This window comes from Anolis sagrei, chromosome 6 (genome assembly GCF_037176765.1).
Source record: "Anolis sagrei isolate rAnoSag1 chromosome 6, rAnoSag1.mat, whole genome shotgun sequence".
In the NCBI taxonomy this organism is placed as follows: Eukaryota; Metazoa; Chordata; class Lepidosauria; order Squamata; family Dactyloidae; genus Anolis; species Anolis sagrei.
The window spans coordinates 77034002-77164289 of NC_090026.1; the positions used below are offsets into that span (position 1 = coordinate 77034002).

Here is a 130288-nt window from a genome sequence, read left to right on the forward strand (position 1 = left end):
CTAGTTTAGATGACTTTTAGTCAGTTAGTATTAAGATACATCTTGTAATGTCACTTTTACTGTTTTCACTGGGGGATACGGACACCTATTAACATAAACTGATTGTTTTGTTCTGTTAGCAAGAACCCCAAATCCATCACTCACAGTTAGTGATTTAAAAAAACTTTAAGGAAAAAATGGTTAAAACAGAAAGAAATCTTAGAAGTTTGAGATTCATTATATGCAAAATGTGCATGTACATTTTTGTACAGAAACACCACTTTCTGTGCAAGAAATAGCATCATCACATTATCGCATTATGTGTAAAAATATCATTTTCTACATGGAATATGTACTTTCCCATGCAAAAAAATCAATTTCTTTGGTAAAAATAAAATAAAAACATGCTGATTTTGTGCAGAATCAGTACCAAACCAAGAATACCCTTTGAATGTTGTATAGTCTTTTAAAACTTTCCTTCTGTGAGAAAACTGATAAAATTATTTGTTGCATTCTTTGAGGATGACATTAGCCAGCACTTACATTCCTGCATCACATTTTTTGAAGTGCAAAATATATCTACCAATTCACTTGTCCCAATATATTTCTGAATTGCTCATTCATTCAATGAGTGCTCAAGCTGATTTACAATAAAACCATAAAAACAATAAAGTGAAACAATTCCAAGTAAAGCTAATAAAGGCATACATTAAAATAAAATCAGAGAAATCTTATAAAATTAAAAGAGTATAGTTTTTAGCACTATTTAAAGGCCAAGAGCAGCAGAGCTTGATAGTCTTCCTTGAAAGAGTTCTGCTGTATAACTGGGACACTGCTACAGAGAAGGCACTATCTTGAGTCTCCATCAATCTCAGCTTTATAGGAGGCAGGACATGTAAAAGGGCCTCAGAATAAGAATATAGGCTCTGAGCTGGTTCATGGGAGAAGCAGCAGCCATGGTTTCTTACATATCTGTCTGAAAGTCATAAATCTTAGAAGTAAGAACTGGAACCTTGAACAGACTTGGAAACAAAGAGGAAAACTGTAAAGGCGTTTCAAGACTTGTGCTATATGGTCTGTAAAATGTACACATCGGATAATAATCCTCCTGGTGAGTTTTGAGCTCACTTTAGTTTTAAAACTTCTCAAGGGCAGTTCCACATTGTTGTTAGGTGCCTTCAGGTTGTTTCCAACTTATGGTGACCTTAAGGCTTTTCTTATCAAGATTTGTTCTGAGAGTGATGTACAGTAGCCTAAAGATAAGGTAATGGCGGCATAAATCCATCTAGCTAGATCAGGCACAGGCAAACTTCAGCCCTCCAGTTGTTTTGGACTTCAACTTCTACCATTCCTAACATTAGGAATTGTGGGAGTTGAAGTTCAAAACACCTGGAGGGCTGAAGTTTGCTCATGCCTGAGCTAGATCAAACGTTTACAAGAAGAAACCCAGCTTGTGTACTAACAGAAAATGAGTGGAAGTATTCCTCAACGTTTACATGTGTTCATCAGGAGCATCTCAGTGGTTTTCAACTACTTATTTCCTTTTTTTTAGCATTGTGGACAAAACAATTGAAATCTTGCTGAATTCAAAAACAGCAAGGCTACTCAAAACACGGATTAACCATGTTGTCTAAATGCCTGATCATCATTTCCCAAAGCAGTTACTGTACTCCCAACTCAAGAACAGAAAGCAGAATGTTGGTGGACAGAAACAAGAGATTTAAAGATGGTTTTAAAGCCAATCTTTAAAACTATGGCATAGATAACAAGAACTGGGAAGTCCTGCCCTTGAGCACTCTAACTGGAGGTTGGTTTTTGTTTGTTTGTTTTTTGTGTCAGTCGCTTCTGGTGTGAGAGAATTGACCGTCGGCAAGGATGTTGCCCAGGGGATGCTTGGATGTTTTGATGTTTTACCATCCTTGTGGGAGGCTTCTCGCATGTCCCCGCATGGGGAGCTGGAGCTGACAGAGGGAGCTCATTTGCGCTCTCTCTGGATTCCAACCTCTCACCTGTTGGTCTTCAGTACTGCCGGCACAAGGGTTTAACCCACTGCGCCACTGGGGGCTCCTTGTTTACTCAAAACTGGAGGTGAGCTGTGACCAACAGTGCTGTGGAATTCAAAGAGGCACAAATGGAGGACAAAAGGTAGAAATGTGTCAAGAGGAAGGCGCATCAAGCCAACCCAGCCTGACCGGGACCACCTTCCATCTGGAAACCGATATCCTCATGCCAAAAGAACATGTGGATCAAGAATAGGTCTCTACAGTCACCTACGGACCCACCGACAAGACCCTACATTTTGCTTTCTCCAGTAGGTACAATCATAAATATAAACAAGAAAGATTAGTCTATTTTAATTAAGAAAAACTAAACTATAATCTCAAAATGCTACAATGTGTAATATACCTTCCTGAAGGTGAAAGCTAATGTGTTCCCATCTTCATTTGGAACAATCGCTTTGGCTGTCTCAACTGTTCCTTGACTCCAAGGTTGAGACTTCAATAATTTGAAATCAAAAAAATTCAGCCAAACATGGGACAGCCTGTAGGATAGGACTAGCTTCTTTCAGCTGCTCTTTTATCAGTACTATCCAGAATTTTCAGTGGTGAGGAATGATAGGAGTTGCCATCCAACCATATCTGGAAGGTGGGATGTTTCATACCTGTGCCGTCACACCCAGACACTATAAAGTTAAAACTAAGATGTGCTTCTCTCTTTATCCGGGTGAACTGCAAGTGCCTTACTTAGAAGCTTAGAATTCCCAGCAACTGAGGCCAGTCTAGATTTGAACATCAAACAGAACATTTATTTCTCAAAGTCCTTGACAGACTTGGCACAGCTTGATGAAGTTGCAGACACAAACAGTCTACTTGTGAAACCATATAGATGTTCTTTCCTTCCCTTTTCCTTCAGCTGCCAAGTTAACTTTCCCCAACGGTAGAAAAATCCTGGGATCTTTTACCCTAACCCTGAGCTGCTATCTTTTAGAAAGAGCAGGTTGTAGTGAAATCTACCTTTTAGGCGACCAGGCCGAAGCCTGAATATCAGTAGCTTTCATCTTGAAAGGCAGGCAGAAGCAGGAGGAGGAGTCAAGCCGACTCCTGATTGGGTAGAGCAATTAGGGGAGGAGTTGGTTGAGAGAGGGAAAAAGGCTGTCAGCTCTTGACAGAGAGAGAGAAGTGTCTTGACATCAGACACAGAAGGATAGGACTTTAAGAGAGGAAGCTAGATAGAGTTCTGACAGGGAAGAAGAGTTTAAAAGTGAGCCTTTAGGTTAGGGAATAAGGTTGAGACAAAGGCTAGGGTTTTACTGTGTTGAGAGGACCAGTAAAAGAGAGTTTTGTCTTATTAAACTTAGGAGAAGTTTAAGCTATCTTATTGCCCTGTGTGTGAGACAGACAGGAGTCTGTTCTCTAAGAGTTACTGTTTCTAAGGATAGAACAGTGTATTTAAGGAAACTCACAGTTTTAAAAGCTTTTTGGTCAGTAGAACTATCTGTTTAATCCAACTAAGCCTCTACAACTGAATTACGCTTCTGTACCGCTCATTCCATGAGTAGATGTTTGTTCCAAGCTCAATAAACCTTTTCTAGTTCACTTTTAACTGGTGTCAGCTTCAGTTTGTCGAGCACTTTTAAAGTCCAGTCAGCCAGTTAAGAAACAATAGAAGAAACCAGGGCAAACACACCTTACCTACAACACATTCATACCTTTGGTTCCTCAGACCAAGAAAGCTGAGGTGGTGGCGTCTAATACTACCAATAACATCGGTCATTTATAATACCTTTTCATCCCTTGCTTTGGTGGCAGAGGTGGGATTGTTTGACCACCCTGCCCAAGCTGTGGCGCTTTAATTTTACTATACTGGTGGCAGAGGTGGGATCCTTTCTTCCCCCCTGCCCAGATATTTTTAATTCTGTTATACTGGTGGCAGCTGTGGGATTCTTTGTTGTCCCCCCTGCCTCAGATATCCCTTTAACTACGTTATACAGGTCTTCCCCTATCCAAGCTCAAGGTTAGTTTGGGGATAAAGTAATGGAGCCTTTCCCAATGGCAGAGAAATCCTGAGATATTCTCTGCCTGAGCTGTTATCTTTTAGACCGAGCAGGTCTTCCCCTATCTGAGCTCAGCACCAGTTTCAAAGGCAAGAGGGTAATCGTACTCACTATAGCCTGTCCGAGCTGCCTAGCTTGGCCACCAGCACATCTGAGGCTTTTTCTATACTGAAGAAGGCAGGAGAGCTTCTTCAAAATGGAGATCTCATCCTCAGGAAAAAGGGCGGTCTCTGGACCAAAGAGATACTTTTTTAAGCCAATAGCTGCAAAAGGCTTGCAGGCCGGCTTCCAGCCTCTGTTAATGTTTGAATATTAGGGTGCTGCTAAGGATGTAGCAACCCTGGGGGAAATGCAAAGGGATGCTATTTCAAGCAACTAAGGGGCAATGTAAACCAAGCTCCTGGAATCAGAACAATACCTCTGACAGATACTATTTCAGGCCTTTCCTCAGTGGACCTTTGGCTTCAGCTGCTTTTGAGCAATTCATTCCCATTCCCTAATTTTTGTGTCTAACAAAACTTTCCCGTGATTTAATCGAGAGTTAAATCTTGAGAAACCTATCCTTTTCGGTCAGTCTCAGGGAACTCATACCTTTGTTTACTGCTATACCATCCCAACCATTCTCTCGGTACACCCAGTCTTCTCACCTGTAATTCATACCTAGCTATTCATTCTGTTTTTAAGGTAAAAAAAATGGAATGGGGAAATCTGCTATTCGTATGTATAATACCAATCAGGATGACAAAAATGCATGCTGTCCAGTGGCTTTTGTTTGAGCACACTGAAGTGTGATAATCAACTATCCTTGTATCAAATGCCTGGCGGTTAGCAATTTAACTTTGTAATTTTACAAATATTGATTCATTGATCTGAACTCCACTGCTCTTTTTGATACATACTATACATCACATTCCGGTAGATCTTTGCCTTTTGCATTGGTAAAAACCCTCCTGCTAGGGCTTTAATTATTTAACTCTTGATGTTACTTAATGTCAGTGAGGGGGTTCTTAAAGCAGAGGCGAACAACTGCCTGGGGCACTTCCACAGTACACAGTTATGATGCAATGATTCTCCTTTACCTGCCATTTTTGCATTCTATGGAATCTGATGATTTACAGGTTTAGGAAGGGTATTTAGGCTTTGTTTTCATAAAATTCTAACACATTCTCAAATTACAGACTTCAAGATTCCATTGTACCTTGCCAAAAGAGATATAGTTGAATCATATTACAGTCAACCTTGACTGGGGTTAGGCCTGCAGGACCTGTCTCTACCTGAGAGAACATTTCTCTAAGAATTTCTAGGTCTTCCAGCATGCCACAGTGGGCATCTTCCACCAGAAGTTGATAATAAACTTGCTCTGGAAAACCTAGGACTTCATCACACGGGGCTCTTTCCTCATTCTATGATACTGTTAAGATGCAGCCAAGATGGAGCCTGATGGAGCCCACAACATCTGGTAGGGCTCCGTCCTGGCTGCATCTTGGCAGTATACTCAGAGGCAGCCCTAAGAACACAGGGGACTACCTGTGTTCTCATTCACTAAGCTGGGGCAGTGCTGGAGGAAACCAGGAGCAGCCGGAAAATGTTGTGTGATGGTATGGGGACGAAGTCATGTGTTGCAGCATTGATTCCCCTACTGTCCCCAAGATTATGAGGTCCCTAGAGTGAACATATCAATCTGTAATTAATCAAAAGTGAAAACCTGCCAATGTGGAGTGCCAGCTGCAGTGTAATTGTGTAGTCTGAAAGGGTCCTAGGTGGCTGAATTATCTCCCCTCCCTGCAGATCAGGATCTTGGAGAGCTGTTTTCTTTTCTGCAAACTCCACAACACCCCCACTTCTGTTTTTTTTTTTACTGAAAACTTCCTAGAGAGTATGAAATTTTTTTTACATTTCCTCCCTCCCCTGGGATATTTTAGGGATACGAGATGTGTTTTTGAAACCAGAAACTAAATCAGTATCGAGTCATGTGGGTGACTCATGGAAAACCCAGAAAGAGTCTTTATATTTGTGTGTGTTTCACTAGTGGCATTTTTCCCACTCCATCATGGCAATTAGGAGTGGTTCCTTCTCCAAAATATAATCCAACCAAGAAATCTGATTGTTTGTACATCCGTCTTAAGACTTAGACAAGAATGTTCTAAGAAATACTAGGATCACTTGGGCTTGGATGGAGGCATCTCTAATTGGGATCTTGGTCAGCTGTAATGATGAAACCAAAGCAGGGCCACAGACAACAAGGAAATATCAGTATGCCTGGAGAAATCATCTAGCATAAAAGTGAACATACTATTCTTAGTAGCCACATAATACTGAGCATGATTTGGAGTACTGGAAAGCTTTTCTCCTGCGGTTTTGTGAAATATTTAGTGCAGTTATAAAGCAAAAGTTTGCTTGTACAAGGTCCCACATTTTAATCCCTTGCATTTACAGACTGGGCTAGGAAAATCTCTTGCCTAAAATCCTGGAGAGCAGTTGTCAGACAGTGTCAACCATACTGGTTGCCAGTGGCAGATGGTGGTTGTTATCTCAGTGGGGAAAATGAATATGTTCTTCATTTTAGCATAAATAAATATAAATAACTTTATTTTTATACCCCACCACCATCTCCCCAAAGGGAATCGGGGTGGCTTACATTGGGGAAAAGCCCAGAATCACCAAAAAACAAACAAACAAACAAACCAGCAATTAAAATCAATCAAGTAGAAACATAATGCAGTTACAACAAACAACATCATAAAACAGAAAATAAATAAATAAATAAAAAACCATATCATGGCTGAGTAAGAATCGAGGCTGGGTCCAGGCTCAAAAGTGCAGTGAAATTCAAAGTAGAACTGAGGAGATAAGCAAAAAATCAGGGATATCAATCTAGAGGAAATACCTCTAGCCATAAGTGTCAAGAATTGATGGAGGTGTGGATAGAACTAAAGTGTAGGAACATAAATAAGGTGGGGCCAATTCTCTGGTGAACTGCCTAATCAAAGGCACAGTGGAACATCCAAGTTTTTAATTCCTTATGGAAGGTGGATAGGGTGGGTGCTTGTCTGACCTCCTTAGGGAGGAAGTTCCAGGGCCGTGGGGTCACCACCGAGAAGGCCCTCTCTCTCGTTCCCACAAGCCACACCTAGGACAGCAGCAGAAGCGAGAGGAGAGCCTCTCCAGATGATCTTAGGGTATGAACTGGTTTGTAGGGGATGATGCGATCACATGAACTTTGGAGAAGCCATCCAAAGTGAAGAATCCTGTCCCTTTAAAAAACAACAACAACAACTTAGTTTCGGTCCCTCAGCTGCCTTTGACCTTGAATAAAATCTTGGAGCAGATTTACCACTCTGCCAAAAGATAAATTGCCAGTCACCACTGTGCTGACTTAGATGAACCAGATTTGGAAAGTTCCTTTTCACCAGGTATACCAACTGAAAGTGTTATCTAAAGTAAAATAAATGTTCCCCAAGCTTTCAGAAGAACCAGTAGCCTGTTGCATAAGACAGCTTTCGATATTCTTTAACAGTACAGTATCTCCAATATTCTTTAACAGGATCTCTTGCTTTGTCTCAATGAATGGTTCTTTCTTTTTTTCCCTTCGCTTTTTGTCACATCTTTTCTTTCCATCCTGTCCATGTTTAATCTACCACGGGGCCTCGATTAACTTAGAAGCATCAAGCTGTCTGGCTCAGGTTGAGAATCAATTAAGCAGTTCTAATATTGCATTGTGCCCGCTCAATACCACAAGGGCAATGGTTGAGCTGCAGGAAAGCTCTATTGTCTGGGGGTTTTGTAGAAGCTACCCTATTGTTGGGAAATGACAAAGCTCAACCAACTCAAGTTCCTTCTTCTCTGTCTCTTTTTATGGGAAAAAGAAGAGGTACCCCTGCCACCCCATATGGCTCACAACATGTTGTAACATATGTTGGTGTTTAAGAACAATCTGACAGGAAAAGAACACAGCGGGCAATCTCAGTGGTACAAGGAATGCCATTTTGTCAAGTCGGAAGAGAAAAATAATAATAAAAATAACATTTTTAAAAAAAAAATACATCCCCATAAAGCTGGCATTTTTATCTTGCCACTCTCATTACTTTATTCCGTATGCCTCTCAAATGTAATTTTTTAAAAATCCTAACCAGCAGGTGCTACAACAGATATGTGTATGGGGTGGGGTGGAGGGAATTATGTACCCTGCACTACTCTTAGGCTGAAAACCAAATGAAAAACACACTGCATTTCCAGAAGCCTCTTTCTTGTCCGACCCCCTGCTAAGATGAAAGGTCAGGAAAAGAAAGCGAGGGAGAAAAAAAGGTATTTGACTGGGAAGACAAACGCAAATTTAATACAAGCCAATACCGGCACTGATAGTCCGGAGTGATTATATTCTTTGAATGCCAGATGTTAGACGCTTTCATAAAAGAAGCCCAGATATAATCCATTTAAAAACAAATAGAGCCCAGCTAGATTTTCCTAGCTGCAGAGGAGAAGTTTTGGAAGCTTTGCAGTGGAGGATTCTTTTTGAGTGGAAATGGAGAAGGGTGGGGTGATGGTGGAGAGACAGAGGGCCAGATGCTCCAGTGACGTATTACTGCCCCCTGCAGTTTCACGGTTTCACAGCAAGACGGGAGACGAGAGAAGAAAAACAATTGTCGGGATGGCAGCTGGGACTAAAGCTGTGAACAGCTCAAAGTGGTGATCTCGAAAGAATGTATGCTATCAGTGGAATTTTCCTTCCTCTGAATCTGTCCACCTTGGCCTGGAAAGAAATTGCAGTCACTTTCTTTTCAAGTCTAATATCCAGTGCTCCTAGCACTAGCGATTCATGGTCTCAGTGGGGAGGTGGGTTCTTTAAACTACTATTTTAAGGGGAACTTCCCCCATTCCTCAGAAAATGGGTTGCAGCTTGCTGTCAGATGTGAACATTTACCGTGAACCAGAAAGTTCCATTGTGAAACCAGCATGACCACTGCCCTGCTTTCCTGCACAATGTAGACAACAATGCCGTAAGACCACATAAGTCAGAGCTTTCCAAATTGTATGTCTCAACACATTAGTGTGTCGGCTGCAGTGCGTAGGTGTGTCAAACAAATTTATTTATTTAATTTATTTATTTACTATACCGCCATTCTCAGCCCGAGGGCGACTTATGTCGGTTTACAAAACGGCACAATTTGATGCCCACAACAGTACAAAAATAGTTTAAACATTAAAAACATTTAACATAGATAAAAAATTCATTACAATTAACATCAATAAACATAATAAAAAACCATAAGTCCTCTGCATTTCATTGATCAGTCATTGTCCAGTCACATTGTCCAACCACTTTGGGGGATTGTGGCGCCCCAGCTCCCAAATGTAACAAGGAGCCTCTGAGTCTATGTGAAATAAGTGATAAATCTCTCTCATATGTGTGTATATATATATGGTTTTAATGAGATGTTGTGTCCCCATCGATTTCATTATTACAATTTATGTACATGCCCAGGTCTCTTACAAAGGGTTTGATTTAACCTCTGGTTTGCTAGTGAAGTTGAATTACTGGTGCATGTCTTAAAAATATGTCACCAGCATGACATGTTTGGAAAACTCTGAGATAAGGTCAAGAATGTGACAGACCTTGTCACAGTTGTGTTGGAATGGCAGGTAAACATGCAGTTTCATAAAAATAAGGTCTTAACAGGAGGGCCTGATATAGCTTTGTATTCTGAGGCTGAGTAACAATTGGAACCCTCCATCCAAACAATATAAAACCCTAATTCAGAGCTGTGTCAAATGATTTGAGCACCTGAAACAAAAAATACAAATATCCTTCCACATTTGCAGGTTCAGAATGTGAGGATTTGAAAATTTGCAATTGCTGTATTTGTCACCAGCTCGACTACTTCCCTACACACAACCAAATAACACATTCTCTCTAGTCTCTTCCAGTTCTATTCTATGGACAACTTCTATGGTCTAGAGATGACTAGAAAAGTGCTCTCAGGTAAAAATATTAGCCCTTGTGATTTCTATTATATTTGCAGAACAACATATAAAGAAATAAGAAATGTTGCATTTTCATAACTCTCAAGTTAACCACCTCATTCAGTAGGGTTGGTTCTGTAACGATACCAAGGACTTCTTGGCTGGAGTTACACTGCCATATAATGCAGTTTTAGAATGCAGATTAATTGCCTTGAATTGAATAATATTATAATAAAATTATAAATAGTAATAATATAAAATAATAACATCATAGTATTATTAAAATAATAATAAATAATCCAATAATCCAGGTATTACCGTCCTTCCTCTCTACCTTAGAATTATAACCCAGTTCAATGCAGTTAATCTGCATTCTGAAACTGCATTATATGGCAGTGTAGATCCAGACTTCCACACTAAGCAGTTTATAGCACTATGATTCTGCTTTAACTGTCAATCTGATTCTGAGACTGGCCATTTCGGAAGGATCATTAAAAATCCTTATCTCATCTAGTCTGCTTGAGAAACTGTTTGCTCTATTTTAAATAAAATAAAGTAATCAGAAATAAATAAAACATTACTTTCCATTATAAAGTCATACTCTTGTCATTTCATTTTATTTTTTCTATGCAACAGCATCCCTTTTGGGCAGCGCTGTTTCTTTTCCACTTATGGTCCTTGATCCTTTTTTTAATATTCAAAGCTCCAAGGAATGAGTACAAATCTCTATAAGATGGTGGAATTTAGAAATAGCAAAACAAACAAACAAATATTTGCACAATGTCATATTGAAATTAACTGGTTGCACAGAACTGAAAAATAGTGTTGCTTGACAGTTCAGAAAAAAAGGAGAGTGTGATCAAAATGTGATTCTGTCTTTCTAACTCAATCACACCTCATGCTGGGATGCCGAGCGGATCCGCAATACGACAAATCCACCCAAGTCCAAGCCAGGTGAAACGCAAATTAGATATGGTTATATTTTTAATCACACAAAAGAATCTCATCCCCTGCAGAGTAAACAAAGTGGGCAATTGCATTTCTCAAAATGACCTTCACAAATCTTGCATTGTGCGCTTGTGTGGGCCGTGCATCCACCCATTTACTTTTCAGATGGTGGCATCAGCTCAGCTCTCCTGCATAAAGACAAACAAGAAATCCAGCATCCAGCCTAAACATCTCAGCAGGTGACGCAGGAAATCCCAGAAGACACAATCGGAAGATTCCTTTCCTGGCGCTGCAAGAGAGTTGCTAAAGCACTGCATGCAATTGCATCTGCAGGGGGTCCTGGCAAACACCCAGCGATGTTGACAGCATGATGCTCTATTCTTTATTCCAGCTGTGTATATTTTCTTGGCAATCATTACTACTTTCCTTCAGATGCTTTTGCTATTTGCCCGATAGTAGTGAAAGTGATTAGGGTGCATCTGTGGTTGAGTTAACATAAGGTCATATCCCCATATCTGCTTCCAGATGTGCTCTACTTTACATAGATCCTTTGTTTGGAGGGCTACCTCTTCCCAGGTTTGCAGAGCCCTTGAAATTTCCCATCCTCAAAAAAGCACTTGGAGGGAGGTGGAATCATCACAGTCTTTGATGTAAAGAGTGTGTGTGCCATGCATAGCAATTCTGATCAAGGTGTAAAGACATTGAGCAGCTAAAGAATCAAACTAAAAGCTTTTTTGTGTTGAACTGGAAAGGTTGTAAGGGTGCTAAAAATGAACTAAGTTTGTTTTGACTGAACTGATAGAATAACGAGGCAAGAAGAGAAGATGTGGTAAGATTCCTAACAACATCAGTCTATTTCACAAAGAGGTTGAGGTAGGTGGATTACAGATTAGATTTTGGGTAAATGAAAAATGTCTGAGCCCTATCATTGCTGCTTTCTCTAACATACCTTTATTATTTTTTTACTATACTGAGCATTCCTAACAGCCATTCATACTGTATTTTTTATATTGTTGATATGAGCCTTAAAGTTGTTTCTCACATATGGGCGCCCTAAGGTTTTCTTGCCAAGATTTCTTCAACAGGACTTTGTTTTCCTTTAAGGCTGAGGGAGTGTGACTTGCCCAAGAAGAACCATCTTGGAGATTAAGATCACCCGAGAAGGCCTTGCTCTCAATCCCACCCCCTTTGCAGGTGTGACTGGTGGGGATGACAGACAGGGCCTTCTTGGTGGTGGCTCCTCAGTTATGGAACTCCCTTCTCAGGGAAATTAGATCAGCTCCCTCCCTCCTGTCCTTCAGGAAGAAAATTAAATACTGGTTGTGGGATCAAGTGATCTCGAAGATTAAGATCATCTGAGGAGGTCCTGCTCTCAATCCCACCCCCTTCGCAGGTGCAACTAGTGGGGACGAGAGACAGGGCCTTCTTGGTGGTGGCCCTGCAGCTATGGAACTCCCTCCCCAGAGAAATTAGATCAGCTCCCTCTCTTCTATCCTTCAGGAAGAAAGTTAAATCCTGGTTGTGGGACCAAGTGTTTGCACCATGCAACAGTCAATATCTCAGTGTAATAATGAACAATTACAGATGACAATTTGGTATGGGTCCTGATTTACGCTCCGGGATTTTAAATTAACTGTTTATATTGGTATGTTTTAATGATGCGATTTTAATGTACTGTATATATTCGAGTATAAGCCTACTTTTTCAGACCTTTTTTTGGGCTGAAAAAGCCCCTCTAGGCTTATACTCGAGTCAAGGTTATTTATTATTTTACTCTGTTATAAATACGTAATAAATGTATTATTATTATTATTACATTTATTATTTTACTTTATTATTGTTGTTATTAATACATCTATTATTTTACTCTATTTATTTTTATTGGAAGGATACGCAATTTTTATGTAAAAGTTACAGTTTTATGTAAATATTCAAAAACATTTAACCTCCTGATGCCTCATTAATATAATGTTATTGGTATTTATTTTTATTTTGAAATTTACCCGTAGCAGCTGCATTTCCCACCCTCGGCTTATACTCGAGTCAATCTGCTTTCCCAGTTTTTTGTGGTAAAATTAAGTGTCTCGGTTTATAGTCGGGTCGGCTTATACTCGAGTATATACGGTATATGTTGTTTTATGCCGATATGTGTAATATGGTTAAGGTTCTTAAGTTGTAGTACATGTTATTGTTTAGAAATTATGTTTTGGTTTTCACATGTATGTATGGCATTGAATTTTGCTACTATTATGTTGGAAACCGCTTTGAGTCCCCTCAGGGGTGAGAAAAGCAGTATATAAATGCAGCAAATAAATAAATGAATAAGGTCACTCAGTGTGTTTCCGTGACTAAACAGAGATTTGAACCCTGTCCTGTAGCGTTATAGTCCCACATTCAAACACTGCACCACACTAGGTCTTATTTATATATGTACCAAAATATTTGTAATCCACTTTATCTCAGACTATCTCAGGGTAGTGCTCTGTTACAATCAAATTGAAATATATAATTTAAAAATAATTTAAGTAGACTAAAAGCATATTTAAAAGTCATAAAGTAATTCAAGACATTTTCAAACGAGTTAAAATAGTTTTAGGATTATTAAATATGCACATGTGCAGGTTTGGCTGGAATCAGTTAGGCCACAAATGTTTCAATTTAAAAAGCCATCATTTTTACTTGGCACCTGCATGAATCTAAGATTGCTATTATACATAATAAGTTAGGTTTCTATTTAATTCAAAGCTGCTATTTCTAAACTTGCATTTAGAAATGCAATTAAATTAGCATATGGAAATACTATGCAAATCAATACCGTCTTTTGTCCCCCATTTTGAAGAGGGCTTCATTTTTTTTCGGAAAATGTGCAAGCAGTCGTCCTTCTGGCAGGTGCGACAGAGTTTTTTTGCAACCAAACCGTAATCCATGATAGGCTATGCCTTTAAATGTACACATTATTGCACACATGATAACAAGCATACAGAATTCTGATCAGTTATACAGTTCACAAATCCACTTTTCTTCAAGTTAGAGATGTGGAACCATTTTTTTCCAAGGCTTCTGTTAGCTATTGAGAATTTATGTTGTGCTTCCCAGGAAAACTATCGAGTGATAAATGTAGACACCCTAGTATGCCGCAATCTATACTGCTAGCTTGGTTCTGTTTTGCCTGTTGCCACATAAATCTTGTTAGAGAAACTGAATCAAAGAGGCAATTGGCTGAAATGGACATTGTGACAAATTCTGTTCTAACTTAAGTTGGACACGCTTCCAGGCAAACCCAAGTCTTGTTCAAAATGAACAGAGTTCTCTGTGAGACCTTTGGGTCAGATGTGTGAAGGGAAATTTCAGTGACAGATGAGAAAGTGCAAGAATGTGAGCTCCTTTTGGTTTTATTAAAGATCTACCATTGCTTTGCTGGATATACACTCTCCGTTTGTGCCCTCCACTCACATGCTCTGCCCTCCACATAAAAATTACTTCCTTAAATTCAGGATTAGTGTGACTTCATTTGTATCCACTTATAAACAATTGAATATTACTGCTTGCCTAGTCTACACTTTGCAGTAATCTAATTTCTCCCTTCTTTTTCAGCTGTACAAACCCGCAATGTGTGATCTCGCCCTAGTAACTGTACATTTTTTTTTGTTTAAAAAATCCTTCTTAGTAGGTTTCCTGCTGTGCTTTTCTGTTGCAAGGAGCTTATTCGGGAAGCAGTCAGAATATTGCCTCCTGGTTTCGGAAATTCAGATCATGTTTCACCGCACACCCGGTGTTCTTGATGCAGTTTACATTTAGAGCAAGGGGTTACATGTCATCAGCGATCACTGTTGGACATTTGGACCCACAGAACAAGACTGCCTGTGTGTTCAAGGTCTCTTCCGAGAGTCCTGACTCGACGGCAGAGGCACGCGCAGACACCACCTGCTATTTGGGAATCTCCCTGTCGCGCCTGAAGCCAGCAGGTGATTGGGACTTTGAGTATTTTCCTCTCCCCTCCCTTCACATCCATGTCTCTTTTCATATTTATCCATATCAATTTTTTTCTCTTCTACCATTTAGGGTGGATTTTCATTTTTTACATCAACTCTCTATTTTTCCCCACTATTCTCTTACCTGTAACAAAAATGTTCTCCTACTTTCGATGTAAACACTCTATTTTTTAAAATATATTTTATTGGTTTTCTTAGAATACATCAATACCTTCAATACTCTTATATTCCATCCTTAATTCATTACATCAACTATAAGTGTGTATATATCTTGTATATATAAAAATATTTTAAACACTCTATTTTTTCTTCTTCTTCTTCTCTTTTCTCTTAAGTTTGGAAACTCTATTAATAAAAATATTTACAAAAAAAACAACCAAAAAACAACCAATTTTTACTTATTCACAGTGTTATTTATTCACTTAGGATCTTCTATATAAGCAACACCCTCCTTTCAGGACCAGTCATTCATCCTATTTGCATTGTAGTTTTTTTTATTTTCTGTTAAAATTTAATTAAAATATTGAAAAAAAGAAAATAATAAAGATAATGTTTATTTATATCCCACTTTCTCTCTCTACGAAAGAGGCTCAAAGTGGCCTATAGTTAAACCGAATCCAATACAATTTAAAACCTACAAATATACAAACTTTAAAGTAGAATTAAATATTAATGGTATTAAGAATAAACAGTTAAAATCCTGAAAAACTAATTAAAACATATTCCAATCTAAAACCATAGCACTCCTTGAATAATAGGTTTGCTGTTAAACTCAGCCCTCCACATTGGCAATTTTAAGTTCACATATGTGATTATTCATGATTTGATACTTTCGAGCCCCAATTGTTCTGCCATCACACCTCCCCACTTTCCTATTGAAACCTCATCCAGATTTTAAACTCTGTTCTCTACCACTCCTTTCCTCTCCTTCCCATCAAAGCCATATCAAGATTTTAAACCCCTTCCTGTGCCGAAATGGATTTTAAAAACCCGCTTTAGCATCCCCACAAGCTACCCAATACCTGGGCTCTCCTTGGCAGAGTGTCTAGATGCCATCCCAGTAAGTACCGGGATAGCACCCAGCCACCTAGAAGCCCCCCAAAACAAGCTTTACATTTTAAAAAAACTTTACCAAGCTGCCATTACAATGGTTCCTTTGTCCTCTCAGAACATAGAAATGATGTGTTGGGGAGGATGAGGAGGAGCAATTTTGCTCCTTGCCCCTACTGCAGTTTGGTGCGTTACTCCTTTGTGCCAGGTGGATGGAAGGACCAATGTAATGGCAACCTAGTAAGGTTTTTCAAATTTAAAGCTTGTTTTGGTAGCTTAAGGGCAGGGTGTCACTGGCCTCTTAGTTTTTCAGGCTCCATGGCTATGTGGATTGGGCCCAGGGATCTTGTGATATGGTCCCTAGGCCCAACCCACACAAAGCCCACACCTGCAATGGCGTGGATCTTACCTAAGATCCAGGTCTTACCAAGTGTCTGCTTTGTTCCAAATCAATTTGCTTTTACCTGAGGCTTTGTTTGGATGCCTCTGGTAAAAGCGCGACAGGTCCCACATTTTTGGACCTGTCTGGAAGTACCCTCAGTCTCTCTCTTCCTTGCATTTCATTGTTCATCATCCCACAAACCTCACCCTGAAATTAAAACTCTTCCCCTCTGACCTGCCTTTTCCTTTGCTCATGCCTCTGGCTCCCCACCACCACCTTAAATTCAGGCTACGGCTTGTGTTGGGATGATGGGCAATGGAGTCTGAGGTGTTTGGTGGGCAGGAGAGGAGATGGGGAGAAAGAATGGGTGTAGAAGAAGCAAATAGCATAAGTATTAAAAAATACAGTTCAAAATTTTACAAAGTGTTCTCTTGCAGGCAGGTATCTGCAATGCACTTTGCATACTGCAGAGCAAATTTCCCTGTGCAATGTGGTTTACATTTGGGGCTTGTTGAAGCACATTAAGGGGCTTTTTTCAGACCTTTCCCCAACTTTACTTGATGTGCTTTAAAGGCCTTAATTTGTACTGCACCGAGCTTTGGCTACTGCAGTTTGTAGCCACTGCAGTTTGGATTATACAGTCAGTGTAGATGTGCCCCAAGAGTCACATTTTGCTTTGTGATTGATTCTTATGTTAAATGAAAACATTGCACGGGGAATGGATGAAACCTGTGGAAATCATTCACAACTGTGCAGATGACAATGCTGGAGAAAATCTAAGTTGTAGGTCTGGTTCTATATTTATTCTGCAACCATACAGAATGGAGGAAGCTGGTACGGAATATCCATTGCTGGTCCATTTCCTCCCCATGATAAAATTGTCAGGGTCCTGAGACTTATCTTGAGTAATGCAGTGCTTATGTGGCAGCATCATGTCTTCTCTCTTTGATGTTGATGTTGTGTTGTTGTTTTTGTTGTTGTTGTTGATGATTTAAAAAACAAGAGGGGGCAGTGGAAGGGCAAAGTTACACCACTCACCCAGAAGTGCTGCTTTGCATTGCTGAGGCATTGCAGTTGTGTGACAGGAGTTGCTATAATGTTGCAAAGTAGCTGTTATCCCAGATTATGAGAACGCCACAATATAGCAGCTCCCCATATGGTAATGACTTACATGATTCTGGGGAATTTAAGTATGAGATGGAAAATGGAAAAGAAGCACATTTGGGGTTTTATCATGAGTTGGGGCTTGATGAATGCAAGGATGGAGTTTAAATTGCTGGAAGAAACATTAAAAACCTTAGATATGCAGATGATACCACTTTGGGTTGCTGTAGGTTTTTTCGGGCTATATGGCCATGGTCTAGAGGCATTCTCTCCTGACGTTTCACCTGCATCTATGGCAAGCATCCTCAGAGGTAGTGAGGTCTGTTGGAATTAGGAAAAGGGGTTTATATATCTGTGGAATGACCAGGGTGAGACAAAGGACTCTTGTCTGCTGGAGCTAGGTGTGAATGTTTCAACTGACTACCTTGATTAGCATATAATGGCTTGATAGTGCCTGGAGCAAACTTTTGTTGAGAGGTGATTAGATGTCCTTGTTTGTTTCCTCTCTGTTGTTGTGCTGTTGTTTTTTAATACCGGTAGCCAGATTTTGTTCATTTTCATGGTTTCCTCCTTTCTGTTGAAATGCTTGTGTATCTCAATGGCTTCTCTGTGTAGTCTGACATGGTGGTTATGAGAGTGGTCCAGCATTTCTGTTCTCAAATAAAATGCTGTGTCCAGGTTGGTTCATCAAGTGCTCTGCTATGGCTGATTTCTCTGGTTGAAGGAGTCTGCAGTGCCTTTCATGTTCCCTGATTCGTGTTTGGGCAATGCTGCTTTTGGTGGTCCCTATGTAGACTTGTCCACAGCTGCATGGTACACGGTAGACTCCTGCAGAAGTGAGAGGATCCCTCTTGTCCTTTGATGGCTGAAAGTGAGGAGGAGCTGATGAGCCTTCTAACCAAAGTGAAAGAAGAAAGCGCAAAAGCTGGGTTGCAGTTAAACATAAGAAAAGCCAAGATTATGACAACTGGACTGATCAATAACTGGCAAAGAGGGAGAAAACGTGGAGGCAGTGACAGACTTTGTATTTCTAGGTGCGAAGATTACTGCAAATGCAGACTGCAGCCAGGAAATCAGAAGACGTTTACTTCTTGGGAGGAGAGTAATGACCAATCTCGATAAAATAGTAAAGAGTGGCAACGAACTGCATAGTTGAAACAATGGTATTCCCCGTAGTAACCTACGGATGTGAGATCTGGACCATAAAGTAGATTGAGTGAAAGAAGATAGATGCTTTTGAACTGTGGTGTTGGAGGAAAGTTCTGAGAGTGCCTTGGACTGCGAGAAGATCCAACCAGTCAATACTGCCCTCATTGGAGGGAAGGATATTAGAGACAAAGATGAAGCACTTTGGCCACCTAATGAGAAGACAAGAAAGCTTAGAGAAGATAATGATGCTGGGGAAAATGGAAGGAAAAAGGAAGAGGATTGGTGAAATGCAATCCATATAGTTTTTCCCAGTTTGGAGAAGAACATTTTATTCTTTCCTGCCATATAGCCCTGAAAAACAAGGAACATTTCAAGAAAAATGTGTGGCAATCTATAAGTATGGGTGAATATGATCCAAAGCTAAACTTTGAAGAATTAAATACATTCTTCTGCCTGGATGTGTCACTTCCACTTTCTTCCACATTTTGTTTTTAAATCAAGTTCTTTCCAACTAAATTTATGAAAAACCAACAAAGTTTGGCCAGTTGGTTAAAAATGGAACCGATTTTACAGCCATTCCTGTTCTGGTTCCATCCATCAGTCAAAAGAACAAGCACTGCTAATTGCTATTCAGGCAAGAACTTCAAGATCAGGCTGGCCTAAATAAAATATAGCTGCCCATTTATAGCTCACGACTGTGTACTAGCCTTGAAGAATTGATCTTTCTCCTCTATCTCTCCCCTAGGCTCCCTCTCCCTTGTATGCCTTATCTATTTTGGTTTGTGAACCTAATTGTGGGGCTTCTGCCTTTTTATTTATGTGAACTACCTTTGCAGATAACAGATCAAGAAGTAAAAGCAAAACCTCAGAAAAGAGCAAGGACATAAATAAAAAGTATTTCGAATTCAATATTGCTGAATATTATTCAGTGTCGAATATTTCTTCATTATAAAATTGAGCAATATTTTATTCCAGTGTTTTCTATACTCAGTATCCTCTCAACTGACACTTTACTGACTTAAAGGCACATCAAAACAAAGAGGGCACTAGAAGAAATGGGTGTGCCTTTAAGTCGAATTCAATATTGCTGAATATTATTCAGTGTCGAATATTTCTTCATTATAAAATTGAGCAATATTTTACTCCTTGTCTATTTGTCATATTTTTGCTCCTCCATAAAATGATAGCTCCTGACACGACAAATAATAATAATAATAATAATAATAATAAGAAGAAGAAGAAGAAGAAGAAGAAGAAGAATTATAAAAAAACAAAGTATGCAATCCCAGGTAACAGCAGGAATGAAGAGAAACTACTGGAAAAGCTGACACGATATGAGGATTTAAAGATCGAACTGCAAAGACTCTGGCACAAACCAGTAAAGGTAGTCCCAGTGGTGATCGGTACACTGGGTGCAGTGCCTAAAGACTTTGGCCTGCACTTAAACACAATTGGCGCTGACAAGATTACCATCTGGCAGCTGTAGAAGGCCACCTTACTGGGATCTGCACACATTATTTGCCGATACATCACACAGTCCTAGATACTTGGGAGGTGTCCGATGTTTGATCCAATATAATAGTCAGCAGAGTGTCTGCAGTGGACTCATCTTGTTGTGTTTCAAATAATAATAATAATAATAATAATAATAATAATAATAAAAAGGTAAAGTCTTCCTGATGTTATTATACCCATCATCCCTAACTTGTGCAGCTAGGGATGAAGAGTAAAAGAGTTGAAGTTTAACAAGATAACAACAACAACAACAACAACAACAACAATAACAACAACAGCTTTATTATTATACCCTGCCTCCTTCTCCCTGAAGGGACTCGGGGCAGCTCACAAGGGGACATGTCCAACAGTACGGGTTAAAACAAGCATAAAAATAGAATAAACAACAAAAAAATCAATAAAACATCATAAGCAGACAACATCATAAAAACAAAAATTATGGTTGATCTGCAGGACTACACAGCTCCAACCCTGCTTTAGCTTCGTTACCGTAGCTGCTTCAGAGACCTGTTACATCCATGCTAGAAATCCTGTATGCCATCTTCTCCCAAACTGGCACCTTCCAGAATTGAAATACATGGCACCTCTCATTATACCTAGAAATAATCATTTAGTCAGTGAATGGTGGTGACAGTAGTCCAAAACATCTAGGGAGTCCCAGGTTGAAGAAGTATAAACTGCCTTTTGGCTATAACCTTAGAAGATCATCAATATCGTCACAACTGTTGCTGGATAAATATATCCCTTTTCCTTTTAGCTGGGGATGTCATGGCAAACACATGTTGTTTTATTCTGTCCCACTGAGTTTAGTAGAATGAAGGTGGCATGAATGGTGATAAGAAACTTTCCTTTTTGGGGAATATATTGACATCTGGAAATGATCCCAAAGAATGAATTTCTCCAAATGATAGTCACTTTTGAAAACAGGATTGAACTGTGTGGAGCCATGGGGCTTTTGGCCCTCCCAACCTTGCCAAGGCTCTGATGACCCCAACATTTTTTTCAGCAGGAAAAAAATGTTTTGACTGTAAGTACTATCAAATGATTTTTAAAATCCTTTGCAGAGCTGGAAAATTATGTTTTAGAAGACTCTCAACTCCAAAACAGCTGCCATCATTTCAAAAGTGATTTTCCACCATCCCTGGCCACCCAAAATGACAACTAAGGTGACAAAATGACAAAAGTGATGTTCCACCATCCCTGGCCACCCAAAATGACATACTGAGGTTCTGATGGGTGAAAATGGAGCTGTGCTTCTGAAACATTTGGATAAATCAAATACTAATCTTTCTTAGTAACAGAAACAGAAGAAAATAAGCACATGTGGAACAAGATTTGATCTGTCCATTAAAAACAGATGCTCTTCGTGTGATGTTCCCTAACCAAATTTGTTAGTGTGTTGAAAATAACACATTTTATGTGATGATATTGAAAGCTGCACATTGCAAAACAACTTCTTAGGATCTCTGTAGACAGCTATTCCCATAAACTCTGGCCCATGCATATCTGTAAATGTAGATAAATAAATAAATAAATGGTTCTACAGTATTTCATACTATCAGACAAAGCCTGTTTGGCAGCCAGTGATCTCATTATGTCTTCCCTGACCTGCCAACTCTCTATAACAAAGAACCGAAACATATCACAATAATGACAATTTTATATTGCAAATTCTACATCAAGTTTATGGAGTCATATGAAAAGCATAAATCACATCTACGGTTTTCATAAATAACCAAGGACAGATGATCTGTGGGTGGCAAGCCGGTATGCTTAAATTGTTTATCCAGCAACCATTCCAACAATCACTTCAGAAATTCACACATAAAGTTCAACCAGAGTTAGACTATCAGCCTCATCAGAGTGTGTTTCCTTTTTTAAAAAACACAAAATTTATTAGAAATAGTCAATCTGTTAAAAGAGCAAAACATCAGTTTAAAAATGCATACATATTACAAACAATCCATAATTTGAAAACTCATAATTTAAGAACCACCTGGATAGGCCTGCTGAAAGTGATTGGTCCTTAATGCTGTTTTAAATGAAGACGTGAAATTTATTTATTTATTTTATTTAAAACATGTATATTCTGCCCTTCTCACCCCGAAGGGGACTCAGGGCGAAGCACAGCATATACATGGCAAACATTAAATGCCGAGACACAAATTCACATACAATACATAAACATTAAAAAATATCAAAATATTAAAATACACCATTTAAAACAGTCCTAGTCATCCGCGTCAAATCTAATTGGCCTGGTAATCTTTCCTCTGGCTGCTTTATTGTCTTGTCCCGAAAGCTTGGTTCCACAGCCAAGTTTTTACCATCTTTCTAAAGGACAGGAGGGAGGGGGGCAACCTGATCTGACCAGGAATGGAATTCCATAGCTGGAGAGCAATCACCAAAAAGGCCCTGTCTCTCGTCCCCACCAATTGTGCCTGTGACAATGGCGGGACGGAAAGCAGGGCCTCCCCGGAGGATCTTAATCTCCATGATGGTTCATAGGGGGAGATGCGTTTGGACAGGTAATTTGGGCCGGGGCCATTTAGGACTTTATAGGCCAAAGCCAGCACTTTGAATTGTGCCTGGTAGCAAACTGGCAGCCAGTGAAGCTGGCGTTACATGGGAGTTGCCTCTGAAAAATCCTGAAAATCTCTTGGGAAGACAGGTGGGCAAATGTCAGCTTCTTTTTTGGTGTCAGGAGCGACTTGAGAAACTGCAAATCGCTTCTGGTGTGCCAGTGTGCTGGAAGAAGCAAAACCCACCAGCGCTGAAATGACAAGTCTTCATCATCGACTCTGCAGGACTGGCCACCTTGTCCAAATGTCCGATCACCATCTCCGAAAGCAGTTACTGCACTCTCAACTCAAGAATGGAAAATGCAATGTTGGTGGTCAGGAAAATAGATTTAAATATGGGTTTAAAGTTAACCTTAAAAACTGTGGTATAGACACCGAGAATTGGAAAGTTCTTGAATGTTCTAACTGTAGGCCAGCTGTTACCAACAGTGCTGTGGAATTCAAAGAGGCATGAATGGAGAGTGAAAGGGAGAAACTTGTCAGAAGGAAGGAGCATCAAGCCAACCCTGACCAGGACTGCATTACACCTGGAAAACCGATGTTCTCCCTGTGAAAGAATATGCAGGTCAAGAATGGGCCTCTAAAGACACCTACAGACTCACTATCAAGAGCTGACACTTGGAAGTCAATCATGCTTGGACACGAGGGATCGATGATGGTGATGATGATGAAGATGATGATGAGTAGCAATGCTCAAATCATTACCCCATCCCGGCTCTCTTAGCCAACATTAGGCCAACATTATGCCATCTGAAGTTTTGATCAATTTGATATCGAGCTCTTTTGTGGGGCTCTCCCAGTGGGGGAGATCCCTGAAGACCGCTAAAGGGGTCTTTTGACCTCGGTGAGCAGCCAGCAAAAGCCAATCCAAAGCGCAAAATATTAAAAATTAATCTCACCAGAGGCTGAAGAGGTATCCAGTGACCGAAGCGTTTATTTCTGCGATTCAGCTGAAAAGGATGCGATTGCAGTGATAGTTCACATACAAGCATACATTCACAGAAGTTCCAGGCATTTTTATACAGTCAGAACAAAGGGAAAACAGTTTGAAAATCCCGCCCACCCTCTGTCAGCCGGCTTCGCCCTGATTGGCTGGCCCCGGAACAGCTGGGAGGAGGCTTGGCTGCACGTCCCGCCTCTTGACCAATCAGCGAGCGTTGCCGCCTCCAGGGGGCCAATCGGCACCTTTCTAGCGCCTCCGAGGATGGTCCAATCAGCAGACAGGAAGCGGGACGAAGTTTGACAGTCCGGGGGAAATGGGATGCCCCAGGGGGCATCCGCCAGCTGTTACTGAGCCTTTGTTCTTATCGGTGGAGTGGCAGACAAGGGGAACAATGGGTTTCCCCCTGCCCATGATTGGATTTGGGAGGAAATATGAAAAGGTGAAAGAAGGGGCTATTGACGGTGTTCGGACCTCAGGGGATCAACAAACACCATAAATTGAGTTAATCAATCTTTCTTCCTAAGTTTTGTTGACCCATCCCTTATCTTATTGTCTGCTCTGAAAATAAGCCTTGAGACAGAATCAACCATGGGCCCATGCAAATGTAAATATGGACTGGTTTTTTGGAGGACAAAGGATTTCCTCTCTGTTGGCAATAATCCTTGGGTCACATTCCTTTTGGGGCAAAAGGGGGTCAAAGAGGAAAAGTGGGGAGGGGAACCAAAGTGTATTTCATTACATTACATTCATTTCATATATCTTATACATTTCATACTGCAAATCCCATCTCCATCCCAGCGAAAGTTTATTAATAAAAATATCCAGTTACTTTATTATAAAAAGAAATTCACGGACTCCTGGTGAAAGCACACGGAAGCGGAGGCTGCTTGCGAATCGGAGCAAGCCTGAACTGAAGGTTTACGTCCAAAATGTGGCAGAAAACAGTCCAGGATGTGGGGCAGAAAGTCAATAGGAGAGGGCAAACAAGAGAGTCCAAGGGAGGTTTCCTGGTAGTGGTCTGAGGAGCAATGTCCTTTGGGAAACTACATTTCCCTGATCAGGGGCCAGGGTCCGTGCCTGGCCGCCCTTTCGGGACTCCTGCGGGTGGCCGCAGTGGGTCCCTGGCTGTTGGATCCAAGCAGGGGCGAGCGCTGCCGCGGAGGAGCGGGAAACTCAGTCAAATTGACAATCAGCTGTTTCTCTGCAAGATAAAATACTCAAAACAAAACTAATTTTTCTCCCGGGTGAAGGAGCCCAAAAGGAGAAAAGGGAAATGACAGTTAGTCTTAGAATTAGTTGTAGAAAAATATAAAATTGGAACGGCGGCGATCCGCCATCTTAGGTGCTTTTTGTGGATAAGGGGGTCTGAAATGGCGGTTTCCGTATCCGCGACCCAAGCGAACGCAGATTCGGGGTCCGGGAGGCACCTGAAGGTGCCTCCCGCGGGCTCACGGCTCTCCGGAGCCCAAAAAAGGGTTTATTGCAACGTTATTTGGTTAGAGTCAAGAAAGGATACAAAAGTAGCATGCGGAAAGATATAAAGTTGCAAGATTCAAGTATTTTTATTAGGGAAAGATACAAAGTAAAGGGAAGGGGAAGGCTAGGCGAAACTGCAGGCATTCCTGGTCTTTGAGCTAGCTGCTGGGGCGCATTTCGTCTGTTGGTCCCAAAAGCTTGGTCCAGGAACTGCGGAACTCTCCGCTGCAGCTCACACCAATGTGAAGGCGGGGCTCCCCGCCGCGCTCGGGCTCAAATTCAAACTTTTATCAGTCTAATGGAGCTTGGAAATTATTTAAGACTACCCTTGTTATGTGCATTGTGACTATCCTTGGACTAGGGGAGGTTGAGATATAGCTTAATTCAATTTCTCCCTTGCTCTGTCTCATCTTTGTTTTGTTTTTGTTTGGTTTTTTTTTTGGGGAGGGGTGCTCTTTTACTGGTAAATCCTATCCAGCAGAACAGTTCTGTTAGCAGATTTCAGAGTTCAGTTGGCACAAGGGGATATATAGTGACAGAAGATGCTTGTGCCTAATCCTAACTTCCCAGGGCCAATGCTTCCCCAAGTTAAAATTGTACTGAAACATCCTATCTGTACTTGAAACTGTCATCACTATAAGTATAGCAGTAAACTCACAAAGAACACAAGTTTTCCACTTCACAAAAATGCATCTGTATACATGTAGTCAAGAAATATAGGCAGAGTTATCTGTGACATGGCAGTAGTATGGGAATTTCCATGCATACTCAGAAATTTCATGGTTATGTTGGATACATGCTCAAATTGCTCACGTTTCATACATTCCAGGCATTGCTGAGTTTGGGAATAAATTTTAAGCCTCTGACATACATTTGAAATTGGATTAATTTTAAATAATAGTGACTAACCCACTTGCAGATATGTTGTTGGTTTATTATGGCAAGTAAGCTAAGAGAAGTGCAGATGTATAGGCAAAGTTCCAATTTTATTTTTGACTTAGTCTTGCAAAACTGTCAACCAATGTTTTAAAAAATCATTTTTATGGTGCTAATGCAGTTCTTTCTTCTCACTTACCCATCAAACATATGAAAATATGGACTTGCTATCATTTGGCAGAAGCAATCTAGGACAAGAACCAAAGAAGAAAACAGCCCTCAAAGAATACAGAATGTGCAAATCAGCAAATGAAATCTTGGTGCACCACCCACAAATGGAAATATGATATGAAATGATGTGCAATGTAACTTCTGGGAAAGTCATAGAATCATAGAATAATAGAGTTGGAAGAAACCACATGGGCCATCCAGTCCAACCCCCTATGATGCAGGAAAAGCACAATCAAATTACCTCTGACAGAGACCAAAAGGATAAATAATATGTCACTCAAATGAAGAAGATGTACCTTTATGTTGCTTATGCAAAACTGAACACTTAGATTCTTAGATATAGTTATACTAATTCACATAGGCTGTGCCGTTGGGCTTGGATGATATTATTCTTAATGAAGGAGGGATGGACGTGGCATCTTTTCCCCAAGGGATTGCTTCTTGCCCTCCTATAGGAAACTGGAGCTCTCAAAAACCCAAAATGCTGTAAATAACTAAAAATAAGTTTTATTGATCACAAAGGGTCATTTCTTAAAGTAATAACCTGGAAACTTCAGTGGGGTGAAGGAAAATATACGTTACAGTCTCAATTAGTCCTGGGTCCAAGGTGTTTGAAGCTGAGAAGCCTCACCAAGTTTCCTCTTTCCTCAATGGCTGTGAATGCCGGAGCAAACCACAACCCCAGTTCAGATGGCCTATGTTTTGAAGACTCAGCATCTTCCTTTGGTGCCAAAAGAACCGGTTTGAAGGCGCTTGAGACTTCCAACGTCGTTCAGGTTGATCTGAACATGAAACATAAGTCTCAAGGGTAAAAAACCTCAGAACTGATGCTAAGAGGTAACTTAAATCAGGGTCTTTTAGAGTCAAGACTCTTACTCACGTCCATATGGTAAGAACTCTGATGGCAGAATGAAAAGAAAGAAAACATTCCCCTCCTGCAGGAAGAGGTGGAGCCAAACAGTACTGATTGACAGCTATAAGTAACCAATCCATACAACTATACATAAGCAGGGTAAAAGAGACAGGATTAAGCATGATACAACAGTTTAAACCTTGCAACTAACAGTTGGAAGAGACCTCATGGGCCATCCAGTCCAACCCCCTGCCAAGAAGCAGGAAAATTGCATTCAAATCACCCCTGACATCCAGCCTCTGTTTAAAAGCTTCCAAAGAAGGAGCCTCCACCACACTCCGGGGCAGAGAGTTCCACTGCTGAACAGCTCTCACAGTCAGGAAGTTCTTCCTCATGTTCAGATGGAATCTCCTCATGTTCAGATGGAATCAGGGAATGGTTTTAGAAGTGCTTATAAATGGGGATGGGGAGACAGGAGACAGGGGAAAATCTGCTTCTGAGCTTATAATTAATGTAGAAATGGGAGAAAGCAGGGAAAAACATGTGGGGTGGGATCTGTCAAATTTGCCCATATTGATTTATCAATACTTTGGTGTTCCTGTAGGTGGTCCCCTACCAAGCATTGACATTTCTCTCCCCAATTCTTGCTTTGTTAAAAAAATTAATTTAATCATTAAGAATATCAGAATTTCAAGATATCACCACTTTGTTTTTCTTGTCATTTCTCCTTCATAGTAATCTTGGCTTTCAAAATTGTGCTGCTGCTACCTTTTTAACTTAGTTTTGGATATCCATGATTAAGAGTAATGAGATTGGGAAGAAAGGAGAAGAGAGGAGTCCAGTGAATGGGTGTCTCCTATCTCCTCTAGTGTAATGGGATTGGAGGGAAAGTCAAATATGACAAAAGTTTTTCCCCCCAAGGTTTTGTTTGTCTTTTCAGAAGGAAGGTTGACGTCTCCTTCCTCTGAAGCTGAGTGTGGCTTGCCAAAGGATGCTCAATGGATCTCCAAGCAAGGATTCTCTGAAGTTGTAATCCAACACTAAAACCACAACACCATGCTGGGTCTCCAGGTGGCCTCTATACATTCATATTTTTCAATTCACATCTGAAGGCTGAGATCCAGTGACCAATGACCTTTTCAGATGGGATACTTTTTGGTAGTATGCGATGGTTTGTCTATACTTTTTACAATGGAGTCCACTGGCTCCCATCACACAACATAGAGCTACTTCAGGTGGGGCTCTGTCGCAAGAGTATGTACAAACCGGTGCATGTTGTTACAGTAAGTCGTAGCAGGATCAAGTGTGTGTTAAAGAAAAACCTTATGATGTTAATTATTATGTACAGCTGGTAATGTAGGTCAGCCAGCATGCTTGGGCCACACCCGGTGGGGTATAACTGTATGGATTTTAGAATACAGTTTGGAGAAGCAATATGCTACTCTGAGGAGAAAAAATATGCTGTAATGCTGCTATGCTCTAACAACGATGCTCTTTGCTAAGGTGGAACAGCTATTTATTCAAGGTTTATGTTTTGCTCTCTCATTTGAATGAAGATGAAGAAGCCTTATTCTGTGTTACTTACAAGGACTATGTAAGTTTGTTGCACTGTTTGATTTTGTATGCAACATTTCAAGTTTATGCCTCTACTGATAAGAGTAAAGTTTTTCTGTCCTTTTTTCCTCTTGTTTGTGTGTCTTTTGCATGGGATTTGGCTAAAACATGCTTTGTGCAACACATGTTGCCACCACGGCAACACAGGAGGCTTCCTGTGTTGCATTGGATAAATACTGGCACCCATCACCCCACGTGGGATGGGGCCACAAGTAAATTGGGCAATGTGGGGCATGGGGTGATGGGTCGCCATGATATATGGTTTTAAGCAACTTTTAATATGAATATAAGCGATTTTAATGTTTGTATATATTTATGGTTTTATGTTTGCCGTATATATGTTGTGCTCCACCTTGAGTCCCCTGCAGGGCAAGAAGGGGGGAATATAAATGTTTTAGATAAATAAATAGTATTTTTCAGTGCCTTCTATGTAATATTATTAAACAGTCATCAGGCAGAATCTATTTTTTTTCTAACAACATTAAATTCCTCTCCAGCTTTCTTATTAATTATAGTTTGCTACCCAGTGTTTTTGAGTTCATTTAGACTCAGTTGCTCCCTGAAGAAATACTTGCTAGCATAGTGTCAGGAAAAGACTCCAGACTGAAATTAGACATAGAGCCTTTCATCTCTATGGAGTTGTCAGAATGATATACTGGTATGCTACTCATTAAAGTATATCATTCATAAGACTATGGGCTTTCTAATTTCACAGAACCCCATCTGAATGTCATTGCCCTCCCTCCTTGGTGGGAAGGGAAAAGCCTCGCTTGGAGCAGTGTCACCTGACTGCAGTATGATGAAAAGTGGGCCCAATGGTGTGTCTGCAGTATCATTGGCTCTACCTATTTGAGCATTCGGCTGCAAATTAGGATGTATGGCAGGAGCTCAGACGAACCCTCTGTAAATAATCACAGAGCTGGCTGAAAGACCATGAAGGCTTTCCCATGGCTTTTCTACTCTAGAGCTTGTTATGATTTAATGATGTATTATAATCATCCAGGAAATTGTGCCTCAGTCAGTTCTGATTTCCTGGGTGGGAATCAGATATTTTCATAATGGGGTGGCAGCTTCCGAAAGCAAACCCATGCCGCCTGTAGGCTCTCTCGTGTGCACCTTTCACGCATTGCATATCCTAATCCTGATGCTCCCTCTTGAGAACTGTGTTTTCAATTTAGATTAGTTTAACTTGCTGTAATTAAATTTACTTTCATTTAATTCAGCCTAGTGCAATTCACCTTGATTTTGTTTACTCTGACTTTATGAAAATGAAACAACTTAGCTTAGGGGAGAAATCCCCATATTGCTCCCTTGTCTTTCACATATGAGACATTATGAATACTTCTTCACAAGCCTCCTTTGGATAGAAATCCAACAATGAAGACACGTGAGCGGGTTAAAATGTTTCTATTTGGTAAAATAATATCCTGTTCACTGGGATGGGGTTAGATAGGGGAGCATCATAAACAGCATTTTCTGCACCGTGGACTATCTAATTTTATCATCACCTTTCGATTTCCCATGGATTGGCTACACATGCAGAGACATATGTCATAGAATCATAGAGTTGGAAGAGACCTCATAGGCCATCCAGTCCAACCCCCTGCCAAGAAGCAGGAAAATTGCTTTCAAAGCACCCCTGACAGATGGCCATCCAGCCTCTGTTTAAAAGCTTCCAAAGAAGGAGCCTCCACCATACTCCAGGGCAGAGAGTTCCACTGCTGAACAGCTCTCACAGTCAGGAAGTTCCTTCTAATGTTCAGATGGAATCTCCTTTCTTGTAGTTTGAAGCCACTATTCCGCGTCCTAGTCTCCAGGGCAGCAGAAAACAAGCTTGCTCCCTCCTCCCTATGACTTCCTCTCACATATTTATACATGGCTATCATGTCTCCTCTCAGCCTTCTCTTCTTCAGGCGAAACATGCCCAGCTCTTTAAGCCGCTCTGTCGGAACCCAGACGCCTTAAAGAGCCAGTATGCCGAAAAGTAGAGTTTATTAGCACAAAGCAAAAGGGACTCAGAAACACCAATTCAGTGTCCCTGGTCAAAACTCAAAATTAGTAACTAGTTCCAGTTCAAAAGGTAAACTGAAGCAATAATCCGGATTATCCGGAGAAAAGATCCGGATTAAACTAAAGCGCTTCAAAAGTTACACAAAATAACACAGCAAGTAAAGGATGAACAAACAAAGAGCCGCGAGAAAGGAGACGTAGTCAAACGAAGTCTGAGGTCGAAGTAAGCCAAGTCCGAAGTTGCGAGGTTCCAAAGTCCACGTAGGCAGCATCGTAGTCAAAACCGGTCCGAAGTCAAAGAAGGGGAAATCCGCACACGAGAATCCAATTCGAGTTGAAACACACACAAACGGAAGCTGCAACCTGCAGATCCAGGACCCAAACACAACACGGAAACAACAGCAACAAAACCCAAGGCACGAAACCAACACTTTGCCTTCTGCAAAGTTTCCCCATTTCAAAGCCTACTTTTATCTTACACCTCATCATCCGATGATGAGCTGACCTCTGCCCCGTCATCATCTTTTACAGCTGTCCTTGACTCCACACGTGAACTCCGACACCCATCCTTCCAACTCCTCCATCTTCTGTCAAGACTTAGATCTCCCCAAGACTCAGAAGTATCTCCCGACTGCCAATCCCCACCACCAGAAAACCCCACAAACGTGTCACTAGATGTTGGCTGAGCACATACATCTTGAACCTCTTGAACCTTAGTCCAATCCAATGTGTCATCCCCATCCTCCTCACTCCCAGACCCATCACTCCTAGAGAAACCCACGAATGACTCTTCATCTGTGGGAGCAGTAAGTATATCCCAGATCTTCTTCCTTTGTCGCTCCTCATCCAATTCCTGCTCCTGAGTAACCCTCTTAGTTCCCCTATTCACATCCACTGTATCTCCTTCCTCTCCCTCAGACATTGACCCTTCGCTATCAAAAAACCGTTTGAAGTAGTCTTCATTGGCAGGTAACATAAGTATATCCTTTTCCTTTGTTGTTCCTCATCTAGCTCTTACTCACGAGCACTCCTTTTCCTCCTTCTGACACCCATACCACCACTTGCAGCGTTACTAACAGACTCTGCTTCAACACGCTCCTCATAGGGCTTGTTCTCCAGACCCTTGATCATTTTCGTCTTCCTCCTCTGGAAACATTCCAGCTTGTCAATATCTCTCTTCAATTGTGGTGCCCAAAAGTGAACACCATATTCCAGGTGAGGTCTACCCAAGGCATGTCTTTCACTCATAAGCATAGCGCTTTGATTCCACTTTATCTGCCATGGTTCCACGCTCAGCAATCCTGGGGGTTTCTATAGAAACCTGGGATTTCTCTGCCAGAAATCCTCACCAAATTACAAATCCCAAAATGCAATTATGACAATTAAAGTGATATCCAAGTGCACAATAGCATAGTGGGAAAGGGAACCCAGCCATACTCCAAACTCTTGGAGTGATAGAAAGGATGTGGTTTTTGTTGTATGCTTTCAGAATCTTGGAGTCCTCGTGAGCCAACAATGTGATGCAGTGGCAAAAAATCCAATGGGATTTTGGCCTGCACAAATAGAGGAGTATAGTGTCTAGATTCAAGGAAGTCATGCCACCCCTCTGTTCTGCCTTGGTTAGATCACAACTGGAATACTATGCCCAATTCTGGGCACCACAGTTGAAGCCTACAATGTCTCATCCAACTCTATGATTCTATGATTCTAGGTCATTTTCAGTTGATGGGAATCCTTAGGAGGTCTTATCATGTTGCTTCCTCTCAAGTTTTTTCCAGAGTAGGTCTGACATTGTTTTCCTCTGAGACTTTTTTTTCATGTCAGGAGCGACTTGAGAAACTGCAAGTTGCTTCTGGTGTGAGAGAATTGGCCGTCTGCAAGGACGTTGCCCAGGGGACGCCTAGATGTTTTGATGGTTTACCATCCTTGTGGAAGGCTTCTCTCATGTCCCCGCATGGGGAGCTGGAGCTGACAGAGGGACTCATCTGCATTCTCCTTGGATTCGAACCTATGACCTGTCGGTTTTCAGTCCTGCCGGCACAAGGATTTAACCCATTGCGCCACTGGAGGCTGAGATGGCTTGACTTGTCCAAGGTCAACCAGTAGGTTTCCATGTCTGAGTGGATATTGAAACTGTTATTTGACACAGTTCAAATCTAATACCCAGACAATTACACCATGTTTCAGATTGTTTTAAGGCATGTATTTTCATTTATTTGCATTGCCTATGCTTTATATCTAGTTTGTTTTCATTGTTACACTTTTCACAGATTTCTTTATTGTGTGAAAAACTCACTTTGTGACAGCTTTTCTGGGGTGTAAAGTGACGCATAAATTTAATAATTAAATAGCAGCTAAATATTTTGAAAGCAATACCCATCATGTAAAATAATACAGTACAGTATCAAATATATAAAATAAAACATCATATTGTATATCTTATGAGGTTGTCATACTCACGTTTCTATCCCCCCCCCCCCTTTGATTAAATAGCAAAATGGCGTGGGTGTTGAAAAGGAATTTCAGATCTGAAGATAAAATTGCACCCAGGTTTACATGGCAACTGAATCCCTAAAATCTGCTGAACCCTTAAATAACTCTTGAAAGCCAGTTTGCCCTAAAGAATTATCTATATGCCTGATTGTAAGAGATAACTTCTGCAAGCATCAAAGACATTTGGAGCGTCGTTATTCTAATAGTAGATTCATCCATATTGCCTTTGATTTAGACTTCCTGACTCTTCATAGAAGGGGATATCTTTTCAAAAATTTTATATATTAGCGTTCTCCATCCCTTCACATATGTTGGATTACAATTCTCATCATATTTAGTCAGTATAGGCAACGGGATTGATAGGATTTAGAGACCAAATGGCTCTGGGGGAGCAGGAGTAATCACCTGTATGGCTACAAAAAGACCTTAATACAATCATTTCCAGTAGACACAGCGTTGCATTCTTGAAGGCTTTCATGGGCCAAATCACTGGGTTGTTGTAGGTTTTTCAGGCTGTATGGCCATGTTCTAGAAGCATTCTCTCCTGACATTTCGCCTGCATCTGTGGCGAGCATCCTCAGAGGTTGTGAGACAAAAAAAGTTCCATATTTTGCTAGAATGCTGTGTCTGGGTTGTTGTAGATTTTTCAGGCTGTATGGCCATATTCTAGAAGCATTCTCTCCTGACGTTTCTTCTGCATCTACAGCAGGCATCCTCAGAGGTTGTGAGGTTTGTTGGAAACTAGGAAAACTGGATTTATATATCTGTGGAAGGTCCAGGGTGGGAGAAAGAACTCTTGCTGTTGGAGCTAGGTGTGAATGTTTCAATTGGCCACCTTGACGAGCATTTGATGACCTGACAGTTTTTAGGTGTGGTTTGTTACTGCCTGAGAAATTCTTTTGTTGAGAGGTGATTAGGTGTTCCTGATTGTTTCTTGTCTGGAGTTCCCCTGTGTTTGAGTTCTGTTTTTTATTTACTGTTATAACAGACAAGAGTTCTTTCTCCCACCCTGGACCTTCCACAGATATATAAACCCAATTTTCCTAGTTTCCAAAAAAACTCACAACCTCTGAGGATGCTTGCCGTAGATGCAGTCAAAATGTCAGGAGAAAATGCTTCTAGAATATGGCCATACAGCTCGAAAAACCTACAACAACCCAGACACAGCATTCTTGCAAAATATGGAACGTTTTTGTCTTTCTAGATGTTTTTGGATGTTTGGTCCCATCAACTCCAGCTTGCATTGCCAGCAGACAAAAAGCTTGGGAATTGTAGCATAATAACATTCAGAGGGTCAAATGTTTTCTATTGCTGGTGTCACCCTTGCTCTCCCATAACACACTGTGTCAACACATTGGTTTTATAGCTTTTTTTGTTATAGGCTCTGACAGTTGGTGAAGTTCTCTAAAAACTCACTTGTATATATGGTTGATTACCAAAACTAGGAGGAACCCCCGGTGGCACTGTGGGTTAAACCCCTGAGCCGGCAGGACTGAAGACCAACAGGTCGCAGGGTCAAATCCAGGGAGAGGCGGATGAGCTCTCTCAATCAGCTCCAGCTCCTCATGCGGGAACATGAGAGAAGCCTCCCACAAGGATGATAAAAAAAACATCAAAATCATCTGGGCATCCCCTGGGCAACGTCCTTGCAGACAACCCATTCTCTCACACCAGAAGCAACTTGCAGTTTCTCAAGTCTCAAACCAAAACAAGGAGTAGAATATCTTCAGCAGTCATTAAAGATGGCACTACATTTTAGTGTTGCTAGAGATATAGCCACATGAACAAGTGATGCAAACATTCAGCATACATGTGGCCATTCTCCGGATGTTTTAAAAGCATTATTGAAATTAATAGCTAATTCCTTTATTTTAGGAGAGATATTAATTAATTAATTAATTAATTAATTAATATGTTGTGATTTTTTTTCATTCTATGTCTGGGAATCTGGGTGTATGTCTCTGATCAATGGGGTCTACTCATTTTATACCAGAGAAACGGAAGGCATAGGGAACAGGTAACATGATCCGCACTGAAGTTATTAACTGGCTCCATTTCAAAATACTCAGTGAGACTGCATTATCATCTCTCTTGTGCTGTGCCAAAGGCATGCCTAGTGTCCTTGAGAGTGAAATTGTCCCCACGTAGCTGAGTGAAGCATTACTTTGTTAATACGCTGTGACACAAGAGAAATAATCAACCGAAACAACTGCCAACGCTGGTTCACTGCAAATCATAACAGGATTATCCATTAAAAGAGACCCTGTCGGTAAAGCATGTTTTTCATTAAACATTCTGTTTAAGGACTGAAATCACAGCTCGGTCCCGGCGTTTTGTGTTCAAGGCACTATCGGTACACACACAGTGCATCATTGTGGGCTAAACATCTATTACTCCTTCACTATCTCCAAAAGGCAAGGACATGGAGTGAACAACAAAGCTAGCCCAAGGCATTTCACTTCCTAAGGTGAAAGCACCCCTCCCATTCTATGGGAGCCCACATGGTGTAGTGGTTTGAGTGCTGGACCATGATTTTGGAGATCAGGGTTTCAATCCTTGCTTGATCATAAAACCCAGTAGGTGACCTCGAGCATGTCACCCTCTTACAAACTCATCACATTGACAAGGTCTCGTAGGGTGATTTGCCAGCCTCTGCAGCCAATCGGCAGGGCAGCGGGTCAATCCTGGTGCTCCGCCTCGCCCGCAACAACACTTCCCCATCACACACTTCCCCGCATTGGCCCTGTTGTTCCTTTTGGAACATGGGAAGCCTCCTGTGTTCTTGATGTAAGCATTTGCAATATAGCTGATTTTGCCCAGGGGCGCTCTTGAGGTGCTCTTGGGGGGAAATAGACCTTGACATAGGTGAGTTGTAGTTACTGAGATATATAGTTTACCTATAATCAAAGAGCATTCTGAATTCCACCAATGATGGAATTGAACCAAATATGGCACACAGAACTCCCACGACGAGGGAGGGGGGGAATACTGTTTGCTCACCATTGAAAATTACCTAGGGCCGCCTCTGATCATGTGATAGGCTCTGTGGGGCTCTGTGAATCAATTGAGATGCAAGCGTCCTATTACGCTTGCAGGCCCCCGTGTGATGAAGTTCTTAGTCTCAGAAAAAGGCAAAAGCAACCAGGGTGGGTAGACGTCTGAAAAAATATTCCCAAGAAAACCCTGGGATAAAATCACCTTAGGCTTGCCATGGTTTGGAAATGACTTGAAGGCACAAAACCATGACAAGAGACTGGATGGCTTTTGTGATATTTGTGATTATGTAAACAGCATTCTATGTACAGGACATGACCAGAGTGATCACTGATTTTATTTCACTTGCTTCGTGTTACCTTGTGCCATTGTACTGGCAGGAAATCCAAATTAACTGACACAAGTCAGGCTTTGTACCCAGATAGTTCCACCTTGGCTGCCTCAACTGAACTAATGTTACAGTTAGTCCTGGTAAATAGGCCACAAGGTAAAGGATTCGGTTTTGCTAAGCTGTTTTCCAAAAATTGGCATGATAAGAGACAAAGCAGAAGTACTTTGGCGACATCATGAGGAGACAGGAAAGCTTAGAGAAGACAATTATGCTGGGGAAAATGGAAGGAAAAAGTAAGAGGGGCTGACCAAGGGCAAGATGGATGGATGGCATCCTTGAAGTGACTGGCTTGACTCTGAAGGAGCTGGGGGTACTTTACTTACTTAGGCGATCCCTCGTTTTCTGACAATGATTGCCTTCCAACATTCTTGTGGGTCTGTATGTGGCTGTGGTGGTGACGGCCAACAGGGAGCTCTGGCATGGGCTGGTCCATGAGGTCACAAAGAGTCGGAAATGACTGAACGAATGAACAACTACAACAACAAGCTTTTTTCCTTATTTTTTAAAGTACTTGCATAGTGAAAATGGGCATGTTAGGGGGGAAATTCCACATGGTTCATGGGGACCAGGTCCCACGAACTGTTCAGTTAATTCCATCAATACTGTCACTCTGTAATTCTTTTGTTAAGAAGTGATTAGATGTTCCTGATTGTTTCTTGTCTGTGGAGTTCCCCTGTGTTTGAGTTTTATTTACTGTTATAACAAACAGTGTATAATTTCATACTAAGGTGCAAAGCTTGAGTGATCAAGGTAAAAAGTAGAGTTTAGGAAGAGGAGATACAAATGGTGAGATTCTAGGCATCGTTTACTTGAATTTGAGAAAATGTATAGCAGCCAGAGTCCTCATTTTCCTAGGGAAATAGCAAACTACAGCTAAACAAATCCAATCCTTTGCTTCTTGCCTCAGGCAATTTTGGCTATTACAGGTCGAGCATCCCTTATTCAGAATGCCAGAATCCAAAACACTCCAAAACTGAAACTGTCAGAATGGGTGGCTGAGACAGTTGTACCTTTACTTCCTGACAGTTCAACTTACACAAACTTTGTTTCATATTCAAAACTATTTTAAAATATTGTACAAAAGGATCCTTGGGTTATAAATGGACCTTTTGTATCCACTGGGATTTGGTTCCAGGCAGCAAAATCAGTGGATGCTCAAGTCCCATTATATATAATGGCATAATAAAGTGCTATTCTTTATATAAAATGGCGTAATGAAGATTTGCTTTTTGAATTAAAAAAAAATATTTTCAAGCCATGAATGGTTGGGTCATAGAATCATAGAATCAAAGAGTTGGAAGAGACCTCATGGGCCATCCAATCCAACCCCCTGCCAAGAAGCAGGGTCCATGGATATGGAGGGTTGACTGAATATGAAACATACATTAATTTCGTTTTTAGACTTGTTTCCATCTCCCAGTCTCATTATGTGCATATATGCAAATACAGGTATTCTGAAACCTAGAAAAATCTAAAACACTTTTGGTCCCAAGCATTTCAGATGAAGAATAATGAACTTGTCTTTTGAATAAGCATACTTACGCTTGATTTCTGAACTGCATTTGGCCAAAAAACCTCTTCAGAAGTCCTCAAGACATTGATCTTCCGTTTCTTTAAACATTTGCCATACGAAAGTGCTGTTTCTTCTGTTTATAGGATCCTTTGCTTCATGATTTGTAGCCATGATATTTATGTGTATATCCAGCCCAATTTATCCTTAGGGTTCAGGGCAAGTTACAATGAAATATGCAACTAATGAGGATGGGTTAGGATCAGAGCTGGTTTGGAGGTTTGCCCCTCACTTTGTATACTTTTGTGCTTGTTGTACATTATTTAGTATTGCAAGACTGGGGTAAAAAAAAAAAAAAGGCAGAATGCTACTGGAAAGCCACTAAAGGCAGAAAAAACACAGAAATTAAGAAAGCTCTCATCGAATGGGATGCATGTCCTGCTCAGACCATTGCAGCGGCACTCTCAAAAGGAGCATGCTAACAATTGCTTACTATGCTCTAACAACTATTTCTGACTGGATGGTTTCTTTGCTTCTCCCATCCTCCTTCCTGCTTTCAAGGTCAATTTCATTCCCTTTGATCTTTTGGGCACCATTCACCACCTTGATAAACATGGTGCCAGAATTACCTTTCAGTTAATGTGAACTACTTTGCCGACTGTGGGAAAAATGCACTTCAGAGCATTTTTCTCTTGCTGAAAACAGAGTCCAGATAATTTCTGGCACATTTCCATTTCTTTAGAGAGAGGGTGCATTTATTCATTTTGTTAAGGAAGTAACTAGGTATGCAATTCAGCAGGTAGATCAGCATAAACAGGATTGGCTATGTTCACATCTTAGAAATGCAGACTTGTTTATTAAAGATGTATCTCTTTTCCTTTATAGCAGGTATGTCAAACTCATTTTCATCGAGGGACACATCAGCTTTATGGTTGCTTTCAAAAGGCCGTTGAATCCACGGATGGAGAATCCATGGATAGAAAGCCAACTACCATATATATATTACACAGTAGTCAGTGCTCTTTAGTTTTTACCCACTTTGGGTCTCCAGATGTTAAACAACCGTTCCCATCACTTTTTATTATGCACCATGTGGACTGGGGATAATGGAAATTGCAACCCAGCAGCACCTGCACTTCTGAGATTGGCGAAAGGTTAAAAGACATTTTAAAGTCAGAGATCATATCCACAAGCCTTGTATCCAAATCCAAACTGGACTACCCTTACTAAACAGAACAAACTGCAGCCTCCCAGATGTTATTGTATCACAACTCTCATCAGCTAGTAATGATGTCTAATATCTACACAGGCAGGCCCGTAGCCAGGATTTTGAGTCGGGGGGGGGGGGGGGGGGCTGAGTCTGAGTGAAAGAGGGTCTACCCTAGCAAACCTTTTGTATCGTTACCCCAATACTCCCATGCATATGGGATATATTGAGTATGGTTATCAGATCATGATATGAATTAACATAACAGTTTAAATAATGCACCAGTAAGGCCTTCTCACGGACCACCAAGAGAATTTCCGGGGAGGGGGGCCTGAAGCCCCTCAAGCCCCCCCCCCCCCGGCTACATGCCTGTACACAGGAGTTGTAGGGAGCTACATAAAATGACATGGTAGGCCAGATTTGGCCTGCAAGCCTTGAGCATAACACATGTGCTTAAAATACAGTCATGTATCATGCTAACATCACTGCATCGATCCATTTCACTCAAAGAAGCCATACCCACAGAAAGTGAACACAAAGTTTGCTACTTCTCAAGCAGATTCTCTTGAATCCCTGATGGTTCCTCTTCTTACTGAATTTATCCTCATAGCACTTCCTTTAACTAAGACCTTGATTTCTCACCATAAGACGCTGCTTGCAACATCTTCTCAGACAAAATCAGTTATCTCCCTTACCAACAGCTAACTGGCTCATTTACTCTAGCCAGTGAAAGTGAATCATATCACAGATATTTGAAGAGTTGTCTGTGGTTTACAAGTTCTGTTTCAGCCAAATTCGAGGACATGTCACATAACCAAATGACACTTATTTCCTTACATTATGGTGGCTTGGGGAAACTATTTTTCAGGTTAAATTTTATGCAGGAACATTATGGCAAAAGAGAAACGAAGCAGGGGTCAACCATTGACCAAAATTTGGAAGTTGGAGGAAGCTCATCCCCTTGTAATCACCTCTGGAGGTAGAAAAGCAGATTTTGACTTCGGTAAGCAACCATGAGACCATGGATTACTGGGAGATTGCATCCCCTGCCTCTCACAAGGCCAGAAAGTGACAAGTTGCAGGAAAAAGAAAAATATTACCTGGTTTGGAGAACCAAAGGAAAGCATCTTATGGTTCTACCCATCACACAAACAACTAACAGATAGTGTGTCTATACAGTGCATGAGTATAAGATCTTCTGCATTATTTGTTCCCCATAACTGTTTTGGAAATTATTTGATTAAAAGGTGTGTATAAATCTTGAAAGCAAATTAATATATATGAACTAATTTGTAGAAAGGTGAGCCAATTTAGTTCATGAATTATCAAGAAATCAGTCTGGACCATTTTCCAATTAGTTAATGTCTTCACGGAGGTCTTTTGGCTACTACTAACAACCTAATATCTGGTCCCTATTTCTTTGAGAAATCTACTATCAGAAGATGAGTCACAGTGGCAGGTGAAAGATTTGTTCTGTATGATGTCAGGTTTTGATGTTCTGATAGAATGGGCTATAGCGGCAGTTGTTTTCAGCAATTCAACATTTACAAAAGTGGTTGTGGTTAATCAGGCATGACAGAAAAGTGGTTCAGCACCAGTATGCTTGTGACTCTTCTAAGACATTTCTGTGGCATGAGATAATGTACACATGCACATATGCACTCTTGAGATCCAAAACCACAAATACCATGCATTCATTCAGTGGTGGGATGAGCCTGATGGTTAGATCATCGTATTGAAATTCTCTTCAGAATATATCTGCTACTGAGTGTCTATAAATCAGTAATTGGGCAAGGTTTAACCCTATGGCATTTTGGAATAGTGAAATAACTTTAAGAGTGGACTATTTTTCCTTTCCACGTGAGGTAACTCTTCAATCTTTCCTATGTGGAGCAGTTCACAATCTCTTCCAAAAGGAAAAGATGTATTACTTAACTTCTGATAATTGGCTGTGGAAGGAAGAAGTCAGTGAAATGGGATGGCATAGGCATGTGTGTGTGTGTGTGTACACACACATACACATCCCCAGAATATATACCCAGAAATTGGAGATGACATAAGCCTGCAGAAAGACGTAGGACAGGCAGACCTCCACCAACCCAGACAAACATAAAAGGGGGCGGTAGAGAAAGCAGGCTTGTTGAGCAGATAAGCATCTGTCCTGAATGCTTTAGAAATAGGATATCCTTTCTTAAGGCCCAGAGTTAGACTGGCTAATCCATTCATTGGGGTCTTTTCAATTTCCATATGTTTGGGGCTTCTGTTACGTTCTAGATTAAAGGATAATCATGTATAATATGGAGGGAAAATACTATTAAGGGAGCTTAAGAAACAGACGGAGAACATCATTTTATTTTCTAAAGAACAGTAGATGAAGACTGAATTAAACAGAAAATTATTTTACAAGCATTTAATCTTGGCATTAAAATATCAGCTATATGAAAAACAGCTGTTGCACACAGCAACTTCAGATCTGCTTCTTGATGAAGCTTTACATTGTTAATCCTGCTACTTGTTTCATAGCAACACAAAATCCATTCTCGGTTACAGAACACAGTGAACTTCCAAACATTTTTCCACCAAAGGACACTCTGTGGCTGGACGTCTCTTTTGAAATCAATATACACAGTGTGATCAGAATCTCAACAATTCTTTCAGTCCTTTGAGATAGCACTCAAAACTTTGCCAAGGCAAGGTTTCAGAGTTTTAGTCAAGAGATCTCACACTCCCATTAGGTGTTACTGGGGAAAAGTATACACAGATGCTAACGTTTGGCAATGCAATTGTTGCAGAAACAAAGAGAGACAAATGGATGGCAAAGAAAATGTATACACACTCAACAGTTTCATGTACTGTGCATGGTATACTAACATTATTTTTGAAAATTCCTGCTCTCATCTCCTTCTACAACTAAGTCTGATTATTATTATTATTATTATTTAAAAAAAGTTGTTTTAAAATAAATATCAGACTCTGTGCTTGTTTACATGCTGCCTATAACTTAATTCCCTGCCCCTAAGGAAAAAAACAACAATGTAAGTCGTCCTAATCATCAGTCTCTTCTTCGTCAAAGGAGAGCAAGCTGCTATTTTTTACTTGCTTGGTTGTATTTTGAGAGGCTGGGGATATTCTCTTTGTTTCTTTTTTCTTCTTACTTGATGTGGCTGTCAACCCAGAATACTTCTCTTCCAACAAACGCTTGGACGGTTTCCTGAACACAATCTTCCCATCTTCTGGCTCAGGATCTACGTATAAAAATCACAAAAACGCACTCTTATTCAGTGCACTGGAATAACTTAAGTGTTCCAGACAAAGACTATAGCATAGTACCAGAAGATCAGAGTTCCCAAAAGAAGTTGTTCAGGTATTTGGTGGAATGGCACCCAAAGTATTAGCAGCTTGACAAGACTAACATGTCATAAACAACTTCCTAAGTGGGGTGTGAACTTCTCAGAATACAAAATTAAGGTTCTATAAATACTACATTCCCCTGTTTGGCCTTACTATAAAGCAATTGTTGGACAGTTGGACTACATTTAGGGGATGCCACATCAAACATGGGACCTCTTCACATGGGCTATTTTTTGGGTGGTGATGGGTTTTTAGCAGTTTTGCCACGGAGCCTGCTGGCTCCCATCATACCCTGGAGAAGTACTTCCAGAGCAGCTCCAGGAGAAAGCTACTAAAAAAAATAACCCTGCTTCTGCCGAAAAATAGCCGGCAGCAAAAGACAGGTGGCATCCCATCTTTCCATAGAAATCTACTGGTCAAGCCGGCTGCTTGACACTTCCCCTCCCCCCCCCCCCATGTGATGAGGTAGGTGGGGAAGCCAGGACAGTGTGGGGTGGGGGGCAACAGGTTCCCATGCCCCCTGAGCAGGTACCGCCACTATCACTGCAATTCATAGCGCTTTGTAGCGCTCCTTGGTGATTTATTTTGCTTTCAATACAATACAGTACTTCAACTCAGGAGCTTTCTAAATGCAGGCCTGGTTGCCATATTTTTTTTAAAAAACCAAATAGATAAACATTTTGGATATAAAAAATCTTAGAATATTAAGCAATATCTCACCCATTTGGTGTAAATACCATTATCTTAAAATATATATGCAACAGGGAGATAAAAAACAATAAAGCAGCCCTTAGATTTATAGATCCTGAATAAATGCATTCTGTTGATCATACTGGTCTGAGTTAGATAATATAGGAATATCATGGAGTGGCTTAATAGCATGAAAATCTTCATTCCTCCTTTTTCAATTTCTAGTTTACTGTAACTATTTCATTTAACTTTTTCATTTATTTTATATTTCACCTTACAGGTGCAAGAATCTAGGTGACTTGAAGCATAAAACTGCATCTAAAAAGTAGCAGACAATGGTATTTAAAACAACTGAAATATATATGCTATCATATTAAATCCAAAAATGGATATTTATGCAAACTTTTGTTTGCAGTGTTGTCCAAGCCAGATAAATGATGTTTACTACAAACAATACTTCATTTCAAAATAATGATAAAAATCCATAGTCTTCCCTTTTGGATTGCTAACACCTTTATTTTGCCTAATTTGGGCACTGCAATAACTACTACAATCCAGGAAGAACATTCTTTCCCACCAAAACAGTAAATGGCCTTCAGATTTATGCTTCGGTTCTCTCCCTAAGCATAATTCAGAAAGCTATTCACTTCTGTTTGGTTGAAACATCTAAATAAAGCCATGATATAACATCGATGAGTATGTTGCACTGAACATTGTTACACTGCTGCTACTCATTTAATGGCCTACAATGAAATAAATGACGGCTGCATCATGTTCAGTAATTGATGGATGGTGACCGCAGTACATATAAAATCATAACAATGCTAATGCATGCTGCTGATTCGCTTGGGGGAAGTTAATTTAGACAAACTTTGGAGGCTTGTGAGATTAGAGAAGAAGACTAGCTGGATGATGCAAGCATCTCAAAATTATTTTGCTGCTTATGAAAAACTACGGCCATGAATCACAAGGAAAGCCTCATGCTGAAATGGCTTGCAATTTAAATGATTTATAGACGACAAGTTATTAAAGAAGCTAAGCTTCTGCTGGGCAACACATTTTTCTTAAATAAGTAACAGAATGTTTTAAAAATCAATTTTGCAATAGAAATTTGCCAAAAACACTGTGGTTGATTGATCCTTATTTAATAACTTACTCTATGCCCTTACACCACCATTATCTTGAGATTTATAATAAACTGCTGCTATGATGGAACATGGTACCTTTTTATCAAGGCAGTCATGATGGATAAAGAACATCATGGGTATATGGAGTGCACTCCAATTACAATAATTATACCATTTCATATCAATTGCAGGACCCAAAGCTAACTCAGTTCTGTATTCAGAGAGGACACAAAGCAAACAACACATTAGTGCCCCTAGGCTTTGCACAACTGAAAAAGAGGCCAAATTGAGCTGGACTGGCTCTTTCTTTCTTTCTTTCTTTCTTTCTTTCTTTCTTTCAACCTTCTCATGCAAAGTCTCATTTGTTGGTGGTAGTATGTCAAAGCAAGGGTTGGCAGGAAAAGCAAGTGAGAAGGAAAATGATTTTTTTTTTGTTGTGTCAGGAGCGACTTGAAAAACTGCAAGTCGCTTTTGGTGTGAGAAAATTGGCCGTCAGCAAGGACGTTGCCCAGGGGACGCCCAGATGTTTTGATGTTTTTACCATCCTTGTGGGAGGCTTCTCTCATGTCCCAGGAGAATGATGATTCAAGAGAATGAAAGACAAACGTACCACTGTTAAACTTCAACAAAGGGGAGAGTTACCCATTGTTCTGTGATACATGTGCTTTCCATCCAAGTTCATTGAGTGTACTTTAAAGCAGTATCAAAGTTTTCTAACTCATAATACAGAAAGAAGGGGGTCTAGCATCCTTAATAATTGTGATAGAAAGAGACAAGTCATAATTTTCACAATGCTGAGAGTGTTTGCAGGAGATATCTCATGTAAGCTGCCCCGAGTCCCCTTGGGGAGATGGTGGCAGGGTAGAAATAAAGATGATGATGATGATGATTCCCCATGATGCTCAGGGATTTTTTGAAGCCACAAAGGTCACCTACGTCACCCTCTATGCTTATCACACAGAGCCAAACTTCTTAAGGTAAAAAAATTTAAATAAATTGCACTACATTGATAAAGAGTACTACCACAACCTCTTGAATCATAGCTCCAATGTGGCGGAAGAGATTCTCTCACAAATCTCACAACAACACAGGGATGAATATGCAGCACTGCCTAGCTTGGAGGAAGTATCCCTAAATACCTTTGCAGAAACATATGAGAAGGTCGGCCTCTCACTGAACATGAAGAAAACCCAAGTGCTCTTCCATCAGGCACCAGCCAATCCCTCTGCAATGCCAGAAATACAGCTTAATGGTGTAACATTAGAAAATGTTGACTATTTCCACTACCTTGGCAGCCACCTCTCCACAAAAGTCAACATTGACACTGAAATGCAACATCGTCTGAGCTCTGCAAGGGCAGCATTTTTCTAAATGCAGCAGAGAGTGTTTGAGGATAGGGACATCCATAGGGATACCAAGGTGCTTGTTGATAAAGCTGTTGTTCTCCCAATCCTGTTACACCCCTGCGAAACGCAGACTATCTACAGACATCACACTCAACTCCTGGAACAATACCATCAGTGTTGCCTCCAAATAAAATCTGCCAAATATTTTGGGAAGACAGGCAGACAAATGTCAGCATGCTGGAAGAGGCAAAGACAGCCAGCATTGAAGTAATGCTCCTACACCATGATCTCCACTAGACTGGCCACACTGTCCGAATGCCCGATCACCATCTTCCAAAGCAGTTACTATACTCAAGAATGGATAAGGGAATGTCGGTGGACAGAAAAAGAGACTTAAAGATGGGCTTAAAGCTAACCTTAAAAATTGTGGCATAGATACTGAGTGCTGGGAAGCCCTGGCCCTTGAGTGCTCTAACTGGAGGTCAGCTGTTACCAACAGTGATGTAGAATTTAAAGAGGCACAAAAGGAGAAACATGCCAAGAGGAAGGCGCATCAAGCCAACCCTGACCAGGACCACCTTCCAACTGGAAACCGATGGCCTCACTGTAAAAGAACATGCAGATCAAAAATAGGGCTCCACATTCACCTACATATCCACCACCAAGACACTACACTTGGAAGGCAATCATACCCAAACAACGAGGGATCACCTAAGTTGGAAAGTATTTGGGAGGTATTTGGGAGCAAAGGATGTTCTGGTTCACTTGTGACAGTGGAGTCATTTCTATGTTTTCACACTTTTTGGGGATAGGTGGGTGGGTTCCTGAAAGTTTTAGAGAAAAAGACTGCCCCAAAATCATGCTGAATTTAAATCAGATGATTTCTGGAGAGCTTCAGGATCTATAAAAATGTTGCATCTGGTCCATGGGTGGCAATTTGCCCCCTCTTGCGATAAAGGAGCAGAACAGAGACAGCATGCTGCTCCATGGAAACTCAAACCTTCCCATCAGAAATACCTATTTTGGGAAATGCTTGACTCATTCTACATTGTCAGCACCGGTGAATGAAGAAATAAGTCAGAGAGGAATAACTAACTACAGGTAAAGCCTTACACAAGCAGTTTGGAGGAAGAATGAAAAAGAGAAGATGAAATCCTAAATCAACTCAGCTACTGCGGTGAAGGAGAGCAACTTTGATTTGTGAGAGCCTGCAGAAAGAGATACCTTTCGTTCAGCGAGGAACAAAATGCACCTCAACCATTCTCAGATACAAGAGGAGTGATGAATTTCAATCACATCCGATACTTGGGCCAATGACCTCTAAAAACTTGATGAGCTATATATCTTGGAAGAGTTCAGAGAGGAATTTGTAAAAGAAAAAAAATGCTGTGTAAGAAGCCTGACAAAGCCTGTGCCAGGATTTTGTTATAGAAAATGGGCTGAAAAAAATAATAGGAGAGCAAATGGGTCTTTTCTTCAGAAAACATAGAAAAATGGTAGTACAGAATTGAATGAACAATAATAACATCAAACTAATAATATAACCAAGCGCCCCCTGGTGGGGCAGCGTGTTAAACCCCTTGAGCTGCTGAAATTGCTGACCGAAAGGTTGGCAATTCGAATCCGGGGAGCAGGGTGAGCTCCAGCTGTTAACACCCAGCTTCTGCCAATCTAGCAGTTCAAAAATACGCAAATGTGAGATCAATAGGTATCACTTCTGCAGGAAGGTAATAGCGCTCCATGCAGTCATGCCGGCCACGTGACCTAGGAGATGTCTACGGACAATGCCAGCTCTTCGGTTTAGAAATGAAGATGAGCCCCCCCCCCCCCCCCAGAGTTGGATACAAATAACTTAATGTCAGGGTGCAAACCTTTACCTTTACCTAATAATATAACCAGATCAATACAACAAATATAGTGCAAGGAGGAAATATTTGATGGAAACAAGCAAAGTAATGCTTTGAATGCAACTGCAAATATTATATTCAAAATGGGGATAACACACAAGTTATGTTTATTATTTATATTTACATCCTGCTTTTCTTCCAATGGCAGTCTTGCTTGCCTCCATGCCTAAAAATTCTGCCTTTCCCATATGTAAGAGTTTGCCAGTGCACTAGTATTATTAATATCACCATCATCACCACCACCATCATTCCCTCAGTTTTTTGGAAGTTTGGGAACTCAAGGCAGCTTGTAGCTGTTATAACAAACATAGCCAAAAAGAAGGAGCCTACAAAAAAAAAATTGAAAGGCTATGAATAGCCCTTTTCATTGTATCTGCAGTGAAGAGGTGATGCATGCTTACAACCTTCAAAAATAAGGGGTTCCATAAGAAAAAAGATGAAGACATATTTTAAAACAGAACAATTATATAAGGAAAAAGTAAGAGTGGGTTGTGAAATGTCTATCGGGCTATTTCCCTTATACCGTCATTACAGGGGACAGGACTTTTCTAGAGATATAGTGGCATGTTTTCTCTCTTATAGCCTACCAAACTCCTAGCAAAGATAAAGGTTTTCGTCTATCATTAAGTCTAGTCATGTTCGACTCTGAGGATTGGTGCTCATCTCCATTTCAAAGCCGAAGACCCGTTTTGCCTGTAGACACCTCCAAGGCCATGTGGCCAGCATGACTGCATGGAGTGCCATTACCTTCCCGGTGGAGCGGTACTACTCACACTTGCATGTTTTTGAACTGCTAAGTCGGCAGAAGCTGGGGCTAACAGCAGGAGCTCGGCTTGCTCCCTGGATTTGAACTGTCGACCTTTTGGTCAGCAAGTTCAGCATCTCAGCAGTTTAACCCATTGCACCAGTGGGGGTTCCTAGTAGGTGGATATAAATTGTTTGACGATTTAGTACAGCTGTATTTAAAACAGGAATGAAGAAAATATTGTATCTGGGCATTGTGCAGCCCCTAAAGTACCCAAAAATCCTGGAAACTGAAACCAGAAATAGTCTTCTGATTAAGGACTATTGTCCTTACAGCCCATCACTGGGTTCAAAACTGGAGCCTGTCATTGGCATAATCTTTCATCTCTGTTGTAAGGCTTTTATAGGGTGCTTTTCTGAAATTATCAAAGGCTCAGGAAAAATTGACAGACCGACTGACACACAAACATACTCAATATGGGTTTGGAAATGTTTTCCTTCAACTTTATAATCTGCCTGGAGCCTTTTCTATCCCACTTTTTGGGGAAATGGAACTAGTCAAGCTTCTCTCGCCAACAACTAGCAAACCTACTAAAAATGAAATGGTTATAGCAAAAGAAGAATACAACAAAGCAACATTAAAAGCTGTGACAATAACTGAACTTAAAGTTTAAAAATGTGTCCCCTTCCTTTAGTTCTGTAGTGATACAGGCAAAAGCAATTTCAACACAAGGACCACTAAAAATGTCTTCAAAAGGGTTTCTCCTATTGATCTAATAACCAAACAGGTTTGCACTTTTTTTTTGTCGTGTCAGGAGCAACTTGAGAAACTGCAAGTCGCTTCTGGTGTGAGAGAATTGGCTACCTGCAAGGATGTTGCCCAGGGGACGCTTGGATGATTTGATGTTTTTATCATCTTTGTGGGAGGCTTCTTTCATGTCCCCGCATGAGGAGCTGGAGCTGATAGAGGGAGCTCATCCGCCTCTCCCCGGATTCGAAACTGTGACCTGTCGATCTTCAGTCCTGCCGGCACAGGGGTTTAACCCGCTGCGCCACCGGGGGCTCCTAGGTTTGTACTAAAACAGGTGAACATTCAGAAAAAAGAGCCTTATGGCATTTCAAGCTTTAAAAGTTAAAATTCACACCTCAAACTGACTCCTGAAAACAAATTGCAAATGGTACAGACACTTCAGAATTGGAATGATGTGGTCATAGTATCATGCATAGGTTAGCAGCAGAACTGTACGTGTTTCCTCAAATGAAGCTTCGAGACACACTGCAAGAGTAGCCCAGGGTTGGCCATAACTGCGATGTAACCAATAATATTAACATGTTATATGTAAACAGGTACATACTTTTCATTTTGTGTACATTGGGCAAGGAGTCAAAGCCAAGACTAGATCTCTGGAGCATATGCTTATGTAACTACTGTCCAAATAAAGTATTTTATTTGGCTACTTTAGGAAGGGAACTGTGGTGATCATAGAGGAACTACCCAATCCTCAGATTTTGCAGAACAGAGAATGAACAAAAACCTGATCATTGTCTATTTTAGTTTTAATGTCGGAGCCCCATATTCAAAAACACTACAGGAGAAGCTCTTCCAACCTTCTAATCTAGCAATATGTACTGAAGAAAGAAGCACACCATGCCACTCTATACCTAAAGTAAGGCTGAGGACTGACATGGGAGTTTATTTACACAAGTAAGGCTAATTTGAAATTTTCGTTCCCGCATTCTCATCAGGTAAACACTAACAGCTGTTTACTCAGGATCTTGAATTAAAGAGTACTGATGGGCAATCTATTTTCCCCCAACAATGAAAGTCAGCCTAGACTCCAAGGTTAAAAACATAATAGCAGCTCGCTGAGGCTGCCAATCAGCTCAATGCCTACATAAACTCTTAAAGTGCCAAGGCAGCACTTTAGGATACAGGCAGTGTACTTTGATGCCCTGGCAAATGATGTGTGACATATGGTTTTTTAAAAGTCAACAACCAAACAAATGAGAATGGGGAAGCAAACTAAACAAGATGCCACAGCATATATTACAATGTCTCAAAGACCAGATGTATTAGAAAAGCAACAGAAAAATCAATGGTAGTGATTACAATGAATACATGATTATATAGTAATTACTATTCTACATGGCTTATGTCTGCACATGGGCATTTAGGCTATAGTAAGGGGATGTTGCACTAAGACGTATGTGTGTAAACATTTTAAAGACATCACTTTAGCTTTCACCAGTAAATTAATGGCAAGAGAAAATAACTGTCCAAGAGTTAGATTGTAGCTGAAGATGCCATAAGCTATATTGATGTATCACATCATCTTTATAAATATGAAGTCCATAGGATGTCATTCTTTTTAAATCCCTAACTCCTCTAGAAGCTATGGAGGGTATTCTCTGGCCACTCCAACTAATTTATGCCCAAGAGAGACCTTTTTTGAAATATGAAGTGGGTAAGAAGTGACTTCAGATCATTTCCTCTTCTTATTAAAAGACCTCTCCTGTTCCTAAAAAATCCCAGGCAGGGCCCCAAACATGGTGAAAATGGTCCCATGTTTCCTAGAGAGCAATTGTTGTTGTTGTTTATATTTATATTATTATTGGAGGAGTGGGGGCATGGGATGGAACACCCATCTATGGTTTCCTGCAAGTTTAATGCACTCCTCTAATCTTTAACAGTTGGGACACCTCTGGTCTATATAAACCTGCACAAACCTTAAGATTCCCCCTCCCCATCTAAAGATCTTGAGCCCATCTACAGACCCCATAAAACTGCATTTTATGGTCAGAGTAGACCTATATAATGCAGTTCAGTGCAGTTGAACTGGATTATATAGGTCTACACTGACCATAAAATGCAGTTTTATGGGGTCTGTAGATGGGCTCAAGATCCAGTTCAACTGCACTGAACTGCATTATATGGCAGTGTAGATGGGGCACAAGTCTCTCCACATCATATACCTGTCCAGTGAGAACACAGGAGAGAGCCATCTCATGGCTGTTCCCAGGTGACAGGATGACTTTCCACAGGAGGCAAGACTGGTCACTTCTCTGTTCCAGCATTTAAAAAAGTGTTTGGTGATTAACTCATAGTGCAGAATGGTCCTTTAGTATGTATGTTATATCTCTATATTGTTTTTCAAAGATTTGGGGTTTTTTAATTAATACGTTTTTAAATATGATAGTTTAATTATTTTAACCATTTCATCATTTGGTTGTAGCATTGTTGTAAACTGTTATAAGTATGTTAGGAGAAAGGCATGACATAAATGTTAATAATAAACATATACACTTGTTTTCTTTATGTACCTTAGTTGATATGGCTCTTAACTGGCTGCAACTCAGGCTGCATCTACAATGCAGAATTAATACAGTTTGGCACCACTTTAACTGCCATGAAATGATGACTGGGGTAGGTTTAGGTCTTTAACCTTCTGATGATTCCTCACCAAGCTACTACATAGCATTGACAAATTATAGCAGTGTCAAACTGTATTAATTCTGCAGTGCAGATGCACCCTGAGAAGTGTCATATTCGGTGTTACTAAGGTATTAGAAAGGGCTGACTACACTGCCATTCTGCTTAGTAAGGAACAGAGCTCTTTCAAGTGAAGATGTGATTGCATCCATCCCATCCTTTTCCTTATTTGCTGATTCTCCACAATGTACCTGTAGTCTTGGAAACCTCTTTCATTTCATTTTTTATCTTCATTACTTCTTCTGCAGTCAGATCGCCCTTTTTCAGTACAATCACTTGTGGCTGCTCATCCTCCTTGTCACTTGCGTCATCGTCGTCATCAGGAGTAGGGAGCTGCTCTCTCTAGAAAAAGAAAACATATGGAAAACTAAATTACTCAGAGTCATCCCAGAAAATAATTTGTGAAGAGGCATATATAGATGAACAGTGCCATACTGGCATCTAACTGATTCTCTAAAAAGAATATCACAATAATAAAACTTTATTTCTATCCCACCCTATATCCTCCCCTTGGGAACACAGGGCGGTTCACAACAACGGCATTCAATGCTGTAAAGTACAATCAGAAGCAAAAACAACCATAAGTCAAAAACATATTAAGCGTAAACATCAAGCAATAATGAAGCATTACAACAAATAACTGTCACATAACTAAAATTAAGTCATAACAAATAAATATTTAGAGACAAGACTTAAATTTGGGACTAATAAAATTAAACATAGAATTTAAAAACCAGAGTAATAAGACATTTCCATAAGAACAGACTCTCAGCATCAAGAACAAAAGAGCATAAAATTACAGACAATCCCAGAAAGGATACTGGGCTGTGTTGCGTTCCAGAGCTCTCCTAGTATCAGAGCTGTTTATTAAACAAACACAAGGTAAGCCAAGACCATATTTACATATGAGAAAAGTAAAGTCTTGAGTCTTTTTAACGTCTGGTCAAAATAACAGAATTGTAGGACACAGCCGAAGTAATGATGAACAGGAATCCAATCACTGCAGACAAACTGAATACTACAGAGCCAGGTCGGGAGCGAGAATAAACAACAGCCAAGGTTACAGTCCAATAGCCAGATGGCAGGAGTTCACTTAGCAGAGCTCATAAAATAAGGAAAAAGAATCCAAGAGCACAAACCGAAGTCAGAGTTCCGAAGTCAAGCCAGATGCTCAGGGATACAAACAGAAATCCAAGTCCATAAATCAAAGCCAGGAAGTTAGTCCAGAATTCAGAGTCAAGGATTCAGGGTCCAGAACAGGATTACAGGAACAAGGTTAGAGTCCAAATTCTAACCCAGGGGCAGCAGAGCCAAGATTCAGGATGGAGTATGAAGAACTGCATCAACTGGCTCTACATATAACATCACTCTAAGAAATGCTAATTTGCAGAGCATTCATCATGAATTATGCCCAATAAGGAATTAACACCTAGTTAGGAGAAAGAAAACGTAGCAGCAGGAAATGCAGTGTTAGTTGTACCTGGAGCTACATGCAAATCCTATCTCTGCCATGTATCTTACTTCAAACTTGATGCCTAATCAATTTTGCTTGAAGGACAGCCACTAAGAGAGAAGGCCCACTTTCTTGTTCCCACCAATCAAACTTGCGATGGAGGTGGGAACAAGAGAGGGCCCTCTCCTGAAGATTTCAGGGACTGGGGAGGCTTATACAAAGAGATGCAGTCAGCCAAATAGCCTGGACCTGAGTCATATAGGGCCTTAAAGGTCATTACCAGCACTTTGAATCATGACTGGAAACAAGCTTTCACCCTGATTGTCCAGGCTATTTTATATAAGAGACAATTTTGGGGCAATAATCACTCTATTTTGCTCTCCATTTTGTTGGCACTGAGACTGCTTCCTTCCTCCAGATCTCCCTCTGCTCTGTATGACTTCAACGGCTTTCCCACGAATTTGAAAACTTCTCCCCCCACCACCACTATAGCACCTTTAAAGATTTATATAGAACAGAGCTGAATCTACATCATCTTCATTAAAGTATCTTCTTGGTATCAGCAATTTTTTCCAAACAAGAATGCTCAGGATTTTATAAATTAACAGTAAAGTATACATTTTTTGAAATGTGCTTATAGCTGCCATGGTTCAAGCATCCTATGCTCAACACAGTTCTAGTTACCAGCTGGGTTTAATCGTTCTGGAATTCATTCTATATTTGGGGATCTGTTATATTCAAAGACAGCTACATTTGAAACAGTTCTAACAATCTCAGAGCTCTCTGAAGTACAACTGCTTGCCAGTCAGCTTCCATCAAAAAATATAAAACTGACAGCTTTTTATGTGTGCAGAACAACCCAGCTTGAAAGTTTGTACTGTTTCTCATTTCTCCCTTCTTAGAACATTCAGGCGTGCAAAGAAAATAGGAAAACAATCAAGCCACCATAACATCAATTCCAGAACTACAAATTGCTTTCCAGCGCATATAAAAACTGCTGGGGAAGTGTTGATAATAAGGGCAAATGGAAAGAGTCTTCCTTCTCCTGCTTTTAATTTCCTTTTGGATTTTTTTTCCTTTGGGCAAATTGGAATTAATCCCTTATTTGTCTAAGCTAGACATTGGTATGGCCTGGAAGACAATACTCTCTGATGTTTGGTCACTCCAGAGAATTAAGCAGAAAGCCATGGTCATCATTTTGTGCAATATTATATGACATCATGTCATTTCTGGACACATTTTTTGGTCATTTGGCGATGCCTGAAAAGGCATCTTAAGTATCTGGGAGCTACTGGGATGGTGTTTATACAGTCAAGTTTTTCAGTGATATGGGGGCCATAGGAGACCTTCCAGTGACTGCAGAAGTCCTGCCCTGAAAAGATTCAGTCCTTCCCGAGATCATGGCTTTCTGCTTAAACCTCTGGAGTGACCTTATACTCAAAGTAATAGATGTTTGCAGGAATTTGTTTGACAGCCTTAAGAAATGAAATCAAAAAAACTTTATAGACAAACCTCACTGAATACCATACATGGGGGTGTTTGTTCTGCACAGGGCATGGAAACTCTAAACCTATCCAGTTTTAATGTTTTTGCATTTTATGGACAGGTGTGCACACAGGTAATCTGCCCTAATATGAATATGATCTAACGCAGGGGTCCTCAAAGTAAGGCCGGGGGGCTGGATACGGCCCTCCAAGGTCATTTACACGGCCCTCGCTCAGGGTCAACCTAAGTCTGAAAGCACACAACAATCCTATCTCATCAGCCAAAATCAGGCCCACACTTCCCATTGAAATACTAATAAGTTTATATTTGTTAAAATTGTTCTTCATTTTAATTATTGTAATGTTTTAAAGTGTTTTTTGCACCTTTTTTGTCGTGTCAGGAGCATCCTGTTGTGAGAGAATTGGCCGTCTGCAAGGACGTTGCCCAGGGGATGCCCGGATGATTTTTGATGTTTTATCATCCTTGTGGGAGGCTTCTCTCATGTCCCCACATGAGGAGCTGGAGCTGATAGAGGGAGCTCATCCACCTCTCCCCAGATTCGAACCTGCGACCCGTCAGTCTTCAGTCCTGCCGGCACAGGGCTTCAACCCACTGCGCCACCAGGGGCTCCGTTTTTTGCACTACAAATAAGATATATGCAGTGTGCAGAGGAATTCATTCATGGTTTGTTTGTTTTTCAAATTATAATCCGGCCCTCCAACAGTTTGAGGAATTGTGACCTGGCCCTCTGTTTAAAAAAAGTTTGAGGACCTGTGATCGAACACAATCAAATATATTTTATACTGCCAGGTGATTTTCTTGGATGCCTGTTGGAGTTTGGCAAGAATAATACCATTTCAATCTAGTGTGGTCACTTAATGCAGGTCATTTTCAAACCCAGACCTAATTCAATAAGGTCAAAAAAATCTTGTTGGTCAGCACAGAAAGGCTGACGTTCAAAGAGGAGCAAAGTGCTCAGCCAAGCAGGTGTGTGTGGCAAATGCACTTCTCAGAAGGCAGAACAAAGCATCCAAATTGAAGGAATTTCTGTTACATGATAAGGAAAACTTCCCACCTAATTATTTCTGTACCAAGCGAAACACAGATGGATAAGGATTCTGAGTCTGAGGCTAACATAAAAGTTAGTAATGACATTCCTTCAACCATGCTGGCTAATTTGGTATCACTGATGAAAGCAGCTGTTCTCCCTGCAAAGTGGAAGATTAGAAATAACATTAAGCTCAGTTAGCATGCACTCCCTCTGCTGTTCATTTCTGAAAAAGTAGTCGCACAGAGATTTCACAATTGTTCCTTTTCCAGAGGCCGATATTTCATTCATTTTTCTTCCCTGTTCAGACTTCTGCTTCTGCTTCCTTTTTTCTTTTTCTGCTTCTTAATGCCCAACCTATTTCCCTCTTTTTCTATCTTTACTTTTCCTTGGAATTCGGCTCCTTTATCATCCCATCCACCAAACCTTTTGAATAGCTACTACTCTACTTGTTCTGCAAACTGTTTGTTTGTTTGTTTGTTTATGTACAGTATTTATATTCCACCCTTCTCACCACACAGAGGATTCTGGGTAGATTACAATGCACATCTACGTGCCAAAGATTCAATGCCATAGACATACAACATATATGGACAGACACAGAAACAATTTAACATTCCAGCTTCGTGGGGGTATGCTCGAATCCAGCCACAGGTGGAGCTGTCGCTTCACCGTACACCTCTCACATCGAGTCCTTGATGGAATACTTCCTCATTCTTACACACACCGCTGGAAGGTTTTATGGTGTCATAAGTTAGTTAAATTAGCCTCCCTGCATAAAGTGGTACCTAAATTTCCTACTTGACAGATGCAACTGTCTTTTGGGCTGCATAGTCAACAGCAAGCTAGTTGGAGCCCCTGGTGGCGCAGTGGGTTGTGCTGGCAGGACTGAAGACCGACAAGCTGCAGGTTCGAATCTGGGGAGAGGCGGATGAGCTCCCTCTATCAGCACCAGCTCCTCATACTAGGATATGAGAGAAGCCTCCCACAAGGATGATAAAAACATCAAATCACCCGTGCTCACTTGGGCAAAGTCCTTGCAGACGGCCAATTCTCTCACACCAGAAGTAACTTGCAGTTTCTCAAGTCGCTCCTGACACGAGAAAAAAATTAAAGCAAGCTAGTTTATTAATGGTTGGGAGCTTACTCCAACCCAGGCTGGCTTCGTACTCATGACCTCTCGGTCAGTTGTGATTTAATGCAGCTGGCCACTAACTAGCTGCACCACAGTCCGGTCCTCTAATTTACATAATAGATTTTTGCCAGTGAATTGATTTTCTTCTAAACGAAAGTGTGAACAATATAACGTGCCAGAGTGCGGCAGGCATTAAGACTTTGTAGGGTTGAGATTATAGTCTCCACTGTGCCATGAAGCTCAGTTGAGCCCATCTCTAGCTTTGCTTGGTCTACTCCCTAAACTGCTTTTACAGTGTGGAAAAGAAGAGACATGTATGCCACCTTGAGTTCACTACAGGAAAAGCAGGATTTAAAAATATCTAAGAAATAAACAGACACTTAAATCAGAAAGATATATGCACCTGACTTATGTTTCAGTTTTCATTTAACTCATTTCATTTAACCCCATAGTTTGATCCAGCTTTCCACTTAAGGCCAAAACAGATAAGCAATGATATGCTTTTTATTGACCTTGTTATGGTTTTATATTATTTTAATGTTTGTAATTATATGTTATGGTCTTGGTACCGACTGTAAACCGCCGCGAGTCGCCAGCGGGCTGAGAGGGGCAGTATAGAAATACAGCAGTAATAATGTAATTTGGGAAGAACCTGATATGGAAAATCCAGGGAAAGTCGTTCATCAGACAAAGAGAACCCATACACATATTATTATTTTTCAGACTGTAATCAGCAATAATAGTAGTATATTCAGGATGAGAAGAAAGCACACAGCTAAATTTGCCTATATGACCAGCAATTATAAATTATAACAGAAGTTAACACAAAAGATAGGGGTTTCCAAGCCCGCAGAAGCATTAATTTACCCATATTTTCAATATTTAGGAAAAATTATAACATGAGCAGTAACAGAGCACGGATAACAGTATTTAGTCTGGACTAAGGCCCTTCCACACAGCCATATAACTCAGAATATCAAGACAGAAAATTCCACAATATCTGCTTTGAACTGGGTTATCTGATTCCACACTGCCATATATTTCAGTTCAAAGCAAATCATGTGGGATTTTATTCAGCTGTGTGGAAGGGGCTGGAGTCATGGCAGCGAAAAGGGTGCCAAACTGAATCAATTCAAGAGTGTAGCTGCACCCCTGGTTTTGTTTCTAGGAGATGCAAGACTAGTGAAGGATATTGGGATTAACCACTCAGGACAAAAGAGCAAGTAACACTGGCCCATTCCACACAGCTGAATAAAATCCCACATTTTCTGCTTTGAACTGGAATATATGGCAGTGTGGACTCGGGTAACCCATTCAAAGCAGATATTGTGGGATTTTCTGCCTTGATATTGTGGGTTATATGGGGTGGCGCAGTGGGTTAAAGTGCTGAGCTTGTTGACCAAAAGGTCGCAGGTTTGAATCCGGGGAGCGTCATGAGCAGAGAGTGTTTGAGGACCGGGACATCCGTAGGGATACCAAGGTGCTTGTCTATAAAGCTGTTGTCCTCCCAACCCTGCTATATGCCTGCAAAACGTGGACTGTCTACAGACGTCACATGCAACTCCTGGAACGATTCCATCAGCGCTGCCTCCAGAAAATCCTGCAAATCTCTTGGGAAGACAAGCGGACAAACGTCAGCATGCTGGAAGAAGCAAAGACCACCAGCATCGAAGCGATGGTCCTCTGCCATCAACTCTGCTGGGCTGGATGCCTGACCACCATCTCCCAAAGCAGTTGCTCTACTCTGAACTTAAGAACGGAAAACGGAACATTGGTGGACAGGAAAAGAGATTTAAAGATGGCTTCAAAGCCAACCTTAAAATCTCTGGCATAGACACTGAGAACTGGGAAACCCTGGCCCTTGAGCGCTCCAGCTGGAGGTCAGCTGTGACCAGCAGTGCTGCAGAATTCAAGGAGGCACGAGTGGAAGGTGAAAGAGAGAAATGTGCCAGGAGGAAGGCGCGCCAAGCCAACCCCGACCAGGACCACCTTCCACCTGGAAACCACTGTGGGAGAAGATGCAGGTCAAGAATAGGGCTCCACAGCCACCTACGAAACGCATAATAGAAGACCATCCTACTCGTCCAACCCAAGGAAATGCATAATGGAAGACCATCTTACTCGTCCAATGAGGGATTGCGTAAGTGAGTGAGTAAGCGGCATAAGCTTCCGCTCTCAGCCCCAGCTTCTGCCAACCTAGCAGTTCGAAAACATGCAAATGTGAGTAGATCAATAGGTACCGCTCCGACGGGAAGGTAATGGCGCTCCATTCAGTCATGCTGGCCACATGACCTTGGAGGTGTCTACGGACAATGCCGGCTCTTTGGCATAGAAATGGAGATGAGCACCAACCCCCTGAGTCGGACACGCCTGGACTTCATGTGGGGGGGGGGGGGGGAACCTTTACTATGGCTGTGTGGAAGGGCCCACACAGCCATAGCTGTATAAATCCCTACATTATTTGCTTTGAACTGGGTTATATGGCAGTGTGGACTCAGATATCCCAGTTCAAAGCAGATATTGTGGATTATCTGGCTTCATACTCTGGGTTATATGGCTGTGTGGAAGGGCCCTCAAACTGCTTAGGTCTGGAGAAAGCTTTAAGGCAGGCATGGGCAAACTTGGGCCCTCCAGGTGTTTTGGACTCCAACTCCCACAATTCCTATCAGCCTACCGGCTGTTAGGAATTGTGGGAGTTGGAGTCCAAAACACCTGGAGGGCCCAAGTTTGCCCATGCCTGCTTTAAGGCAATGGTGTCAAACCTGTGGCTTTCCAGTATTTTGGACTCCAGCTCCCAGAAGTCCTCCCCATTGGACAAGCTGGTGACTAGGGCTTCTGGGTGTTGTAGTCCCAGACCCGCTTCAAAGGAAGAGCCTCTCCAAAGCCCACTGAAGGCAACGAGGCTGAGAAGGGAGAGGGAGGGGGCGGGGCCAAAAACCCTGACGTCATCACCTTGGTCTCCACCGTGGGCCCCTCCCGGAAGCCCACTCTCTCTTTGAAGCGGCTCAAGAAGGCCGGCTCGGCGGGCTTCACGTACGAAACTTGGTTCCTTTTGCTCATGGCGGCGGCGTAGGAAAGAGTCCTGCGCGCGGGGGCCCGCCCCCTTGTGTCACGTGACGGGGTTGGTCCTTCAATCAATGGCGGCGCCCGTCTTGGCTTCAGCGCGGCGACGTCAGGCGCTTCCTGAGCGCCAAATTCAAAGCGGGCGCCATTTCGGGAAGGGGGCCTAGTCCTTTCCGGCGGGGAAGCTGAAGGGGAAGGAAAGCCGAGGCAAGGGATGGCCCCCGGGGCGAAGGGTAAGAGGGGCGAGGAGGGAGGAAGAGAAGAAGAGCGGCGGCCCTTCACTGGGGAAATACTGAGGCAACCCGTAGCCTTTCTTCTCCTGAGTGTTCTTTCTGAGGGAGACTACATCTGAACATGAGGAAGAACTTCCTGACTGAGAGCTGTTGAGCTGTAGAACTCTCTGCCCCGGAGTGTGGTAGCAATGGGCAAACTTCGGCCCTCCAGGTGTTTTGGACTTCAGCTGTTAGGAATTGTGGAAGTTGAACTCCAAAACACCTGGAGGACGGAAGTTTGCCCGTGCCTGATGCAAGCAGAGATAGATACACAATTTATCACTGTGTCTTTCTGTCTGTTCAGTCAAATAAGGTAGATTTCCAGGGGGACACTGAGCATTTTTCCCTCCTGAGAATGGGGCAGAAGGCAAAATATATTTGGAAACCTCTGGTCTTACCAAATGAATCTTATATGCACTTCTATATGCGAGCATCAATTTGCATCGCTAAAAATATTATTAACATGATAAAATATTTTTTTTAAAAAAATAGATTATTAAAATGTCCAGTTTCTATGGAGAGAACCATGTTTGGCTTTAGGGATTTCCCACCCCACTCTCCGAAAAAGAGAGGCTTGGGGAGCATTTCAAGTGATGAGATCTTAAAAATATAGCCGACCCTCTATATCCATGGGTTTCGCATTCCTGGCTTGAAAATACTTTTTTTTAAAAAAAGCAAGCCTTGATTTTACCATCTATAATATACACTGGTAAATATTGTATGTATTTTACTGGAAGTTCTTCCGCATGTTCAGATGGAATCTCCTTTCTTGTAGTTTGAAGCCATTGTTCAATGTCCTAGTCTCCAGGGAAGCAGAAAACAAGCTTGCTCCCTCTTCCCTGTGACTTCTTCTCACATATTTATACATGGCTATCATATCTCTTCTCAGTCTTCTCTTCTTCAGGCTAAACATGCCCAGCTCTTTAAGCCGCTCTTCATAGGGCTTGGCGTATTAGATACAGTGGTTCAATAAAATGGTGCAGCTTATACAAAACTAGTGTATATACCACACATTGGCAAATTTGGGCCCTCCAAGTGTTTAGGACTTCAACTCCCACAATTCCCAACAGCCATGAAAGCCTTCGACAATATAATTTAGCTCTAATTTGTTTGTGTAATCCAATGTAGGTAAATAGAATCTGTATGTCTAATGGCCTTATGCCCTCTCACACAGAAATTGCAATAACAAGAACCTTTGTTTAAAAAAAAATCATGACATTTCCCCTTTCCTTTCTCTTCATTCCCTTCTTTTTCTTTCTTTCCTTCCTCTCTTTCACTCATACACATGTCACCTAGTGCCAGCACATCCTCTTCCTTTTCTTTCCCTTGGTTCTGGTCCTGAAAGGGGTGGCTTTTTCTAGTTCAAACCCCTCAATTATTTTAAGTTGAATAAGGAAGGGGATGTATGGTTCAGATCCATCAAGCCATTTAGGAGCCTTTGGGGCTCAAATCCAATAACATACAGTATTTACCAGTATATATTATAGATGGTAAAATCAAGGCTTGCTTTTTTTTAAAAAAAAAAAATTCAAGTCAGGAATGCGAAACCCATGGATATAGAGGGTCGGCTATATTTTAAAAATCTCATCACTTGAAATGCTCCCCAAGCCTCTCTTTTTCGGAGAGTGGGGTAGGAAATCACTAAAGCCAAACATGGTTCTCTCCATAGAAACTGGGCATTTTAATAATCTTTAAAAAAATTTTTTTATTATTTTATGTTAATCTTTTTAATGATGCAAATTGATGCTCGCATATAGAAGTGCATATAAGATTCATTTGGTAAGACCAGAGGTTCCCAAATATATTTTGCCTTCTGCCCCATTCTCAGGAGGGAAAAATGCTCAGTGTCCCCTGGAAATCCACCTTATTTAATTGAACAGACAGAAAGACACAGTGACAAATTGTGTATCTATCTCTGCTTACATCAGGCACGGGCAAACTTCCGTCCTCCAGGTGTTTTGGAGTTCAACTTCCACAATTCCTAACAACAAGTCCAAAACACCTGGAGGGCCGAAGTTTGCCCATGCCTGACTTTCATCCTCAACATGTTAAATAAGACAGCTTTAAATTATAAAATTAAAATCGACCATTGCAACATTCGCATTACACACAGAAAATTAAGGTAAAGAAGAATAATATTAAAATAAAAATCACAAATAAGGTAAAATCATCCTAAATGAACCTAGTGCACTGCTATCAGTTTATTAATGTTTGACACTATTTTTTTTCAGCATCATGCATTTTAAATACTTATGGCAGACACACTGGTACAAAAGTGTCACACAATTCAGAAACAATCTAAAATAGATTTCATACATATTGCCTATTTATTGTATTGTGAACAAGTCGTCTCACACACATATTCCTGCCAATGCATGCTGGACTTCCTGACAATGTGTGATACACTCGCCTTCCAACACTTCCTTGTTAAAACCTGTCAACAGGCTGATCAATTATAACAGGGGTGTCAGGCTCATTTTCATTGACGGCCACGTCAGCCTTAGGATTGCCTTCAAAGGGCCATTGAATACATGGGAGGAGAATTTTTGGGTACCAAAAGCCAACTGTGTATATTTTTACACAGTGCTCTTAAGTTTTTACCCAATTTGGGTCCCTACATATTGAATGACAACTCCCATCACTTTTGGTTATTCACCATGTGGACTGGGGATAATGGGAATTGCAACACAACAGCACCTGTGGCTCTGGAGTTGGGGAAGGTTAAAAGACATTTTAAAAGTCAGGCATAACTACAAGCCTTGTATTTAAATTAAGATCTCACTATACTGACTAAACAAAGAAAACATCCTTTTGGGTGTTACTGTATCACAACTCTGACCATCTCTAATCATTATGTTTAATGAGGAGTACAAAAGATGTAGTTCAGTATTTGAGGTGCCAAATAAAATGACATGGTGGGTTTGACACATGTGGATTTTAGCATGCATTTTGCGTGTTCATTTTGGAAAATGAAAGTAATCACTACAACTTTAACTGTTGCATAACATAAAATATATACAAATGATTTTTCATTTTGTCTTTTTTGTGATTCCAGTGCTTCCTTATTTTTATTCAACAGCCTGCAATTGCACCCCAAGCTACTACTGCCCTCCTGCATTGTTTCAGCACCCCATTGGGGCAATATTGCCCCCTTTGGGAAACACTGGGCTAGACAGTCAAAGGCTGACCCAAGTTTTTCCAAAATGTTTAATATGGTCAGTGGCTAAGCTGTAGTGGTAATAGCTTTGCATCTTTCCCCACATAAATACAGTTTCTTACTTTTATTTTCCAGGTGATCCAGGAGACATGGCTTCAGTTTCATCAAGGTAAGAATCTATTCTTTTTTAAATAAAAATTTATTGAATGTATTTCTGTGTTTACATGAATAAAAATTGGGGGTAAGTGCGTTTTGGGGGGGAGAGTTGGTCATAGGGAAGTCTTCGGGTATGGTTAGGAAACTAAGGTATATACCTAAGAATCTATTCTTGTATGTAAACGTTAGACCAAAGATTTTATAGGTAGCTGGTTATTTGGAAATATGTAAGCCTATAGTTAGGGAAACTACTGAGTAACCAGCATAATTAAATAATCTTATCTAACTAAGGTTAGAAAAGTGCTTCACAATAATATGATCATAAGATTGGATGCCAGTTATCATTTGGAGGTATGCAATCACAAGATAGTAACTTATTTTTATTACAAAAAGATGCACAATATAACTGAAAGAGAAACATATTTATGAAATGTAGCTAAGTGCTAGGTTGTAATAACTAGACAAGAGACAATAATTCCACAAATGTGGGGAGCTATGTTTCTAATAAAAGTCGTGGTTTATTTAGTGCTGAAGGCGATGCTATCAAGGTTTATGTCAGAGTGCGTCCTCCTGCCGATGGGGATCGTAGCTTGTGTTTATCTGTCCTTTCAACAAGCACCATCCGTTTACTTTCGAAACCTGAACCTAAGATCTTCACCTTCGATCATGTGGCAGATGTAGATACAACACAGGTAATTTATGCCAATTGCCTTTATGAATATCATTTACTTTTAGCTCAGTAATAGTTTAGGTTTTAAATAATTTTACAGAAAATAACTAAAGGTTCTAGAAATATTATTGCATATTTCTCACAAAGTTGTTTACTGTGTATATGCTTCTTCAGAATTCTTCAGCTGAAATTGTAGAGACATATTTTTCTTCAGGGCGGGCATAGTGAAGTGTAACATTGACTTCTACCTTTTAGGTTTGGGAAAAGAGCCCCTCCCCTTAAAAAAGTAAAGGTAAAGGTTTCCCTTTGACATTAAGTTTAGTCATGTCCAATTCTGGGGGGGGGGGGGGGTGTGCTCATGTCCATTCCTAAGCCAAAGAGCTGACATTGTCCATAGACACCTCCTAGGTCATGTGGCCAGCATGGAATGCTACCTTCCTGCCGAAGCAGAACCTATTGATCTACTTGCATTTGCATGTTTTTGAACTTCTAGGTTGGCAGAAGCTGGGGCTAACATAGAGAGCTCACCCTGCTTCCCAGATTCAAACTGCCAATCTTTTGCTCAGCAAGTTTAGCTTCTAAGTGATTTAACCCGCTGTGCAACCAGAGGGCATGTACCTCCTAGGGATGTTAGGGGCTATTCTTGCACATTTCCCTGTGCTGTTTTAGAGCAGCAAGTTTTCTTCTGAGTAAAAGTGACCTGGATTTTGACTACAGGGGGAAAGTCTATCTTAACAGCAAGTTTTTAGAGACCGTGCCCATGAAGTAGTTAGGAATAAAAGAATGAAAATATTTTTTTCACCACTTTTGTTTCAAGTATTTTTGTGGCTTTCTTGTTTTAATCTATAACACAGAAAACAAACAGCAGACCTGTGACTATTTTCCCATGTCTTGTTTTTGTACTGTCCTCAGCCTCATGAAAACTAGTGCACTTCAAAAATGAGCATGGTGAATTTTAAATTTTAGTGTGTATGTACGTCTAGCCTCTTGTTGCTTTATGGCAACAAGAGGCTAGGCTATGTGATATTTATGATTTATGATTTTGTTTTAGTCAAGGAATACTCAAAGGTGGTTTTGCCATTCTTTCCTCTGAAATACACCATACAACACCTGTTATTGGTTGGCAATCACCTATCCAAGTATTAACTAGGGCTGGCCCTGCTTAGATTTCAAGATAGGATGGAGTCTGATTCCTTTAGGATATTTAGTAGCTGGCCTAGTAATTATCACACTGTGGATTTTGTTTGATGGTTTCCTTGGGTGCCCTTTCATTTTCTATTGTAGAGCAGTATTCAGTAAGAACACCTTGCCCCATGAAGTGAGGCCTTATGAATGTCCTTCCCTTAAGGCACTTTCTAGATGCAATGCAATGTCACATGCTGATAAATACAATAGAAATAGTAAGACTAATGGTATAATATTGCCATTATCATGCAACACTATGGTTTAATTATATCCTAGTACAGACTGAGTATGCCCTTATCTGAAATGCTTAGGACTAGAGGCTTTTGGAATACCTGTATTTGTATAGATGCACTGCATATAATGAGATATCTTGGATATAGGATCCAAGTCTAGATGTGACATGGGGTTATATTTCATATTTATCTTATACACATAGCCTGAAGACAATTTTATGCAATATTTTAATAATTTTGTGTGTGAAATAAGGCTTGTGTACACTGAACCAACAGAAAGTGCCATCTTAGCCACTCACGCATAATTTTGGAGAACCTTTGATCCTGGAATTCCAAATAAGTGATGCTCTACCTGTATTTATAAGTACCTACTGTACATAGGAGGATATAATCATATAATCTTAAAAAAAGATTGACGGTTGGAAGAAAAGAACTGAAGTGCCTCCTGAAGGTTGAATAGCAAGCTAATTTGGCTGTCTGTTATTAAGATTTATCACACTTTATCTACTTCTGTTTTAGTAATAGCTATATTCATTAGGCATATTTTCATAATGGCTCCATCCTATTACTTGCAAAGTATTCTTGGAAGCAAGTCTCATTGATTTCATTATTTTTTGCATAGTAATGGTTCTTTAATGTCAGTGGAATTGCTCCTATTTAATGAAAATTGTTCATTTGTGCCATAAAATGTATACTATTTAATGAACAGAACTCATTGCATAATAATATTTTCATGAATTTTATGAAGTACTGCTACTTCATCAGTATGAAATTATTAACAGCGAGTTTTGATGTTTTCTGATCAGGAATCGGTGTTCTCAAGTGTGGCAAAAAATATAGTGGAATCATGCATGAATGGCTACAATGGAACCATTTTTGCATAGTAAGTTTTCAACTCTTTTTATTTCTTATAAACTTAATATATTTGGTTTGAATTATTCCATGTATTGTCTTCTTTGCAATGCACTTCCCAGGCAAATGTCTTTTGTGATGTCAGACTAATGTCTAGCACAGTATTGTTGACTGCCTAAATATGACTCCCATGTGGTCTTCCATATTAATAGTTGACTGGTCACCTTTAAGTGGAGAAACTGAGACCTGCATAGAAATCATGTGCTCTACCCTTAAGCCTCTAGATTGTACAAAGTTATCCATATACGGTGTACATATCATTGAAGGATAATTTTTGTGTTTTCTTTAGCGGTCAGACTGGTTCAGGGAAAACATTCACTATGATGGGTAAGTACACATATATAGATTTGATCTTAGCTATTGTGTGTCTTTGTCTTAGTTCAGCTAGCCTTATGAGATTCTCCATTTTCGCCCACCCTTGCACAATGTGATAAATGGTAGTTTCACTGAGTCCCACATTTTGGAACAAAACTCTCACGTTCTTAGCCATGTTATTTATGTAATTTTTCCATTTAGAGTAATATTCCTCATGCTTTCCTGCAGATATTTATTATCTATTACAGTCTATTTTACTAAGGGGAAAATAAAAGGAATAGGAAATATAAGGCTACTGTTTTGATCATTGGTGAGAGAGAGCTTTTAAAAAAGCGAGTGTTAAAATCATATAGTATAGAATGGATGACTTGTATTTCAGCATCCTCCAGATGTTGAACGATAGTTTCCATCATTTTATTTTCAGTGCTGGCTGGGCCAAACGATTGGGCAGCACTGGAGTTACAAGTTGTAGGGCTGTTCTATCTCTTCTATCTTTATTAAAGAAGGTTACTGTTTTATTTCAGAAACCACTTTGCTTATTTACTGTTACTTTTAAAAGAGCTTTCCTTCCTCAGATTTTTATTCAGAAAATTATTTTTTTAGGACCACCTGACTCTGATAACTTTACACATAACCTAAGAGGTGTGATACCGCGGAGCTTTGAATATTTGTTTTTCCTAATTGAACGTGAAAAAGAAAAGGTAAAAAAAAATTATAATCAAAGTCACAGAAAGCATTGATGATTAATTATTTGGACTGATTCTGTTTATTAGAATGCTGGTGTATTTTAGATGTCCCTCTTTATTTGAGAAAAACTTGACTACAAATTTGGAATTATTACATATTCAGAATTCTGTTGTTTTATTGAGGCAGTCGATCATGCAGTTTACCAGTTGATTTACATTTGGTTCCTCTTGAAATGATAAAACTTGATCAATACTCCAACTTATTTCTATATCCTTCAGCTGCCACCCTGTCCTATTTCAAGCCAGGATCTGTAGCACACCATAAATTCTGTTGTTTCTTTTTCTAGTGGAACCACTGTGAGTCTTTTTTTTAGAGAAAAAGTGGAGTACAAATAATAATACTGTGCAATGCAATGTTGGCTACATTCAGTGTTCTCCCTATTCTATCATGGGTCACTGCAGGTTATTACTTTAATTTCAACAGGAATCTCACATTTTTGAGGACTAGTTGATACGTTAGGAACATCAAAAAAGTATTGTGTGCACTATGACACAATGCAGGGTGTGGCTAATCATAGACTATCCATTAAATATATAACAAATTTTCATACAATAACAAAAAACAACAACAAATTAACCCAGGTTACCAGCACATATCCATTAAATGCAACGTTGTCATCTTTGTGATTCAACCTTGGTAACCCTTTAAGAGGCAGAAAGACTATAGATGTATAATAATCATCATTGTCATTATCCTTATACCCCACTTTTCTCCTTAATGGGACCCAAAGTGGCTTACAACGTCTTAAAATCATACAAACAACTGACCAAATACATCAATAATAAATATGAATATCATAAAATAAGCAATTTAAAAATCAAACTGCAATATACTGACCCACTTCTGTATTGAATCATGTTAGATTATATTACACTCTGCTCCAGTAGTTACGTTATGAGGTTCTATCAGTCAGGCTTGATTTCCCTCATTGAAAGTCTGCCTAAAGATAAACATGTATGCATAGACTTTACAGCACTGTATTGTTTCCCGGTGGTAGACACAGCACATGCTTGTCTTGCTGTGTGTCCCAGGTTTAAATAGAACATATCTTAGTTATGTAGATATTGTAGTGGTTAATTTATTATAAATAAACAGTATGGAACAATGTGGGCAGGAGTATATCATATTTATCTAAATCTAATGCTCACCTAAAATTGAGGTGTTCATTAAATTGAATGGTGCCTTAGAATTGCACTTAAATCCATCTGTACTGTTGGACAAGAGATCCCAGTTGGAGATAGAGGAGGGAGAGGCAGTGGTGGCTGTGAAACGGCTGGTGAGAAAGCCTGGTGGAGGGACACGGTAACATTCAATAGCAAATCCTTTTATCATAATGCACACCTACAAAATTGAGGTGTGCATTATATTAGATGGCACAATGTACTCAAGTATATAGGGGTAGTAAAAAGACATCTGAATAGATTTTTATTTCTAAAAATCATAACAGACCAATAAACTCCTGCAGTCACATAGGCTGTAATAACATTGTAAGAGCTGATGCCTAGTGTTAACACCATTTTGACTGTACAAAAATGTTCATGTCTCTTCTAGGCTGGTACTGGGAAGAGTTTTCTCTGTAAGTGCTCATTTATTGAGATCTACAATGAACAGATATTTGACTTGCTGGATTCTGCTTCAGCAGGACTTTTTCTCAGGGAGCACATCACAAAGGGCGTCTTCGTTGTTGGTGCAGTGGAACAAGTGTTGACCTCAGCTGCTGAAGCTTATCAAGTATGCTCTGTTTTGAAAGGTCAAGGTAGACGTAACCTTATGTAGCCATTGACAGTGCTAACTGATTCAGGGATATTATGATTTGAAGAGCTTGATCTCAAGAAGATAGTTACTGATGCATGAGATAATTTCAATGGGGTGAGGCAGAGTGGCTTGGGAAACAATGCAGTCAATTACTTTGGAATGTAAGAGATGTAGAACATTAATTATTAAGTATCTAACCCGCCATTGCATCAGCACATCCAGTGGAATCTCTTGCTAAAGTCTCAATTAGAATTAAAAGAAGTTAACACATTCAAGATTAATACAATAGTTGAACTTCGGTTTTACAGCAATGTTGATAGTTGAATGTCATTGTCTTCCTCCTGACTAGGTGTTAACAATGGGATGGAGAAATCGTCGTGTAGCATCTACCTCGATGAATAGGGAATCCTCAAGGTCGCATGCTGTCTTCACTATCATAGTAGAATCAATAGAGAAGAACAATGAAATTACGAATATCCGATCCTCTCATCTCAATTTGGTGGATTTGGCTGGATCTGAGAGACAAAAAGATACCCACACCGAAGGAGCTAGGTTAAAGGTCAGCAATGTTTTAAGTGATAACAGAGACTAAGTGATCAACACATGCAGTCTTTATTATTTTAAACACCGTTAATTTATTTCTGTTCAGTCATTTCTATTTTCTTGCATTTTGCAGGAAGCGGGGAACATCAACCGATCCTTAAGTTGCCTCGGCCAAGTAATGACTGCACTTGTTGATGTGGGCAATGGAAAGCAGAGGCACATTTGCTACAGGAACTCCAGGCTCACTTTCCTGCTTCGGGTAATGTATCTAATTCCCAGTACATGGATTTCATGGAACTAAAAGCTACTTTGACCCTCACATGTGGTACACACTGTCACCAAATTGTCTGTACTCTTGTCCACCTCAAGCAATGGAAGGTGTTTTAGTTCTAAACTGTTAGTAATGGACTGGATAAGGGCAGCAACTGAAATTAATCAAGGATGAGAGGGATAGCTGGGCAGTTGAATCACAGATCAAGGAATAGGGTTCATCTTGTGCTGGATGTGTTTACATCCTTCTTAAAGGGTGCAGATCAGAATTCTTTTGCATATTTCTGGATTCATCACTGAGCTCAATTTCTGTAAGAACATTTGTATAGTGAGATTTGTGCACTAGCTATGCCATTTCTATAAGTACTGTATCATCTGGCTGTGGTGTCAAAAGCCTTATGTACTTCATGTTTGGATTCTTGTAGTGTGCTTTATATGGATCAGTCTTTAAAACAGGCCTGCACAAGCTGTAGCCCTCCAGGTGTTTTGAACTTCAACCCCCAGAATTCCTGATTATTGGACGAGCTGGCTAGAGCTTCTGGAAGTTGGAGTCCCAAATGCCTAGAGGGCCACAGTTTGTGCATGCTTGCTTTAAACCATGTTTAAAGCAAACTTCAGCTTTTTTTTGCTGTTTTTAAACCCCTATATAATTTTATTTAATTTTTGCTGTGTTTATGTTTGCATCTCATTGGTCAAATCTAGTGTCATCAGTAAATTAGGAGGAAACTGGTCTTTCAGTATAAATAAATTACTTGATTCTCTTCTTTTGTGTGAAGATCTGGTAAACTGATCAAAGTCTATTTGCATTATATTTAATAAGTACATTTTGATACCAGTGTTAGTCTAGAGGAGATTAATTGAACATCAGTGATGTTTCAACTAATTGCGGGTAAGATCCACCAGGATGTGGTGGATTGAGTGTTGGAATAAGACTCTGGATACCTGGTGCGAGGAGGTGATCAGAGTGGAGAGAAAGCACACGTGCTGTCGTGTGACAGGAGAGTAGGGGGAAATTATTGTTTATTTCTCTGAATTCTGCCACCAACTGATATAGTGGAGGCCAATTGTTATATGTAATCTATGGTAACTGCCACCAACGTGAGATATGAGATATTATTGTGAGATATGGCAATACAGACGCAGAATGGATGGAGATGAGACTGTCTTCAACAAAAGCTAACTGGTTTACTGAGTACAAAGTGTGTGGTTGCAAGATTGTAACTTATTTTATAGAACTTTGAATAATACTTGGTTAGTTAAACATTTCACTCTTCCAGGTTACACAGTATCTTACTGAGGTGAAGCACTTATTACTAAACAATGTTTCAGTACAGGAATATCTTCCCTATTTGATCTTTCCTTGATCAAATAAATTAACAAGCTTATCTTTTAGCCTTTCCCTTGACTAAAGAAAACTGGCTATGTTTCTCCTTTTAGCCTCCTTAGACTGAGAAACCTCCAGTAGCTATTCAGGCTTCCCCAAAGCCACAATTCTTTGCTTCACACTTTACTCTCCCACTCTACTCTTCACTTCCATTCTTTTACTCCTCTCCGATGCAAAATCAACTCCTAACTGACTCTCAAACTGTCTGTTTTCAAAACTCTCTCCACTTGGCTCCTCCCACTTCTCCTTCTGCCAGCTAGCCTTGGTCTCCATGGTAACGCTGACTGAGGATCTCTGAAATAGGCTGCTCCAGTGTTACTGTAGCTAACCCAAACACATATATATACAGTTTAAAAACATACAAAGTATTAATAACTTCTGCACACCTGGGTTTAATTTTCTACTTAGCCATGGGTGATGTTGGACGAGTCACACATTCTCAGCCCCAGGGAACCCCTTGAAAGTTTTGCCTTAGGGCCCCCAAAATCAAAATTTGAAGGCACAAAATTAGTCTTAAGCTTCTTTGATTTCAGTAGGATAATTATTCACTAGTGACCAAGTTTGGATCCAGCTCATTGAGCACAATAACAAGATTTATTTCCGTAGTAAGAATAATAGACTTGGATGTTTGGGCAAACCTTTGAGAATGTCTAACCCCAATGGTCCACAATGATTGACCGCACTACGCTTTCGTCCCATTCCCTAGTTCATGAGCTACAACTTGCACTGTCCCATTCTCCTGCTCTCACCATAGGTTATTGGGCACTATTTTAAGTTTAAATAATTGTTTTATATGCTTATGGTTTTATTGTACGTTTATTTTTTGCATTGTTCCAGGCACATTGTGGTGTCTGTAAGCCGCCCCGAGTCCCTTCGGGGAGATGGAGGCGAGGTACAAATATAAAGTTGTTGTTGTTATTATTATACAATAGCAGAATTAGTGGTTACAAAAATAACAAAACAGTGCCTTGAAAGAACTGCAAATTGTTACTATTTAATCTGTAGTATTTTGTAAAGATATAAGAACTTTCAATTACTTTGCTTTCAAACATAATCCTTTAAGATACTCTGTTCCATTCAGTGTGTCCACTAGAATGCTAAGTTAAGAAATGTTGTGATTTAAAGTGCTTTGTGGAGATTTTTGACTTCTATAAAGGCCCAAGTTAATAGAATAAAAAAATCTTGTTTTACATTGCATTAAAAAATATCAATTTCCATGTTTTTTAAACAGGATTCACTTGGAGGTAATGCTAAAACAAGCATCATAGCAAATGTCCATCCAGGATCCAGATGCTTTGGTGAAACCTTGTCTACTCTGAACTTTGCTCAAAGAGCTAAACTGATTAAAAACAAGGTACATTTAGTAATTGGAACAAAACAATATATAGATCAGCTAACCACTGCAATTTGTTTTGGATTTACAACAAAAGTTAATTTTTCAAGTACCTGAATTTTCTTGGATATCTGGCCGAGGTACTAGATACTTGTCCTTAAGATCTTGATAACAACAAAAAATAGCTGGGTTGCTATGAGTTTTCCAGGCTGTATGTCCATGTTCCAGAAGCATTCTCTCCTGATGTTTCGCTTGCATCTATGGCAGGCATCCTCAGAGGTTGAGGGGTCTGTTGGAAACTAGGCAAATGGGGTTTATATATCTGTGGAATGTCAAAGGTGGGAGAAAGAACTCTTGTCTGTTTGAAGCAAGTATGAATGTTGCAATTGGCCACGTTGATTAACATTTAATGGCCTTGCAGCTTCAAAGTCTGGGCACTTCCAGCCTGGGGGATCCTTTGTTGGGAGGTGTTATCTGGCCCTGATTGAGTCTTGACTGGAATTCTCCTTTTTTGAGTGTTGATCTTTATTTGCTGTCCTGATTTTAGAGGTTTTTTTAATACTGGAAGCCAGATTTTGTTCATTTTTATGGTTTCCTTCTTTCTGTTGAAATTATCCACATGCTTGTGGATTTCAGTGACTTCTCTGTGTAGTCTGACATAGTAGTTGTTAGAGTAGTACAGCATTTCTGTGTTCTCAAATAATATGCTGTTTCTGAGTTGGTTCAAAAAATACCTGGACTGCATTCCAAAACGGTCAGAAAAATCTACCATATGTTTGTAAGTGGGTTATACCTCATTCTAAAATTATTTATCACATCTTTTAATTCAGCAGCTCTTAGTACTTAGTATTTAATATGATAAAATATTCCATGGATGCCAAAAACTAGACTTTACATTGTACAGGAATCTCCCTGTAAAGTGTTTGGCAAAGAAGCTCCTTTTTACAAAGTCTGTTCATCCCTGCCCAGACCCTTTTCGCCTCTTTAGTAGCGTCGGCATTCAAAGTATGGTGATAGAGGGCCGAAGCAATACAGATTTTCAGTATCAGGTTGTTTCAGTGTGTCTGCAGTAGATAGTGCAATGCAGCTTAAAGATTGGCCACCAAAGTGGAAATCATAAGGTGGAGGCTGGTGAAAGAAAAAAAGATTGCCCTTAGATGCTCTTTGAAAGAAGCATTGAAATGGTCCGGAGAAGGCTGAAAATGTTTTTGATCACTTATGCAAGGCTCAATTGAATTGATAGTTTTATTTCATATGCATATTGTTAGGTTTGGGTAAAGCGTTTGCTAAAACTTAGTGAAATGCTGTTCCTTTTTGTGGTATAGGAAATTATCTCTATTATTTCTATGCTATTTCTTCTGGTACTAAAATTTTTGTTAACAGTAACTGAGGTAACCTGCATATGTAAAACTGAGAACATAGTGTGATATTTGTTAGTGTGTAATCTGTTAGTGTGTAATACTTGACCTACAATAAATATTTGGATTAAACTTTGACATTGAATGTTTAAGGTGTTGACAGCTACAATAAAAAAGCTAATTAGAGGAGTTCTGACTTTTGTTCAAGATTTCATAAATGAATAAGATACATACTGCATTACTAGTAGGCCTCTTTTTAAACTCTTTTTAATTGTACATTTTTCAAAATGATAGTCACAGAGTCTGGCCTGCCTATATTTGAGATACTTAATTGGTGTGTGTTTGTATGGAGTAATTTTTATTTCAGGATTGTTTGTTTTTATTTTTTGCTCAAGGCTGTAATAAATGAAGACACACAAGGAAATGTAAGACAGTTACAATCTGAAGTGAAGAAACTGAAAGAGCAACTTGCTCTACTTGCGGCAGGGCAGCTTGTGCATGATGCCCCTCTTCCTTCAGGTAAACCTCTGCATATGTGACTGTTTATGGGAGTAAACTTTATTATTCTTATTATGGGCAAGAATGGGGAAAAATTATATTCTGTATGTGTATCTGTTTACTGCTATAGCATACATACTGTCAATCTTTAAGGCTCAAATTCAAACTCTATAGTAGAGTGACATGTTCATAAATAATTTATTTCAAATTTAATTCCAGTGAGCTGGGTTCAGATTAACATATTTGCCATTGTTTATTTTCTGTCCCAGGTACACAAGCACTTTTTAAAATAGATATAATTTTTGTGTTTTCTTGGAAAAATAGAGCAGGAATCTGGAAATAATCTGAAGTTATGTGACGATCAAGGTCTTAAGAGGTTTTGCCCTCTCAATTTTCTTCTTCTGTCTTGCCCAGGAAATACTCTTGGTCTACAAAATTTGTATAGCATAATCCTTTAATTCTGGCAGACCCAGGTCTTATCTAAACTGGGCATTTTCTGGCCAGACAACTAATTCCCACAAAAATGTGTGAAAGAAACCCCTTAATGCGCACCAGTGCTCTGTAGTTTGTGTAATCACTATTTGGACTTAATTATGTTCCATATTGTGTGGATTCCTCCTTTCAACTATCCAGAAAATGCAATATTAGATCCTTGTTATGAACATCCAGTTTGCAAATATACAGGGGAGGAAACTTGAGCATCTCAGATTGATATTTTTCTGAAAATGTTTTTTAATATTGAATATTTGGTGATTACTTGAGTGGGTTTTTAAGTGTTTATTATTTTCACAAATTATATTATTATTTCTAATAATAATCAAATGATAACGTGTTTCTTAAAATGCATTTCATGCCATTATTAGTTATAGGCTATTATTATTTAATATTTCAATTAATGTCTCTAAGGTACTATCATGCCTGATGTGGGAAGTACAGATTATAGGAGCCATTTCCTTGATGCCATGCTGTTCTTGGAAAAATCTGAAAGTGAAAGAAAGGTAAGAATAGGAATGATGCAGGATAATATCTGGAAATATTCGGGCAATTAAAATGTTGTGACCTGGAATAATAGTTTTTCACCTCTTGAGGCAAGAATAATAATTTCAAATGTATACTTGTTTTTAAACAATACTGTATTTGAATCAGAAATTTAAAGGATATTCAATTATATTCTTGCCACTGCTATAAGGTTAGAGAAGGTGAGTTATCAAACGTACAATTAATAGTTACTGTTGGTACTTACTTACTGTTGGTACTTACTCAATGTGGTATTTTTATTTTAAGATACTGTTAGAAAAAGTTTCCCAGCTAGAAGATCTATGTGTCAAAAAAGAGAAGTTCATTCAGTCCAATAAGATGATAATTAAATTCCGAGAAGGTCATATAACTCGCCTGGAAAAACTGCACAAAGAAGCTTGTGGTAGCTTTTCGGTCATGGAGCAAGAAGAGATGTTCAAGGAACTGAAACAGGAGCTGAAGATTTTCAAGGATCAGGTAGCTATCTCTTGTTAATGCATTGCTGCTGGATCTGACCAAAGACCTATCTTCTTCAGTGTTTCTGTGCCACCCATGTGCTGGTAGGCATGATATATATGGTAGTTTTAAATCATAAGTGAATAATTCTAAAACACCAATTTACAACATTTCATTAAAATGCTGTCTTAGCACGTGCTGATTTAGCATGTCACAGATCTTTCTTTGACTTTATATTCTATTTTATATGGTTATGTACTTGATTTTGTAGTTTTGTATGATTAAAAACTGTAACTGAAACTTGATAAGATTAATGTGTTGTCAAAGACTTTCATGGCCGGAATTACTGCGTTGCTGTGAGTTTTCCAGGCTGTATGGCCATGTTCCAGAAGCATTCTCTCCTGACGTTTTGCCCTCATCTTTGGTAGGCATCCTCAGAGGTTGTGAGTTCTGTTGGAAACTAGGCAAGTGAGATTTATATGTCATTGGAATGTCCAGGGTGGGAGAAAGAACTCTTGTTTGTTTGAGGCAAGTGTGAATGTTGCAGTTGACCAACTTGATTGGCATTTAATGGCCTTGCACCTTTGATGCCAGGCTGGTTACTGCAGGGAAATCCTTTGTTGGGAGGTGTTAGCTGGCCCTCATTGATTCTTTTCTGGAATTCCCCTATTTTTTTAATGTTGCTTTTTTAAATACTGGTAGCCAGATTTTGTTCATTTTCATGGGGAAATGAAAAAAAAAAAACAGGGGAATTCCATATAAGAATCAATCAGGGCCAGGTAATGCTTCCCAACAAAGGATCTTCCAGGCAGCAACCAGGCAGACTTTGAAGGTGCAAAGACATTAAATGCTAATCAAGGTGACCAATTGCAACATTCACACCTCACTTGCCTAGTTTCGAACAGACCTCACAACATCTGAGGATGTCTGCCATAGATGTGGGTGAGATGTCAGAGAATGCTTCTGGAACATGGCCATACAGCCCAGAAAACTCACAACTCGATAAGATTAATACACCATATTTCTTCCATTGTAAAATGCCTCAATTGTAGGATACACCTTAATTTTAATACCACTATCACCAATAAAAATACTTAAGATACACTTCAGATTCTCAGATGCATCTCATTGTTAGATGTGTTTATATAGGAAAAGGAGTGTGTCTTAGAATGGAAGAAATACATGCCAAGTTGTTGCCTATGTATTAATTATATATTGCCTACGTATTAATTATTAAATCAGTAGCTTTCTGTCTCAGTGATCTAAATAATGCTACTACCAGTTTCATCAAGGCAGCAAATAAGACAAAAGTCTTTACATAGTTTCTTATCAGTTATACTGTGGAAAAGCAAAGGATTATGACTTAAAATGGTGATATTCTCAATCTAGGCATACATGTAAGTATATGTGTAAAACAGTTTTTAACCCATTAGACTAGATCCAGATTTAATTAAACCTATGTTAACTTTCTGAAATCAACAGAACATTAGTCAAGACCAGCAAGTTTTTAAACCATGTAAGAAATACAGTCAATTTTATTAGTATTGTATTGATGTGAAAGCAAATCAGTTTTTAAAATTTCTTGGAAAAATCTGAAAGTTGTTTATACCATTTATTAAAAAGAATACTGTTTATAGGTAGAGCAGCATCCAAGAGTTGCAAAATATGCCATGGAGAATCATATTCTCCGAGAAGAGAACAAACAGCTTCGCTCCTTACAATCTGTGAAAAGAGCCCAGGAAATGGATATTCAGACCAGAGCAGAACTGGAAAAAATGTTCTTTGATGTTTCAGGTAGAGAGGGTAATAACAAAGGTATGGAATACATTTCATCTTCTTCATATTCATAACACTGGGGGCGAGGATGTTTCAAAGAAATGCCAACCGAATTTGTTGGCACAAACATTACGTCTTTGTCAGTGTTTATGCCAGTTGCGTTAAATATTTGATTTCATTAAACAGAACCTGTTTCTTGATCATTTTGAGCCATTTAATAACAATTTTCAGTATAGGTGAACATGGTGGGATGAAACATTTATCATGACAGATTGCTATAACTTATCATGATATGGGATATCACAGTGATTATTCACAAATACTTTATTCGAGGCATGGTTTATGGATTAATCAGTTTAAATACTCTAGCTGATTTCATCTTTTGTTTTCTGAACAGTCTGTTTAGCATCTTTTTGGGAACAAATTTGATATAATTGCTGGCAAAATGTGTTTTATGGGTGGATAGACATTTGGATAGTGGACTGATACCTAACTAGTATCCAACACATTGTGGCCTAGATGTAGATGGATGCACATAGGATTGGCACTTGATCTCTTTCCTTATCATGATAGGATTTGTCAGAGAAAAAAATTATTAACTAAAGACACAAAACAATTAAAACATATCTTCACTTCTTGATTTCAAACAGATTTACAAAGAACTTGTAAAAAAAATGTAGCAAATTCCAACAGTACTCTGTGGAAAATCGATGTAATGCTTTGTTTTTGGGGCAGAATGATTGTTGACCCACAATACCAAGTAGAATCATCCTGATATATCTTTCTACATTTTTAAAATAGTCTTTTGAAAATGAAAACACACATATATCTTTTTACTTAATTAGAAAGTTTTCTAATTTACTACGGATTAGAAATTTTCAGAATAATATAAAAGCTTCTATGTATTCAAAACAATAATACATGTTAAGCCTCCCTTATCCAAAATACTCAGGACCAAACATATTTGCATATGTGCATAATGAGATAAGTGATGGGACCCAAGTCCAAACATGAAATCTATTTAGGTTCCATATATACGTTCTACACTTAGCCTTAAGATAGTGGTTCTCTCCAAGGTGTTTTGGCCTATAACTCCCAGAAATCAGTTTATCAGCTGGTAGGATTTCTGGGAGTTGAAGACCAAAACATCTGGGGACCCACAGGTTGAGAACCACTGCCTTAAGATAACACAGCTCCCCTCTCCCCCAATCTTGGTGTCTTAGTTTTTTAAGCTTGTTCCTGAGGTTATTTGGGGCACGGCTTCAGAAAATTGCATTGGAAATGCTGCATTTGATACACCTTGGACCGCGAAGATCAAACCATTCCATACTCCAGGAAATAATGCCCGACTGCTCACTGGAGGGAAGGATATTAAAGGCAAACATGAAATATTTTGGCCACATAATGAGAAAACAGGAAAGCTTAGAGAAGATGGTGATGCTGGGGGAAATTGAAGGAAAAAGGAAGAGGGGCAGACCAAGGGCAAGATGGATGGATGGTATCTTTAAATTAACTGACTCAACCATGAAGGAGCTGAGGGTGGCGACAGCCAACAGGGAGCTCTGGCGAGGGCTGGTCCATGAGGTCACAAAAATCAGAAGCAAATAAGCAACACAACTGCATCAGCTCTAGTTTGTTGGGAATGGTAGTTTTCTCTCAGCAAGCAGATAGAAAGTGGTACATATAGCTGGTAGGGGGGAACTGGTGCCATTTTTGGAATCAACAGGTCAAATCTACCCAGAAACCAGGATAATGTTTGAGGCACCATAATGTGTGTTGACCAGTGTAATTTTAAACAATATTTTAATGATTGTGTGTGTGAAACAGTTTGTGTACATTGAGTCTTCAGTAAACAAAGGTATCACTATTTCAGAAAGCCAAGTAGACAATTTCAGATTTTGGGAATTCCAGATAAGTGAAGGCCAACCGGTATATTTAGTTAAGTACTGCAAATGCTCATATATTGTTAGCACCTCTGATAATGTTACTTTTTCTTTTAAATTTCATTCAGGACAGCAGGCATGTTCTGTATCAACTGATAGCAATACTGCAGTGTCTGTTGAAAGGCTGAAAGAACGTTTGCTGCATGCACAGAGCGAACTGGCAAGTTGCAAACAAGAACACGAAGAATTCAAGGAGCTGACAAAGTAAGAGCTATTCATTTCTCCTAACTTTATTCCACAAAAAATTTCCTCAAATATGAATTTTCTCCCAAATTCCATGCCAATGTATATTTATAGGTTTGCTGTAGAGCAATAAAATGCGTAAGAACTGTTCACGCTGATTCTAAGCAATCATGATGAGAAGCCAAAATGTCTACTGAGGAGCTTGAACGGAAAATTTTAAATATATTGGGCCTTGTTGAATTTACTGAAAAATGCTGTGTGTTACTAAAATATGTATCCTCGATTATCTTCAGATTGGAAAATGGGTCTGATCTGAGGATTGTATTCTCAGGTATCTAGTGTTTGGACATGATTACTTCTGATTTTTTTTTTAATTTGTCAGTTTCCCATTGAGGTTTTCTATCATTTGATCCAATTTGAAGATAGTATTTGGAACTAGTTTGACTCAAACCATTACTGAAAATGAAACAACTGTTCTTAATTATGAAGCTGTACTCTTGATCAGCACAAAATGACAAAAATGATACCCACTTCGTAATTGTCAAGAAATTGCAACTCCTGGCTTGCTGTATGCTTTTTTTTTTTCAGAGAACATTCTGTTGTCTGAAAAAAGATATTTTGCCTGAAATTTATCATCACCTTGTGTTGTCATTGATATTATTGCCATTTTATGATACACTTTTTTTCCTAAACAGAAAAAAACAAATGGAGCTAGAATCAGAACTTCAGTCTGTGCAGAAGGCAAATCAGCATCTTGAAAAAATTTTGGAAGCAACTAAGGCCTGCAAAAGACAGGAGGTTTCTTACCTTAATAAAATGCACAGAGAAACTCTAAAGGTATTCAGCTACAATACTGAAAATTAATATGCAATGTAAAAAAAATCAGTGAAATGGAATAAGATCTGTTGCCAAACATATGTTTAGAATTTTCATAAGAATTTGTTACTGAGAATTGCATATACTGAAAGAGACAAGTGACTACCAAGATGGAGATATGTTTTTTAAAAACTTATATCACCTAAGCCTGTGTATCCGATGTTTCTACAGCTATCTTCTCTCAAACCTCTTATGTCTATTACAGAACATTACTACTCCGACAAAGGCGTATCAGCTCCGGTCTAGACTTGTGCCACGCTCAACTCCTGAAATGTTGAACCAGGAATCTCCTCCAAGTTCAGCAGAGGTGGTGGATGACATTTTTAATGAGCCTATGCCTCCTGAAATGACTGAGCAAGCCTATGAAGCTATTACAGAAGAGTTGGGAGTGGTGCAGGTGAAGATTAAATGCACATTTCTCAATATAGGGTCCTTGTTCCAGTGTGATCGGACTTAGAACTGAGCAGAAGGATTAAATGAAGTTTAAGCAGACTTTTCTGGAGTGCTGTTTCAGATGGAAATTAATGTATACTATTGGTTTCCTGCAGAATTCGAAATGAATGATTTTATTGTTGCCTTGAGATTCTTCAGTTTGAATTTAGATACAAGGCTTGTGAATATGATGCTTGACTTTAAAGTGTCATTTAAAATGTCCCTGACCTCAGAGCCACAAGTGCTGTTGGGTTGCAATTTGCATTATCCCCAGTCAACATGGTGGATAAAGTGATGGGAGTTGTTCAGTAATATCTAAGGCATCAAACTGGGTAAAAACTAAAGAGCACCAGCCAGTTTGTATTCTCCGTGCATGGATTCAACAGCCCTTTGAAGGCAACCAATAAGGCTGATGTGGACTTTGATAAAAATGAGTGGCACCCCTGGAGTCTAGTCTGTATCAGAGCTTTCTAATATATGTAATTTCTTTATGCTTGTGGGTAAACAGTATTTGATTACGTTTTCTTGCCCTGGTGAAGGGAGTTGGACTGGATGGCCTCAAGTACTTTCTATTGGTCATAGGGGTTCTGTGTGGGAAGTTTGCCCCAATTCTATCGTTTGTGGGGTTCAGAATGCTCTCTGTAAGTGAACTATAAATCCCAGTAACTACAACTCCCAAATGTCAAGGTCTATTTCCTCCAAGGTCCACCTGTGTTCCTAGTTGGGCATATGGAATATTCGTGCCAAATTTGGTCCAGATCCATCATTGTTTGAGTCCACAGTGCTCTCTGGATGTAGGGTACTACAACTCCCAAACTCAACATCAATGCCCACCAACCCCTTCTAGTATTTTCTGTTGGTCATGAGACTCCTGTGTGCCACGTTTGGCTCAATTCCATTCTTGGTGGAGTTGAGAATGCTCTCTGATTGTAGGTAAACTATAAATCTCAGCAACTACAACTCCCAAATGACACAATCAATTTTTTTGAGTGATGGTCACTCCTTGGGTTAGTAGGTGTCTTGTGGCCGAATTGGCAGCAATTCGTCCAGTGGTTTTTTACTTAAGTTAATTCCACAAATGAACATTACATTTTTATTTATATAGAAGATGAGGGACTGAAAGTTATTTGTATTCCTGGCAATAATAATAATAATAATAATAATAATACACTTGCTTTATATTCTACCCTTCTTCCCATCGGGGACTCAGAGCATATTACAGCATTTTCAGCTTGTGTTGTCACCTCCTGATAGTGTGGCCAGCAAGATTGCTTGGAGCATCTCTTTGCCTTTTCCCACTGAAACGGTACCTCTTGTGATGCCGCTACTCAACCAAGAGACTTGAGAAACACCACTATGCAAGTTGACGAGTGACAGAAATACAGTCTGACATCCTATCATGGCACATTTAGAAATGAAACAGCTGAATTATAATTAAGGGATTGGTGCAATGCGTTGTGTATGGGGTTATTATGTTTTAATATGTTTAATGGTTTTAAATTGCATTTATATGTTTATTGTTTCTAGTGATTTCATGTTATGTTTTATTTGGTTTGTATAATGAGGCATTGAATTTTTGCCTAAATGTATGTTGTATGCCTCTCTGAGCCCCCTATGGGGTGAGAAGAGTGGGATAGAAATAATGTAAATAATTCAATAAATATTTTTCTACTCACATTTGCATGTTTTCAAACTGCAAGGTTGGCAGGAGCTGGAACTGACAGATGAGAGCTAACCCTGTCTCACAGATTTGAACTGCTGACCTTCAGGTCAGCAGTTCAACTGCACAAGGGTTTAACTCATTGCACCACCGCAGCACCTCAGGGACTGGTACCTTATTTGTGCCCATTGGCTACCATTGTTTCTTTCTTTCCTGGAAACCATCCAGAAACCAGTAGCTAATGGCTCATGGACTGACACCAGCCCATGGACTATTATCTTTAATTGTCACTGGGGTACATTATGTGGAGTGCACAGTTTAGTAGAGGCTTGGGAAAATAACAGATATAATTTACAATTCAGGCATTCCCCAAGTTACAAACATCTGACTTACAAATGGGGGTGAGACAGCAGGAAGTGTGAGAAATCTACCTCTAGGAAGGGAAATTCACTCCTGAAAAAGTCATAATGGGGAAAAGCTGTCTCCACTGAAGCTGTGTCAGCAATCCTTGTTTCTACAACAAATCAATTTAAAAAAAACAAAAACGCTTATAGAGACAGAAAGGGAGGTGAAATCTTCTGAACAGGGGCACAGACAGCAGAACACCCTCCAAGGGTGTTAACCCTTCCTTATGCTAGCCAAAACATATATGGCTGGAGTTAGACCTTTAAAATGTACCTGTTCTAACTTACAAATTCAACTTTAGAAAAAACCTACAGAACCTATCTTGCTGGTAACTTGGGTACTGCCTGTACGTGCATGAGTACTTGCATACACAGATTCAAGGTCCATTTAGCTTATCATTTGAAGTATGGCAGTAGAATTGCCCACCTTGAGTCGCCGTATGGCTGAGAAAGGCGGGGCTATAAATATCATAAATAAATAGAATTGCAAATACTTTACATAACTGTTAGCATAAATCTGACATGTATTTACAAATCTGTACTAAAATATGAAGTGATGAGAAAAAATAATATTTGTTAGCTGCAAAATGCCAGCAAATTATATAACTGTAAATCAGGCTATCTAATTGTTCTGTTTGTTCTTTTCCAGAAAGAGTTAAGTGCTCTTCAGATCAAACTAGACGCAGAAGAAACTAAAAGTCTAAAACTTCAGCAGCATATTAATAAGCTAGAGCACCATTCTTCACAAATGGAAGAGGTAAGAAAACTATTTAATCAATTTGCTAATGAAGGAAGTGGAAAGCCAGCTTTAATTATTGTGACTATTTGAGAGAAAGCATTTGTTGACTTGAGTTTAAGTTAAAGTGTAGCTTTGTACAAGTTTTCTTGTATGTGTACACAATTGTTTGCAATTCTAAACCCAATCCAAACTGATCCAGATAGTCTGTTCTTATTACACGTGCAAATTGTGTTTTTTTAATTGCTTTTTATTTTGGTACCTCCCTCCCTCTTCCTCCCCCATATATATATATCCTTACTATCCTTTTCTTTTCCCTGTTGAAGCTTTTTGCCTCAGAGAGAAGTGAGTGGCTATCTGGAAAACACAAGCTTCTTGAAAAGATTGACTGTCTTGAAAAGAAATATAAGGATACAAAGAACCAGGCTGACAGTAAGTTTGTGTCTAGTTACCTGAAGTTGGAAGCATAAGATTGGAAGTTAACAGGAATAGAAACAGTGAGCTAATAAGAAATATCACCATGGATTCTTTTGAGGTTTTCTGCTTTGTAAGGCTAGATATAAATTGAGTGAATTAAAATATTTGTGCTTCTTTCTCGCTTATTAGATTTCAAAACTACTCTGTATTTATGTATATGAGTCACAGCCCCAAATACAGGTTCCTTAGTTTTCTGAAATCTTGGCACAAGAAGTTTTGCAGACTTTGGAATTTACGGGATGGTAGTGGAATATGTCTATTTTCATATACATCATGTAACGAATGACAATTGGGGAGAAAGAGGACTAGGTAAACATCTAATGCTTGTTGGGTTTTCCCCAAGGGGCTCTTGTTCCACCCCTGTCAGAAGGAGAAGGGCACGATCTGGGTCCTGCAGCTTGGCTTACACAAAGTTCCTGTAAAAAGCAAATCAGTGGAGCAAAAAGTAAAAGTATCCATCTCTTGAAAGCTCAAGGAAAGATGGAAAATGCCTGCTGCTTGGCCAGTCCGTTCTACACTCTACTTCTGACCAGCCTATGACCAGGCACAGTTGGGTGGACATCCTTGAAGATGAGGTGGACATGGCATAGATTGATTGAACAGCCAGATTTTTCTAGCATTTGGACTTTGACTGTTCCCTTGCACCTGCTATTTACAGGGGGCACAATGAAATACCATATATTTTCAAGTATAAGCTGACCCGAATATAAGCCGAGGCACCTAATTTTACCAGAAAAAACTGGGGAAATGTATTGACTCAAGTATAAGCCGGGAATGGAAAATGCAGCAGCTACTGGTAAATTTCAAAATAAAAATAGATACCAATAAAATTACATTAATCAGTAGGTTAAATGTTTCTGAATATTTACATAAAACTGTAATTTAAGATAAGACTGTCCAACTCTGATTAAACCATTATTCTTACCTTCTGTAATGTAAATGTACTTTCGTATCCTTCCAATAATAATAAAATAAAATAATAAGTGTAATAAAAATAATAATAGAGTAAAATAATGGAAAAGTAATAACAACAATAATAGAGTAAAATAATAAATGTAATAATAAAAATAATAGAGTAAAGTCATAAATGTAATAATAATAATAATAAATAGAGAAAACGTAATAAATGTAATAATAATAAATAGAGTAAAATAATAAAAATAAAAGTGTTGTTGGAGGAAAGTGCTGAGAGTGTCTTGGACAGCGAGATCCAACCAGTCCATACTTCAAGAAATAAAGCCTCACTGCTCATTGGAGGGAAGAATAGTAGAGGCAAAGATGAAGTACATTGACCACATCATGAGAAGAAAGAAAGCTTAGAGAAGACAATGATGCTGGGGAAAATGGAAGGAAAAAGGAAGAGGGGCCGACGAAGGGCAAGATGGACGGGTGGTATCCTTGAAGTGACTGGATTGACCTTGAGGGAGATGGGGGTGGTGACGGCCAACAGGGAGCTCTGGCGTGGTCTGGTCCATGAAGTCACGAAGAGTCAGAAATGATTGAACGAATGAACAACAACAAAATAAAAGTAATAATAATAATAGAGTAAAATGATGTAAATGTAATAATAATAATAAATAGAGCAAAATAATAAATGTAATAAAAATAATAGTAATAACCTTGTAAACTAATAAATAACTTTGACTCAAGTATAAGCGCGGGGGGGGGGTGTTTCAGCCTAAAAAAGGGCTGAAAAACTCAGCTTATACTCGAGTATATACTGTAATTCATTGTACTTTAATTTATCCCTGCAATAGGAAGAAGGCAGGCAGCAGACAAGAGGAGGAGCCAGGCAGTGGTGATGCCTACCTGCCTCAGTCTTTTCCTAGCCTGGGTTTTGTTTTTGTTTTTTTCCATGGTTTCATGTATCTGCACAAAATCCAGAAACATATCATTTATGGATACAGGCGTTGTGCTATGCTTTTGTGCAGAAAAATAGGGACAGTCACTTTGACTGGAACTTGCAGAGTTCCTTTTTTTAGTTTTTAGGAATACAGTTAGAACCATAATTTTGTGAGAGACAGCAAGGGCCATCCAGTCCAACCTCCTGCTATGCAGGAAAAGCACAAAGTACCCAACGAATGCCATCCAGCCTCTATTGAAAAGCCTCCAAAGAAGGTGCATCCACTACACTCCAAGGTAGTGAGTTCCACAGTTGAACAGCTCTTACTGTCAGGATGTTCTTCCTAAAGTTGAGGTAGAATCTCCTTTCCTGTAATTTGGACCCAATGCCCCAAGTCCCAGTCTCCAGGGCAGCAGAAAACAAGCCGGCTCCCTCTTCCTTATGACACCCTTTCAAATATTTAAACATGGCTATCATGTCTCCTCTCAATCTTCTCTTCTGCAAGCTGAATATCCCCAACTCTGAGCAATTGCTCACAGGTTTCCAGACCTTTGATCATTTTAGCTTCCCTCCTCTGGACACATTCCAGCTTCTCAAGATCCCTCTTGAATTGTGGTGCCCAGAATTTAGCAATTACATCAAGTGATTATTTGTGGTTATTACCAGAATATCTACATGTGGTTTTCTAAAGGTTTTGTTTTTATGTTGTTGTTGTTGTTGTTTTTAACAGTATTAAAGAATGAAGTTCATGACTTGCGAATTGTCCTGAAGTCTGCAGATAAGGAATTGGCTGCTGCAAAAACAAAATATGACACTTTTAGAGGAAATCAAGAGAAGGAAATTGGAGAACTTTCTGTCAGACATATGAATTTACAACTGCAACTTGATAATGTCAGGTATGTTACTATAATGTAAAGAAAGCTTAATTTTCCATGTAGAAATCCACTTGTGGCAAGTTCAGACTCAGTGTATTTTCCATATTTTCCTTCTACTAGAAGTATATTGTAATGTCCTGTGATATCGCATGGTTTGTTTTTTCCTTCATAAAAGTTGCAAACCATTAAATGTTTTTAACAGGATTGGGTGGACGAGTTTCTTATACCATCAGCTTTCAAATATCTTTGATATTTGTTAAAGTTTTCTTGTTTCCAGGCAGACTTAACTATAGCTCTCATAGACTGACACATTAAATAAATGCTTTTTAAAAAAAATCAACTATTTTTTTCTACAACAGTGTAAAAATGTCATGTTTACTTCTTATACTCTCATAACATTAATAATAATAATAACAACAACAGCAACTTTATTCTTGTACCCCACCTCCATCTCCCCAAAGGGACTCGGGGCAGCTTACATATGGCACAAAGTGCCTAAAACAGAGCATAAAATAAACACACAGTACAATAAAGTAAAACATATAGCATATAAAACATCAGTTTAAAACTCAGAACAGCACCCAATAATCTATGGTGACAATTATCATAAGACATGGCCAGACTGTAAACAAGACAAGGGAATAGAATAGTGCAAATTGTAGCTATTATTCCCAGTTTGCTTTGGGATAACATACTTATTTATTTCGTGTGCTTTGGAAAAGAAATATTGCAGTTTAATGAGAATTAAAATGTATATACAGTTTATTCAGTTCTGCTAAAGACAGTGGTCCCAAACACTAGTTTAAGTAGATGGAAGTATAATAAACCACTTATATGAATAGAGTACTAAAACAAAATAAATTTAAGTGTGTGTGTAAATGCTGGATCAAATATTTCTATTTTAAAAAACCCCAGAGATTGTTAAATATATATAAGTATTAACTGAATACTAAAAAATGAATGTAAATGTGTGTATAAATGCAGTTCAAATACTTCTAAAAACAGAGATTGTTAAATATTTATAAGTATTTCCTAATAATGTCCAATAAGCAACATTTCCTTATTAGAAACTCCACCCTGGTGGTGGAGACATCATATCTGTGCTTTTTTCCAAATACAACTTATTAAGAAATAGTTAAAAACTTCAGATTTGGAACAATACACTTTGGAATCCCATTATGTTTAAAAGCTTCAAAAGCACTAACAAAAACACGCTTCTGATATTGTAAAATTCTTTCATTGAAGGCTAGAATATGAAAAGGTCCTTGAAGAAAAAACAAGCCTACAAGATGATTACGAAAACCTCCAGGAAACACTGAAATTTGACACTGACCAACTGACACAGCAGGTTTTTGACAGCAAGCAGGAAAATGAAGCACTGAAAGCTGATATTCAGGTAAGTGAATAATGCTGTATATACCTATAATTTAATTATGCTAAGCCATAACATATAGAATTACAAAAAGAATCCAAAATAATTTGAAGTAGCAGGAAAGGGAAAAAGCATGGAAATTTCACTTAATGTGTTGTCTGAATACACATGTAAATGCATATGCTCCATGCATCATATAAGTCTCTAACTGGTGTAGGTTAGGTACTATATGTAAAAAAAGTAAAGCTCATCCTGCATAATATTGCATAAAAATAGTTCAAAAATGAAAATATTAACTTTTTTTTTCATTTTTTCCAAGTCCTTTTCAAAGAAAAGTTTAAAAAATGCAATTCCATTATCACATGGAGAAAAAAAATATTTAACACAGGTTATTCATATATTTACAAGCCAACATTACATGGTGCCAGTTATTTACCACCACGGTTAGAGGATTGCATCTTGATTGAGTCTGAATTGATGTTTCTATATGTGCATGTATTTTATTTTAGTGTTTTTGATATTGTGTTCGCTTTTATGTTTGTTTTAAGGCACTTTGTGCTGTCTGTAAGCCACCCTGAGTCCCTTGGGGGAGATGGTGGTGGGATATAAGAATAAACTTGTTGTTGTTATTGTTATTATTATGACAGCATCATTTTTTCCAAATAAAATCTCTTGCTGCTCCTACTGTCCCTAATAGAACAGGGAAGGATGCCTTGAAGCTTAACCACATTTTTCAGACTCTTAGCACTGAAACATCCCATTTCTGGTATTCAAATTTTAATTGCAACGAGCTGTTTGATTTCCACATGCTGATTCAGAAAATGGAAAGCCTTGTTGCATATGCTAAACATTTTAAAATCTATTATGTTTTAGAGTTTGATGGCACTGTTAGAAAGTGAAAAAGAACATAATCAGAAATTATCAATGCAGTTGCAAGAAGATAAACAGAATACTTCCAGGTGAGTTGCTTATGTGAACTCTTGAATTCTATTTTGGAAGTTGTATCGCTTAAAAAGTTGATTTAAATCTTTATGAGATCTCTTCTATGGAGTAAACCATTGCAATATGTACTAAAAATGAACAATATACCTAGTTACAATATTCAATAGATTTCATTTTCATTTAAATTATAGGTGTTATATTTAAGTTGATCTTTTCTGTTGGGTTATTCTGGGTTATTACATTTGTACTTACTGTTATTGAGGCATTGGATATTTGCCTTTTGTTTGTTAGAATCCGCCCAGAGTCCCCCGAGGAGATAGGGCGGAATATAAATAAAGTTTATTATTATTGTTATTATGTTTGCCACTTTATTATCTGTGTCCCATTTTTCTCTATATTAATGAATTTAAGGTATTTTGTAATATTGCATATTCCAGATTGAATATTTAGCTCTTGAATGAAGTATTAATAGCCAGCACTACAAATAGTTTAAGACCATTATTAAGAAAAATATCTTCAGTATAAGGAGATCAGAAGTATACAACACTTCTAAAGAAAGAGACAATAGGGCTTTATAGTGCTGAAACTATTGGACAGCTCAAAGCCTTATTGGCTTATTGCAGTTTCTGATCAATTTGCAATGAGAACTAGATTTAAAGTGAAGTATTTCCAGTTTGTGAAACATATAGAGAAAGATGCCAGATTCCATATCTGCTGTCCAGGCCCTCCATCTGGTATCTCTCTTGAGAAGGAGGTGGAAGAAGCCCTGCAAGGAGCAATGGAGAGCTGTTGCCTCACACTCCTAGCACACAAGCTTCATCCTTCTGTCTTCTTCCTGTTGCTGCTTCCAAAAAGAGAGGCTCATGCCTTTGCTGCTGCTGTCCCCAATCCTCTCCCTTCAAGACAAACCTGGCAACACTGGGACAATGGCAGTGACCAAGGCTAGTGGATAAGCTGTGCTCATTGGCTGTGCTGAACCAGCAGTTGTGCGAAAGGGTCCAGCTTGGGGAGGTGAACGTCTTACAATTAGTAGTGTCTAGCAATCGAAATACAGTATTAAATGATCTAATTCTGGGTTTCACCATATCATAGAATTTCTTTCTAGCTCTCTAGATGTGGGCCTCCAACTCCCAGAAGCCCTAGCCAGCTTGTCCAATAGCCAGGAATTCTGGGAGCTGAAGTCCAAAACATCTGGGAGAACATATATTTGACATCACTCATCTAAGGGGTATCCTCTAGGAGTTTGTTAAGAATTCCAACGCCACTCTGTGATAACTCATGGGGGGAGTCACCAAGGAATCACCTGAAGGACCTAGTAAATTCCTGGAGATACCGTTTCCCTTTCCCCCAACACAAGTAAAAGCACAGATGTGCATTCTGTTCTTATGGTGGTGTTACTGTATTACAAGCTTCCTGCTGCGTGAAACTGAAATATGTAGCTGGAATCCAATGGGTGTATGAAGCCAGTGGTTGCAGTTCGCACAAGACACAGAGCAGTGGCAAAGGAAGACAGACAAAGTCTCCCAGCCCCCAAGTAACTTGTTTCTTTTTCAAAGCCACTGTGTCTGGAACATTTTTCCTTTTCTACCACCATTTAGGACTGCATAGTGCATCTACAAGATTCGAGCATATATTATTGAGTATCCCGGTTTTTCCTATATTCTGCTTAAGGAAATGGAAACCAAACATTTAATGGTAGTTTTAACACAATGCGGATCTTGCTGCTGTAATTGTAATTGCTGATATCCAATTATTTGATTGCATTTTATTATTTTAGATGATCAGTGCAAAAGCTAATGAAATGTAAATCATATTTCCAAACTTTATACGGAGAGTTTAAAAACTTTTACGGCTTTTTATGAGATAAATCAAGGACCACTTTTATGCGTTACTCTAGTGGTGCACCAGAACAAAACCAGCATGACATTAAATCAGCTAAAGTTTTATTTGTTGAACTTCTTTGGAACATCATTAGAAATATAAATTTCACCATTCTCATTTCACAAAGCTTCTCTATGTTAAAGGTCTACCACAAGAGGGAGTAAGCATTAAATAAATTGAGACCCAATTATTAGGAAGAGTCTAGTCTGAAGCATGGCTGTTATTAAAAGGAAATCTATATATATAATAAAGAAGAGTGTTTGTTTGTATGGGAAGGACAGAGGAATTGTGGAGGGCGGAAGTGTATGTGCCAGCGTTCTGATTGGCTGCCACTGTGGTGCTATTTGCATATGGTCTCTGATTGGCCAGCTTCAATAGGAGCCCCTGGTGGAGAAGAGGGTTCATGGCAGAAACGGGGCATGACAGAAGGAAATTTGCATATGGTCTCTGATTGGCCAGCCTCATTTCCAACATTCCGAGATGAGAAAGAGAGGAAAGGAAAGGCCGGGGGCTGGGTCAGAACACTACCAATATAGACGAAACTTGGCACACAGAGCCCCCATCACCCACTCTACATCCTACTGCAGTTTGGAGGAGCATGAACCATGGATGATGGGACTTGCAGTACCTTCACTCACATTCTGAGACCGCTGCTAACCTTATCCAATGACTGATCAGGACCAAACTTCGCACATAGACCTCTCATGACCCACTTTACGTCCTGGTGTTGTTTGGAAAAATTTGGAGATGGATGATGGGACTTGCAGTACCTTTGCTCACTTTCTGAGACCACTGAGACCCTCACCAATGACTAATCAAGACCAAACTTGGCACATGGAGCTCCAATGACCCACTCTACATCCTGCTGCAGTTTGGAGGAGGACAGACCATGGATGATGGGACTTCAAGTACCTCCACACCCTTCCAAAGAATGCTGCAACCCTCTTCTAATGACCAATCAAGACCACACTTGGCACACAGAGCCCCCATGATCCTGCTGCAGTTTGAAAGGGGATGGACTTTGGATGATGGGACTTGCAGTACCTTCACTCACTTACTGACACCACTGCCACCCTCACCTAATGACTGAAAAAGACCAAACTTGGCACACAGAGCCCCCATGACCCACTCTATATCCTGCTGCTGTTTGTAGGAGGATGGCCCATGGATGATGGGACTTCAAGTACCTTTACTCACTTCCTGAAAATAATGCAGCCGTTATCCAAAGTCCAATAAAGACCAAACTTGGCATACAGAACCACCATTACCCACTTTCTCTAATAACCCGGGCAACGCCGGGTCCCCAAGCTAGTATATAATAAAGAAGAGTGTTTGTATGGGAAGGACAGAGGTGCGGAGGGCGGAAGGGGTATGTGCCAGCATTCTGATTGGCTGCCGCTGTGGTGCTATTTGCATATGGTCTCTGATTGGGCAGCTTCAATAGGAGCCCCTGGTGGAGAAGAGGGTTCATGGCAGAAACGGGGCATGACAGAAGGAAATTTGCATATGGTCTCTGATTGGCCAGCCTCAAATCCAACATTCCGAGATGACAAAGAGAGGAAAGGAAAGGCCAAAGGGGGCGGGGTCAGAACACTCCCAATACAGACCGAAATAGGCACACAGAGCCCCCATCACCCACTCTACATCCTACTGCAGTTTGGAGGAGTATGAACCATGGATGATGGGTTTCAGTACCACCACTCACATTCTGAGACCGCTGTTAACCTTATCCAATGACTGATCAGGACCAAACTTCGCACATAGACCTCTCATGACCCACTTTACGTCCTGGTGTGGTTTGACCGGGGATGGACCGTGGATTATGGGACTTGCAGTACAATTGCTCAATTCTTCAGACTACTACAACCCTCATCCAATTACCAATAAATGCCAAACTTGGCACACTGAGTCTCCATGACGCACTCTACATCCAGGTACAGTTTGAAGGAGGATGCACCATGGACGATGGGACTTGCAATACCTGCACTCCCTTCCTAAGACCATAACTGCCAACAATGATGGATCAGGACCACAATTTACACAGAGAGCCCGCATAACTCACTCTACATCTTGGTGCGGTTTGGAAGAATTTGACAATGGATGATGGGACTTGCAGTCACTTCACTCACTTCCTGAGACCACTGAGACCCTCGCCAATGACTCATCAAGACTAAACTTGGCACATGGAGCTTCAATGACCCACTCTACATCCTGGAGCAGTTTGGAGGACAACAGACCATGGATGATGGGACTTCAAGTACCTCCACTACCCAAGACTGCTGCAAAACTCATCTAATGACCAATCAAGACCAAAGTTGGCACACAGAGCCCCCATGACCCACTCTACATCCTGCTGCAGTTTTGGAGAAGGGTGGACCATGGATGATGGAACGTCCAGTACCTTCACTCACATTCTGAGACCTCTGCAAACCTCATCCAATGACGGATCAACACCAAACTTGGCACATAGACCTCTCATGACCCACTTTACGTCCTGGTGTTATTTGGAAATCTTTGGAGCTGGATGATGGGACTTGCAGTACCTTTGCTCACTTCCTGAGACCACTGAGACCCTCGCCAATGACTAATCAAGACTAAACTTGGCACATGGAGCTCCAATGACCCACTCTACATCCTGCTGCAGTTTGGAGGAGGACAGACCATGGATGATGGGACTTCAAGTACCTCCACTCCCTTCCAAAGATTGCTGCAACCCTCTTCTAATGACCAATCAAGACCACACTTGGCACACAGAGCCCCCATGATCCACTCTACATCCTGCTGCAATTTGAAAGGGAATGGACTTTGGATGATGGGACTTGCAGTACACTTACTGACACCACTGCCACCCTCATCTAATGACTGATAAAGACCAAACTTGGCACACAGAGCCCCCATAACTCACTCTATATCCTGCTGCTGTTTGTAGGAGGATGGGCCATGGATGATGGGACTTCAAGTACCTTCACTCACTTCCTGAAAATAATGCAGCCGTTATCCAAAGACCAATAAAGACCAAACTTGGCATACAGAACCACCATTACCCACTTTCTCTAATAACCCGGGCAACGCCGGGTCCCCAAGCTAGTGTAATATAAGAAAAACAGCAGTGTTTATTCCTTTTTAGCTTGTTATTCATGATAAATACATCTGAAAGAGATTACATCTTTTCTCTTTTAGGGAGCACCTGAAAGATCTTCAAATCTTGGAGCTAGAGAAACAGTCCTCTGAAATGATGTCAAGATGTGAGGAGCAGGTACAGCAGTGGATTATTACAGTTCAAATATTCTGAGTTTAGAGGTGTTTTCTTTAGACAAAATCAAGCAGTGAACTTTTACCAATGGAGCTATACAGCAGAACAAGGAAGAATGAACCCCCAGAAAATCCAATTCCGGAGTATGGTGGAACTCTCCAGAGTTATTTTTAAGCTTTGCAGCAGGTTTTTGGAGAGAGTGGAGAGGACCTTTTTAATTTTAGTAGGGAATAAAAATAGTAGGGATGTCCTTTTAATGGAATATTGCATTGAACCCTAGCTGTGCCAAACTAAGGAGTTTTTATTATTTGCCATCATATTTCAATCTCATATTATTGAACTTAATCCAATCTTCTCATAGGAAGCAAAGATGCTGAAACTGGAACAAAGCTTAGCTGCTGCTGAAGAATGCATTGCTTCCCTGCAGAAAACAAATGCTGCTGAAAAGGTAAGTGTCTTATTTATGTATCTGTATAATACAGCACTCATGCACATAAAGTAAAGCCTTAGGTTTGCATTCTCCTTTCTGCATATCCAGTAGCTGTTAAATGTAGCTCAAGTTTTCCCCAATTTATGGATTATGCTTAATTTTTGAACATACTAGATGTTATTAAACTGCATGATTCCTGTGTCAAGATAAACTTGATCTGAAGCAGAATTGAACTATGTCTGAGTAAAACATTTACTCTCAAAGTCCATTGGATCCTTGCAGAGAGTGTGCTTTTGTGCATGTTTTGTACATTCAGAGAATAATAATAACTTTATTTCTTACCTGCCTCTCCTCATGGCTCGAGGCGAGTTACAAAACAATTAAAATACGTAAGCATACAAAAACACTACAAATACACACACTAAATCGTACTTCCACAAAATTTACACACAAAAATGTATCTCTACAAAATACATACTAAAACATAAAAAACAGAAACAAAGGACACTTAAAGACTGTCTAGGTAGACCTGCCGGAAGAGATAGGTCTTTACATGGTTTTTAAATTCCGACAGCTTATTTAACTGTCAGGGTTCTTCTGGCAAGACGGTGCACATTCCTGGGATGGTCAATGAAAAGGTCCTCTGAGTGATGATTGCCAGTTGGGTTCTATCAGGCTAGAGTAGACACCCCCAGAAGACCAAAGTGTGTGGGGAGGATTTTATGGGAGAAGGCAATAATTTAGGTAACCTGGACCCAAACTATGTAAGCCTTTAAAAGTCAAAACCAATGCCTTGCATCTTGCCTGAAAGTTAATTGGCAGCCAATGGAGTGACTTTAGGATAAATGTGATGTGCTCACTCTTAGATGTTCCTGTAACCAATCTGGCTGTTGTATTTAGAACCAGTTGGAGTTTCTGAACTTGATACAAAGGTAGCCCAATATAAAGCACATTGCAGAAGTCCAACCTTGAGGTTACCAGTGCATGCACTACCATCTTCAGGTCCTCCAAATCTAGGAAGGGGCGCAGTTGGTCTATCAGTTGAAGCCGATAGTAACCACTCCTGACCGTTGCATCTACCGTGGCTGACATTTGGAGAGATGGAACCAGAAGTACTCTCAAGCTGTGAGCACAGTCTTTAAGGGGGGGGGGGGGGTGTAACCATCCAGAACTGGTTGACACCTCTATCCCCAGATGAGGACCCTGATGATAAGCACCTCTGTTTTGTCTGGATTCAATTTAATTTTTTCCCTCATACAGCCCATTACCTTCTCCAGGCATTCATTCAGAGGAGACACGCTATTCTTGGCTGAAGCTGTTTTTGAAGACATGGAGAAATATATTTGGGTGTCATCAGAATACTGGTAACACCCTGCCCCATGTTTACGGATGATCTCTCCCAGTGTCTTCATTTAACTCTTAAAGAGCATTGGGAATACAATGACACCTTGTGGGGCACCACATAACAGCAGCTATCCTTAAGCATCACAATCCTGAACCAGTCTGAGAGGTACAACCGGAACCATTTCAGCACAGTGCCGTTGATTTCCAGCCCCTCCAGAGAGATACCATGGTCGATGGTATCAAAGGCCGCTGAGACATCTAGAAGCACAATGTGTCAGATGGGGGGACATGCCAATTGGAAATGTGTTATAATGCATTTTAAACGATAAAACCAACAGAAAAGATATTTGTAATGGAGGCAAAAAATGTTTGCTGTCATTTCGAAGTTAGAGAATGCTGGGAGCAGAATTACACTAATTTCATTAAGAGGAAAGTGAAAATATTTTGGCAGTGGCATGACTAGTTTGCAAAGATACTTACAATGCCCCATGAGTGCTGAAGTAAAGAAATGCTAAAAAGATCAAATGACATTGCATTTTTGCAGTACAGAATTATGTGACTTAACAAATCAAGATTAATGTAGTCTTTCGCTTTTAGGATGTTGTATCAGACCTGATGAGTCAGATTACGGAGATGAGAACGTCTGTTTGTCAGAAGATGGAATGCATAGAAGTACTCACAAGTGAGCTGGAAGACCTAAAAGTATGTTCTGTTTTTACCTAGATGATACCAAGAGCTATATAGCACCGGGACTGTGGCGCAGCTGGCTGAGTTTCAGCTGCATTAAGATCACTTCTGACCAAAAGGTCATGAGTTTGTAGCCAGCCCAGGTCGTAGTGAGCTTCCGACCAATTGTGTAGCTTATCGTGAACCTTTGCAACCCGAAAGACAGTTGCATCTGTCAAGTAGGAAAATTAAGTACCCCCTATGTGTGGGGAGGCCAATTTAACTAATTTACGAGGCCATTAAAAAGACTCCAGCAAAGCATGCAGGGAATGTGGAAGTACTTCATCAGTGTCGCAGATGGACAATGAAAGCGACAGCTCCCCTGGCAGCCAGAAAAGTTATATAGCCTCTGACTGTCTTTCTATATGTGTTGTGTGTCTTTGGCATTGAATGCTTGCCATATATGTGTACATTGTAATCCGCCCTGAGTCCCCTGCAGGGTGAGAAGGGCGGAATATAAATACTGTAAATAAATATATGTCAAAAGTATAATAGCATTCTTACATACTTTCAATACATGTATTGAATGTTTCTGATTACCTGGGCTGCTTAATGTTTCTGCTCAATGACCCTCTGCTTAAAAAGTTCTACCTGGGGCCTATATACTCAATCCACACATTTTTATCAAAAAAAATCACGCACCAAAAACTGGGTTGAATTATCCACAATTCAATATGAGTACTGTGCCTTAACTCTTATTTTTAAAAGGACCCATTTCCTTCTCTAAGTAGGGAGGGAAAAGATGAGTGCTCACCAGTCTTGGGAGAACCTAAAAGAAACACCAACCCATTTACTCTCTCTACTGCGGCCTTGTTGAATGTCTAAGTTGGGAAACAGTGGCAGCAGTGGCCCACTGAGGTGGCATTGATGTTTTCCCCTATCCTCAGAATGACCTTTGACTTATCCAGGGGTCATCAAAATCTATAATTTTTTCCCCAAAACCTGCCCTCGACTTATGCTTGAGGTTGATTTATACATGAGTATACGCAGTATCTCGGTTTTCAAAGTAAAAAAATTGAATGCCATCTTAATGATATGTGTTGGAATGTATTTCATCTACTAACGAGAGAGCCCTAATAAATGAGTGGATTTTTCTTTAATCATCTACATCCTTTCTTTCTCAGCATAAGTACACTTCTGCTTTGGTTGCAAAGGAAGAAAGCAAAACAATTCTAGAAGACCAAACGAAACAAATTGAAGGTTTAAGAGAGGCCTTGGAGAGAGCACAAGCAGCTGACAGCATTGAGGCAAGCGCTTCTTATGGTTTCTTATTTTATACATACTTTTTAAAGTATGGTTCCTAAACTGAAACATTTTTGAACAGTAAAGTTGTTTCTGGGTAGACATTTATTAGATTGAGCTGCTCATTATTTTCAAAATATTGTTTTAAAATATTATTTAATGTGTAACACGAATAATATGCTTAAACTTTATTTTGAAAGCTTGTTGGAACTAACCTTGTTCATCTTAACAAACACTCCACTAGGCCTTATCATATACATTAGTATATGTTTCTTTCTTTACTACTAAGTGATATCTAGGAATGGTTATTACACTTGATTAAATGCTACTCAAGGTGGCCAGTTGCAACATTCGCACTTGCCTGAAGCAGGCAAGAGTTCTCTCTCCCTCCCTGGATGTTCCACAGATATATAAACCTCACTTGCCTAGTTTCCAACTGACCTCACAACCTCTGAGGATGCCTGCCATAGATGTGGGCTAAACGTCAGGAGAGAATACTACCGGAACATGGCAGTACAGCCCGGAAAACACAACAGCATACACTCATATGCTTCGGAAGCAGGTTTTGAAAATGATTTCTTGCTTTTCAACAAAAGGAGCACCTTTTCTGATTGACCAGTGTCCTTAGTTGGGGAATATCTTATTTATATTTTGACTGAATTGAAAAATATTCTAGCATTCTCAACTTTTTTTCTCTTGCTAGTAGCAAGTAACTTCCACTTCTTAAAAAATCTGAAAGTATAGGCTTCTGCTGCAGATAAGCTGTCTACCCCATGGAAGAGTGATGTGAATACACTTTGCTCTGTTGACAGCTTATCTATATGGAAGGCCTTCCCGTACTAATGCCAGAGTGGGACCCCACTTTCAGTCCCGTTTTCTTCATTCGGCACCTGTATTTTAAATGTTTTTGTTGCATAGAGAGTCCAATGTGCAAGCTTCTGCTTGTGTGTAGGTCACCTACATTGAAATATCTGGACTGCATGAAGCCACAGCATGTTGTTACCTGCTTATGTCCTGTGCTTTTTGAGTAAATGAAAGTCCTCAATGTACAGACCAGGTATTGGCAAACTTCGGCCCTCCAGGAGATTTGGACTTCAACTCCCACAATTCCTAACAGCCGGTCCAAAACACCTGGAAGGCTGAAGTTTTCCCATGCCTGGGAAAGACTGTAAGGCTGAGATTAAAACAAAATAGCCAGGGTTTGTTTTTTGAACAGTTGTGCTAAAATATCTTCTTGTTTAAGCTGGCATGAAATGTTCTATGTTTTCTAGGCATAGTAGTAACTTATAGTTTTGATTTGCATTTTTAATTTTGTCTCAAAGTGCAATTCCTTTGTGCCTTCCACCTTGATGTATGTGGTTCAAACTGTATGCCACAGAAATAGTAAAGAGCCACACCAATAACATACGAGGGGTATTTTTTAAGTAAGGTCCGTTTTGTTGTAGACACTAGTAGTTCGCGCGCATACCGCAACGCGTGCATCATGTACCGGCATGCCTCGGGAACAACTGTGCTCAGTTTCCGCTCTATAGCTAACCTGTACGGTTCTGTTCTGTGCTTTAAAAATGTTTAAGACTATCAACTCACCCGCCGCATGTGAAGTTCGCTCAGTGATACGGTTTTTGTCAGCAAGGAACCTGCCTGCTGCAGAAATTCATTGACAGATTTGTGAAGTGTACGGTGATACTGTTATGAGTGAAAGCAAAGTGTGTAAGTGGGTACGACAATTCAAAGATGGCCGTGACAACGTCCATGATGAGGACTGCTCCGGTCGCCCTTCTTTGATTACAGATGATTTGGTTAGCGGAGCAGGCGGCAAGTTTTTATGAAGAGGATATTTAAAAATTGGTTCAGAAGTATGCTAAGTGTTTGAACAAACTTGGCAACTATGTCAAAAAATAGAGTGAAGTATGTAGTTTCTGAAAATAAATTTACTTTTTTGAAATAAACTTTCGTTGTGTACTTATGTTCCAACGGACCTTACTTAAAAAATACCCCTCGTACTTTAGACTCAGATCATTTTGCGGTCAGATGCCATGCATGCATTTTAAATGCTGGATATCTATTAGAATTGTTTTAAAGGGAGTTGGGGAAAATGGGCCAGTGCAGCGTTAAGTGCTATCACAGGTAGAGCCAGTCATTATGTTGATGATGCTATTTTTCTTTATTCACACAGAAAGAGATTCTTTCTGAGGAACTGCTTCATACCACCGAGCAGCTAAGCAGGTTAACAGAAGCTTCTAAAAATCATGCAGCACTTCTTCAGTCTGCACAAGAAGATATAATTAGAAAAGAAATATTAATTCAAGAACTTCAGGAGCAGGTAAATATGAGCATTAATGTCATTAAGTGGTGGGAGTGAAATGAAAGATGCATTTAATAATCTAATCTGGTCCAGCTAGTGGGGGAGGGGAGTAATGAAAGTGTTCATATAGCATAATGGAGACCAGTTTTGGCCTCATCCATTCCTTGCTTTTCCTTAGTTCAACTGCTGCTGATCAGAAGCTTTTGATTAAATTTTTATGTTGGGTCATTTCTGCATCTGAACATATTGTGATTACTTCAATACAATTGGAGGAGGGTACTTCAGATTGGTTTTAACATTTTGTTTTCAGACTTCTGAGGTAGTAATCGATCCTTTTCTCAGCCATGACAAGTAGCAAAATAATACTTTCTTGTAACATGTGGTTTGGTTTATTTCTTACTGCATTGGGTTTTGTAATACTTTTTCTTGCATAGGCTTTGTAAATATGTGCTTCTTCAATGTGCTTCAATGTGTGCTTCTTCAAATGTTACAAAAATGTGAAGCAGATATGAAGGGAAACAATTAACCTGATAAACAATTTTATCCAAATGCAAATGTTTGCACACTCTATCCACATATTGTTTCTTGGTTTGTTTGTTAGCTTTATTTACTGTATATACTCAAGTATATACAGTCCTTTTTAGGCTGAAAAGCCCCCCTTGGCTCAAACTTGATTCAAAGTTATTTATTATTTTATTCTGATATTATTATTTTTATTCCATTTATTATTTTACTCTTTTTATTATTATATTTATTATTTTACTCTATTATTACTGTTATCACATTTTCATTATTTTACTCCTATAATTTTATTACAGTTATTATTTTACTGTCTTTATTATTATTAGAAGGATATGTAAGCACATTTACATTGAAGAAAGTTAAAATAATGGTTTGATCAGAGTTGGATAGTCTTATCTTAAATTACAGTTTTATGTAAATATTCAAAAACATTTAACCTACTGATGCCTCAATTAATGTATATTATTGGTATCTATTTTTATTTTGAAATTTACCAGTAGCCTCTGCATTTCCCACCCTCAGCTTATACTCGAGTCAATACGTTTTCCCAGTTTTTTGTGGTAAAATTAGGTGCCTCGGCTTATATTCGGGTCGGCTTATACTCGAGTATATACAGTATACCCTGCTTTCTCAAGACAACTAACAACTATACAATCTGATCACAGTTCAAAACACACACACACACACACACACAAAATTAAATAGTACTGAGTGGATATAAAGTTAACGTACAGTTAAGATAAAATAAATACAATTCAAATTACGTTTAAAGCTCACAGCCTAACAGTGTAAATCACAGTGTAACCATCGAACCTTAGCTAGGTTCTTGTAAATACCTTTGCAAAAGTGTGTTGCCTTTTTAACCTGTTTGTATTTTATGTAGCTGAGCAAAAAGACAGAAGAACTGGAACACAGGAGGATTGAATATGAATCTAAAATTCACCAGTTAGACTGTGTTATGGATTCTTCTGCTGAAGCACTTCCACAGGTATAACATTTCTTAGGAACTTCTCCATTGTTTTATGAAATTTCGTTCCTTTCATGGAATATATCTGGTGATCTCTTACTGTTGAGAGAGAAGTTTTAAAACTATCTGAATTTGTGTTTTAGTAGCACAATGTTTGTTTTTTACTTGCTGTATAAGTCACTGAATTGCATATAATAAACAACCTGTGTTGTTTATTATAACATTATATTTAACTCACATGGATTAGCATTTTGCCATTGTAAATTCCAATTATATTCCAAATCCTTAATGCTCACAGCAAAACAAAGCAAAAAAATTGACACACACACCCAAGTACAACATAGATCAAATCTCCACAGTAGTTACAGTGTATGTACATGTTATGTGCTATTCAAATGCTTCTATTTGCTTTATAGACTCCCCAGTCTCCATCCCATTTTGATGCAAATCTTGCAAAGCTATTAGAAACACATGAGCAAGAGATAGCAAACCAGAGAGCAGCCACAATTACCCTGGAAAGTCTTGTTACTGAGTTAAATGAAGAAAGAGAGGCTAAAAACAAGGAAATTCTAAGACTAAAGGTGAGTTTGATGTGGTGTCCATGTTTCAGTGCTCTGGATATGCAGTCGTCATTGTCTTGTGCGAACTTATTGTAAAAAGGGTGAGAAGGAGTTGAGCATCCAAGTTGGTTGAACAGACAACTAAGACCAAATCCTCTTGGGACACAGTGGTAGCATAAAATCCTTGTGAAGTGGAAGGCTGTGTAAGTTTTGTCCCTATGGCAAACAGTGATCTACGGACAGCTGTTGTTTAATTTTTGTTTTAGTGAATGAGCAGCTAATCAATCATCGCAGAGCAGGTAAACTCAAGGCAGCAGCAGAATCGAGGGTAGTACATACTTAGGCTACACTATGAATGTAGCAGATCTTAGCCATGACATGGCTTCTATAAGTTGTCTCTATGGTCCTAAAGAAAGATCTTTGGTAGACATTTTAAAATACAAAGGTGTTCAGGTTTGTATTTAAGAGAATTGAAATTAAAAGCTTGTCATAAATTGCTTTGTCTTCTGTGACTTAGGGTCAGCTATGCGAATTGGAAAATATGCGTCTTGAAATGCAGGTATTAATGGAAAATAACAGAAATCTCCAGAGCCAACTTGAAGAATCCAGAAGAGGAAGGCAGATCAGGTACAGATCACTATCAAGTTTAGTCATGAGTTATTATGTAGAGTTAGAGCAAACAGCTGAAATATACTTTTTTTTCAGATTTCCATGATAGTGGCTTTTGATGCATATAACACTTTCCAGGAATAAATAGGTGGGCAATTGGTGGGAGTCAGGTTATTCTCTAGAGCAGGCATGGGCAAACTTTGGCCCTCCAGCTGTTTTGGATTTCAATTGCCACAATCCCTATCAACTGGTAGGCAAGCCTTGAGTTAGGAATTGTGGGAGTTCCTAACTCAAAACATATGAAGGGCCAAAACATATGAAGGGCCAAAGTTTGCTCATGTCTGTGCTAGAAGGATGTTTCCTCACTGCAGTCATGCCTGTTCTGCTAGAAAAGAGGTTGCTGTCAGTCCAGTAGGTCTTGTTCACTAACAAGAATAGGAATATGGCGAATGACTTGAAGATTGTAGACCAGAACCAACATCCTGTTGTTTTTTTTTAAGTCCTCACTTTAGGTAAAACATCCAGACACTTCAGAATATTGCTCTATTTCAAAATTGAATCATTTTAGTAGATAGTCTATCTTGAAAACAAGGTGTGCTAGGGTTTTGCTTCTGCTCCACTGCTGAAATTCAATGGTGTGGTAGTAGGTTAAGGTCCCTTGATGGACTTGGGTAGAATTAGTTCATCCCATCTATTCCCATAAAATTTCCTGCCCCTTTGTCTAAATCACATGTGTCAAACTCAAAACCTGCCATGTCATTTTATGTGGCCTTCAGATGTTGGCCTACAGCTCCTGTATTCCTTATCATTAGATATTATGACCAGAGCTGATGGGAGTTGTGATACAGGAACATCTGGAAGACTTAAGTTTGTTCTATTTAGTCACAATAGTTGGATTGAATTTAGATACAAGGCTTGTGGATATGATGTATAACTTTAAAGTGTCCTTTACCCTTTCCCCAACCTCAGAGCCACAAGTGCTGTTGGGTATCCCCAATCCGCATGACAGATAATTAAAAGTGATGAGACTTGTCATTCAGTAACATCTGGGGACCGAAAATAGGTAAAAACTAAAGAGCATTGGCCACTCTGTAAAAGAATTATAATTGGCTCTCTGTGTTTATGGATTCTCTATCCATGAATTCAACGGCCCTTTGAAGGCAACCAAAAGGCTGATGTAGCCCTATTGAGGGTTTGACACCCTAGTCTAAACAAAAGGCTATTACAGATTGTTCCGCCCCCACGCTATCTAACTGTTTGGAAGATGAACTAGTTGTGCAGGGAACAGATGGAGGACACTTAGACAAACGGTCAGCTAGATTTAATAACTGAAATTAGCTTCAACCCTTTTCTCCTCCTGGGTCTAACTGGCACAGTCCTCAGAAGGGAGTTAAAGTCCTTGAGAGAGGGGCTCTGAATTACTTAATTTCTCTACTTTTTCTTCTCTTGTTGGTGTCTGTCTGTCTTGAGTAATGCTTGACTTGAACTTCTACTTTGACTTGAAATGTCTCTGACTTGACTCCAATATAACTCCATCTGGACTCTGTCTGTGACGTGCTATTTTGTGAACATTCTTCGCCTTCCTTTCTCCTCACCTTTGACTTAAAATGGCTGATTCTTCAAGGAACAAGAAGGGTTTTGCCTAAGGCTTAAAGGGAAAAGGCTTTCTAGATTGACACCCCCCCCCCACCCACACACACACAAAACTGTACATGAAATGCTAATCCCCTCTAACTAAAAAAAGGTCTTAAATAAGGAGAGTCTTTATGGAGGCACAACAAGGCGTTACAGATAAATAATCCATTAACCTAGCTACAATATGGGGATATTTTTAGGCTGCTGTGTAGAAACAATTGTAAAGTTTTAAAAACCCATTTGATTCACGAGGATGCTCTAAATGCACTCTATAATGGATTAAGCACAGACTCTGAATGTTCATATTGCACTATATGAGCCTATCAGAGGCTTAGGGAAATACTTTCTCTCCATCTCACCATCATCTCGGGCTTTGCTGTTGAGGACACAGGAGAGAGCCTTCTTCTCAGTACTTTGGAAGGTTCAGTTTACTTCTTCTCTGCTGCCTTTTTCACGGCAGACAAAGACCTTTCTTCAGCCTTAACTGACCAAGGGAGAGTGATATGTAATTCAGTGTGCGTTTTTTTTAGTGTAAAGTACATATTTAAGTGTTTTAATTGTTTTGATGTTAATGTTTTAAGAAGTGGTTTTATTGGATATATGTTTTACTACTTGTTATACTTTGTTCTCCATGCTGTCTTAAATGTTCTGTTTCAATTTGTATTGTAAGCCACTTTGAGTCCCATTTGGGAGAAAAGCAGGCTATAAATCAAGTAGATAATTGGGTTTCTTGCAGTGGGACAAACAATCCAGATATCCAAGAACTGAGAAAAAAAGAGAAAGAATTAACTGAAGAGAGACTGTCAAAGGTATTGCAACTTTTGTGTTAGTTAAGATTATTCCATGTGTTATACAGCAGGCCCTCCACTTTTCCCACTGTTAAAAGTGCGAAAATGGGAAAAAGCCCATGAAAGTGGAAACAATTACATTTAAAAATGGGTTCTTATAACCTAAGAGAACAGTTTTCTAGGAATCTAGGTCCTGAAGTACTATTCTCTGATTCAAAGTTATTGAATGTAAATACAGGCAGCCCCTGACCTACAAACATCCAACTTACAAGCAACTCATAGTTAAGAATGAGAGTGAGACAACAGCAAGTGAGAGAAATCTACCCCTAGGAAGGGAAATTCACTCTTGAAAGAGTTATCATGGGGAAAAGGCGTCTTGACTGAAGCTTTATCACCAATTTTTGTTTCCATGATGTTCAAAATCCAGCTGTCACAGGGACAGAAAGTGAGGTGAAATATTCTGAACGGGGCGCAGACAGCAAAGAAAATGTCTCAGAAGTGTTAACCCTTCTCTATGCTATTTAAAGCTATATATAAGAAATGTACGTGTTCCGACCTATATACAAATTTAACTTGGGAACAGACCTACAGAACCTATCTTGTTTGTACCTTGGGGACTGCCTGTGCAGGTTTCCGCAATCCACAATATGGAACATTTCTGGTTCCACTGGAATTTGACCATAGAATCACATTGGAGTGCCTAGAGATTCCTAGAAAAGTGTTCTCACTAGATCCTCTAGCATGACTCTGTGATTAACTTCTCTCAGAAATTGATCATAGTCACACTGGAGAACCAAGAGATCCTTAGAGAGAACATATTAATCAAATCCACAAAGAATAAACTCTGCAAAAGTTAGACTTACAAATGTGGAGAGCCAGTATTATGTGTGTATTGCCCAGGCCTTGAACAATAGGTCTAATCACCTATTTTTTTATCTCTTGTTTGAATTGTAGTTCTTGATTACTTGTACAAAAATAGTAAAGAAGACAATAGTAATTCAAGTTGAGTATTCCTTGTCTGAAATACTTGGGATCAGAAGTATTCCATATTCTGGATTATGGAATACTATTTTTATATTCTCTTTTTTTTAACCCCAAAAAGCAGGTGTAACTATTACCCAATTTGGGGGGAAATGCTTTTAATTCTCCAGTTTCTTTAAAGCAAAAACAAACAAAAAACAATAACAACTCCATTACCTTCAAGAAGGAGGATGAGGAGGGATGATCCCGCCTCAAACAAACTTTTCTGGTTTGTTTGTTTTCTAACTGCCTTGCCAAGAAGGAAGGAGCAGGGTGATTTCCCCTCCCTTCTTTCTCTGAAAGTAAGGCAGTTTACAAAATCTGAAATGGAGCTTTTGTGAGGAAGGAGGGAAGATCTAAGTTCCAGAGACCTCAATTTCAAGTTTTTAAAAGTGCCTTTCCTTCAGAGAAAATGGCTTTGTGCCTATTATGAGAGGAACACAAAAATGCCAATTTTGCCACCCAAAAATCAGGGTGCAACTATTATGCAAAGTATTATGCAAAGAAATATGGTATACCAAGATGGCTTACATTGTTCTTGAACATTTTATTTATTATTTATTTATTTCACATTTTTATCCCGCCCTTCTCACCCTAGCAGACAGCGGTTTGATGCCCATAAATATAAATTTAAAAATTAATATAATTAAAGCCATTCAATTAGAAATTAATGATTAAAACATCAATTAAAATCACGTAATCCAGATAATAGTACAAGGCTTGTCCAATTGACAGTTCCATTAGTCCGTTATCCTTATTGTACTATTTACTGGTTGAATGCATTTTCCACTTTGTAGCCCTTTGTGGGTGCACTTCTCTGTCTCTTGAACTTTCTGTCTCATTGGCTCCAATTTTCTCACACCTGAAGCAACTTGCAGTTTTTCAAGTCGCTCCTGACACAATCTGAAAAAAAGACTTGTGTTATGCGAGACATGAAGCTGGATTGAGACTGAGAATCTCTGAAATTCATAGTGTAATAAAGTTGGAAGAGACCACATGGGCCATCTACTGCAACCCCCTGCCATGCAAGAAAAACACAATCAAAGCACCCCCAGCAGATGGGGAATCGTCTTGCTGCCAGTTGTCCGCATTGGCTACGGTTTTATTTCTCATTTGTTTCTCAGATCCCCAGTCTCTCTCCAGGCTCATGTCTCATACACAACACAAGTAGTGAATGTATGAAGTGCAAAGCTGGAGAAACACTGAAGATCTGAGACAAATGAGCAATAATGCTACTGCTCAAAGGCTGAACCAAAATGTTTTGGGTTTTGGAGACTGAATTTCCTGGTAAGGGTGGCTCAACCTATATTCATAAATTTGGATACCTTCTTTGCTCCTCCTGCACTTTGCATCACCCAGCAGCACTGGACAGAGGCTGTCCTCTCTTGTGTCTTTTGTCCATCTGTAGTGGGCTCCCTCCCCTTTACTCAGAAAAGCCAGTTCACATTGTCAAGGTAAACTTGAGAGTGCCCATTACGATGGAATTTTCAGCCATAATAAATATTTTTCAAATTATAGATTTATGCAAACAACAAAATGCATGAACATTCCATTGTCTACAAGGACATAATAAGCGTGTGCCTGGCTGCAATAGAGAAAGTACAGAGTGCTGAAAAGACATGTAGAGCCCAGTTGAGGTAGTTCATTGGTCATTGACGTATCACTTCTAGAATGATTCCAACATACTGTGACCTTTATTTTCTTTTCCAGAATAAACTTGAGGAAGAACTGTTGAAAGTCAGATCAGAGTAAGTTGAATATTAAATAAGTATGTAAGGCTTAACCATTCACTTAACACTGAGCTTACAGAGAAATGAACACATGAAGATCAAGAAAATAAGTACAAGTATATCTCGTTTAATAAAGCAGACGTGTCCCTGAGAATTTGGTATCAGAGGCAGGAATAGTAAAATACAACAAACAAGTAATAACATCAAATAAAATGCAAACAATAACAACAACAAAAACAACAACAGGTATACAGTAAGCAAACACAACTTGAAAAGAATATGGCATAGGTTATTACATCACTAGAAGGAAGGCTAAGTCAGCATATTTCAGCAAATGTTTCATTCAAAATTAGCAACATGCACTTGTGAAATGAAAGAACCATGTCAACTAACTCTTGCATAAGTAATCAAAAACGTTTGAATCTTCTTGAGACGTGAAGCCTTCCAGAAGGCTTCTACAGATAACTTTCTTTCACTATAGGCAAAGGTTTCCCCCGACATTAAGTCTAGTTGTGTCGGGCTCGGGGGGGGGGGGTGCTCACCTCCATTTCTAACCCGAAGAGCTGGCGTTGCCCGTAGACACCTCCAAGGTCATGTGGCCAGGATGACTGCATGGAGTGCCATAACCTTCCCGCAGAAGCAGTGCCTATTGATCTACTCACATTTGCATGTTTTCAAACTACTAGGTTGGCAGAAACTGGGCCTAACAGTGAGAGCTCATTTTGCTCCCTGGATTCGAACTGCTGACGTGCTGTGCCACTAGGGGCCCCACTTTTCACTATATCCTACTTTTATTGTTTCTGTTTTGTTGGCCAAACATCCAGGTCTATGGGATTTTTTTAATATGCAGTTGGTACTTGGTGAGACAGATTGATCTTTCCTTTCTGTTTTGCTATTTTCTGAGTAAGGGCTTCTGGAGGCAGCTGTTGTTTACCTTGTCTATTGTAGGGCACACAAAATGATAGTAGAATTAACTATAGCAGAATCCACATATTTTTCAGTTCAAGGCTTATTGCATTGATATTGCAGAAATGATGCTTCAGCCTGACACTGAAAATATATTTTCCAATCTTCATTCACCATCCTCCCAGTGTTGATGTTGTGTAAAAAAATCCAGTTAGATAAAAGGCCAAGATATTAAAGAGTAGGTGAAAAACATGTTTAAAAAGCTTCTCTGTCAAACGCTTTGCTAATGAATATATGCTTATATTTCAGGCAGAATGTAACCAGACTGCTTTCTGATTAGAAAATTTAAACTAGGTTGTCAACATAAATTAATTTGAAATTGTAGATTCACATAGTAGTATGAAATCTTACTTACAGAGGATCATATACAGATTGTGCTAACTACTCTGGAACAGCTCAGAGCTACCCCAAGAAGCAAGATTTTAGATGTACTGTTATCAGTGAACTATAGTGCTTTTCCGATAGAGGAAGCTGTTTCCCAATCCTGTATCTTCCTGCTATGTTATATTGATAAAACAGTAGGTTCTTAACAAATATCAAGAAGGGATTCAGACTCTTGTGCTCCTTGCTATGAAAAGGTATCCAGTTGGCTTGGAAGATCAGTGAAAGAACAGTGCAACATAAATTTCTAATCCAACGCAAGAAATAATGCTCTTAGTTGTAATCTTTTTCTGCAGGTTAGAAAGAACTAGAGGAAACCTTGAAATTAAGGAGCTTACTTTTCATGAAATGGTTCAAGAGATGGAACGATTAAGAGCTTTAGAGTCAACGGCATTTGAACAGAAACAGCAGATGAGATCAAAACTAGAGGAAACATGTGAAGAAAGGATTAAAATGGAAATGGTAAACATGGTTTAATAATACTTACCTGGGCTCCATAATAAACACACAGTATGGACAAAAAGTTTGATGGTTCTATGACTTCAAGTAGACCTTAATAGAAACTAAATGTCTAGATGTGACAAGCTCTGCTTTCAAGTAAATTTCTTATTGTCCTGGTGTCTTTCTTGAAATACAGGAGATGGCCCTTCTAAGGAAACAGATTGAGACCCTGGCTGAGGAGAATGGAAAACTGGTTGGTCACCAAAATGTAAATCAGAAGATCCAATATCTTGTGAAACTGAAGAAAGAACATGCTAAACTGATGGAGGTAATATCAAATGAGAATCTTCTAAGCCAGTGGTCCCCAGATGTTTTTGGCCTACAACTCCCAGAAATCCCAGCCAGTTTACCAGCTGTTAGGATTTCTGGGAGTTAAAGGCCAAAAACATCTGGGGAACCCAGGCTGAGAACCACTGCTCTAAGCCTAGAGAATATTAGAACAGTGGGATTACCATGGCCTTATACAGTAGGTCCAGTGTGTTTGCAATCTGCAGTTGGAGTGAAATCCTTTACCTCCATTGCTCCTCTCTTCTGTGCTGCATGTTCTCGCCTATCATTTTTTGGACTCCTTTCGGCTTTCTTGGGTGGTAGGGAACAATTTAATGCTATCCTTTGGGATGCACCCATTATATTTTTTTTATTTATTTGTGATATTTCTAACCCGCCTTTCTCAAGCCTGAAGGCAACTCAAGACAGCTTACAAATCGGCAGCAATTTGATGCCATTAAAATAGACAATATATGAGTGTTGAAGGAAAAGTAATGCCTCCACCTTCATAACTCCTCAACAGATTGCAGTACTGGTATGCGGCAGGTACTGGCTTGTTCAGTAGACTCTCCTCTATGGTTCCATTTTGGTGGGAAGCCTTAGCATTGAACGGTTGTGTTGTTAAAGTGCGAAGTATGGAACCCTGCACAGGCAGTCAGTCAATGCGACTTAAGCAACGTGTAGTCATTGAATTCTTGACAACAGAAGTTGTCACCCCAAAGGAGATTCATCGGAGAATACAAGCTGTTTATGATGATTGTGTTGATGTGAGTACTGTGCATCGTTGGGCGAGTAAGTTTAAAGATGTTGAGGTTGGAACATCTGACTTGCATGACAAATAAAGAGTTGGACGTCCTATGACAGCAACCATCGAGTTTCACAAGCAAAAGATTGACAGATTGATTCAGGACGATCGTTGTACCACTCAGAGAGAAATTTCAAGCATAATCGACATTTCACAAGAATGTGTGGGTCATATTATTGCTTTGCTTGGCTATTGGAAGATCTGTGCATGATGGGTACCCAGGATGCTGACGCCTGAAATGAAAGCGCACAGACTTGAAACTTCAGAGACTGGATCTCACCACCGTACGACGTCCTCCATACAGTCCAGATTTAGCACCGTCTGACCTCCATCTGTTCCCGATAATGAAAGATGATCTGTGGGGACATCATTATGCTTCTGATGAAGACATTGAGAGAACTGTGAGATGCTGGTTGCGGAAACAGTGTTGACTTCCTCCATGATGGCTTCAGAAAACTTGTTCATTGTTGGCAGAAATGTATCCAGTTGTCTGGTGATTGTGTGGAAAAGTGAATAGTGGTAGTTAAAGAGCACATTCTAAGGATTATTTCTGCGTTTGATTTATTAAAACATTCCCATCTAAACCCAAGTACCAAAGGTGGAGGCATTACTTTTCATTCAACCCTCGTACAATTAAAATGGCATTATAAAATCAATACAATACAGAAACCATTAAAAACATATAATAACCAATGTCTTCCTGTTATTCTCACTTTCCAGTATGAGAAAGGAATGAGCCTTCATAGTAAACACAAACTTTCCATTGTATCTTTGCAGGAAGTAGACATTCTTCGAGCTGAAAATGCCTGTTTGAAAGGAAGAAGTCAAGAATCATAGTTTGTTGTTGTTCATTCGTTCAGTCGTCTCAGACTCTTCATGACCTCATGGACCAGTCCACGCCAGAGCTCCCTGTCGGCCGTCACCACCCCCAGCTCCTTCAAGGTCAAAGGAATGAGCCTTCATAGTAAGTTTACTGCCCCGATAAATATTAGCAATATCTACAAAGCAAAGAAATAGTACTTAATGTTAGTCCCATGAGCCAGAAAATCTCCTTGTTCAAGTTAGCAAGCACCGATTAGATGAATGGATCTTCTGTGTCTTGCTGTGCTGTGCTGACAAATCAATCCTAATCATATATATTCTGTGCCACTTTTCAGCACAGCTATCTCCCCTGCTTCCCAGACTGGTTTGGTACAGGATGATTCCTGTAAAGTTCAGGCTAAAACTTAGGAGTTACTGCACCACTCTATTAAAATAGGACCTACACTTCCTGGTTTCCTGTCTTTCCAAGAAAGCAGTGGATTTCACAGAATGAACTCATTTGGGACTAAACAATACCTCTAATGTGTTTTCTACTATGTATATATGTGTTTTCTATCATGTATATATGTTGAATGTTCAAGCAGTATATCTTAAGACTATGAATTAATTCATCTTTGCTCAAAAATGTTTTGTACAAGAAAGTTTTTTGTTTTTGTTTTGTAAATGATATACCTATGAAATACATGTCAAGACAGACTCTTGCCTGTTAATATGAACAATGTAATTTTGATATCCTAGACTTCCTTCATTTTAACTAGTTGTCTTTGGAAGTTATCCCCTTGGCCTAATGCTGTTGAACATTGATGTCAGCAGTGTGATCCAGCCTGAAGTCACACGCATGTGTGGTACTCAGTTAATTCCACAAGACTTCCTTGTTTACATTGAAATGGACATGAATTCCAAATACTGAACTGTTAGTACTCAATAAATAAAAAATATAAGGGGGACATGTTTTGTGATTTACCATTAAGTTAGCCTTAGTGCAAATTTAATTCTTCTGCGTGGTACTGTGAAATCCACACCTGTGGTATTTCCCTGCGTCCACGCAGCTGACTCGGATCTTTCTTGAAAGCTTTTCCTAATTAGGGACTCCAGCCCCGCCCATCTACTCCTAATAAAGCCAGGCAGCGGGGCTTGGAGCCTTAATTCCTTTTGTCCGCGAAAGCAGCAACAACTCGGTGTTCTCCTAAAACAACTATTGGTTTGACTCAAGGACTCCAGTTTGACTACTCTAACAGACAGCAATTCCAACTTTTGTTCTGGGGCCTTTGTTTATGCTATTTAGGCTAGTGGGAGGACAAACCCACTCCCTCCCTCTAAAAAAAAAAAAAATGCCGTGTCCTCTGAGGCGCAGGCTTTTTTGCCTTTGGCAATGGGCAGTAACTTACCTTCTTTTTCTTCTGTTCCCCTCGCTCAGAAAGCAGGAGGGAAGAAGATTTTTACCAGCCTACCACCCCTTCCAGACCCAGGAACTGGTAGAGCTTGTGGCAACAAACTGCCACTGTGGCTTTGTGCCAATAACTTTGTTTTGGGTTGCAGCCACGCCTCTCAGCTGTCTCTGTTTTTTTAAGGACAGCTTGCTCTCACTGCCCGTGCTTTCTCTGCCCCATTTACCCCAGCAGGCAGTGGACGCTGCAACGATCCCTGCCATGCTTTTGCCCCCCTCAGGGGAGGGGAGGCTCAAGGCAGCCACGCCACCTGTGTGAGTGATGGCTAGCCAACGCTTTGCCTCCACGCCCATGGCATATAACGCCTTGGAGGGGCCTTTGTGTTGCAACAATTCCTGCCATGCTTTTGCCCCCCTCAGGGGAGGGGAGGCTCAAGGCAGCCACGCCACCTATGTGAGTGATGGCTAGCCAAGGCTTTACCTCCACGCCCATGGCATATAACGCCTTGGAGGGGCCTTTGTGTTGCAACGATCCCTGCCATGCTTTTGCCCCCCTCAGGGGAGGGGAGGCTCAAGGCAGCCACGCCACCTGTGTGAGTGATGGCTAGCCAAGGCTTTACCTCCACGCCCATGGCATATAACGCCTTGGAGGGGCCTTCGGGTTGCAACAATTCCTGCCATGCTTTTGCCCCCCTCAGGGGAGGGGAGGCTCAAGGTAGCCACGCCACCTGTGTGAGTGATGGCTGCCAAGGCTTTGGGTCTAAGCCCATGGAATATAACTCCTTGGAGGGGCCTTCGGGCTACTATCCTCCCTCTGCGTCATGCTGCCTGGGAGCTTCAGTGACGGCTCAGACTGTAAGTACTGTGTCTTTTGGGCCCCATCTCCACTTGGCCCATGCCTCAACAGGTAGGTTGCTACTCTTTTGCATAGGCAAACTGCACCTTCCTCTCCTTTTCAAGGATTTGTAGTCCCTTCTTTTGGTTTTCAGGAGTTTATTAAAACTTTTTCCTAAGCTCATTCTGGTGCTTCCTTCAGCTGCAACCAGTCAATGAGTCTGATGTAGATTTTGACTCCTATGAGTAGCAGATTTCTCCTACTCTTGAGGAGGACTTTTCCATCCCAGCTTCCTTAGGGGATGTGTTACCTAATTTTTTCTCCTTGATTGCTTAGAGGATCTGCTTTTCTCAGTTGAGCAACAGCAGAAACAAGCTCCAAGTACAGTTCTCCCAGCACTTCCATATTCGCTTAAGCTTGGAGAAAAACAAAGGGCAACTCCTGTATCTGTGTCTGGAATTTCTAAGTTTGTAACTGCACTTTACTGCATACGCACCTTTTCAGCAGAGTGGTTAGTTAAGCCTACTAAACTGTACTTTATTGTGGTCAAAGTTGTTTAATCCACTGTGATAAGAAGATCCACCCCACTGCTAGCCTACTCACTTGCATGATTCATTACCATGCTTGTCTGGCAGCCTCTCAGGTGCTCTTGTGGCATAGCTCAGCACCTTCTTTGGATCTTCTTCCCCTACAACATCAACAGATCCCAAGGGCTTTCTGTCAGTAGTATCTCATCTTAGCTTCTCATCACAATGCTACGGCTAAGCACAGCACCGATACAGTACTAAGGTGTTTGCTGCTGTTGCAGCAGCCATCCACCAGCATGTGTAGATCCTCTACCCTCTCCAAAGTAGGCAGAGCAATGGCAGGATAACTGCCCATGGCAGAACATAGCCTGCTTCTAAGTTTGGCTTTTTACCACAATCTAGCCTAGATTGTGGTGGCCAGCCCCTCAGCTTAATTATCCAGGGGTGACAACAAAATAAAGGGAAAGAAGAAGATCAGGGCCAATAGTTTTTTCGCATGCATTTTCTCTTCTTTAATAGCCTCCAACCCTTCAGCTCCAGTTTTTGGAGCTCCACCTCATCATTTTTAGATGCATGGCATTAGATCTCTTCTCACTCATAGGTGTTGGAGATTACAGAGCATGTTTATGCAATTGAATTTTTCAAACTGTCCCCAGTAGGGACTCTACGGGCCACTCCTCCTCCTGTGTTATAGCAGGAGGTAATTACTTGTTTCAAAGGAGCAGTAGCTTCTTTACATCTTTCTATGTTTCCTTCTTTTTCCTTTTCCTCAGCTGTTTTTTGGTTTCCAATAAAGGCAGTGGGCTTTGGCCAGGTTTGGACCTTACAGGATTTTATGCATATATTGCATATTGCAAATTTCAGGTATTGTCATTACCAACCATCCTCCCTCTGTTATCCAGCAAGACATGGTTCAGTAGCATTGATTTGAAGGATGCCTTTTTTCATGTGGTATTAGACCACAAGACGGTAGATTTTTGTCACTTTTTACTAGCAGTCAGGTTTTTTCATTTCAAGTTCTTCATTCTGGTATCTCCACAGCTCCACAGGTGTTACTAAGGAGATGGCTGTATGCCGGCTCATCCCTGGGTGCACGGGGTAGTAGTTTCCCCCTATATTTATGGCTGGTTGCTGGTGCACAGTCCTGTGAGTATCTACAGAGGAACATTCACTTTACTCTCTTTATAGCAGACGCTTGGTCTTTTTATCAACAAGGTAAAATCTCTTCTTCAGCCTATCCAAACAACCAATTCATGGGGCCTGTATTGGACTCTTGGCATGCAAGAGCCTACTTGCTAGAAGACAGGTTTCTGAATCTGCATTCATTAGCTCTTTGAGTCTGGCAGAAGCCATACATCCATGCCAAGGATGTCCAGTGCTTTTTGGGACACATGGCATTCACCACAGCTGCCACTCCTTTCTCCTGTTTGCACCTTCGGCCTCTCCAGAATTGGTTTCTTCGGGCACTTCATCCCATGCAGGATGAGCCCAATGAATGTGTCATTGTCCCTCTAGCCATCCACAGGTCTCTCAACTAGTGGACTCATCGCTCCAATCTCTGTGTGGGTGATGTTAGCAACCGACACTCACCTCAAGGGTCACACCATCCATGGTCCTTAGGCGGCCATAGAGGGCATGGAGCACATCAACTATTTGAAGTTACTCGCAGTACAAATGGCACTGCACCTTATCTCTCATTTGCTCATGGACAGTATTGTCCACCTTACTACCACCACCACGATTGTGATTTGCTTGCCCTCATCATCAGAATCGGGGACTGGTATACCATAACCATCAGTGCCATTCATCAAGAACTCTCTTGCTGGCTCCCTCAGTCAGACAGTTTATACTGACCACTAATGGTCCCTTCATCCTTCCCAGGCATGGGAACTCTTTGTCAGATGGCACACTCCCCTTCTGGACTTGTTTGTCTTTGGAGCACGTCTTGCCTCCACCAGACAGGCTGTTGGGAGATGCCTTCCTCCTGGATTGGACATCCACCCTCCTGTACATCTTTCCACTATTGCCAGTGCTGTCCAGCGTGGTCTCTCGTCTTCAAGCAGAGCAGGTAGATTGCATTCTCATCACGCCATGGTGGCCCCGCCAGCCATGGTTTGTCATTCTGCTCCAACTTGCAGGCAGCTGTTACATTCAGTTGCCACTCAGACCAGACTTGCTGGCTATGAGCAACAGCCCAGTCCCGTACTCCCAGGTCACTCAGTTCCGGTTGACGGCGTGGCAGCTCCAGCCTCAGCCCTCTCTCAACCAGTAAAGGGCATTTTGGACCTTGCCCTGAGCCCTGCCACTAAACATTGTTACATTTGTAAGTGGTGTCATTTTTGCATTTTTTCACAAAAGCAAGGGGTTCAGCCTCTGTCTGCTTCCACTTCCCTCCTCCTGGATTTTTTGATCTCTCTGTCAGATTCAGGACTCTCATTATCATTCTTGAAGGTCAATCTGGCAAATATAGATTCATTTAGAAGCGAGCATTCTCTTCCCTCTCCTTTATCCGATCCTTTTGTAAAGAGATTTCTGCAAGGCTTTGGAAATTTCTGGCCCCAAGTAGGCCTGTGCCCCCCTTGGAGGTTGGAGGTTGTTCTTTTCGCCCTTACGAAACCACCATTTGAGCCAATGGTCACTTCTGACATGTTCCATCTATCATGGAAAATGGCATTTTTAGTGCCTATTACTTTTGCTTGTCGCGCTAGCGAGCTTATGGCTCTTGAGTCGATAGCCCTTACCTGAAATTTCATAAGGATGTCATGCTGGGCACAGACATTTCCTTCTTACCTAAGGCAGCATCATAGTTTCATATGTCTCAGGACATTGTCCTTCCAACCTTATTTCCAAATCCTTCTACTCCTCTGGAGCAGTCTTTGCACCTTCTTGATGTGCGGAGGGCTCTTGCTTTTTATGTCCACCGCACAGCTCCATTACGGAAGTCCCTACGACTTTTTGTTAAGTACCGTAGGGATACTGTGGGCCTTCCTGTTTCTACCCAGAGGTGGCGGCCTGGATAGTTGCAGCTATCCGGCTAGTTTGCGAAATGGCAGGACTGGACTTACCTGTTCAGATCCATGCTCATTCCACTAGAGCATTGGCACCCTCCATGGTTTTTTTTTGCACAGTGTGCCTCTGCATGATATCTGCCGAGTGGCCATATGGTCAACACCGCATACTTTTGTCTCCCATTATAAATTGGATTTAGCTGCCAAGAAGGAGACGGCTTTTGGGAGAGCAGTACTTTTTTCTGCACTAGCATGACACCCGCCATCCATGGGACTGCTCGCTAGTCTACCACAGGTGTGGATTTCACAGTACCACGCAGAAGAAAGTAAGGTTGCTTACCTGTAATCATGTTTCTTCTAGTGGTAACTGTGAAATTCACACAACCCGCCCATCCTCCCCACATTCTGTCATGCCTTTTATCTCCGACTGTCTTTCGCGGTACGGAATTAAGGCTCCAAGCCCCGCTGCCTGGCTTTATTAGGAGTAGATGGGCGGGGCTGGAGTCCCTAATTAGGAAAAGCTTTCAAGAAAGATCCGAGTCAGCTGCGTGGACGCAGGGAAATACCACAGGTGTGAATTTCACAGTTACCACTAGAAGAAACATGATTACAGGTAAGCAACCTTACTTTCTATTAATACTTTTAAAAAGATGGATAAGAGACCACGATTTAAGTGCAGGCTGGTCTGTAGTTTTTTTGGCTATGATTAGTGTTGGCATTTCTGTTGCAATAGGTTATATGGTGCCAAATTGTCAAATGTCCCAAACAAAAATCCCTGCAGGTTCAAGTGTTCTTTCCACTCTTCTGTGCCTTTTTAAAATATCCATCTTACTCTAAACATGGCATTTGAATTGGCAAATGGATCGGGCTAATCCCAAAACATGGCTGGATATGAAATATCACAGTTTTATCTAATGTAACATTATTAGATGAGGGGAAAACTAGGGTAAATTGTCAAGTTACTGATGAAATATTTTCCATATTTAGTGACTAGGGCAAAAACCAGACAGGAATATACTCATGTTCAAAAATATATTTCTTCTATGGTGGATAAGAATAGCAAATAGCTTTATTAGCAAAATACACAAAAGCAGAATAGATTGTCTTGGGGGAAAAGCATCTATATAATGTCAGTGATAAATGAGTGATGCTGCAAAGAAGATACTCACTTTGTGGTCTCTAGATGGTGTGTTAGGAGCCTACTAGCCTAAGGGTGCCAAGGACTACTGAATGCCTTCAATCAACACCCTCCTGGACCACAAATCATTCCCTGTCATCCTTCTGTGCAGGTGACAATAGAAATATTTGGCCTGTTGTCGGTGCAAGAATGTGTCCTCTTGGCTACTGGAGAGAATGAAATATCAAGTACTGTTCTTTATGTCTGATCCTTTGGAGTGCAGATTTTGTATCAGACATCCTTTCAGGCCTAAAAGCAATAAGCCTCTGTTCCTGTTGCTGTCAGACCTGGCTGTCAGATCCAGAAGCTCAAGTTGGTACAAAATGCAGCTGCTCATCTTCTTGCGGGAATTCCAATGAGATGCCACATAACCCCAATCTTACTGCAGCTGCATTGGTTACCAATTGAGCACCAGATCACTTTCAAAGTGATGGTACTCACCTTTAAGGCCTTGCATGGTCTGGGGCCGATGTACCTGAGGGACCGCCTCACCCCCTACCAACCCCAGAGATCCCTCCGTTCTGAGGACCAAGATCTATTGGAAATTCCCAGTGTCAAGACCTTGCGTCTAACAGCAACCAGACGCAGAGCCTTAACAGCAGTGGCACCATCACTCTGGAACACTGCCACCTGAAGTCCGTGCCTTGCGGGACTTATCATCTTTCCGCAGGGCATGTAAGACATATCTATTTCAACAGGCCTTTGAGCTTTGATATTGCTGATTCTGAATTGTTTTTAAATTGTGTTACGGTAGATTTTAGCCTGTTCTTGTAAGCCGCTCCGAGCCCCAGGGGAGTGGCGGCATATAAGTTTGAATAATAAATAAATAAAATAAAAACAATTAATGAATAAAGCCAATTAATCCATCCTGAGTGCAATTAATACAAGTAAATACATTTCAGATAAATATAATCACAAAAGGACACCCACACTCCTCGAGAGTTTTAATGTTATATTTAATGTTATATGAATCAATTTGTAATTTTAAACTAAATCAAACTAAATGGCAAGTTTTAAAAGTATGTTGGATAAAAGTAAAATTTGGAATGGTATATGCCAAATCTTTTGGTCTTCGGGCTCTTCCACCAGTTGCTCATCTCAGCACAGTTTGGTTTCTTCTTCTCTTTTGCAGCACTGATGGAGGCTTGCTGGTCCTTGGCATCCAAACTGTGTGTGAGTTGAGGGCGGAACTCAGGTTTTTGAGGTATTGTTCCCTCCACACGTGCAAATTCACGATATTTTCCCCATATCCTCAGCCGTTCCTCAAAGTTCCGTTTCTTCTCCAGGGCTGCAGCAATGACAGCCACTTGGTCATGAATGGGACCCATGATAAATATGGATTCATGTCCCACAGATGTGCTCTTTGCTGTTTCTTTTTCTCCAAGGAGATCTTGTGTGCTTTGCTCCCCACAAAACAAAGGGGGTCCACAATGTTGTTCTTCCCTTGGACTAAGGGGCATCTCTTCCTCCTCTTTTTCCCCAATCATTCTGCCTCTTTCTCTCAGTGTCCTGGCTTCAAGGTTTTCTGTGTCATTTCTGATCAATTCATCTGTTTGGGGTTTTGTTTTTTAAAAATAAAATTTTAACAATAATTAAAATAGATGAATTTAAACACAAAAAGGAACAAAATAGGGGGAAAGAACCAAAGCAGAAAAACACAAAACAAAAAGGAAAAACAAGAAAACAACAAAATGGAAAGAAGATCCAGAGAGAAAAACATGAATTGCTACGCTAAGGCACGTAACGAGTTTATACCTCTCTCTACCCTTCTCTCTATAGAATTAACCTCGCAGGTTCTTACCTACAAAGCCCTGAACGGTTTGGGACCCGCCTACCTGCGTGACCGCATTTCTGTGTATGAACCCACACAATCTCTTCGATCATCTGGAGAGGCCCTGCTCGCACTCCCACCTGCATTGCAAGTGCGCTTGGTGGGGACGAGAGAGAGGGCCTTCTCGGTGGTGGCCCCTCGACTGGAACTCACTCCCTAAGGACATCAGGTATGCCCCAACTTTGGCAGTCTTTAAGAGGAGCCTGAAGACGTGGTTGTTCCAGTGTGCCTTCCCAGAATAATTAACCCTTAGCATTATGTCCTCCAAAAGCACTTTTTTTGCTTGTATTGTTGTATTGTGGACTCGACCTCATATAAGCCGCACTAAGTCCCTTGGGGAGATGGCAGCGGGGTATAAATAAAGTATTATTATTATTATTGTTATTATTAATCCAAACAAGAGCTCCCCCCCCCCCATCGCATTATACACACTCCCAATCTCCTATAGTTTTCATATCTCTGCTTAATTCAGATATTCCCCCTCCAGACAAAGGATGCGACTGTTCTATTAACTGATTGGAGGTGCTACATGCCAGGGAATATCATTTCCAAGACATATGGCTGGTAGCATGGGTAACTGAGGAGTTAAAATTACTCAGTGCCTAGAAAGGCCAGACTTGAATGACACCTCCAGTCAAGTGAGACGGATGTAATATCCGGGATGTCAACATATAGATAAGCACACACAGCAAAGAAATAAAAGGCCTGACCAGGTGCTTGATCTCTCTCTTCTTCCGCCAGGAACACCTGAGTGTGAGTCTCTGTAAAAAAGAAAAGTGGAACAATAATAAACAGTGATCCATCAAGGGCTCTTGGCAGAGATGCAGAGTTCCAGTATGCTTGATTTAAGAAACACAGAGGCAGGGGAAGAGCAGAGAGGTTTCCAGGGCCCTCAAAGGAGGCCTCCTTACCTCTATCAGAAGCTTGGATGACTTCTTGGAGCGGTTGCTCCTGGATGGAGACCTCATTTCCCTCCAGACGTTTGGGAGACTTGGAAGAGTGCCTCGCTCCAACGGATTCGCAGGACCCTTCTGCTCTTTTTCCGGCTGGAGGAGATGCTGGGGCCCTGCCTCCAAAATTGTGGTGATGTCTCCCCGGATTTGGCAGGGCCTAGCTCAGCTCCACCGGCGTCTCCGGAGGGCAAGGAATGAGAAGCGTGGTCAAGCAAGTGCCCGGCAACTTGCTTGACCACGCTTCTCATTCCTTGCCCTCTGGTAGGAAGACTGAGTCTCAAAATGAGGAGGCGGCAGGAGGGCAAGTTCTCTGTGATAGAAATCTGTGTCCTGATGGGCTTGAAAGGGCTTTCTGTTGCTCCTTTCTGACCTCTTGGAAAGCCAAGAGATGGATTCTTTCCTCTCCGCAAAGTTCATCATTGTGCATCTAGAAGGGTTCTCTGGTGCGCTGCCCTGCAGCGAGAGCCAAAGAGCTTCTAGGGAGGAAAGAGAATATGGCCGTTTGGAAGGCTTTGACAGGAGAGAAGAGGAAGCAGTTCTCCACTCAACCTTATCCTGGACTTCCTCTTGCTGCTCCCACTGCCAGGTTTGTTCTACACATGATGGTAAAGGAGGGAACAGAGTCTTTTCTCTCAGGAAAGGTCATCATGGTGCATCTGGAAGGGTTCTCCGATGCGTTGCCCTGCGCTGAGAGCCAAAGAGCTTCTAGGGAGGAAAGATAATATGACAGTTTGGAAGGCTTTGACAGGAGAGAAGAGGAAGCAGTTCTCCACTCAACCTTATCCTGGACTTCCTCTTGTTGCTCCCAATGCAAGGTTTGTTCTACACATGATGGTAGAGGAGGGACAGAGTCTTTTCTCTCAGGAAAGGTCATCATTGTGCTTCTGGAAGGATTCTCCGATGCGTTGCCCTGCGCTGAGAGCCAAAGAGCTTCTAGGGAGGAAAGAGAATACGACCGTTTGGAAGGCTTTGACAGGAGAGAAGAGGAAGCAGTTCCCCACTCAACCTTATCCTGGACTTCCTCTTGCTGCTCCCACTGCCAGGTTTGTTCTACACATGATGGTAAATGAGGGACAGAGTCTTTTATCTCAGGAAAGGTCATGGTGCATCTGAAAGTGTTCTCTGATGCGTTGCCCTGCGCTGAGATCCAAAGAGCTTCTAGGGAGGAAAGAGAATACAGCCGTTTGGAAGGCTTTGACAGGAGAGAAGAGGAAGCAGTTCTCCACTCAATCTTATCCTGGACTTCCTCTTGCTTCCGATGCGTTGCCCTGCACTGAGAGCCAAAGAGCTAGGGAGGAAAGAGGAAGCAGTTAAGGAAGCAGTTCTCCACTCAACCTTATCCTGGACTTCCTCTTGCTTCCGATGCGTTGCCCTGCGCTGAGAGCCAAAGAGCTTCTAGGGAGTCTTTTCTCTCAGGAAAGGTCATCATGGTGCATCTGAAAGGGTTCTCTGATGCGTTGCCCTGCGCTGAGAGCCAAGGAGCTTCTAGGGAGGAAAGAGAATACGACCGTTTGGAAGGCTTTGACAGGAGAGAAGAGGAAGCAGTTCTCCACTCAACCTTATCCTGGACTTCCTCTTGCTGCTCCCAATTCAAGGTTTGTTCTACACATGATGGTAGAGGGGGGACAGAGTCTTTTCTCTCAGGAAAGGTCATCATGGTGCATCTGGAAAGGTTCTCAGATACGTTGCCCTGCGCTGAGAGCCAAAGAGCTTCTAGGGAGGAAAGAGGAACAAACCCTATGAGGAGTGGCTTAAGGATCTGGGCATGTTTAGCCTGAAGAAGAGAAGGCTGAGAGGAGATATGATAGCCATGTATAATTATGTGAGAGGAAGCCACAGGAAGGAGGGAGCAAGCTTGTTTTCTGCTTCCCTGGAGATTAGGACAAGGAACAATGGCTTCAAACTACAAGAAAGGAGATTCCATCTGAACATGAGGAAAAACTTCCTGATTGAGAGCCGTTCAGCAGTGGAACTCTCTGCCCCGGAGTGTGGTGGAGGCTTCTCCCTTGGAAGCTTTGAAGCAGGCTGGATGGCCATCTGTCAGGGGTGATTTGAATGCAATATTCCTGCTTCTTGGCAGAATGGGGTTGGACTGGATGGCCCATGAGGTCTCTTCCAACTCTTTGATTCTATTATTTATCTTGCCTTGTAAACCGCCTCGAGTCACCGGAAGGTTGAGAGGGGTGGTATAGAAATGTACTAAATCTATTTATTTAATTAATTAATAAATTTAGTATATTATATACCGTTCTTCTCTAACCTCCGTAGAGGGACTCAGGACAGTTCACAGCCCTGATACTCCAGAAATCCTTTGGTGGAAAACTCATAGCTTTGGACTTACAGCTCTTTTACAAAAAAGTAACAACAGTTTTGTTATATTGTTATAGTTATGATACGGACCTCTTATGATATTTTGGAAACACTTTAGAAATGATTCACTCCCCCCCCCCCCCCCCCACACACACACACATACACAATTTAGTAATGAGTATTGATTGTTTTCCCCATTGATTGCACAGGTCTATACAGATGGACAGAACATTGAGTTCCTTCTTGCTCAGTCATTGGTTTTTTGGGCCACTTACAGAGGCCAAAGTACTCACCCGGTGTCCAAAGGGCCAAAGCTGGGACACCATTCCAAGGCAGGCAGAAAGGCATCTGTGGGATGTTTGACACAGTTCCTTCTGTAATGGAGGGTATGTCGGGAGCTCCCAAATCAAGTTGAAAGTTAATGCCTTGGTTACCAGAATCAAAATCAATCCACAGTTGATGAAATAATCAATGTCTAGCATTGCCTCTTCCATCATCATCATCAAACCCAAGGTGACACCGCCACCTTGGGTCTTTTGCCAATGCTGGCTGGAGAGGCAGGTGCCAAGCTTTGGGAGGAGTCCAGATTGCATCATAAAGGTCTCCAGGTCCCCTTTGGACAGCAGCCACAGGTCAGAAGAAACCTAGGACTTCATAAAGGTCCTGTCCTCTGAGCAGTGGTGGGTCAGAAGACATCACCAGACTTCATAAAGATCTCCAGGTCCCCTTTGGGCAGCAGCCATGGGTCAGAAGAAACCTCAATGACCCTCTGAGCAATGATGGGTCTGAAGGCATCACTATCTATCTATCTGTATAAAAATGCTTTGTGCATAATGAGTACCTTAAAAACAAAAGAACCAATGAGTGAAATCACACCAAATTTGGTAACAAAATGTCTCACTACACAAGGAGTGACCATCACTCAAAAAATTATGATTTTGTCATTTGGGAATTATAGTTACTGGGATTTATAGTTCACCTATAATCAAAGAGCATTCCGAACTTCACCAACAATGGAATTTAACCAAACTTGGCACAGAGGACTCCCATGACCAACAGAAAACACTAGAAAGGTTTGGTGGGCATTGACCTTGGGTTTTGGAGTTGTTGTTCACCTACATCTAGAGAGCACTGTGGACTCAAACAATGAAGTTTTTTTAAAACTTATGAGGATGAACCCCAAATTGCAACTTTTTAATGGCAGCTATAAGAACTCAGGGTGGGAGAAGTCACCGAAATGAACCAGTATTTATTCCTTTCAAAATAGTTGCTGTCTGAAGATCTTTGATTGCTTGTCCTTGCATACAGCCTACCTCCTCTACACAAATTTCATAAAAGTTTATTTCTTCTATTTACTGAATATTTGCAGAGAGAGAAATCTCATCTCCAATACCTACAGTTTCAAATAAATAAACATTGTCTTTATTTACAGACAATAGACAAGGCATGGGCAAACTGTTTTGCCTTGAGGTTGCACTGCGGTCATGGGAGAGAGGACACGTTCTGGGCGGGGCTAGGAGGGAGCATGGTGGGTCATCTTCAGGCCATCCTTCCGGCATAAGGATGGGGCGCCCCAACCTTATGCCAGGAGGAGGATGAGACAGGCAGCTAAGACTGCTACGGAGGGCTCTCAGCTGCTGCATGCCTTCCTCGCCATTCTTTTGGCAAAAGGACTTGCCGAGCTGCTGTGTCCATACACCAAGATGACAGGGAAAATGAAGAAGGCCGGAGATAAGCACCCATGGGGCCATGCCTGGCCCACGGGCCTTTGTTTGCCCGTGCCTGCTATGGACCATAAACTCCTGTAATAGGGATTCCTTTACTTATTCCTATTTCCCTTTGGTTTTCTAAAAAATGTGTTAATATCTGCTACTGACTATAAGGCGTCTGTTCAAGTCAATAACCTTCCACAGTTTCAGAACACATCCAGTGCTATCAAGCCAAGAGCTGGGATCGTTTAACAACAAAAATGCACACATCTTGCACTTGTTCTGTTTGGTGCTTCTGTGGTGTGATTTTATATGGCATCAGGAGCAATTTCATAAACTTAAACAGGGTCATGCTTTGAATATTTTGTTTTCTGCTCAAGCCGCCATCTTCCCATTGCCCAATCCATGTACACACCATTTGAAGATTCTTCTGCAATGATTTATCTTGCAATAGCGAATCATTCCCTTGTGTATTTTAGACAAAAATATTTGAAAACTGCAAAAATGTTACCAACCATTGCTATGTACAAAATAGAAGTCTGTCCTTTATGTGATGTCTTGACAATTTTGTAAATAAAAGAATTTATACTTTTTCAAGTTTGTGAAGTTTCAATATACCTTGTTTAACTGTGTCATCTTCACAACATGACATTTTTATCATCATGATTTTTTTAAAATAATTTTTATTATTTTATCATAGTTAATACATTTGTTATACATTTGTTTTACAGCAGATACATATTATTCAATATACTTAACATAGTTCTTGTGGGTTTTTTCGGGCTATATGGCCATGTTCTAGAGGCATTTCTCCTGACGTTTCGCCTGCATCTATGGCAAGCATCCTCAGAGGTGAGGTCTATTGGAACTAGGGAAAGGGTTTATATATCTGTGGAATGACCAGGGTGAAACAAAGGACTTTTGTCAGTTGGGCTAGGTGTGAATATTTCAACTGACCACCTTGATTAGCATACAATGGGCTGACTGTGCTAATCAAGGTGGTCAGTTGAAATATTCACACCTAGCCCAACTGACAAAAGTCCTTTGTCTTACCCTGGTCATTCCACAGATATATAAACCCTTTTCCCAGTTCCAACAGACCTCATCTCTGAGGATGCTTGCCATAGATGCAGGCGAAACGTCAGGAGAAATGCTGTAGAACATGGCCATATAGCCCGAAAAAACCCACAAGAACTTAGTGATTCCAGCCATGAAAGCCTTCGACAATACACACTTAACATACTTTGGCATCTAGTATTATTATTCTGCTTAAACATATTCTCTATTCCTCACCACTGTGCTCCTCTCCCCCCCCCCCCTCAAGCCACAACTTTTACATGTTGTCTGTCCAAAATCTCATTTCTACTTGTGGCAGTAACTTTCCTTCTTTATTCTTTAATCCTTTTACAATAATTTTTCTCCAAATATCATCAAAATCACTTTGTTTCCATAGACCTCTTTTAACTTTTAATATACATGTCAGCTTATCATTTATTGCCAGTTTCCATGCTTCCTTATACCACTCCTCTATTTGTATATTTATTTCTTTTTTTCAGTTCCTTGCTATAAGCAGTCTTGCTATTGTTAATAAATTTGTTATCGCTTCTTTATCCTTTATTTATTGTTATATAATGATAATAAAGCTATACTAGGACTTCTTTCTATTTTAATATTCATTGTATCTTCTATTTCTCTAAATACTTTTCCCCAAAAATTATTTACATATTTACATTGCCACCACATATGTACATATGTTCCTGGTTCTTGACATCCTCTCCAACAATTTTTTGAGTTATTTTTATTTATATATGCTAATCTTACTGGTGTTAGGTACCATTTCCATATTAACTTATAATAATTTTCTTTAACCCGTATTGATAAATTTTTTAGATGTCTTTGTCTCCATAATTGTTGCCACTCTATTTCATTTATTTTTATCCCTAAATCTTCTTCCCAAACCTCCTTAAGGGTGTTGTTTTTTGTTTTTCCTTCCTTTATTTCAATTATTATCTTATATATTTTACTAGTTGTTTCTTTCAAATTTTCATGCTCCTCTACAAACCTTCCATTTTGTATTATTTGTTCAGATTGGTTAAGCTTATTTCTGTATTTATTATTTTTTCCCCCAATTTTTAAACCATTGTTCTAATTGTATACAATGGAACCATGTCAATTTTATTTCTCTAAATTCTTCCATAATCACTAAGTTCTTGTGGGTTTTTTCGGGCATGGCCATGTTCTAGAAGCATTTCTCCTGACGTTTCGCCTGCATCTATGGCAAGCATCCAACGTCAGGAGAAATGGCTCTAGAACATGGCCATATAGCCCGAAAAGACCCACAAGAACTTAGTGATTCCAGCCATGAAAGCCTTCGACAATACATTCTTCCATAATCGTTTCCTTCTTCATTCCAACCTTTATCCAATCCCCTATTTTGTCTAAATTTTTTCCCTTACCTTTTTTTCCATTACTTTTTTTAAAAAATTGAAAATTTCTTTTCCATTACAATTGGGGTTATAACTGAACCATCCGTTATTAACATTGTCCTATATTTGTTCCATACTTCTAATATATTGCTCAACATTGGGTTTCTAATTTCCCTAATTTCTTTTCTCGTAAACTGTTTAAAAAATATATTCCAAATTTCTTCTTCCACTTCTTCTGAATCCTTACTTAGCCAGTCTACTCCCTCTTTTTTATCATTCCTTATCATCATGATTTTTAATCTTACTGTAAGCAGCCCGAGTCCCATGTTGAGAGAGAGGCATGTGAAGTGGAGAAATCTAGCAGCACTTTTGAGAATAACTGATATCAGCACAAACGTTTGTGGAAAGGGTTGAGAAATGTAATGGGATTATGTTGTTCATTCGTTCAGTTGTTTCCGACTCTTTGTGACTTCATGAACCAGTCCATGCCAGAGCTCCGTCGGCTGTCACCACCCCCAGCTCCTTCAAGGTCAATCCAGTCACTTCAAGGATACCATCCATCCAACTTGCCCTTGGTCAGCCCCTCTTCCTTTTTCCTTCCTTTTCCCCCAGCATAATTGTCTTCTCTAAGCTTTCCTTTCTTCTCATGATGTGGCCAAAGTACTTCATCTTGGCCTCTACTATTCTTCCTTCCAATGAGCAGTCAGGCTTTATTTCTTGAAGTATGGACTGGTTGGATCTTCTTGCTGTCCAAGGCACTCTCAGAACTTTCCTCCAACACCACAGTTCAAAAGCATCTATCTTCCTTCGCTCAGCCTTCCCTATGGTCAAGCTCTCACATCTGTAGGTGACTATGGGAAATACCATTGCTTTAACTATGCGGATCTTCGTTGCCAGTGTGATGTCTCTACTCTTCACTATTTTATCAAGATTGGTCATTGCTCTCCTCCCAAGAAGTAAGCATCTCCTGATTTCCTGGCTGCAGTCTGTGTCTGCAGTAATCTTTGCACCAAGAAATACAAAGTCTGTCACAGCCTCCACGTTTTCTCCCTCTATTTCCCAGTTGTCAATCATTCTTGTTGCCATAATCTTGGTTTTTTTGATGTTTAACTGCAACCCAGCTTTTGCGTTTTCTTCTTTCACCTTGATTAGAAGGCTCCTCGGCTCCTCCTCGCTTTCGGCTATCAAAGTGGTGTCATCTGCATATCTAAGGTTGTTAATGTTTCTTCCAGCAATTATAAACTCTTTTATTTTGTTATTAGGATGAGGCATAACAATGGTCATAGATTGTTGTTTAAAAGGCCCAAGAGGAAGATAGACGATAACTGCATGTATAGTGTAACAAGGACTCTGGTATATTGCTGTAAATACTGAAACTAAACAGACCCACTGAACATTGACCTCTAAGGTAGTGGTTTTCAATCTTCCTAATGCTACG

The 130288-nt window shown here is 40.2% G+C and overlaps 2 protein-coding genes across 2 annotated transcripts; one reads left to right on the forward strand and one right to left on the reverse strand.

The window, feature by feature from the left end:
• Positions 1 to 41644: 41644 nt before the first annotated feature.
• Positions 41645 to 60202, reverse strand: KIAA1143 (KIAA1143 ortholog). Its single transcript, XM_060781770.2, has 3 exons — positions 60043 to 60202; positions 52161 to 52311; positions 41645 to 42559 (listed from the first exon to the last, which is right to left on the reverse strand). Exons 1-3 carry the CDS (start codon positions 60148 to 60150, stop codon positions 42360 to 42362), a joined length of 459 nt encoding a protein of 152 aa, XP_060637753.2. The 5' UTR covers positions 60151 to 60202; the 3' UTR covers positions 41645 to 42359.
• A 21-nt stretch (positions 60203 to 60223) lies between these two features.
• KIF15 (kinesin family member 15) lies at positions 60224 to 113697 on the forward strand. Its single transcript, XM_060781772.2, has 35 exons — positions 60224 to 60386; positions 63718 to 63751; positions 64265 to 64430; positions 66633 to 66709; positions 67028 to 67065; positions 67657 to 67754; positions 69352 to 69531; positions 69905 to 70114; positions 70232 to 70357; positions 72984 to 73106; positions 74839 to 74962; positions 75848 to 75939; positions 76226 to 76435; positions 78052 to 78229; positions 80202 to 80337; positions 81012 to 81153; positions 81398 to 81589; positions 84338 to 84445; positions 84751 to 84856; positions 87475 to 87640; positions 88865 to 89015; positions 89865 to 89950; positions 94995 to 95070; positions 95429 to 95515; positions 97439 to 97543; positions 98692 to 98814; positions 100986 to 101132; positions 102520 to 102624; positions 103020 to 103184; positions 103681 to 103790; positions 106144 to 106216; positions 108926 to 108963; positions 110589 to 110754; positions 110930 to 111061; positions 112643 to 113697. The coding sequence occupies exons 1-35, from the start codon at positions 60368 to 60370 to the stop codon at positions 112700 to 112702; spliced, it is 4149 nt and encodes a 1382-aa protein (XP_060637755.2). The 5' UTR covers positions 60224 to 60367; the 3' UTR covers positions 112703 to 113697.
• Positions 113698 to 130288: the final 16591 nt, after the last annotated feature.

Excerpts from the sequence above, each read along its gene's own strand:
- KIAA1143 (XM_060781770.2), bottom strand. The coding sequence starts at position 60,150 with ATGAGCAAAAGGAACCAAGTTTCGTACGTGAAGCCCGCCGAGCCGGCC. Across the intron at positions 52,312-60,042 it reads GGCCCACGGTGGAGACCAAG|AGAGAGCAGCTCCCTACTCC; the intron begins GTGATGACGTCA and ends TTCTTTTTCTAG. Across the intron at positions 42,560-52,160 it reads AGAGGTTTCCAAGACTACAG|ATCCTGAGCCAGAAGATGGG; the intron begins GTACATTGTGGA and ends TTTTATACGTAG.
- KIF15 (XM_060781772.2), top strand. Across the intron at positions 95,071-95,428 it reads TGTCAAGATGTGAGGAGCAG|GAAGCAAAGATGCTGAAACT; the intron begins GTACAGCAGTGG and ends ATCTTCTCATAG. Across the intron at positions 106,217-108,925 it reads CTGAAGAGAGACTGTCAAAG|AATAAACTTGAGGAAGAACT; the intron begins GTATTGCAACTT and ends TTTCTTTTCCAG.